We start from the raw sequence: 144179 nt of genomic DNA on the forward strand, positions 1-144179 counted from the left end.
TATAAGATCACACCTGATAGTAAGTGCAGGAAGTAAACTGCACAACAATATTAATAATATGATTCCCACTTATGAGAAAAGGGCATACTTTTTATATGTTTCAAGGAGCCAAATGCGTAGGAAAAAAATAGAGAATACAACTATACCTCTAATAGTGATTACCTCGGGAGGAGAATGCGATCGTAGCCAGGACTCTGTAATAGCACCATCAAACAAAAAATATATGAGCCACAAATGCAACCCATAAATGTAATCTGTAATGTTCTAGTAGCTGTATGAAGAAAAGTAAAAGGAAACAGGTGAAATTAAATTTAATAGTATATTTGAACAAACCAGGTATATACAAAAATATTATTATTTCAACATGTAATCAAGATGAATAAAACACTATTAATTAGATATTTTACATTGCACTTATTGTACATCTTTATGTGGACTGGTTCAAGTGTTCAATATCTATACGTGGCCAGTGGCGACAACAATGGACAGCATATGTCTATAGTTTCTATATTAATAGCCATTTTTTGGAATTTTTTACATTTAAAGTAATCCTTCTATTACCATTGTAATTTAAAATGAATAAATACATTATAAATTGAAAAAAGCAAAACTGGTTTAGGCTAGTCAATCTGAATATAATTTAAAAAAAACCACTATAACATACTCACTGAGAAAAGTTTAGAAGAATCAAGACTAGAAAAAAAAAATCAAAATCAAAATGTCCTATCCAGAAAAAGCACTTCTAACATTTTGGAGAATTTTCTTACAGACTTTTTTTCCATTAAGTATATATTATGTGTAACATAACCTCTATTTTGAGGAGTTTTATTCCTTCTATTGATAGGGAAGTGATTACAAAACTTTGAAATTTGAAAGAAAATTATGATGAACTCTAGTTTCTCTGACGAGAAGAGATTTAGAAATTATGTATGAAAATTTACCCTTGTTGGCTTTTCTCTTTATATTTAAGACATCCAAAATTGATTTGATGTTCCTCCTTGGACTGCTGATTGGGTAATTTCCTTCGTTTAATGTTTAAGGGGGTGTGGTTGGAAGATTGTTTAAGCCACTGTATTGACATGCCATGAGGATGGGAGTTGGTGAGGAATTCTATGAAGCTGAGTCAGCCCGGGCTGAAGGTGTGTGGGGCTCAGCCACTAAAATCTCTCCTTCACATTTCACTGTTTTGTTTGTTTTATGCTTTTTGTGAAGTAGAACAACAAATGGATTTTCGTAGGGCTAGGTTCCCATTTATATCGAACATTACTGTCGCCTTATCTCCGTACCTCCAAACACACAAGTAGAGCCTTCCGTTTTTGTCCATAAAAGAGCAGCACTGGATCAAATGAAACACATGTTCCGAAAGGAACTGTTTCCAGGATCACACATTTTCCATAACTCAGGATTCCAGGGAGGAGAAATTAAAGGCAGAGGAGAGAAAGACCATTTCACATAAAGACAGCATTTAAATAGGTGGTTAGATATGCTCCTGCTTAGCAAGCTCTGGCAAACCACCCTCCCCCAATTAAAATGATCTCTTTTCATCAGAAAATCACTTAAAATAAATAAATAAATAAATAAATAAATAAATAAATAAATAAATAAGTATTTATGCATCTGAAAGTGTCCCATGAAATTTCAGTGATTTGGTTCAAGTGAAGACAAAAACACTTGGACAAAGAATCACAAGGCAAAAGAAACTGCAGAGATATGTATCCTTATGGCTCACATTACGAATGGTAGGGCTGGAATCTAACCCCCCTGAATAAGAACTGGAGGTCTCATTTTGCTTTTACTTTCCTAGCCGTTGCTTTTTCCAACCAGAGAGCAATGCAGAGAACTATTTCTTTTGACTTAATTGGCTAAAAAGGAAAAGTTATTTGGTCACATGGTGATGGGACAGTGACAATGCCATCCTAGATGATCCCTTCCTAATCATTAAAGAAGAAACTGTAAGCACAATCAGACTTATATTCAAGCTTTAGAAAGGCTGATTTATTGAGGTTTCAGAAACATCTGTTAAGAGTCTATAGCTATGCATACAAAAAAAGTTGAATACGGGAGGAGTGTGTGAAGTACGAAACTTTCAGTGGATTCCACAACAGCGTTCTCTGAGGGAGACCCGGATGCGCATTGGCCGTACCAGAACTCTTGAACCAGCCTTGTCCCAGACAGAACGAACGAGAGGAGAGCCCTACAATCTAGGATAGTAAAAGAGAGTCTCAGGACCTAAAGGAACTGGGTCTCAAAGCTCAAATGGCGGTTTTAATGCTGCGTCTCAAAGAAGAATAAAGGAAGAGAAAGAGAAGGAAAGAGAATTATGCAGTTCTCATGTTTCTTACATTTTTTAATAAGGAAAATCCTGGTAGATTAACACTGGATGGATGAAGCATTGTTAAGAAGTTGAATCCTAAGATAGGCCAAAGGATGGTAAGATAGCTCGTGGCAGGCACGAATGCTAGCAAGTATATTCTGGGATACCGAAAGAAGTGCCCTTGCGATTGTTGACAGCTTTAGGAAGGAGAGAGGTGTCTAAATGTGGACATGAGCAATTATGACCCTTTTTCTGAAAGGGCAATGGGCTGCCTTGTCTTGTGTGACCTTCCTCCTCATGGAAGTGTGTTTATAACAGTGAGCAGGGGAGCCCTGCTCTGCATAAGGCGGAATTAGATCATCTTAGAGGCTCCATCCCAAATGAGAGGCTGCTATCAGCCAAATTCCACCAACCATTTTTATTTGACATTCAACATTATTTTAGTTTTAGGTATATGACATAATATAGACATCTATCACCATACATAGTTACCAATTTTTTCTTGCGATGAGAACTTTTAAGAACTACTCTTTAAGCAACTTTCAAATATACAATACAGTATTACTATATATAGTCACCATGCTGTGCATTACATCCATAGAACTTATTTATTCTATCACTGGAAGTTTATATCTTTTGACTACCTTCTCTCATTTTGCTCACCCCACACCCCCTACTTCTGACAATCACCAATTTGCTCTCTGTATCTATGAGGCTTTTTGTTGTTGTTTTTAAGATTCCACATCTAAATGAGATTATATGGTATTTGTCTTTCTCTGTATGACTTATTTCACTTAGCATAATGCTCTGAAGGTCCATCCATGTTGTCACAAATGGCAAAGTTTCTTCCTTTTTATGACTGAGTAATAATCCCATTGTTTATATACACCACATTTTCCTTACCTATTCATCCATCAGTAGACACTTATGTTGCTCCCATGTCTTGACTATTGTAAACAATAGTGCAGTAAAAATGGGGGTTCATATATCTTTTCAAGTTGGTGTTTTTGTTTCCTTCAAATAGATACCCAGAAGTGGAATTGCTAGAGTATATGGTAGAACTATTTTTAATTTTTTGAGGAATCTCCATGTTGTTTTCCATAGTGGTTGAACCTATTTACATTCCCACCAACAGCATAGAAGTGTTCCCTTTTCTCCAGATCCTTGCCAGCACTTACTATCTCATATCTTCTGATAGCCATTCTAACAGGTGTGAGGTTGTATCTCATTGCGGCTTTGATTTGCATTTTCCTGATGATTAGTGATGTTGAGCATTTTTTGAACATTACTAATCCATCGCTATTGGCCCTCTGGATGTCTTCTTTGGACAAATGTCTATCCAGTTCCTCTGACCATTTTTTAATGGAATTGTTCTTTTTGCTATTGACTTGTCTGAGTTCTTTATATATTTTGGGTATTAACCCCTTAGCTAATATATGGTTTGTAAAAATTTTATCCCATTCTTATATATAGATGATGCAGTAAAGAATTGTACACTTGAAACCTATGTAATTTTACTAACCATTGTCACCCCAGTAAATTTTAATTAAAAAATTGAAAAAAAATTATCCCATTCTGTTAACTTTTCATTTGCTAATTGTTTCTTTTGCTGTGCAGAAGCTTTTAAGTTTGATGTAATACTGTTTGTTGATTTTTGCTTTTGGTGTTTGTTCTTTTGGTGTCATATCTAGAAAATCAACATTGCCAAGACCAATGTTGAGGAACTTCTTTCCTACATTTTCATCTAAGAGTTTTATGGTATCAAGTCTGATGTTTAAGGCTTTATCCACTTCAAGTTAATTTTTGTGAGTGGTGTAAGATGGAAGTTTAAATTCATGGTCTGCACGTGTTTATCCAGTTTTTCCAATGCTATTTGTTGAAGAGACTATCCTTTCCCCATTGGGGGGTCCTTGGCTTTTTTGGCAAATGTGAGTTGACTGTACATGTGGGGTTTTGATTCTGGGCTCCCTATTCTGTTTTATTGATCCATGTGTCTATTTTTATGCCAATATCAAGCTCTTTTTTTATTACTATAGCTTTGTAGTATAGTTTTAAATCAGGAAATGTGATACCTCTGGCTTTGTTCCTTTTCCTCAGGATTGCTTTGGCTATTTGGGGCCTTTTGTGGTTCCATACAAATTTTAGGATTTTTTTTCTTGAACATTATTTCTTTTAGTTCTCATGGAACTCTCATCCAGTAAGTTTTATTATCCTTCTTTAGCCAATGAATATCTAACCTAAGAAGATTACATAATTTTATAAGGCAAAATCTCCAGTACAAGGCAGAGTCTAGATTCAAATTCAAGTTTGTCTGACTACAAGATCCATGCTCTTAACCACTAAATGTGCTTCTTTCACAGCTCTTATTCCAGGCTGTAGCTAAGTCTGTTGAATTGTATCGTCTACAGCCTTTACAACCAAATTTACAACCAAATTCAGCACATCATATTAATACCTAAATTTGCATATTGCTTTACCATTTGCACAGCACTTTCACATCCATCATTGATTTTAGCTGATTCTCTGAATCAATCTGCAGGAACCTGAGCAACATTTACTCCATGCATGGATTAGAGTCTGTGAATATGGATATTAGTTCAATCAGTCTGAGTTAGAACGACAACTCTGACAAGGTCTGTGTGACGTTGTATAACTCCCTGAATCTGTCTGGGTTACAGGTGTTTTGTATATTGTTAATATATATTAAATAATGTATGCACGTTATGTATTTAGTTCAGTTATTGGCAATTGTAAGTACTCAGAAAATATCTAAGTGTCTAGATACACTTCTTTTGTCATTTATATTCCAAAGGGCAGATAAGATGTAAGTTGATCATGGCATTTGTACCCAAGGGAAATATAAACAAACTTCCATACAAAGACTGGTACACAAATGCTCATAGCAGTTTTATTTATAATAATAAAAATTGGAAGCAATCCAAATATCCAACAGCTGGTAAATGGATAGACAAATTGTACATCCCAACAATGGAATGCTACTCGGCAAAAAAAGGGAGAGAACTACAATATAAATAGTAACATAGATGAATCTGCAAAATATTGTGCTAAGTAAAAGAAGCTAGATTCAAAAGCTTCATGTTATTTGTATAACATTCTCAAAAAGGTAAAATTACAGGGACAGGCGAGAGATAGTGTTTGCAAAATTAATGGGATGGAGGAAGGAGAATTACTGCCAAGGAACATGAAGAAACTTTTGTGGTGATGGGCATATTGTATATCTTGATTGTGATGGTGGTTAAATGACTACACACATTTGTCAAAAGTCATTGAACTGTATACCTTTAAAAATATTTATTTTATTATATGCAAATTCTACCTCAGATAAATAAATAAATTCATAATTAGATATCACTAATTACTACCTAAACTGCCTAAAATTTTAAAAGACTGATAATACCCAGTGTTTGTAAGCACATGGAGCAACCAGAACTCTTACACATCACTGAGAGAAACATAAATCAATACTATCACATTGAGGAACTTTTGGCCATATCTACTAAATTAAAGATGTACAACCAATGACTCAGCAATCCATTTATAAATATGTGTTCGATAGAAATGCATGCACAAAAATGTTGACAGAAGCATTATTCAAAATAGCCAAATGCATATGCAATCCAAATGTCCATCAACAGAAGAACAGGTAAATAAATTATGGCATAGTCTATAATGGGATACCAACAAAAATGAATTTCAACTATAACTACTCCCAACAAAATGGATGAATTTTACTAACATAATGCCAAGTCATAAAGAAGTCAGATTCAACACAACGACAAAAAAAAGAGGAGAAGCACATGTAGGGCTTAAGAGCCCACCCACCATGTCTTGCCGGGACAAAATGTAGTTGCAAGAGGCACCTCCAAACCTTTGCCACATGGTTGAAGAACAGCCACGATATTACTGAGCACGTGCCTGGTGTTCAAGGACAGTTCCTCGCCTCCCTGTTTGGCTCTTGTACTCTGCCTATCCTCTCAAGATTTGCTTCAATCCTCACTACACTGTCAAACTCCATTTTAAACTTAGGCATGCTTACCCAGTGTCTACCCCAAACCCCAAACTGGCTGCAGCCTTCCAAACCTTTCCCTTCTAATTCGGCCATGTTTCCTGTGTTCTTACCTTAACACAGATGCTCTGGTTTCCTGTCCCTATTTTCTTCTGTTCCCTCCACTGGCTTTCCCAGGCCTGCTCTCCCCACAGAGCCTGTGACACCAAAGTAGCTGGAAGCAGGAGGCATCTGGGACTGGGAGAAACGTCTGCCCACTGTTTAACAAGATCAGTGCAGCCTCAAGGCTTATGGGGTTGTCTATGGGGGAAGTAGGTTGTGCTATTTATATAATGCAGCACTGTATTGATCAGGCTATATGCTAAGAACTTTACAAACACTGGCCCTCTGCATCCAAAACGATAGATCCCTTTTTTTCTGATGAGAAAATAGACTGACAGTGGCCAAGTGCTCAGGTATTAAGTCACATGTAACTGGCTGAGTCAGAGCTCCAGTGCAAGGGTGTCTTACTCACTGCAATGCCATATGGAGTTGGCAGAGAAAGCTGTAAGTCACACAAAAGCCTGCACTGCCCTCAGGAGGCACTCCCATTGCCGCAGGCAGACAGCATTATCAATTCTGCTAGGCAGAGTTCAGGCCTGGAGGCCTGCCAGCAGCTCAGTGTCCACTGGTCAGGGGTAAGAGCACTGGTTTGGAATCTGGTAAACTTTGGTTCAACTCCTTTGCTCTTGGGGTAAATCATTTCCTCTCTCTGAGTGTCAATTTCCTAATCTCTGTAGATAGTAATTCTTACTTCCGGGAGAATTTTAAGGATTAGATGCCATGATGAAGGTAAAAGATTTGGCACAGATTAAGCACCATACATAGTGGCCATTTACTGTGGGTACCATCTCTATCTTCTACTCCCTACTTACTCTGGGAGAACCGACTTCCTCAGCCTGAACCAAGAGACATGCTCACCCAGCAACAACCTCTGCCTGCACTTTCCTTGCTTCCTTTTCTCTTTGTTCATTACTAATTGGCTCTTCCACCTCTCAGTCTCCTTTCTACCTCCTTTTCTGTCACTGCCAGTTCTTTTGCTATTTCTTTCATTCTCTTGTTAAGCCTGCCTCACACCTCCCCTTTCAAAATTGACACCTTTCTCCTTGCCCTGCCTTTCTCAAGCCTTCCCCACCTTTCTCCTGTTATCAAATCCTTCTCTAGGACACTTCCTTGTCAGAACGTCAACCAACTGACAGGCAGGATGTGCTGTGCTGCTATGTGCAAACCACTGTGAGGGGTACAAGGATGAGTAAGGCACAGGCCCCAGTATTCAGAGGATCACAGTCTAGTGTGGGAAACACACACTCCAGCCTGCCCTGCCCTAGTTGCCCCACCCTCTCACCTGGGGTGCACTGTCCTCCTCAGGCAATCCCCTCTGCTGGTCACCAGGTTCTATGCCATTTTGCCAGGCTTGCATATTTTGTCACATGACTATTCAAAACACACCTGTCCTATGTCACATTAATGTTTTATCTTTTCCCAGATCTTAATTCGCTAATGTAATGAGTGAACTTTCTCTTGTGTACTCAGGTGACAGGGTTAGATGAGAGGATCCAGTCTTCTCTGGAATCTTCTCACTTGTCCAAGGTAGGAATTATGGATTTTTTAAAATAGCTTTATTCACAATAGTCAAGATATGGAAACAATCTAAATAACCATCAACCAATGAATAGATAAAGAAAATGTAGTATATACATACAATAGAATGTTATTCAGCCTTGAAAAAAAGGAAATCCTGCCATATGCGAAAGCATGGATAAACTCAGAGGACATTATGCTAAGAAAAATAAGCCAATCACAGAAGAACAAATACTGCATGATTTCACTATAGGAGGGAACTAAAAATATCACTGTTAAAAGCAAACAGTAGAATGGTGGCTGCCTGGGGCTGGAGAGGAGGAAATGGGAAGCTATTATTCAATAGGTGTAAAATTTCAGTTATAAAAAATGAATTAAGTTCTAGAGAACTTCTGTACGACATGTGCCTATAGTAAACAATACTGTATTGTGCACTTAAAAAAATATCTGTTAAAAGTATAGATCTCATGTTAAATGTTCTTACCATAACAACAACAACAACAACAACAAAACTGGATGAGAAACCTTTTGGAGGCAGGTGAAGGATATATCTGTTACCTTGATTGTGGGGATGATTTCATGGGTGTATGCATGTGTCCAAACTCATCAAATTATATACATTAAATACATGCAAGTTTTTTGTGTGTGTGTGTCAATTATACTTCAATAAAGCTTTTTTAAAAAAAATCCATAATCACTACCTTGGACAAGTCATTGTCCAGCTTGTACATCAAATATTAACTGTCCTTAATGCAATGCGGTATCTTATATTGGATACTGAAACAAAAAAACGGACATCAGTGGAAAAGAAAGTCTGGAATTAATAGTAATGTACCAATGTTAGTTTCTAAGTTTCGACAAATGTACTATGGTAATGGAAGATGCTAATATTACGGGAAACTGGATGAGGAGAATACAGGAACACCCTGTGCTATATTTATAATTTTTCTGTATATCTAAAATTATTCCAAAATAAAAATTATTCAAACAATGAATGCAAAAATTTTAAATTAACGTTCACTCTTTCCTTAGTCACAAATGAAAACTATTACAAACACAGGAGAATTACAAGTATGTAACACAACAAAAATGGAATCAACCAGCACTCTCTTGCTAAGCACAGTGTTTTATCTGAGCCTCCTGTACTCCCCCCATTCAGGGTCATATACACGTGTGACACAGAGAAGAAGCCTGATCTATGGTAAATGCTTCAGTATTCTCTGCAACTTTCCTTCTCATTATGAATATCTATCTGTCTGTCTATCTATCTATCTATCTATCTATCTATCTATCTATCTATCTATCTATCTATCTATCTATTTCTCTATCTGCCAAAAAGGAGAAGGAGAACTTGTCAATATAAATGGCTTCCTGATATATCCAATGAAGTAGGAACATTGGTTTGTAATTATCTTTAAAAAGATAAAGAGAAAAGATAAATTTCCACAATGTCCACACTGTCTCCTAAATTACTAGACATCAGCCAATCTAAAGACGTGTTGTTACTTTCCAGCTTTCCTTTACACAATGCAGAAACTTAGTTATTTAGCTAATGCTTAACTGAGCACTTGGAGACATGCCTCCTTGATCCTTAGTCCAGCTTCCTTTCCTAGGAAATTTAGAGAGCCTTTATCAAATCTAAGTTTCATAAAGACCTGCTGTAACAGTTGTCAAACCATCTCTTTTTACTGCAACAATCTGCCTGAAGTCTGTTGTCAGCGAAGAGGACAATCTTTGTTCCTGCTCAGTATTGAAATATTAAGGGTCTTGCCAAAGAGAATTCATGTGAGAAACAGAATAGTTTTGCCACTGAGACAAGCTTAAAGAAGCACAACACCAGGTTTTGTGCAGTGCTACCCAACAGAACTATGATGTGAGCTACATCTGTAATTTAAAATGTTATGGTAGCTACATTGAAAAAAGTAAGAAGAAATAGGTGAAATAAATATTAATAGCCCTGATCTATTTGAAATGTTATCGTTTCACAGTGTAATCAACAATAAGAATTATTAATTAGATATTTTAGATTTTTTTTGGTACTAAGTCTTTAAAATCCCATGTATATGTTACATGGAAGGGCACATTTCATGTCAGACTAGCCACATTTCATGTGGGTAAGCCTGGTACACAGGGCTTCCCTAAAAATGTTAAATGTTAAAAACTTCAGAACAGGTTTAGAATGCATGTCTAAGTATCTCCATCACATTTCCCAGTTTATCGTGGTGCATAGGGTTTGAGAGCTGTAGCTCCACTTTTTGAGGTAACCCTTGTTAGCTGTGTTAGGAATGCAGGTGTGGTTACAACACAGGTCTTGCCTCAAACAGACTTGGGGTAGACTCCTGAGAGCATTACCACGTGATGTGAGGAAAATTATATAACCTCTTGAAACCTTAATTTTGCCCTATATGACAACAATAATATCTAATAAGGATAACATCTACCTCAAGGAGTTGTGAAAATTATGCAAGATAATCCATATAAAGTACTTAATACAGCACTGACTCTGATTTAAAAGCAAGTATTTGAAAGCAAGTATTTAAAAACAAGTTTTTAAAAACATGCTATTATTGTGTTATTATCTGGCTGAGTTAAAACCATCTTCCCTGGTACCTATTAGACATCTCAGTAGAGCATATGAGAACAAAATCAGGAGTGGGTAATTCCCAAAGAAGATGCCATCTAGGCCTTTTTTGCTCAGGGATCCAATGCAAGATACCACACTGCATTTAGGGCAGTTAACATTTCATGAACAAGCTGGGAGATGACGTAGATTTATGCGCTCAAGTCTGCATTTTAGATATAAATGTATAGAAGTTAAGACTGGGATTAAGATTTTTACATCAAGTCTATACTTATGAACATGCTGATTTGAATCAAGTGAAAGGAGAATTTGACACACAGTCATGTCTTCTTTGAATTAGGCTTGAGTCAGGATTGAGAGGGTATTGGCTATTTGGAGCTTTGAAAAACTTTCTTTACAAGGAGGCACATGCCAGAATAACATTTTAGGTCCCCTTTCTCAGGATTCAATTAGCTGGGATGGCATGTGGAATGAAGTTCACAATAGATGATCAATTTCCATTACTGTATAATGCAGCACACAGGAGAGGACAACAAATTTTCATTTCAAATTAAAATGTTGATTGTTCTTTGTTGGACTGTCCTTCCCAACTTTCTGCCTTGCTGAAGATCTCAACTTAATACTTTCTCAGGGAGACTCATCCTGGCCGCCCTATCTTGCGCTCTGGAGTGCCCTGCTTATCGTTACCACAGTGTTTTAAAAAGCACTAGTCAACATTCATAAATGTATGCACATATTCTAAGAAATCTCTCCACCTATTTTCTATCTTTGCTGAAAATAATAGAGTGTCTGGGACTGGTAGCCTGCTTGTTACCAAGGCAACAAGGATATATGAGCTGCCATGAGTAGTGTGGCAGAGCAACCTGTGTCCCTTGGTTCTGACAGAATTACTGCAAACTGTGCTCAAACAAACCAGCTGTATCATTATTTTCTAGTAATGAGATGAGAAAGGTCCCCGTAGGTCTTCATAAAGGAAATACAACAGAGCCATAGTTACACAGCCAGAGGTATGTCTCCCTATAATGGCCTCAGCCCTCTCTAAGGAAAGGTACAACCACATAGAGTGTAGATACCATTTACACAGAGGTTAGGAATGAATGTCAGAATCTGTGGTGGAGATTGCTGTTCATAACCAGATACACATTTTCTCTCTCTTTGGTTAGTCACTAACCCATCTCCCTACATTTTCTACACCCTCTTGCCGTGAGAAGTGATCAATGCATCTAGACTATTGTCTGGGACTCATGGAAATGGTTTTATGGAGGGAGCACACAGCTAGCATGTGCCCATGTCTGCCTTACCTCCCTTTCTTCTTGTTTTCTTCCTGGACTATGATTCGATGTCTAGAAATACAGAAGCCATTTGAATGACTGGAACTTCAAGAACCATCTTGGACAAGAGATGACTTCCAGAAGGGTAGCCACATATTAAGGAAGATGGAACTAAAAGGTGGAACAACCCTAGGTCCATAATGACACCAAGAAGCTTCCATACCATCTATGGACTGTTGAATTCTTTCATGTGAGGGAGAAATAAGTCTCTTACTGTGTAAAGCAAATTCCCAACTGATACAAAGTGTAGAATGAAAATCTCAAAATGCCAAAATTACCTTAGAATATCCTTTAAATCCCCCCGCCTCCCATAAAATACAGAAAAGTAGCGTGGTATAGGTCCTAAATGGGTTACAGGCATGCGGAGATGTTGAGCCTTTAATTTTGGGGACGAGTCAAGAAAACAGACTAAATGAGGCTCCATCCTTGCATTGTTTTAAATTAGTATTCATCCTTCAGAAATTGTCTACATTGCTTTCAGAGACTGCAATTCAGAAATTAAAAATCATGTGTGGCCTGAAAGAAAAGTACTGGGGAGCACCAGTGTATAAAACCCTGATAGCTTACATCATATGTATGTGTACTGTGTGTGTGCATATATGGAATTACTATGGCTGAATTCATCTTCACTTTTCACAGGTAATTTTATGACTTTAACTGTATTAATGTTTTTTTATAATTTTAAATTAACATTTCAATTCTTTTCAAGGCTGTTGAACAAGTTATCAGCATAGGCATCCTAACTACTAGAACAGGCTGATTCGGATATCTTTAAAATCGTTCACACTCTTAAATTTCTTGTCCTAGGTTTTGAATGAGTTAAGGTTGATTATGTCTGCATGGTATGTGTTCTTTAAGCAGAATTGTGGGGAGGAGTATTAATATGATTAAAATTGCTATTTATTTTCTATCTCTTTCTTTTGCACTTGATCCAACTCGATCACATGTCCAAAACTAAGAAAAGTCACTGCTGCATGTGGTTTTGTCACGCTGTGGGTAAATGGAGCTCTGAGAAGAATGACAGGTGGAGAAGTTTTGGAACTCAGATTTTTCTCTAAGGAATGTTACCACGTTGCTAAGCTATGTAGTGTAACTTAACAACCAGGGAACCACGTGGGCTCCTTGGAGCAAGAGTGGGAGAATCTGGAGGGAGACAGCTATATTCTTTTGGAAGCACTAGAAATTAGGCTGTCTCTGCCAATTAAAACTTCCCATCTCAAGTGCAAAAATTTAAGGACATCTAGGACAACTTAGTATAGACCCATTATGATGTTTGGAGGATGTCAACAGCCTTGAGTTTTTGTCAACCAGATTACCTTCTTTCAAATCTGTCCTCAGGTACAATTTTAAATTCATTACTAAAATAATTCTCAAAAATTTAGGTATAATTTAGTTAATGGATCTCAAGTTCATCTTCTTTTCAAGACTATGTAAAAGCCAAATAAATCTGCTTTGAGGAAATGGGGTATTCTCTTTCAAAGTAAATTATCCATTTTTGAGGAGATCATACAAATAAAATATGATAAGTTTTTATGGGAAAACTTAAGAAAACTAAGTTTTATGGGAAAACTTAAGAAAACTAAGTTTGTCTGGGATAAAGACATTTATTTTGTGGAAAACATTTAACTTCATTTAATACTAACTGAGCATGTATTGTGGAAAATTGGACCACATCAACACCTGCTTGATAATTATTACATCCCACTGAGAGAACTGGAAAATACACACAGAAAAATAAAAATAAATTAAATAATGTCAATGAGTGACACACACTATGAAGACAGTTTAAGGAGGGTGAGGGATAGAGACTGATCGAGGCTAGGAGGATGGTGGGAAGTCCTTTAGAGAAGAGTAAGGAAGCCCTTTGGAGAAAGTCTCCTTTAGACAGAGCGGGGAAGAAGCCAAGGGAAGGTCTGACTGGCGTGCAATCTAGGGTAAGGGATTTGCAAATACAAAATGGTTCAGCCTTCATCAAACTAATAATATTTACATCCCTAGGAATTCAAAGTAACTTTCAGCTGTTCATTGATCAGATGTAGTATTCTTCTTTTGTAAGTATAAATTTAACATATGTGCTATTTTGTACCCAGAATATTAGTATATAATACAGATTTGCATGGTATTTTCTAAGTAACAATGGCCAGAGTTAGGATGAGATGGATTACTCATGCTTTTAAAACCACCTAATTTGAGGATTTTGTGTTATGTAGCCTAAATGAAATTCAATAATTTACTAATACGTAGGTAAAATCAAGAGGCTATAGGAAAGGAAATATTGCTCCCAGAAGTACTTACCCAATTCCCTGAATGGTAGACGGTAATTATAATTAGATTTTCCCGCAGAGTTACCTCTATACAGGGTTTTCTCTTTCTCTTCAGAATGAAAGCAAAATGTTAGTGTCTCAATTAAAATAGAATTATAAATGGAACTCAGCTACTTTCACTCAGCAAATCATTCAGTGTATCCTCTATGTCAGGAGGTCTCAGCCTAGGTTTTGCAACACACAGGTAGTGAGCCCAGACCATAGATATTTACTAATAATAAGTAAAATTCTCATGTTCGCAAATTGTTTAGTTTTTAAAAGGAATTGTTAATATAATTGTTAATACAAAGAAGGGTAATGCCAGGATCTCTGGCATTAGTTGCAATGCCATATGCTTACCTGACTGCAAAGACTGGAGTTAGACCCTGTTTATACAACTCTTCTGAGCAACAGTTACAGACACACCATAGTTGTGGTGATTGAAAAAAATTTTCAGTGAAAAAATTTGAAAAAATTTACTTCTCCACAATTTGGGGATTCATTTTTAAAAATCTGGACATGTGATGGGAATGTGTCTTTCCATGTCAGCATCGTCTGTCATGTGTATCATGGTGAGGAAAATAGTCTGAGAACTGCTGATCTGTATTATATTAATATAACAAATACCTATTAAACTAAAAGACTGGAAACAACTGTTTTTTGTTTTCCTTTTTTTTGACATACCTATTAATTATCACAAAACTGAATTTGGTCATAGTAAACAATCCACGGCATATTTGTACAAGTAACTACAACTGATTTAGTTTATAGAATCTATCCATGATATACATTGACCAGTTTTGAGTTGATGGGTTTCTGTAATATTCGTTTAGAAAAATTTTTACTCACTTCATTGCAAAATAAATGAGATTTCTGATTCTCCAATAAAGATAATATTTACAAGTATTTATCAAGAATTATTTCCTGATTTCCATTTCTATTAGTTTCTTGTTTTAATAATATGTTCTTTCCGTATTTCCTTTGTCTTTTGGGGGGAAAAATCTACCGTTTCGTATGAGAAAGAATAATTCATTAATTTTCTGAGTTTGTAAGTCTTAGAAAGTTATAGTCCAAAAGCAATGCTTGTTAGAAAGAGAAGTCTTACTAGAGAAATATTATTCCAAACCAATTCATGAACTTTGGAAAGATGTCCGTTAACATCACTAGGCCATAATTGTCAGTCAACTAAAGTGTTGAAATCAAGATAGGCAATAAGTGGAAGAGTAAGATGTAGGCCATTATTAACAGTAACCAAAATAGTTTTGTTTTTCTTCAGGCTTGAGGTAGATTTTTTAAAAAATTGATAGTTTACTTTTTAGAGCAGTTTTTAAGCTAACAGAAAAATTGAGCAGAGTTCCATACATTGCACCCTCTGCTCAGTTTTGCCTGTTAGTAACATCTTGCATTAGTGGGGTACATTTTGTTACAATTAATGAACCAACATTGTACATTACTATGAACTAAAGTCCATAGTTTACATTAGAATTCACTCTGCTTTGTTCTGTGGGGTTTCAACAAATGCATGAAGTCATTTATCCACTGTTACATTATAGAGCAGTATAAGTATAGGTTAGTTTCACTGCCATAAAAATCCCCTGTGCTCCACCTATTCACCACTCCCCAATTTCCCTTTAGAATTCCCAATGTTTTTACCCTTTCCATTGTTTTGCTTTTTCCAAAATGTCATATAGTTGGAATCATACAGTATGTATTCTTTTCAAATTGGCTTCTTTCACTTAGCCATATTCATTTAAGGTTCCCGCCATGTCTTTTCATTGCCTGATAGCTCATTTCTTTTTAGGACTGAATACTATTCCATTATGTGAATGTACTATGGTTTACCTATCCATTCATTATGGAAGGAAACCTTGGTTGCTTTCAGTTTTTGGCAAATATGAATAAACATTCACGTGCAGGTTTCTGTGTGAACATGAGTTTTCAACTTCTTTGGGTAAACACCTAGGAGCATCATTGCTGGATCATATGGTAAGACTATGTTTTGCTTTGTAAGAAACTGCCAATCTGTCTTCCAAAGTGGCTGTATCACTTTGCATTTCCACTAACAATGAAAGAGAGTTCCTGTTTCTCCAAATTCTTGTCAGCATTTGGTGTTGTCAGTGGTTTGTATTTTAGCCATTCTAAAAGGTATATGGTGGTATCTCACTGTTGGTTTAATTTGTTATTCCCTAATGACAAATGATGTTGAGTATCTTTTCATATGTGTGCTCAATTGCCATCTGATGATCTTGTGAGGTGTCTGTTCAGATCTTTGGCCCAGTTTTTAATCAAGCTATTTATTCTCTTACTGTTGAGTTTAAGTGTTCTTTGTACATTTTGGATACAAGTCCTTTATCAGATATGTTTTGAAAATATTTTCTCCCAGTCTGTGTCTTGACTCTTCATTCTTTCAAAAGTGTCTTTTACAGAGCAAAACATAGTTTTACTTTTCCTCAGACTTGAGGTAGTTTTTTAAAATTATTATTATTGGATCACTTGTTTGAACACATCAAAGTAAAACTTAGTCCTGAATTATTTATTTACTTTACTTCTGAAAATTTAAGTTCAAATAAAACTTTCAATAGTACATAATGTATGTTATGGATTTTGTAGAATTTTTAATGATATATGTGGACAAAATATTGATATATTGCCTTTATTCCTTTAACATTATTTTGAAACTTCCAATAGAAACAATAAAAACCATGACATCAGATTATTAAATTCTTTATAATCCAAGAGTAAGCACTATAGCACCTTTTAAAATATAAGAGCAAGGTGAATTCAGATTGCACTGTGATTTTCATAAGAAGAGAAAGAAGAATTCTCTGCATTGTTTGCTTATTGCGCTTTTAGATCAGAATTTAAAGTATATTACTATCCTTCAAATTAACCTAAGAGAATTGATATGGGGAAGACACACAACGTAGAAGAGCTGAGTATTCCAGTGGACATGTAATGACTTACAGGTTTCAGATGAGCAAGCCAAAATCTAGGAAATAAAACAATTCACCCATGGTCACTATGCTCATTAATGGCAAAGCTGGGACCATAAATCCCACTTTTTATTTCCAGTTCAGCATCCTTTTCACTCTCCAAACTGCCTACCATACCTTTTTCCCCCAACACGGATAAAAAATGAATTTACTGACAAAAGGTCCTACACAGAAAGAAAAACGAGTACGTCTAAGGCTTGATTTTCACAAAGAGGTTAGAACTACCTCCTCATTCTTCATAAGTAACAATAAAAATATTTTTATTGTTAGATGATAGTATTTTCTTTCTTTTTCTTTTTTTTATTAGTTTCAGGTGCACAAGACAAAGTAATACTTAGACGTTTATCATTTATATCCCTCACACTGTGTGAACCCCCTCCTCCATCCACTATCCCTCTGACATCACACAGAGCCATTACATTTCCATGGTCTCTATTCCTAATGGTGTACTCTGCTTCTTGTAAGTATATACATACATATATATACATATGTACATATATATATACATATATACATATATATACATACATATATATATATATAAAATTGTAGTTGGCATTCATTATTGTTCAGCTTCAGCTTCAGGTGTACAGTGCAGTGATCAGGCATCTACCTCATCCCTGAGGTGGTCTCCCAAATGGGACACGTGTCCATCGGATACCCTACAAAATCTTTACAACATTATTGATTACGTTCCCCAAATTAATTTTCAAAACCCCGTGGCCATCTTGTGGTTACCGACTGTTTTCTAATCCCCTCACCTTCCCCTTTATCCTCCCCCCACCCATCTAGTAACCCTCAGTTTTTCCTTTTTCTCTCCAAAACTGTTTCTGATTAGCTCATTCACTTATTCTTTTCTTTAGATTCTGCATGTAAGTGAGATCATATGGTATTTGTCTTTCTCTGTCTGACTTAGACGATAGTATTTTCTGAATTTAAAATATTGGAATATATTTTATTCAGCCTAGAATAATTTTATAATTTATGAAAATCAGATGTTTTGTGGCAACAAGGCTGATAATTAATATACCATACATTCTGAATGTATTTATGAAAAACTTGAATACAGATTGCTGTGGTCTAAAAAGATAGTCAATGAACTAAAAATATCTGCCCCAACAAATTCTTGAGATCAATTTCTAGAATATGGAAATATTTTGACACTGCAAATTGTTTGGACCAGAAAGACTCCCTGCCATGGTTAGAAATAAAATGTATATTTTGTAATACAGCTGTGATGAAAACGATTTCCATGTAAGATAGGAAATATACAACAAACCTCAGATGAAACATCCTTCTTAAATTTCAAGACAAGTATACCATTTTTAAGAAAGTTTAAGTAACTCTTTCCTATATTCCTAAGCCAGAAATTTTCTTTCCCAAATGACTGTGAATTCCCCAAGAGTCATAACATTATCTTTTATCCCTTAGGCCTATGATACTGTACATGTCTAATAAATGATGTTGAGTGACTGAGGGAACCTCATTACATACTACTGACTATGGCAAATAACAACATGACAAAAGTTCTCCAGTTTATCATCTATAAATGTAATATCATTCTTTTGCTATTGGATTTTTTTTCTCCTTCAGGTTTTACCATTCTCTCAGAACGTGACACGAATTTACGATGCTTACTTTATTAAAGAACAATAGGAAAGGTCCTCATTTAAAGTTAATTTAATGTAAGCACATTTGCAGGTATGGTATTTTAAAGCTATCAGTTTGATTTACTATACCAAAATTGATAACAATGTTATGTATTTTTATGTTGGTAAGCCAACAAAGTGAACTTAAATTTAATTAAGTATAGAATACTCTTTAAGTTTCGCACAAATGCTTTGATTTTTCCAGGGAAAATATTTTTCTGTTCCCCTCATGCCTATATTGATTTCAATATTTACAAAAATTTGGACTGCAAGTAAAAGAGCCTCACATTGTTTTGACATGAAAACAATTCAGTGCAAACAAAGAAGGTGGAGAAATATTTGCTGTGTCAGAAAATGTTGAGAACCCCTTGTCAGACCAACTGTCATTCTGTGATTTCAGGGTCTGAGCACTGCTGGAAGTGGAAGTGAGGTTAACAAGGTAGACCCCCAAGACATTTTGTGGCAACAGTGGAGAGGGGGAAACAACACTCCATGAACATGAGCCTCAAATCCCCGACGTCTGCTCTTCAGTTTGAGAACAAAGGCAGCCATATGATGGCGAAAAATGAAAGTTGTTTCCTGGTCAGGCATACCCCTCATCCCAGAAGGGTCTGCCACATCAAAGGTAAGGTGATTCAAGTCCTAGAATGTGTTTCTCTCCTCTACACTTGGGCTACTTGATTCTGGTGTACTACTCAAAATATTTAACCACTGTCCAGGCACAGGCACAGACTATGGAGGCCAGGTGCCAGCCCTGGAGCTAGAGCAGAGGCTGGCAGGCACCCTCTGTGCCCCACCTTCATGCTTGGATAACTCGATTGTTAGGAAAAAAGCCTCAAGAAGTGCCAAAGGGGCCAATCAGGGAGTTCAGGGCAGCAACTGAGCAAACGGTAGGAAAGTAATTCAGTATTTTAACAACTTGCACAGTCATGCTAGTATCTGTGCCCCGAACATCAGCCCTGGCGAAGCATGTATTTTACCCACTCTCCGTTTCTCTTGCTCCTTCCTCTCTCTCCTCCCTCCCTCCCTCTTTTCCTCCCCTCTTTCTTTTCTTCCCCATTTCCTTCCTTCCTTCCTTTATCTCTTCCTCCGTCCATCTTTACACTATCCTTCCCTGTCTTTCTTTCAAAATTTAAATTTAGTTTCTGTAACATCATGTCGTCCAATTTTCCCCCTACCTCTGTGGTTTCTCTTTCCCAGCTTTTATTTTTGCTGATTCTGCAGTAAACGTTGGAGTCCCTCATAGCTTAGACCTTGGCACTTCTTTCTGCTTACTCTACTGTGACCCTAGTCAAATTAAACCATTCACAAATTTCAAATACTAAACTGAGTATAATATTTTTCTGACTTCAAATACTTGAATGTACTTGATATATAACTCTTCTATATCTTATTTCACATTCTTCCTTGAATTATATTATACCTACAATGCAGTATACAACTGTTCACAGACTTTTATGTCTTCAAATCCCCTATAATGCCTACCAAAAAGCTTGCTCATAGTAATATATGACCACAAAGAAATATATGTTCAATAAATAGAAAATTTTCTTTGGAAATCTTTCTGCTAATTTCTAGAAAGCTTAGTAACTGGAATTGAAATGAAAAAGTGAAGAGAAGCCAGCTGCTTTATTTTGACTACTAACAGCTACCATGTTTCCCCGAAAATAAGACCTAGCTGGACAATCAGCTCCAGTATTATATTATTTTATATTATGTTATACCTAGTATTGTATTGTATTATATTATATTATAGCCAGTATTATATTATATTATTGTATTATATTATACATGGTCTTATATCATATTAAAATAAGACCAGGTCTTAAATGTTAATTTTTGCTCCAAAAGATGCATTAGAGCTGATGGTCTGGCTAGGTCTCATTTTCGGGGGAACACGGTATGTTAAAAGTCAACATGTGCTTGGAACCCACACTCAGTACAAGAACACCACAGTTAGTTTGTTCACTGGTTTTACCCCAAATATACATATACATCCAGTAATGTATATATATAACACATTAAGAAGAATAGGCAGAACTTGGCATTTACTGGATTTGGGGAATGGAAACAGTGAAACAGAGTAAGAAATCTAAAATTATTGCTAGGTTTTTAGCTTGGTTGACTAGCTGGATAGCGCACCATCCAATTAGTCTTATGCATTCAGGAGGACGGACACATGTTGGAGAGAAGATTATAAACTTCATTTTAAACACGTATTTGATGTGCTGATGGAACATTCAGGAGGAAATGGCCAAGTAGATAAATGGATATAAGGAGTTGGAGCCTAAGGATTGGATGGGGCTATAAAACAGATTTGAAAGATAGCGGCATATAGGTCAAAACTATAATGTTGCTGCCCAAGAAAGCAAAGTAACCCCAACAGAACTCTGAAAAACACAAGAGATAAGCAGACACAGGAAACCCCTGTATATTCAAGGAAGTTAATGACACGCCCATCAAAATTGTCCCTAACTTCCTTCACTGCTGGATTGAATTTAACATTTTCCTGAGTAGCTTTAAATCATTTCACATTTCCCACTTGACTCTGAAGTCACTAAAATGCCATTCTATTTGCCCCTTCATGCATTCTTATATAGTTCTTTCCTAACTCTTTAGATAGATGTAATCTGAATTTTTTCTTATTACTTATGTACAGATATAAATCCACGTATGTATATTTATATGTACACATACCGGAAAGGAATGTGTGAATGAATAAGGAAAACAAAGCTGAAAAAAAAAAAGTAGGGATGGAAGGAAAACAAAGCCCCCCGACACACATCTTTTACTAATTAAAGGAGGTAGCAGAGAAAATAGGGATTTTTTTTCCCATTGATTTGTCTCTGTGTTAATGTTTTTTCACTTTGCACCTGGGCCAATCACTAACCCAGATATTTAAGATAAAATGATAAAATGTGATACTGTCTTCAAAATTTTATTCTCATTTCTATTTGGAACTAATTACTATCAGTGAAGTTCAAAGTATTATACTAAATAAAAGCTTTATATTTGGCTATGTTACTCATTCATTTAACAAATAATCATAGATCACCTACTTTGTGCCAGGTACTATTCTAGACACTAGGAATAGAGCCCCAAATGAAACTGACAAAATCCATGCCTTCATAAAGTTTATATCCTAGAGCAGCTCAGCCCAGCAGTGTGCAAACCAATGACAGGTGACAACTCTTATGGAAAGAATAAAAGAGCATAAGGGGACAAAGCCTGATGTGGTATATTTCAGACAGGTTGTCATCAAGTACCTTTTGATGTCATTTGAGCAGATAGATAAGAAGGGCATGGACCAAAGGTACTAGAAGGAGATTTGGAAGAATGGGCAATTATGAAACACATTATTGAGAAGCTTCCTGTGCCACTTCTTGTGGAACAAAGCAACCATCCATTACTACTTCTCATGATTCACTGACTAACACAAAGCAATGCCCTGTGTGTCCCCGTTTCCTCAGCTGTCCAATATGACACAACATAGCACTGAAACTGAAAAGACGACCTGTCTATAAATCAATATGTGAGCCAAAAGCAAAAAGCTGTTGTAGGAGAGGGAAAGAACCTGGAAGGCTCTGATGTGAGGAAGGAGGTTCTTTTGTACCCCATTTTCCTTCCGTCCTGCCCTCACAATTTATCTTAGCCTGTCTCCTATTCCTGGCTCCAACAGCTTTTTATCTTCTGCCAGTACAAAGTAAGAGCCAATGTATGTCTTTTAGAGGCCTTGCTACACGAAGACATTCTGGATGCTTTCAAAAATCTCAATCTGGTATTCACAAAGAGGACTAACATAACCCTTCTTGGTCATCATCAAAACTTGAGAAATGAGAATTCTGTCTGGGATAGAGGCAGATCTACTCCACTTGACTCTAAGATCAAGATCAAAGATGTGGGTATGATTCTCAAGGCTAACAAGATGGCAGAACATTTTAAGGAAGCATGTAGTATGACTAATTTGCTACACTGACTTTCAATGACTAGCACTGGTTCATACATTTTGAAGTCAGACATCTTACATATATTTAACAATATCTGGTTGGGAGGGAAATCACTGATAATTCTAAGACAACCTGCCCCAAACCTAATCTGGTGGTTTGGTCTTTTTATCCTTACTCACCTAGGTTTGAATAACATACCGATCTGTACTGTGAATGATGATCAAAACTCATTCGGAACATTGTGGGGTGCTGGCCAGTTCAACCACACGGAGAAGGACGAAAGACCACATCCACCACGCACTGCAGCCCTGGAGAACACAGTCAGAGAAGACCCACCAGACCCAGTCAGGGTCAAGGTGCCCTCTCCACGGCCTCATTCTGGTGAGTCCCTCTCAACTGATGAACTCTTTCCTGAGGCCTCCTGCCAACTATCAGGGAGTAAAAAAAGCTGTATGATTACTAATATAGCTGCAGTGATTTTTAAATAGTCATGAAATTTTATCACTGTGAATGAAATAGGTTATTCATTACAACAATTTTTCACTCATCTAATCTCAACTCAGTAGTTAAAAAATGTTAACAATAATAATAATAGTAATAATTATTATTAACATTATCATGTACAAGGCATATTTGGTGTGGTTCTGGTCTCTAGTCCCTACAAAAGTAGCTAAGACATACCGAAAGTGAATGTTTAGCTAACATTGATGGGGAAACTACTTCAGACTAAAAGTGAGTGGGGAAAATGCCATAGGGATAGAATTAATATTTACATCTGCCCCACTGGACAGTCACCTCCTTAAGATCAGAGCTCTGTGTTTTTGCTATTCTTGGTATCCCCCCAGGTTCCAGCACAGTGCCTTGACTTTAGTAAACAATTTCATTAAGGAATTAATGCTTACTGAATTGAAATAGAGGAATTCATCAAAACTACAGCAGAATGACTACAGTTACCATGAGTGTATTGTATATTTGAAAGTGAAGAGTATAGATCTTAAAATTTCTCATCACAAGAAAAAAAATTGTAACTACATGAGGGTATGGATGTTAACTAAATTTATTGTGATAGTCATTTTGCAATACATACATATGTCAAATCATTATGTTATATACCTTAAACTAATACCAAAAAAAAAAGAAGCATAACATGGCAAAATCTAAAGGTCAAGGTAAAATAGAAGGAATTCTGCATGGCAGAAATCATATCCAGTTCTCTTTCTCTTGCCCTATCCAATTACATGCTATTACTGAAAGTTCCAGGGCACATGAAAATTATTTTGGTGTAATGTGGTAAAATATATAGCTTTCAAAAGATAACAATAAGAGGGATCATTAATAGAGTACTTACTATATGGTTCCATTCTAAGGTTTTCAGCCTTGTTAACCCATTTCATCTTTTTGAAAGTTCCTCTTCCCTCCTTTCCACTAGCAATAAAGAATCAAAGCCTACTTATTCCATCTTCCTTCTGATGTCCCTACTTATACTGTAAAACTTATACTGTAGAAACTTAAAAATTACATTTTCAAGAATCCCTTGATGGGAACTAGGTGTTGCCATCTGGCAAAATTTATATCACAGATGTGGGACTAAGGTCATTTTTTTGGTTGATGTTTGCTATCAAGCATGACTGGAGACGTGGGTTTTTGTTCTTTTTTTCCCCTACAACATCTCAGTGTTCAGCTTCTGGATTTATAGATGTCAAATGGCAAAGTCAGCAGATATGGCGGCTTTCTGATTGCAGCAGCGATCCAATGCCTAATCTTAGCCTCACGGGAGTTGTGACAGCAATTGAAGTGGCAATGATCTCATGGCACCCCTTCCTCCTGATTGTGATAAAGGCTGTGCTCCCTTGATGGGCCAGGTGCAACGTGCTGTTTTTGAAATGATTTGTGAAGGGTCAAGACCACAGTTCACTATTCCAGCCCTTCCAATGATATTACAAACAACTAATTCCCTGTATTATTTATATTTTTGCTTAAAATAGCTAGAGTAGTGTCTATTTCCCACACACAAATAAAAAAAACATTAAATAAACTCACACACATAACTTTGTTCTCCCTACTCTAAGTAATGAATTTAGTTACCATTAGGTATATACACAACATCTTTTCATGTTTTTAAAAAATTGTTGTGTTAACTATGGCTTCAGTAAAGAGACAGTGTCACTTACACAGAATATATCTTTAAATTAATGTAAAGAAAAATTAAGTAAATGTTTAAGGTTTTAGGGCAATTTAGGGGGATTTAGTTGGATGACTGAATGAAATGGGTAGGGCTGAGACACTGATAAAGCAAGAAATACAATAAAGAACGTAATAAGAACTCAGTATACATCTTCTCTTTCTGTCTACAGGGCAAACGGCACACATACAGTCTCTTTAATTAGAGAAAGTGACACTTATATGGATAGGAATAAGAGAAAAACATGACTTACGCTGAAATATGTACTTTTAAAAATCAGTTTACCCAGATCAAGAAAGCTCTTGCAGAGTTTCTTTATATCATCTTCCTGGGCATAGAATTAGTTTTGTAAGATAAATATGTTTTATTATGTTATTGTAGTATAATTCTACCTGCAGATTTTCTAATACCATGCTTCCCTGAAAATAAGACCTAGCCGGACTATCAGCTCTAATGCATCTGTTGGAGCAAAAATTAATGTAAGACCCAGTTCATATCATATCATATCATATCATATCATATCATATCATATCATATCATATCATATCCCCACTCTTATAGTAAAATAAGACCAGATCTTGTATTAATTTTTGCTCCAAAAGACACATTAGCGCTGATTGTCTGGCCAGGTCTTATTTTCGGGGAAACAGGATACTTATAAACAGATCCCAAGTTGCCCTTAATTGAAATTCAGAAGTACTCTCATCCGTTTAAGCCACTTATGTCATTTATGTCATGTGATAGAAATTTTTTGGTTTGATCTAAATGTATTTTTCCTCAATATCATTTCAGAGCCCTATAGAAAAATCAAGGAGTGCTTCAAAACTTCCAGTGAGAATCCCTTAGTAATTAAAAAGGTAAAGAAACAACTATTTACAGCTACCTATGTAGTTTGACTTCTATCATTCCCTCTCCTTTTCTTCACAAACCTTTCGGAAAAGACAGTATTTTTACAGCCTTGTTTAAGTATATTAACATGATATAAAATGCACATATTTAAAGCACGCAAGTTGATGAGTTTTGACAAATATATATCCACACCTGGGGAATCACCACCCAAATCAAGAGAATAAATTTATCCATCACTCCCAAAAGTTTCCTCGTGACCCTCCCATGGGCAAACATTTATCTGCTATTACTAAAGATTGAGCACGTAATTTTGAGGATTTTATATAAATGAAATCACATGCTGTTCTTTTTTTTAAATCTGGTTTCTTTAACTCAGCATAATAACTTTAAGATTCATCCATGTTGTAATGTGCCTCCATAGTTCATTCTTTCTCATTGCCGAGTAATATTCAATTGTTTAGGTATCCCACAATTTGTTTATCCATTCACCTGTTGATGGACATTCAGCTTGTTTTCACTTTTTGACAAAGGTGATATGAACATTTGTGTACAAGTCCTTGTATGGACATTTTCTTTTCTCTTGGGTAAATACCTAAGAGTGGAATGACTGGATCTTATAGTAGGTGGTGTATGTTTGAATTTTAAGAAACTGCCAAAGTGTTTTTCAAAGTGGTTATACAAATTTATGTTCTTGCAATAGTTATAAGACTTTCCTTTCCTCAACATTTTTAGTGTGGCCAGTATTTTATTTTAGCCAATCTAGTGGGTGTGTAATGGTATCTCATTGTAGTTTTAGTTTGCATGTCCCTAATGACTAATGAGGCTGACATGTTTTCATATTCTTAATTGCCATCCATATATCTTTTTATGGAAAGTGTGTGTTAAAATCTTTTGTCTACTTTTTAAATTGGGTTGTTTGTTTTCTTATTATGAAGTTATAAAAGTTCTTTATATATTGTAGGTATAAATCTTTTGTCACAGAGACATTTTGCAAATATTTTCTTGTAGTCTAAGGTTTACTTTTTTTGTAACTGTATCTTTTGAAGCAAAATTCATAATTTTGATGAAGCCCACATTTTAAATTTTTCTATTATAGCTTCAAATGTACATACTGTTTATCTCTCTATTGTGCCTTATTGTGATGGCTAGAACTTCTAGTACAATGCTGAATGGAACTGGTGAAAGCAGACATCCTTGCCTTATCTAAATCATAGGAGAAAAGCACTCAGACTTTCACCATTAAGTATGATGTTAATTTACTTTTCATAAGTGCCCTTGTATGGCTAAGGAATTCCTTTCCATTCTTAGTGTTCTGAGAGTTTTTTTTTTTAAATCAGAAATGGGGGTTGGATTTTGTCAATTGATTTTTCTGCATCTACTTGAGATAATCACATTATTTTTCTTTTTTAGTCTGTTAATAGGGTAAAGTTGATTGGTTAACTTTCAAATGTTAAACGAATCTTGCATTCCTGGAACCCACTCGGTCATGTTCCCTTTTATATATTTAATTTCATAAGATATTGTTTACCATTCTTGTTTCTATGTTCATAAGGAATATTTGCATTTTATTTGTGATGTTTTTTCTGGTTTTAGTAGCAGCATAATACTGGCTTCATAGAATAGGTTGAGAACTCATCTTTAATATTCTCAGAGATTCTATGAAGAATTGGTATTTCTTCCTTAAAACTTTGATAGAATTCTTCAGTGAAGCCATCAGGGCTGGAGTTTGCTTTGATTCAAGATTTTTAACTACAAATTCAATTTCTCATTTTCATAGATATAGGCTATTTCAGTTATCTATTTCTTCTTTAGTGAGCTTTGGTAGTTTATGTTTTTCAAGAAATTTGTCCATTTCATCTAAGTTGTTGTATTTACTGATATAAAGTCATTCATAAAATATCCTTTTAATGATTATCTGATCTGTAAAAATGCTCTCACATTATTCCTGATATTGGTAATTTGTATCTTCTTTTTTTCCTGGTGTATCCAGCTAGAAGTTTAAGAGTTTTACTGACAATGTTATTTATTGTCAGTAAATTTATTGACAATGTTATATATAATATCCTCATATTCTTTTAAAATTATCTGTAGGAACTGTAAGGCAGATGTTTTTACATATCAGTTCTGTTGATTTGTGTCTTTTTCTTGATCAGTTTCAACAGAAGTTTATCAATTTATTAGTCTATTAAAAAACTAATTTTTTCTTCTATATTGTACATTTTCTACTTTATTGACTTCTGTTATCTTTTTTCTCTTTCTAGTCACACACTTCATTTTATTGTTCTTTTTCTAGCTTCTTTTATCTTTCTCATAGACACATACATATTAAAGCTATAAATTCCCCTCTGAGGATTCTTTTAGTTGCTTTCAGAATTTTTGCTACTATAACATTTTCAGTAGTATAAAGTTAAAACTTTTTCTAACTTGCATTACAATTTCTTCTTGTTTCTATGTTTTCTATGTTTCACAGCTCAATTGTTGGATACTGTGTGTGAAAAAAATATTTGTGGCAATCTGAAGGCCATGGTAAATGGATTTTCTTTCAGAGAAAATTTGCACTTGCTTCTATAGGAACCCAGAGGCCCTACCACCCTAGAACTATTTAAATCAAGTTCAAACCTTGATCTCAAGCTATACATATTTCTCCAAGGACTGTTACATTTCTAGGTCACCTTCGCTTTGAGAGTACAGTCCTTGGGTGGCTCTTATCTGTGTCTTGAACGTTGAGTCCTGTCTTTCAGGACCTTAAGGAGAGTCAAAAGGAGAGTTCTCATTTTCCTGGGTCAGACAATGACCTCCAGGCAAAAATGGCTACTGCACTGGGTATACCTCAGGCTTCTCACTTCCCCATCACTTTTGATCTATTAATTCCTATCTTACTCAGTCTTTGATAGTTTGTTTGTTTTTTAATTTTAATCTGACTTTTTAGTTGTGTTCAGTGGGAGGGTTAAATAATAACAACAAAAAAAGTATATTACTATTCCCCAAAACGAGAAGTCTACATAATAAATTTTAACAAAATAATGTATCTAAATACAATATAGCTTTATTTTCAGTAAACATCAACAATTAAACATTGTTCTATGAATGTTTCAATTCCCATCATCACAGTCCCTGGTTGTTGACTCATTCAGCCACCAGCTTCTGTGTGTCTTTCACTTCTAAACGTGAAAAAACCTTTCTTGGGATAGGCACATAGATATATAATTCTTCCTGGACTTAAAAGCTCCTACAACCTTTTTTTTTTTTTTTAATTGCAAACAGTATATTTACCTCCCAGAACAAGAAAACAGACTTTCTATTTCTTCTTCCAACTAATCAAGGAAAGTTAATTTAGTTTACCTCTCTAATTCTCCAGCTCTCAGCTGACATTTAGCAGAGCCAGGAAGCAACAGTTCACACCATGCAGTTGCTTCTCAGATGCAGCATAAAACCTCTCAGCTGTCTTTTCCAGTCATAAAAGAGAAATCTTCCCAACTCAACAGAAAATCTCACGTGTCATGAGTGGGTTGTTATTTCTGAACCATCGATACAAATAAAAGTTACATAGTAAACATTTAAAAATTATCTTAATGTTCAACCAAGGGTTTAAAACGGTTTCACAAAAAGTAAATAATATATTACTATTTATCCTGTCTCCAAATACAAATATTTTAAAATTTGATATTTAAGGGAGGAGTATAACGAACCTCGTTTTACTTGTATGTATGTTTCTCATTTCGCTACAATATTTCTTATTCTAAATAATTTCATTGTTATACAAAATATAAGTGGATGCAAGCATATGTTGATTATATTGTGGCTTTGATTTAGGAAAAAATGAAGGTGAAAAACCCACCCTTACCTCCAAAGGCATGGTCTACTGCTGGCTGTTCTTCAGAGGTGCTGAATACCAAGACTGGTGCCAAAGAGAACACCGTACGCATACCAAACTATCTGGAGCAGGAAATCAAAGTAAGGCAGGTTTATTTAATCCATAACTTGGGAACAGCATGAACAAACAATAAAAACAACCACATCATATAGCACCCTTAAAACTCTGGTGGGTCCCATTTGACAACTGAATTGATTTAACATTGGTTAGCCTGAAATCCAAGGCCTACCCCTATTTTCATTTGCAGTCTTACTTCTCCCTGAAATCCTGCACTCTTAAAGCAACACCACCTTTGGTTTAGACATAATGAAATGATTGGCATTGGCCAAACAACCTCGGCCCTATTCTTCTCATGTCTGTCTTCATCATCTTCCTAATGATTCAGAGGCACTTTCCATGATGTCTAGCCATTACCTATACATTTTCTTCACATAGTTTAATGCGCAGAGATTCCTCCAATCAACATTCATCTCTCTCTCTCTCTTATCTGTGGAAAACTGTTTCTTCAAACCTTCTCTGCCTGAGGTTATAAACTTAGTTATATTAATGGTAATTCGTCATATCAGACTACTAGAAGGTTTTCTCTAGCCACAGTTATTTCTGAGAATGACATACAATCAAGAGTAAGTCAATCAGTTGATGTTTGTCATCTGCTATTCTTTGTTTTCCTTCTTTAGTTCCTTTTGGTAACCTCCACCTTGCCTCACTGTAAGACCCACTACAATGAATTAAGGGTCAAAATATTGTAATGATGACTCTGATAGAAGTTTTAAACAAGTATCTATAATAGCAATTGCAAATAACAGAGCATGTTGTAAGGGTTGTTACTGAATAATCCTGATAAGGAGCTATTTTAAAAGTAAAGGATAACAGTATCATTGGGTATAATTTATGCTGATGATTAAAACTGCGAAGAGTAACAGCGAAGAAGGACAAGAAAAGATAATATCTACAGATATGACTTGTGTTATACATGATTTCCTGATAATTACGGCTAAAGACTTCATATTACACAGAGTCTTCAGAATTACTGCCCACTTCACCCACTACACTCTGGCATCACTGATCTTTCTATAATCTGCTCATTTCCTCCTTATGGGTTTTCCTACTAAGAAGTCTCTTCTCTTTGATCCTTCCAGTGGTCACCGTCTTCTCATTAAGGTCTCAGTTTAAATATCACTTACTCAGAAGTACTTTCCCTGACCACCTAATCTAAGGTAGCTACCGAGTCCCTCTTTATCCCATTGCCCTTTGTTATTTTGTGCATAGCACATGCCATATCTGATGTTCATTTTCCCCCCAATATTGTTTCTGCCTCCTCACCCCACTCACAATTAAGTCTTACACAATCTCATACTTGTCTTGTCTTGGTAATATTGCTTTATCTTCAGTGCCTAGATAAGTGCTAGGCACCTAGTAATTATTAAATACGTACTCATTGAATGTTGAATACATTAATTAAAAAGAAAAGTTCTATCAAGATCAAGGTAAAACTGTAGAAAATCAACTAACCATGGAGGCCCTCAACTCAACCAAACCATAAGCTGAGTGCAGTTTTAGTAAGGCTGTCTTGCTTTCTTGGGCACATAAATAGACCACCAAGACCCTGTAAAACTCATGTTATGGGCATCTGTTAAAGAGCCCTCCTCTCAAAAGCATCTTCCACCTTAAAGATATTAACTAGGTATCAATTGATACAAAATCCACTAAAATGTAAATTGTTTGAAGGAAGGGATCTTATCTATGTTGTTCACAAGTGATTCTTCCGCACTTATCACTTTGCTTGAAAAATATTAAGTGACACACACAGAATGGCATTTTACCAAATAATTGTCGACTATTTGTTAAATAAATGAAAGGAGAGGGAGTAAAATGAAAAAAAAAATAGGTCTTATTAAATTTTTTTTGGCTTGTATAAATGAGTCCTAAAAATAGAGTTCATCTTGGTGGCATTTCATCCTTCTACACCTTCCACAAAAAAAATCTGACCTATCTTCCAATTTCTTATTACCCAGGCTGGTAACTCTGAATGGGTTGTGTAATAAAGAAATGTTTGTGCAGGGATGTGTACAGAAAACTATGTAGTTTTACAATTATTACTTTAAAGGAAAACAGAATTCGGTGGCACTTAGGATCTTGTTCTCAGCCTTCCTCCCAAAGATCTTGAATGTACAGAAATAATAATCTATAAAAAAAAAATCAACACTGGGGGGAAATAAAAAAAAAATAGTCTATTATTGACACCAAAGTCTGCCAAACACATTCATTTATTCTATAAGTGTTTAAGTAAAATGGCAAAATACTATAGTTTGGAGATACAGTTGGTTCCTTCATTCACAGAGCTTATGAGAGGGATTGTACAAGTGTTGTAAAATCACATAGTAGGAGATGTTGGAGTTAAGAAAGTTTTCAAGCAGGAAGAAGCCTAAAGAAGGTTTAAGGTATAATTAGAAGATAAAAAGAAGTACAGAAAAGATTATTCTTAGCCAAGAAAACTTCTGTCTAAAGGTTAAGAGGGGAGAGCGTTGTTTATTCAAGGAACTAAAAGCAATTAAAATGGCCATTGTGGAGAGTGCAGAGAGAAAGCTGCATAGAGGCTGGGGCTGGAGACTAAGGGAAGGAAGTACTTTAAAAGCCATACTGAGGTGTCCAGATTTCATCGAAAGTGTCGTGGGAAGTCAACAAAGAATGTGAAGCAGTGAATTATACTGAATCACTTTGGAAATACAAGAATGACATGGTCAGAGTTGTACTTTCAAAAAATTACTGTAGATACAATACTCGCATGCAGAACTAATTTGGGAGGAGGAAGCAAAATCGTAGGCAAGATCCTCTGCTTCCAAAATGATAGATTGGGTGCAAGACTTAGCCTCCTCATAGAAACAATTGTATAATTGGGGAAAACATATAAAGAAACTGTTTTCGGGCAGTTTTGGGCAACAGACAATACAAATATATGACTATTGAGAGAAGGAAAACAATTTGATTTCCACGTTTTTGTCTGGGGCATGGTCTGAATCATGGCACAGAAAAGTGGAGCCCAAACAAAGGTAACAGTTTCACTACGCAGAGAAAATAGTTCAGACTCTGGGGTTGCTGAAGTGGTTGGAATTTGCGAGGTAAGATATTAAAGAAGAGGTATCTGTGGAGAAAATAAGCTCCCCAAATCTGCCTAGGGTTCTATGAGTCTTCAGTCCAATATCGGCTGCACATGCAGAGGGTGAGTCTGAGACCTGGCAGGAGGTAGCCACTGGAAGGGGGCACATGGCTTAGAGATGCTGAACTTGTGATCTGCCAGAGTGAAGAGACCTTGTTGAACACACCAGGAAGTCAGTTGAGACCCCAGGAAGGTCACCCCTTAAAAAAAGGAGGGTACTCTAGCCCCAAGGTAGAGGCTACTCTAGACCTATACTCCTAAGTCCTAAAATCAAGTTTCAACAGATCAAACTCACCTGCCAATGTATTTACTACCTTCCAGAACAAAACTCAATGAAGAGCAAGGAGGAAGGAGCCTTTCTAGGAAGAAATATTCTACTTCCTCTCACTAAAAGGATAATTATAGGCTCTCAAAGTTGATCAATGAGAGATGTAGGAGTCACAAGAAGCTGGAATGTGCAATCACTATATTGATGACAATACCATTAGAGGCCTAGAGAATGCCACGGCATTCTTTTTATTACTATTATTTTTGCCATGGCCATTGATTTAATGTGAAATCAGGAGCAAATTTAACTTGATGTCTTCAGGATATGACCGTATTGAGGACAAGAATCTTAATAATATAACAAAGCTCAATAGGCAGTGAATTTTTCTGTCCTTTAATTTCAATTCTGTTTCCAACATCTAGATCAATGACAGACACAGATGTTTGTTGAATTGATAGTATTTTAAGAAAAGATTTCAGGCAGAGAGTCGAGGAAAACGGATGTTGCAGTCGCTCAAGGAAGAATAGATGATGGCTTAGACAGGATCAAGGCTGTGCCAACAAAGAAAAATGGAGAGATTTGAGAAACATCCAGAAGGAAGAATTTACTGACCTCGTTGTTTGGCAGTATGTTGTAGAAAACATACTTTCCAGGACGAACCCCAGAGTCTGGGTTGGCCATAAATTCAATGTATGCTGGTGCTGTCCACTGAGACAGGGGAATCAGGAGGAACAGCAAGTGTGGCGCAGGTTTTAGGAAGAAAAAGATGGCGGTGCAGTTTGAGATATTTGGGGTTCAGAGTAACTATAGTATATCTAAGTGCATTCAGCCGCTAGGCAGGTGGATATATAGGATTGAAGTTCAGGAGACAGGTATGAATTTCAGATAGGCCTAAATTCCAACAGGGACACAGTTTGGGGTCAAACTGGAAACATCATTGCATGTGCTTAATACTTTGCACTTTAATGTTTATTACACTTCATTTTTATTAGAATTATTTCATATATTTATCTCCTCTATCATCCACACTTGGGCCCTTACCTCCTGATAAAAAATTGTCAAGGAAGGATTTTGAGCGACAAAAGGGAATTATATTCCTCTCCCACTGGGTCAATTACTGTGCTCAGCTGAGGAATAATGATGCATCCAGCTCGATTCACCCACTACAGAGAGAAGCTGTTCAGATGAGGGCAGTTCAATGACTGGAAGATCCCCATTAGAACTTCATGATACAGAAGGAAAGGATCCGTTCCCCAAGAGACGAAAAATTAATGGCTCCTCCAGAAGATTTTGGTACTGAACAGACAAAACAGGGGAAATACTGCATTGCCTAACCTAAACTATAACATACTACTTGTATTGGAGATACTATTTTTTCTTAAAGATTCCACTGGCTCCCAAGCTAAAGTCCCAATTGATTTAATGAAGCACTGTGTACAGAGTGACATCTGGGAAGATAAGGGAACTTTATGAACCTTGTGCTATTTATTTGCTCACTATGTAACTCTACTATTCTCTGTCAGATTCTGGCAAAGCTCTGTAACATTTTACGTACTGATTCTCTGGCAGAAATTCTACAGTGGCTGCTTCATGCAAGTTCAACAGGTGAGATGAAAATAAGCATTTGCAAACACTGAGTACTTTATTGTCAGACACTAGGCATGTGCCAATATCTGAAGAAATCCAAATCTACTCTATTCGCGAAGATATATTGTAACACATTGCAATGTTTCAGTATCAGAATCTTTGTAGTCCTATATAGAGGAGATGACCATGCCAGCTGGTCATTTAACGACCTAAAATTTGCTGTTTCCCATATTGAACTTCCTTGGGTGACATGAAAGAAACACTTGTGTCTAGGACTGATTTCTGCTTCTTCTCCTAAGTCCACACACACCCAGGGCTCTCCCTGAGCATATCTTCTGGCCTACCGTGAACCTTGAACCCAGAGCCAGTTTCTTCCTTTGGTATGGATGGCAGTAGCACAGCCTTCCAAGTTCCAGATGCTAACAGCTCTGCCAATTCCCCACCAAAATCATCATCTTGGTCATCTCTGAGCCTCCTTTAGGCACTTCCTGGCCTGCTCCATGAAAACACATGCCAGTGCTAAATAGGACAATCATAAATAGCAGAGAGTAGCTATATTCTAACCATGGAGCTATGTTCTAACCTCGGTGGCCATCAGACTGACCAAGGAAAAACTTCTGAGGTGGGTGGGGCCCGGTAATTTGCATTTCTAGGAAGTTCCCAGGTGATGCTAATAATGCTGGTCTGGGGGCCGTTCTTTGAGAATCATTGCATTAATCAAAATTAAGAAATACCAGTGTGTTAGGGACAGTGCAATGTTTTCACATGGGAGCATTTTGGAAATAGTACTCTATCCCAGGAACTCAAGACTACTTGGCAGGCCAATTGAGAAGTATTTGGAAGTAAGGAGTCTTTAGTTCTTCTCTATTTGTTTTTCCTTTTGAAGAATGTAACTTTAAAAAAAATTACACAAGTAACAAGTGCTTATTGTTGGGGGGAAAAAACAGCTGAACCAGAAAAAATAAAAGAACAACAACAATCATTAAAATTACCAGAGACATTATTTCAATGAATACTTTGGTATGTATCTTTCTAGACATCCTTGTAACTCTTAAGTATTAATATATCGAAATAGATTACCAGCCTTTCACACTGTAGTGCTGGATAAACAAAACTAATTCAGTGTTTGTAGCCAACATTATAATTACAACCTTTGTGCCCCCTCCTTTTTAAATCAGAAAAAGAGTGGGTCTCAGCTTTGATTCATGCTGAGCTGGCGGAGATACACTTGTTGACACACTTGCGCAGAAACATCTCACCAGAACCAGTAGCAGAGACTGGCAAGCCACCCAAAGTTAAATCGCCCCCAAATTCACCTGCAAAATCAAAAGTGCTGACCAAATCTAGGGAAGGATATCAACTCACCAGGTAATTAGACATAACAGCCACGTAGAGGGCATATGGTACATAAAGACTTTGAATTCTTTTCATTATCTTTCAAAACGCTAAACACACTGAGGTTTTAAGTATTCTCTATTCAGTAAATGACAGCAATGCGTACTTGTTTTCTTTCATTTTCATAAATGTAATGAGAATCATTCTAAACCCTATCGTTCAGAGCATTTTCGCAGGGGCTGTCTTCCTCACCCAACAAGCTTTCTTTTTGAGGAAAGTTCCCTTTCCACTAAGGGCAAAGCAAGAGTAGCCACCCAGAAATCTACAAAAATATAGCTTTTTAAGTTTACCTAAAAAAATAAAAAAGAAAAAAAAACTATAAAGGAAACAACATTGTATCGTTATTGTATATTTTGTTAAATGCATATCATACAAGTATCACTTCATTTTGTATAGAATAATACGATTAAATTGCTTCACTTAATTATCTTTGACATACCCCTGGGGGCTGCCAGAGGGAAAAATAACTACTAACGGAATTGGAAATTATTTCAGTAGAAATTCTTCCCAAACCTTGTAACTACAATGACAGAAAAAAAATATGTATTTATGTATAACATCATGGTGAAAGATGTGGTAAGATAGTCAAGGTCAGACTCTCTACCTTAGCGAATAATACATGATATACTGTTCAGATATTTACTCAAAGTCAGGAGAATTTTCCATTGGAAAATACATTTAATACTGCCTGCTTTGAAAAATAAAGAATTGGAATAGCATATTTAAGATATAAAGATATAAAGACATATAAAGATATCAAGATATATAAAACTTAGCTTATGAGATAATGGTGAAGTCTATAGAAAATAGTTTGTATTTGTGAATTTCATTTTCTCTTTCTCCAATTGATTTAGATCATCAAGTCAAGGATCTGAAGGAAATAAGGAAGTACCAAAAGGTTAAGTACAGTTTGTAATAATTACTGAGTTGGTTTAAAGAAATCAGTAAGTATCTAACTAATTAGGGATACAGATATTAAGCTTCTATGGTTTTAAAGGCAGTAAAATACAATAGTGATTTTCAGCTACTCTAAGGGACAGCAGCTGCTGAATTTCTCATAGAGATAAATTTGACATAAATTTAACTTTGTTTTGGAAGGTCAAGTGTCTCATCAGGGACAGACACTCTTTGAGAAACAAGACAGCAGGACACAGGCAGTACAGGTGGAGTCATGCCAGTCTAGTGACAGAAGCCCTGCATGATTTAACAAAAAGACAGTGACTTTAGAGTTTTGGTTCTTCACAGCTTAATTGTCATTCAGCTAAATGATTTTCACTAGAAACAAAGTCAACCAGAGAAAAACAATAAAAAAACCATCTTTCTGCCCCAGAAGTTGGTTGAAGTACAATGGAAAGGAACAGGTTTGTGTCCCCACCAGAAGTCCAACCCCAGTTTACAATTTGGACCAAGAAGAATCAAGAATTGTGGAGAGTCCTATATTGGTCCAGAATAGCCCAACTGAAACATACCTGGGGGTGGTAATGGAGGGGGTGTTGTGGGGGTGGGGTGGGTGGGAGTTGGCGGCTCCTAGCTTTAAAACAAGCATAGCAGCAAGGACTCCAGAGCAATAACTTTAGAGCAACAACTGTGAAGTCTGTCTACTAGCCTCAAACAAAAGTCTGTCTTGTTATTTCTATAAGTTCCCTTTCTACCAGGAATGACATGGTAATCAATTAGAGTTCCTCCAGACCCCAATAGTTTCCATTGGGGTTAACCAACCCCAAAGAGGTTCTATCTGCGAATAGGCAATAATAAGTATAACTTAGAAATTAGAAAATATCCCCTTATTCTGACACTCCAAGGTATCTGACTTCTCCTACCAAACTCTTCATCCCAGAGCTATAAATTTCTGACAGTGATAGTTTCTATCACTCAATTTTATGTTTTACCTGTTGGTCCCACATATATTTCACCCTGTCTAGATATTTGGAAAATGTTTTGTATAAGAATACCCAAATCATACCCCTTTGTCTCTAATATTGATATTCAGCATCTCCCCAAATCCTTATTACTCTTTGGAGGTGACTGTGTAGGCCTTGGGAAGGTCTCATGAGTATAATTAATTTATTTTAAGGTGCTTTTCTATTTATCTTTTGTCTATCATGACTATAGGTCCTTCTCTTTTCTCTCACTGGTCCCATCCTTGCCCATCACATTTACCTGTCACCAGCTCTCATTCATTCCTACCAAAATGTTTGATTCGAAGAGTAAGGAACACATCTGCATGTTATAGAACAAATAACTCATTATTGATGAGCAGGTATTAAGAAAGAAAGATGAGAATAGATTATTTTTTGAATTTGGGGTGTATTTGATTCACCTAAACTTCATATAGTTTTTTATATGTCATTTGCTACAAAAACACGGCAGAAGCTATGTTTGATGTCTCATTTATGGTCTTATTTAGATTTTTTTCTATTTCAGAGGCTGAGTACAAGCCTCCAGTGTTTATAAGAAGAAATAAGATGACAATACCTGTTGCAGAATATTTCAGCGAACCAAAGTCTCCTTCCAGGCCTAAAACGCAGGAGAGCATAGCAGCAAAACCAATGACAGCAAGGAGTATCCAACAAGGATACAATCTCTCTTCCCAAGGGCCATTTTCTCCTATAACATACCAAAGGTAGAAATTTCAGACTGGACTAATTATTTCACAAACATGAGTTTCACTTTGTTACAATATCAAATTATTTCTTTAAAAATGTTTGGTATTGAGGAATCAACAGCTCCTCTATCTGGTGGCACACATAAATCTCAAAGCACTTGAATATAATGCTACCAAATAAATATTAATGGAGACAATATTTTTATTCGTAGCTAATTTTAATGCCATGTATAAAAGAAATATGTTTATTTATATACTACATTTCCGGTCTTGCATTATTAGTATTAGTACATAAGTATAAGGCCATAATACTAGACAAGTCATCTATAATCAGAATTAGGCAGTTACAATTCAACACCTGCCCAAAACTCTGATAGAGAAGAAAAAACAATTTTAACAGCTGAGCTAATTTTTGCAATCTATAATAAATGTTTCAGTGTTGTTGGGCTATTATGGATATATACTCATCTTCCTCCAAAAAAGAAAAAATATGAAAATTACCCTAACTTATAAACCAAAAAGGACCTAGTTTCCACTCATTACTAACTGTGAATATTAACAAATTTCCTAACACTGAACATTTTTTGTATTTTTAAAATAAACCGCTCTTGGGCCATGGCTATTATTCTTTCAGTGTTCTGCTGGATTCTACCTACCAATTAACCAATCATTGTTTAGAACGCTTGCTCAGTATTCAAAAGAGATAGTATAAATTTGTATAAATTTGTGTTTGTATGTGCCTTTGTGCAATCTTAATGATAAAATTTATATCTCACATACTATGTGTCAGGAATCATTCCAAGCACTTTAGATATGGTAACATTTAATTTTCACAGTAATTATTTGCAGTAGCTACTATCATTATTCTTATTTTAAAAAAATAAGACAACTGAGGCACAGAATTCTATTCGTTGGGATGGGATATACAGTTGTAACAAATGTCATCTTGCAAATACAATAGAGGTTTATATTTCCCATAAAGGTCCAAAGTGTGTATTTTCATTCAGCAAATGACTTTGCTTTCCTTGGTGCTTCAGAGACCCAGGATCCTTCCCTATTGTGGCTCAACCATCACTTAGGGTTTCACTGTCAATTGCATCCTGCTGGCAAAAGAGGAACAGAAGTGGAGGAAAGTATTAACTTCTTATAGCTGCTGTAATAAATGGCCACCAATTTAGTGGCTTAAACACAAATTGAATCTCTAAACATTCTGGGGGCAAACGTCCAAGATGGGTCTCAATAGGCTAAAATCAAAGCCTTGGCAGGGCTACATTCCTTCTGGAGGTTTTAGGGCTGAATCTGTTTTCTTGCCTTTTCCAACTTCTGGAGGTTACCCACATTCCTTGGTTCGTGGCTTCTTTCTCTCTTTAAAGCCAGCAATGGCTGGTTTGAGTCTTTCTCATAACACATCACTCTGATACTGATTCTTCGGCCCCCAACTTCCTGTTAAGGACTCTGTGATTACATTTGGCTTGGATGTATGTAAGTTATACAAGATAATCTTATCTTAAAGTCAAATGATTAGCAATTTAACTCCCCCTTACCATATAACATCACAAGTTCCAGGGATTAGGATCTTTGTGAATGGTGGACGGTATTCTGCCTTCCACAAGGAGGGTACATCTGCTTCAAGTCTTGGCCTTGAAGTGGTCAACGTCACTTCTAGTCACATTCCATGGTTGAGAAATAGTCTAGCTGAAAGGGGGCTGATAAAATTCTTAAGTAGGAATCATTCCAGCTATTAATACAACTATATTCTATGGAAAGGAAAACTGGATTTTAGCGGACAGTTAACTCTCTGACACAAAGGTTTAGTGACTGGTTTAAAATATGGAATCTATGTGCTTAACCACTAGGCACTACTACTGTGTATGAAAACCATACTCACATCATAGAGTTAATAACAACGCTTTCTCTCTCTCTCCTTTTTTTTCTGTTATGGAGAGGTTGCAATAGCATTACAGATTCCTTTTCCTTGAAAACTTGGTAAAATTCACCTATCAGACCATGAAGGTTTGGTGTTCTAGGAGTGGCAGCCCCTTTGACAATTTTATTTCTCTTATGATAACTGGCCTGTTTATAGTTTCTGCATTTTGAAGAATCAATTTAGGAGATTTTTATTTTCTTAGAAAAGTAGTCATTACATCCAGGTTTCCAAATTTATTTTCATAGAATTGAGACAGATTTGTCCCACAACTCTAAATTCCTATTTTTATATTACAATCTCGTTTTTATGTATTCATAATTTTTTTTCATTCAGTTAGCTAATAGCTTTTTACATATTACTATTGCTTAAAAAAAACAGGTCTTGGATTTAGTGCTATGTTCTATAATATTCCTATTTTTTATTTCATTAACATCTCCTTTCTCTCTTTTAGTTCCTGTAGGTTCACTATTTTTCTAATGTCTTGAGTTAAATATTATTAATATAGTTATAGTCAGTCATTCTCATTTATTAACATACGTTTTTAAGATGGGGTTTATATGTGGAATGCCATGTTGGTTCAATATATGAAAACCAATCTATGTAATAAACCACATTAACAAAATGAAGGACAAAACCACAATCACACCATCATCTCAATCAGTGCAGAAAAAGGATCTGACAAAATTTAATACCTTTTTATGGTAAAAAAAAAAAAAACCTCAATAAACTAGAAATATAAGGAAACTACCCCAAACATAATAAAAGCCATATGTGAAAAGCCCACAGCTAATATATTCAACAAGGGAAAGACTGAAAGTTGCTCTCTAATATCAGGAATAAGGCAGGTGCCATTCTCACCACTTCTATTCAACATAGTAATCAGACAATAAAAGAAAAAAAGCATACAAATTGGAGAAGAAGAAGGGGAAGAAGATAACTGAAGTGTCCATACTGGCCAAAAATACCTATATATTCAATGCAATCCTTATCAAAATCCCAATAGAAAAAGTCATCCTAAAATTTGTATGGAACTTTAAGGGATCCTGAACAAAAAAGAAAGAAAGAAAGAAAGAAAAACCCCAAAGTTGAAGGCTTCACACTCCATAATTTTAAAACATACTACAAAGCGACATTAATTAACATAGTGTAGTATTGGCATAAAGATAGATCTATAGACAAATGGAACAGAATAGAGAGCCCAGAAATAAATCCTTGCATACATGGCCCAGTGATTTTCAACACAGGGCCAAGACTACACAATGGGGAAAGGATAGTCTTTTTCAATAAATGGTGTTGGGAAAACTTGTTTCTAGATGCAAAAGAATAAAGTTATCTTATACTATCAACAAAATAAACTCAAACTTGATTAAAGACCTAAATGTAAGACCTAAAACTATTAAACTCCTGTAAGAAAACATAGAAAAGCTTCAGGATATTGGATTTGGGCAGTGATTTCTTAGACGACGCCAAAACAGAAGCAACAAAATAAAATATAGATGAATAGGATTCCAACAAACTTTAAAACTTCCTGTGCTATATACACACACAAAAATCAACATAGTGAAAAGGCAACCTATGGAATGGGAAAAATGTGCAAATCATGTGTTCATAAGCGGTTAATAACTAGAATATATAAGGAACTTCGACATCTTAATGACAGAAAAACAATCTTATTTAAAAATGGACAAAGGACTTGAATAGACATTTCTAAAACACAGATGATTAAGAAGCATATGAAAAGATGCTCAACATCACTAGTCATTAGGGAAATGCAATCAAAACCACAAGGAGAGATCATTTCACACACATCAGGATGGCCACTATCAAGAGTAGAAAATAAGTGTTGGCTAGGATGTGAACTTTGAACCCCCTGGATTGTTGGTGGGAATGTAAATTGGTACAGCCATTATGGAAAACAGTATAGCAGTTCCTCCAGCAGTCCCATTTCTGGGTATACCTATCCAAAAGAATTGAAAGCAGGAGCTCAAAGAGATATTTGCACACCTGTGTTCATTGCAGCATTATTCAAAATAGCCAAGAGGTGGAAGCAATCCAAATGTCCTTCAACAGATGAATAAAGAAAATGTGGTTTATACATACAATGGAATATTATACAGCCTTAAAAAGGAAGGAAATCCCATCACATGCTACAACATGGATAGACCTTGAGGACAATATACTAAGAGGCCAGTCACAAAAGGACAAATACTGTATGATTGCATCATATGAAATATCTAAAGTAGTCAAAATCATAGAAACAAAGTAGAAAGGTGGTTACCAAGGGTTGGTGGGAGGGGAAGAGGGAATTAGTGTTTAATGGGTATAGAGTTTCAGTGCTGCATGATTGTAAGTTCTACAGCTCTGTTGCACAAGGTGAATATTCTTAGTACTACTGAACTATACACTTCAGATGATTAAGATGGTAAATCTAAGATGGTAAAATTAATTACCATAATCATTAAAAAACAAATGAAAAAATATGACTTGAATGGCACAGTTAACAAGCTTCATAAAATGAGGTTCCCCTCATTTTAAATTCTCTACAAAGAGTCTGTGTAAGATGATTTATTTGCTTTTGCTATGTCTCACAGAAATGCCCATAAAACATTTGGTCCTAGATTTTAAACACTAACTCAATTTAGTTATAAAATTCTTTGGGGTTGTAAATTTTTTTGTTTTGCTATTTTTGGTCATTTTTATTTATAGTCATTTCATACAAACTTTCAAATGTATTGACATGAAGTACTTTATAATATCCATGTTTTCAATTTAATATCTCCATTATTAATTTCCATATTATATGCCTTCTCTCTCTACCTCTTATAATTTTTTCTTGTTTAATTTTGACAGGTTAATCTGCCTTCATCCTTTTTATTGCATGTTTTACTTTTAATTATTGCTGCTGTTATCTTTATTTCCTTCTTCCAAAATTTCCTTCTTTCCTTCTTTCTGCTCTTTTTTTAACCTATTAAATGCATAACTCAATAATGCTAGTTTTTCTTCTTTTTATAACTTAAGCAATATAGGCTATAAATTTTCCTTTAAATGTTGCTTTAGCTACATTCCACAAGTTTTAAGACATATTGTTTCATTAAATTTACTTCCGAATTTTTTCTAATTTTCATTGGTTTCTTCTGTGACCCATACGTTGCTTAGAAGAGATTTTTTGTTTTGAATTGTCAAACATACGATGTTTTTCAAACTTGTTTTCAAATGATTTATAATTTAATTGCATTGTAGTCAGATGTGACCTGTAAAATGATAACTCTGATTTTCTTGAAGGTAACATTGAGGTTTAGCATATGGTCAATTTCATAAATTTTTTATATAATTTGAAAAGAACGTGAATTTTAAAATTGTTGGATACGAAGTTATATATTCAGTAGAACAAACATTGTACTGTTCAAATCTTATATATCCTGTCTAATTTTTATTTGTGCTTGATTTATCAATTACAAAGATGTTATTAAAAGTTTCCTATCATTATTGTAGGTGTTGTAGTTTCGTGGTCTTTGTAATTTTGTCCATTTTGATTCATACATTTTGAAGTCTTGTGTAAACATAGTTTAGAATTTTGTAATTCATGACCAACTTTATCTCTAACACTGATTTTTACAATGGACTATCTGACATTAAATAAAAACATTCCAGACGGTAAGGCTTTCCTCCTGTTCCACAAGCTTATTTTATACTTTAAGGTATTATTGTCAGAGAAGTTGCTTACATTGCATCTACTTTGGGGTCCAATTTTCCATTGTGGAAAATCTCATGTAGAAACTTCTTTGGGCACCTGAAAACTTTCGGCTCATAGAACTTGACATATATCAATGATATATCTTTTTAAGTATAACATTTACATCTCCCATGTAGTTATCTTTGTCCACTTGAGCTGCCACAGGTTGGAAAGTATGAATCAGTCTCCTATACTAATGCATTTCTTACTACCTCATGTAAATTCCTTACGTTTTTTTCTTAATGAACTTGAATACTATGCTATTTGATGCATATTCATAACTGTCAGATTTTCACTAAGGACTGAATCTTGAAAATTACAACATGTCCTTCTTTAATTGTAATGTGTTGAACCTTATCCAATGTTAAAATTGTGACTTCTTTCTCTTTTTATTAGCCCAATATGTCTTTCTCTATTATTTTCAACATTGCTGAGTAACTTTATTTAAATACAGCATTTATTTAAGTTTTGAGCTTTTGTACAATCCAATTTGAGTGATTTTAGACCACTTGTATTATACTTGCTGATAGGAGATTTGGTCTTATGTGGTTATTGTATTTATATTAGCATTGTTTTTATAGATTTTAAAAAAATGATTCACTAAATGATCTGTCATTTCCATATTTTAATGAATATGCATTTTGGTAATTTAGAAAGTTTGCATTTTCAAAATCTTATCTAAGCCTGGGGACCTCAGAAAGTAGAGTGTGAAACAAAGCATATTACTACTTTTTTTAGTCAGGCAATGTCAAAAAGGAAGAGTAAGACACAAGGGAAATAAGGCAAGAACTAAAGGAATGTCAATATGAAAATGTATTGTCAAGATAGCTGCAGCTTGGTTTCAAACAGACTTATTGCTCAATCCAAAGAGAGGATAAATGGGATAACATTTCCACTTTACAGATGAGGACACTGAGACTTTACAAAGGTTGAATAAGTTGCCCAAAGTCACATGACTAACAAGTGGCAGTGCCATCATGTAAGCCTACTCTTCCCACTAATAGTATTATCATATGATTGTCACTGATTCCTTTCTTCACATTTCGTAACTGTCTACTATCCGTGATTGGCAAGGAGCTAGGAAAACAGAGACACATCTCTATGCTAATTGAGATCAAAATTTAATGAGCACTATAGGCCACTGGTAATTAATTATAATCTCTGCCTTTTTCATTTTTTTACAACTGTTGTCTGTACATGTTCTCCATGCTCTATGGACAATTCTTGCCTTTCATCTACAGCATCTCAGTGACCCTTTCCATGCATAAATGAAATATCACTTTACTTTATAATTGTCAGTAATTGGTGGGTTTCATAATTGTTCATTCATCTCCTAAAAACATTCCTTCAGAACTACTTCCTTTTTTTTTTCTTTTCCAATTTTGAGTTTTTTTCAAATACTCCTAGATGGCAACACACTGATCTCTAAAAAATCAGTCTGAAGACTGCCCCTTCTCTTAAGAATGAACTTGCTATATAAAGATCATAGGTTTTTAAACAAATGAAATGAGAGAAAATCCTATTATTTCAGCAGACACATCTCCTTTTGAGGCACTTATTTAAACACTGAATTCCCTACCTTTATTATGTTCCAATACAAGTGACTTTACCATTACTGAAGTTTTAAATAATAAGGAACCTCAATAAACCAAAACAGTGTTGAGAGAAAAGAATACATTAAGAAAAAAAAATACTATTATTTAAAAAACCAAAATTTTAAATATCTCAGACATTAGTTATTTCTAAGGGTAAATCTTTTGCTTTCTTGTTGTTATCAGCCGAAATAAGATATGGACTTGTAGAGGATAGAATTGTGTCCACCTGAAAGATGTGTTCAGTCCTACCGGTAGTAGCTAGTACTTGTGGATGTAACCTTTTTAGGGAATAGAGTCTTTGTAGATGCAATCAGTTTAAGACGTGGGGGGACCCTAATCCGAAGAGTGTTATCCTATAAGAAGAGGGACATGCACACAGGCATGGGAGACAAGGGTAAAAGGCTGTATGATGACAAAACAAAGACTGGAGTGAAGTAGCTGCAAGCCAGGAACATCAGGGATTATTGACAACCACCAGAAGCTAGAAGGGGCGGGGGAGGATTCTTCCCTTACAGCCTCTGAAGGGAGCATCATCCAACCGACACCTGGATTCTGGACTTTCAGCCTCCAGAACTATGAGAGAACACATTTCTGTTGTTTGAAGCTACCCAGTTTGTGTGAATTTGTTATGACAGCCCTACGAAACTAATATAGGGCTTTTATAATTAGTGAAAATTAAACTATATAATGCCTGTAACAATTTCTTCCTATCTCTCGAAATTAAATTGTGCCTACTCCATATGGAATAATTTAAGTAAAAGGCATATTTCATGTTACTAAACCATACTCGTATTTGCTCAGAAAAACGTGAACCTTTGAAAAATACAACTTAAGACATAGCTTTGTTGTTCTAAAACTGTAGGGGCTTTTCTTTATGTATATACCTTGCTGACAGACCTTACTTTAAATGGAGAATTATAATAGATTACTACAAATAAAGCAATGAAAAGTGCTAGTGAACATCAATACTAAATCCAATCAACTTCCTACCAAATGTGTATATAATCTGAGATGCCAATGAGTAAAAAGAACAGAAACTTCATTTATCCATTCAGTGAAGGCTTCTGAAGCCCTACTTTAGCTGTGACAAAACAATTGCTTACTTTAGACATAACTGCTCTACACTACTGGTAGGAAACTGAAACATCTCCTTCCCTTGCCAATGTCCTTATACAAATGTTTAGTTAAGGATATTTGCATTTTATGAAATTCAAATTCCTTAGTATTGTTCAACACAATCATTCACACAAATAAAACACATACATGGCAACTAAATCCTGTTTATAACTAATAACAGAATTATACATGATTTGGACATATGTAGGCATATGCATATACAATTATGCATATTTTCATACACGCTTATATTATTTACAGACATATACATTTACATTAGCATGATTATATGATAGTAGGCAGATGCACATATAAAGTTAACCTTATTTATTTTAAGGAACATATTTAATAAAAGTGCACATGAACGGAAAAGCTAACTGCTGAGAGATATTTCTTCTTAAATTTAGGTAAAAACAGAACTGATCCTTCAACAGCCTTTTAAAAATAATCTAGCTTGAAAAATTAATTTTGTAACTGAAATAATTTACCACTAGTATTTGAATTAAGAAAATATATTAAAGGGATTAACTCTTCAGTGATTGCTTTAGAACCATGAAAAGGCATCACAAAGGAAAAACAGAGACAGGCTCCATAGTCCAAAAGAAATAAATTATTGACTTTATCAATTCAATACTTCTTCTTAAAATCACTATATTCCTTTAAAGCTATTAAATTCAATAAAAAAGCGCAAATAGAAGGTAAACTCCCATACAGAACATTTTGGTACACTTACAGGAGATTTATAAATATCTGCCTCCATAAATAAGGAGGCAATAAATCCGAAAGACACTGACATAAACATAAAATAATAAAACTGAAAGGTCAGAAGGCACTGAAGGATACAATACAGTAAATGAGAGAATGAAGGTTTCCCAATAAAGTAAAATTCTCAAAAAAAACTTATTTGAGGCCTAGAAAACTATTTTTAAAATTAAACATTTAAATTTTATGCAAAAACAAAAAGTACTTTATTACAAGGGCTTTATATCACTTAGTTATAAAAAAAAGTTTTAAAAATTCACAACAGAAATAAGAGAAAATGAAATTCTTTTCCAATTTGAATATTCTATGAAGTGCCTCATTTTCTCCCAGTTTTTCCTTAAACTAAAAACCAAAAGGAAAAAAACAGACGACATCAGTGTGGTACAGAGTTCACTGTAGATTCAGTGCTATTTTCTTTATTCTGCTTTTCTTCTTCATGTGGTGAATCTAGTTCGTTTCTGCTATTTTCTTCCTCACTGGAATCATTGTCCAGTCTACCCTCAATCCTGGCAGACTCCTTGTCATGGGAAGAACTTTCACAGGCTTTGTCTGTGGCAACAGCTCCTTTCCGCTGGGGTAAGACAGTAAAAAATGCTTCTTGCCAGTCTCTTGTTTCCAGGTATTCCAGAATAATCTCAAACACTGAAACAAAGACAAACTCTACATTTCTTAGCTGAGTTCAACACAATGTTGTATACTGTACTTTAAAATATACTGCTTTTGTGTTAAGAGTACTAGTGTGTCCTAATAATTATTTTGTTCTGATCACTTTCTCCTATTGGTTATCAGAGCCAACTTGTGCCAAAGTTCTCGTGTTACCTCTTCTTTAGCTTCTCCTCCTTTCAGTCCTTAGACTCTCAGAGGTTCAGCATTATCGCTTCTCAATTATAGTCAACAGAGAATCTTTGTTTCCTTTCTAGTCTTTATCACTTTCACTTCTTTATCCTTATGTTCTAATATAAAACTAGACCAAAAATGTTAGGATTAATCTACATTTCTTCTATCAGTCCTATAAAGAGCCACTTACTCTGCAGGAGAGTCTTGCCTGCTTTTCACATTAAAGGTAAAGAATATTAATATTGTTGCCAAAGTACTCACATATTAATATATTGTTGAAGGGTTAATCTTGATTACTTATGGAAAAGTCATTCCCATTATCTATCAAAGGTCTTAGAAGAAGTTCTGTCCTTGAATCAGCAAGTTCATTTCTATAACTCCCTAGATCCTGCTATCGTGCCCAATGAACAGTTGTGTACTAACAAAAGTCTCTACTAAAACAGGTTTTAAAAGCAAAACTCCAAATACTTAGGGTCCAAAAATATCTATTACAAAGTTATTTATAATAGTAAAAAGAAAACAATCAACAACAGAAGAATGGTTACATTATTGTATATTCAGATGATGGAATATTACATAGCCATTAATGATTCAATGACATGGAAAAATATAATGATAAATGAGAGGAAAACGTCCCAAATTAATAACATTTTATGCAACAGAGTAAGAATCCAATTATGTAATAAATACTATTATATACGCATAGGAAAAGAACTGGAAGGAAACACACCAAAAAGTTGATACCAAGTATCCTTGGGTAGTGAAATTATAGCTTATTTACTTTTCTTTATACTTTTTGCATTTTCAAAATTTTCTAACATATGCATGTATTAGTTTTATATTGAACCAAAGTAAAAATGATTAAATTTTATAATTTTATAATATCTCCACCAAGGTGTGTATGTTCTATTTGTCTAAAACGTAAATGTAATGTTATTTTTTACAATGTTCACTCAGGTATATTTTCAATTTTTCCCCTTATAGCTTACCATGATTAATTGCCAAAACTTTTCTACTATTCATCTTCACAAAATTTCCAAGGGGGAGCTGTGCATGATCAATTCCATGATCTGATGCTTGTTTATATGTGAGTCCCTAAAACAAAGACACTATAACTTGAACTAGAACAGTACGTAATTTTAACAAAGTCTATGACCCAATACATAATTTTTAGAAAACACTTTAGTTCAGAGAACATTATCTGAAGAAGTGGTGTGTGTGTGTGTGTGTGTGTGTGTGTGTGTGTGTGTGTGTAACTGCTAATGTGGAAATATCCTTTTGACAATTAGTATAGTCAGAATGTTCAGGGTATTTGTTTTAATCAATTTACAAGTGAGGAAACCAAAGACATTATGTTCCCTATACTGTCACAAAGCTCCTCAGTGGCAGAACTATAAACTATAGGAAAACCTGGCTCATGCCTCCTGACTCAAATACCTTTTCACCATTCCACACTGCCTTTCTCTCAGTTTAAAATACTCAAACTGAATTCTGAGAAAAGCACCTTCACTCTTCCCATGAACATAAAAGATACACAGACAAAACTATGTTTCAATCACATAACATAAGATGCACAATAACAAAGACAAATTAAATAAAAAGCTGAATTTAAAAACTTTAAAAACTTCCTATAAATTTAATTTTTACCTTTCTGTCAATTAAAAAAAAAAAGTTGAATATGAATTTTCTCTCTTCTCAAAATTAAAATCTTTAAAGCCTGGGTCTAACCAGAACTGAGATAGCCAAAAGACAGAGTACAGGAGAAAGAACTCAACTTCTCAACCAGTAATTTGCATATTTTAGGGATAAGTAATTAATAACAGATCGAGGCAGGTGCTTTTAAATACAAAATTGTTTTAGTTCAGAGAAACATACATGAAAGAAAAAAGTTTGGTTCTACATAAATAACAAAATAGAATTTTTCCACTAAGAAAAAATAAAAAGGCTAAAGATCATCTTGATAAAATTCCCTCTGATGCTACAGAGCTGCTCTGTCCAACTGCAGCCACATGGGAATATTTAAACTGATTATAATTTTTAAAAATTCTGTTCCTCAATTATGCTGCACACATTTCATGTGCTCAGGAGACAGAGGGCTACCATACTGGACAGGATGAGATAAACACTTCCAGCACTGCAGCAAGAAAGTTCTGCTGCACAGTGGTGCTATAGAATAATAACGGATTACTTCAGATTATTCTGCTGACAGTACTTCCTCAGATACTTAGAAACCATGCCTTTTCTTTAGCTGGGTTGAACTTAGCATATTGCAAAACAGCTAGCAAAGTACAAAATGATGTTTGCTATTAGAAAGTATATTTCTGTAATTTTTCATTTGAATGAGGATAAAAAGGTGAAAAAAGACAAAAGTAAAGATATAACAGAAAACACATCCCATGAGAATCACATTATTTAAAATATAAATATACCAGTTTTGTTATAAATTTTACCAGTGGCCTAGAAATTGATTAGCAGCATCATTTCCTATCAATACAGCACATCATTTACGCATCTGGGCTATGGAACAATCTGCACGCTTTCAAATAACTGCTCTACCATCTACTGCTATTGATTGTAGACTTCATTTCTCTAGGCCACCAGTTCCTCATGTGTAAAATGTAGGTAATAATAGAACTGACCTGACTGGTTTATAGTAAGGATTAAGCAAACTAATATATGTGAAATGCTCTGCTCAGCTAGAAAGGTGATTGAAAGACAGTATGTACTCAATAGAGATCAGCTTTCATCAGTATTATTATTAACACCAAGAAGTATTATTACTCCCATTGAGAAAAATGAGGTATCAATTTTAAGTATAAGCAAAAGCAAAAATAAAAACTTAATAGTACCTTGTGATGGTTGTGATCTACTAATCCTCCAATCACATAGGCCTTTGATTCATCTAATTCCTTCAGTACATTTGGTGAATCTGATGTAAGATAAACCAGGTCTTCTTTCTTTATGAATTCACTATAGTGATCTGGTTTGATATGGATATCCTTTGAGACACATGGGGAAAGATGTTATTAATTAATAGGATTTGAGGAAAATTGGCTAACAGTCATTTTGAAAAGAAGTGAATCATGTGAAAGTTTGAAATAATGTCATTACCATGCATTTTTTCAACTCCTTATCACCTCACACCTCAATTAGTTAAGTAGCTGCCTAATGTTATTTCCCTGTCTCTAGCCTCAGATCCCTCCAATTTAGTTCCATATGCTGATGGCAGAATCATTTTCTAAAAACACTACTTTCAATGTTTTATCTTTATCAGAAAGATAAGATTCAAACCCCTTAACTTAGTAACTCTTTCCTGAATATGGCACTAACCTTAACTTTCTAAATTTATCTCTGTTCCAACAAAACAAATGCAATTTGTCACGTATTTGCTCACACAGTTTTCCAGCCAAAGAATGCTTTCTCCAGTAACTTTCTCTCCATCTACATGAATTATCAAAAGGAAATGGCTTGTAGATTTAATAAATTCCATGCATCTGTTTCTACAAAGATACACATTTGAAATCTGCACCAAAATTGTTAGGTCAGAGGTATAAAACAACAGTTGGCAGTCAGAAATTTGCAAACTATCTTGACAGAATAAAGGAAATTGCATCGCCAGGCTCAGATGACATTTACCCAATAATTTTTAAGGGAAGAAAAAAATTAAGCGGGAGACCTCTCACCTAAAATGTATAACCTATTGATTAATAAACAGCCACTTTTCTGGAAAATGTTATATTTTAAATTAGAACCCTATGCTTAATTTCAGGTCCCAAGAGGGTATTGAAATTAGAAACCAGTGAACTTATGTCTCCCTGGAAAGCTGGTGGCATAAATAATAAATTTAACAAGCCACAAAATAACTAAAAGTTCGCCTATTCTAACATATTATTTCTTAGGGAAAAAAAATGCATGACCATAATATTTGGTAAATGTATTTTAAAACTTAAAAAAAGCCTTTAAAAATAGGCTATTAATAAAATAAATGCAGTCATTATGAGATTAGTGTGAGAGGAATAGTTTGTCATGGGGAAAACTGGCTTTGAGAAAAAAAAGAAAGTACAAGAATGACCCAATTATTTATCTGAATACTAGGTTAGGATTCTTCAGGGATTGTTACTAAACTAACAATCTATTAGTCATCTTGGCAAATGACTGAGAATGGTTTAGTCCTACCAAAAAAAAAAAAAAAAAAAGTGAGCCACACATGTAATTTTAAATCTTCTAGTAGCCACATTAAAAAAGTGAAAAGTAAGTGAAATTAATTTTAATAATACATCGGATTACCAACAATATACCCAAAACACTGTCATTTCAAAACATAACAAATATTTTTTAAAATTTCAAGGAGATATGTTATTCTCTTTTTTTCTGTACTAATGTATAATTTCACATTTATAGCACATCTCAATTCAGACCACTCACAGTTCAAGAGTTCAACAGCCAAAAAAAAAAAAAAAAAGAGTTTAACAGCCACATAGAAACAGAATGCAAGTACATTTCCAAATTCTAGAGTGACTTCACTTTAAGAAATAATGTATTTCAGCCAGTTTGCTGGGTAGAGACTGTATAAAGACCTTTAAAATCTGTCCTTTTTTAAAAACTGGTGGTAAAAAATAGCAAGTGATGGGGGGAGGGGGGTTCACAGTATGAGGGATATAAATGATGAACGTCTAAGTATTACCTTGTTTTGTACACCTGAAACTAATAAATAAATTAATTAATTTAAAAAAAATAGCAAGTGAGATTTAATAAGCTCAATGACAAACTAACAGATATCTCAGTCTATTTAGTTAGCTTCTCAGGGTTTGGAGACTGCCTATTCCTGTATCGAATAGCATTATGTAGAATTTAGGTTAAAAATGTAGACCTTTAAGCATAAATATACTTGGAATTAAGATTTATTTTTATTACCTTCCAGTTGACCCATCCTTTGTCATTTTCATCCATGTTCTTTTTCAACTGGCCTCCATGGCTTGTCAGGTAAAACTGATAAAAGATAGAAAGAGAGCAAAAGACTATTAAAGTACAATATTTTATTTCCCTCATACACTCATCTGATCACCAATGAAACACAAAAAATATTTTCATTGTATAAAAACTAAGTATGTGGTATGCAAATACAAGAATGAATTTGTCATAGAAATGACATGTTTTCTGTATTTCATAACCCACTAACTTCCTTATTCCACTACATTTTCATCCCATTTTTCAAGCGCTATCCTCTGCTTCTCAATTGATTACTTTCCTACAAATTACCTGCTTTCATGTCAAGTTTCATTCCCTTTCTTTTGCCATCACTGTTACTTTTTACTAGTCAAAAGTCTTCATAAGTTTCCTTTGATTCTAAACCCTGCCACCTATTTCACGTCTAATCAGGGTGAGAAGAATGCAAAATGTAAAAATATAATATTACGATCACTTGATAAAAATACTTAACCACAAACATTAAGAGTTCCTGGTTCTTAACATTAGTCAGCTAGTGTTAATTTTAGGTCACCCAGAATTCAATCAAATTCAGTAAGAAAAAGACCCTACTTTCAACAGCAGGCAACTAGTCTCATAAAGCACTCCCTCACTAGAGTTAAGGAAGTACCCTTAAAAATTATCAGTGACTCCAAATCCATTAAGTAGAAAGAAACCTACCAACCACAGCATCATAGCACATGATCAGGCAGGGGCAGTTCCCCAGTCCCCAGAATGGAAGGAATGAGAGCTGAGAAACTGGCATGAAAGTATGTGTCTATCCTTCAGTGAAGATGTGTAACTACACAGCAATGAGCAAAACTGTGCAACACTGATGATGACTGAGCTGTGACTGAGAATGACATATATGAAAAAAATGTTTAAAATATTTTACTTTATTTTTGTAGAAAGTAAAACGTTTCAAATAGGCATTCTGTTCTCTAAGGAAGAATATTTGTAAGATTCTTGTAAAGGCAGTTGGATTATCTATGCCTTTTCCCAAGGAAGACATAAAAGGAAACTGGAATCTGTTTTAAATTCCTGACACATACCTGCACAGGATGCAGTGCTCGTCGATTTTCTGCATAACATCGTTGAATCTGCTTATGAAGTTTCTTTATGTCCTATAAAAGAGTGCAATTTTTAAAGCAGCATTTTTAAAATCATCTATTGCTGTTCCACAACCTCAGTGGCCTGGAATAAGCAGAAGGGATAACTAGACAAGTACATATTTTTCTTTTGAAATACAAGTCCTTTCTAATAATTTCCATTCAATTTCCTTACACGCTAACAAAATAATTACTGTAAGTAAAATCAATACTCTGTAAATGACTCATTATTTCATATTTTGTATACATTTAAAATGCTAGTTCATGAAAACATTTGCTCTTCTTAAGAGTCAGCAAAAGAAAAAAAAGTGCCATATTACTATTATCGTAATTTACCAATGGTTTGGAAAGTAATTAAAGCATGTTCTCTTCACTAGCATTGTTCAAACAACCAGGTTTCTCAAATTATTAAATAAGAAATAATTCTATTAAGCCAATCATATTTTTTATTTTCTTATTTTTGATTAGGATAAATAACAAAAACACTCACAGACTTTCATGAGTAATATGCAATTATTGAGTTTTATAATCTAATTACGGTGTCTCTCTCCCTATGTTAATACATATTCATGTGCATATGCAGATACATAAAAGCATTTTATTAGCTTGCTTAATTTAGGGGGCACAGATTTTGAAAAACCTGATTTAAGATGAATTTTAGTACATAAATTTATATCAAAGTGATATTACATATTAAAGTAAGAATTATTCAGCTTAGTTTACCTACATGATTTTTCTGACAATGATTCACGATACCTTTAATAACATCAAGCTGTCAAAACTACAGTCAATGATAAGGCGAAGTGTGCTGTGAACAACATCTCTTCGAATACGTTTTTTGTCATTTCCATTTGAGTTTGATTCCAATTGACATTGTCGCTCTAATTGCTTTCTCTTGCGTTTTTCCTTCCGCTTTTGTCTAAAATTAGTAATTAAAATAACTGTTATTTGTATATTCAGATATTTACAAGACTCTTTTAAATAGACAATTACTTTTTTAAATCAACAGGCTGAATGAACCACATGAAATTGCCACTTCTGTGGACCAAAATTGGTCAAATGCCAGCAACTTTATATAGTCTACCTAAACGCTTTAGATAGGAAGGAAACGAGTTTGCAAAACATTATAATGTTTTCTACATAAACCCTAACTATACTACTGATAAATTAATTTTATCAGTATCAGACTAAAGTAAGAAAACTTTATAAATACAGTCTGATGAATTTTACTTTTATCATTCTTCCCCTACAGGATTTTCAAGCAACATTTACATGGGATAGGAAAAAAGCAATAGTTAGTGAAAAAAAAAAAAATCTCACACATTTTTTCTGTAATTTGCATCAGCTATAGTTTATTTTCTCCCAGCAAATTCTGGCATTATGAAGTAACAGCTTCAGCCTTACTTCTCGACAAAACTTGCAGTAGTTCTTCTAGCAAAATCAATGTTAGGCCCAAATTTGATCTTCCTGTGGTGGTTATTTTTGTTCCATATCTAGGACATAGATGCTAATTATATCCCTTTCCTAAGTCAGTTATTTCAGAAAATGTGCTGCTACTCATAATAGGTTCTGGGTGAGAAAAAGTGGACGGTGTAAAATTATCAACACTGCTAAAAAAAAAAATTCAAAGCATACAGTTTTAACAGCCAACTGATAGTGTTGGCTAACAATACACAGCCGCTGTTTTAATTAACACAATTACTTTTAATGTATCAAAGGACTAGGAAAGGTCCAACATTCCATATTTCTGAACATTTTTGAACATATTTCTGAATACTCATTTTGAAACATACTTGCGGAGTTCTCGTTGTTCTTCCCATTGTTTTTGTTTTATTAGCTTCTTCATTTGTCGTTTAGATATTGGTTCAAACTCGTTACCTAATCTTGTTTTCTGGCTCTCCTCCTGATCTTCACTTAAGTCTTGGTTTCTTTCAACATTACAAGTCTCACTAAATGCTGGCAACTTCTCAGATGACATTATGTGATGCCTCTGAAAAATGCATGAACAGATGATTCATAAACACACATAAAAGTAAAAAAAATGACCAGTAGATGTGATTAAGAGTAAACCGTATCAATATGCATAAGAATGCAAATTTAGAAAATTAAATGTCATTTACTGGCAAAGATCATGTGATGAAATGGGTGCTTTCATATACTTTTGGTTGTCATGGCACAATTTTTCCAGAAGGCTACACAGATCTACGTTTCAAGAGCTTTAAAATGTTGATACCCTTTGACCCAATAATTTATTTCTTTAGAATAAATTCCTGTAAATGAATCAGAAATATACATAAAATTAATGCAAAAGGGTATACAGTAGTCTCATCCTTATCTGCAGGGCTACATTCCAAGATTCCACTGGATGCCTGAAAAGGCGGATACTACTGAACCCTATATATTTTGTTTCTTCCTATACATACACCTATACATACACACCTATGATAAAGTTTAATTTGTATGTTAGATACAGTAGAGTAATAACATAAAATAGAAAAATTATAATATATTGTAATACAAGTTATGTGAATTTAGTCTCTTTCTCTCTCTAATAACCAAGACGGCTACTGAGTGACTAATGGGCAGGTAGCATATACAGCGTGGATATGCTGGACAAAGGGATGATTCACATTCTGGGTGAGATGGAGTGGGATGGCACTAGATTTCATCACGCTATTCAGAATGGTACGCAATTTAAACTTTATGAATTGTTTAATTCTGAAATTTTCAATTGAATATTTTTGGACTGTGGTTGACTGACTGTAGGGTAACGGAAACCATGGAAACCAAAACTGCATTGGGGGTACTACTGCATGCACTGCAGTGTTATTTGTATCAATGAAAAATTAGTAAGTACTTGAATGTTAGCAAAAGGGACTAAATAAATTACAGTTCATCTATAAGATGGACTGAGAATACTCAGAAGTCAGTAAAAATCAAGCTTCCCCAAATTATTTAGTGATAAAGGAAAATTGTTGTTAAATCAGAAAATCAAAACAAAAAACAATATATACTATGTCCAATTCTGTTTTAAAAAGTATACATACAAACATGTCTAATTCTTACCCATGATCTTCTGCATTTTCTAAATTTCATAATGTAAACATATTGTCTTATAAAAATATTATTTTTAGAGCGATGAAAAGCACCTGTTTTCAGTTATCTTTAATGCTACAGTATGATGGAAATGTTACTTTCATTATCTAGGTGGACACTCACAATTGGTTTTTGATAAAAGATATGCTGTAGATTTACATATTTTGAGCAGTGCACAAAACAAATTTGGTTGCCCTTCCCCAATAAATTTCATTGTTAATATACAATACAATTGTAAATATTCCACTCTAGTCATAATTAAAAAACAAAATGCGTAAGTTGATTCTATAATCAGTTGTGGAACGCTTAGGGCAATCTCAAATATCTTTTTTTGGATTTAAGTACCCTCATCTATATACCGTGTTTCCTGGAAAATAAGCCCTGGCATGATTTTTTAGGATGACATCCCCTGGAACATAAGCCCTAATGTGTCTTTTGGAGCAAAAATTAATGTAAGAAGACCCAGACTTATTTTCGGGGAAACAGTATCTATTGCCTATAACTGAATTTGCCTTCAGATCAGTGAAAAGGGCTACAAATACTGAGATTTCTTTTCTCTTAATTAACCCAAAGCTTAAAACTGTATTTATCCCTACCAAAGACTAAGCATGAAGCTTGCAAATGTTCTATTATTCTTAAAGAAAATTCTACGATTCCTTCTTCTTAAAGAAACAGCTAACAAGTCTGTGCAGAGAAGCTATTATCATATCTAAAAGAAAAATCTCCACAATTCAGATAGTAGGACAAAACCTTTCAGAACATAATTTAAGCAGTAATTTTATTATATGGTTCTTGATGTTTTTAAAAGTGCAATGTTGTAACAAGACAGATGGGGATAACTAAACAAGCTTAGTATCAAATTTTGACTGAAAGACAAGAAATTTTAAGTTATGTGCTTTGTGGGCTACAGCCAAAGCCCTGGCATTTCACTAGGTCACAAAATTACTAAGAAGGAGAAATAATTACCTGGTAAACCAAGTAAGAGTCCACAAGTTTTCCCTACACCACTAAGCAAATCGTATCCTCAGTTTGGGGAAACACCTCCTAGATACGACAACTCAAATTCGATTCTCCACTGGAAACTCCATGTGGGCAGGGATGATGCCTGCTTTTGCCCACGTGCTATATTGCCAGTAATAACACAGTGCCTGGCACTTAATAGATTCTTATTACATAGTGGTGGAATAAATAAATGAGTGAATATGATATTACAAAGGATTTTTAAAAGTAATGAAAATGTAATGGCTGTGTGTGAATGTCAGAGGGATAGTGGATGGGGGAAGGGAGGTTGACACTGCGTGAGGGATATAAATGATAAATGTCTAACTATTACATTGTTTTGTGCACCTGAAACTAATAAAAAAAGTAATGAAAATAGTAATTAATAGCAAACATTTAATTCTTAGTGTGCTTAAAAAAATTACCTAATTTACTCCTTAAAAATAACCCTGTGAGGTAGAAAGTATCATGTCTACCTTACAAAGGAAGAAGGCACAGTGAGGTTAAATAACTTGCCCCTAATTACAAAGCTATTAAACAATTCCTAAGAAACAAGTCAACTAGAACAAATTTAGCGAGTTGGACCTCTAAATACTTGTTGAATGAATAGACGAATAACATGATGGAAGTAATATTTAATCCCAGATCTAACTCTACTATCTCCCAGAAATCCCAAATCTTATTTAGAAAATGAGGGCTTCTAAAGAATATAAAAGCTATGCTGCTTCAACCTTGCTGTTGGAGGGCACTGACATTTGTGTCACCGAAAGGAGGAAAAAATAGCTCCAGTTTTATTCCTGTGCCACTAAATCAAAAATTGGGACAGACTTCCTGGAGATGGTTGCCAACAGCTCATGTTTTGAGGCACCCTGCCTCCCACTCTTGAAATACCTGACAATAGGTGATAAAATATAAAAAGGGGAAACAAAAATGGTAAGCCTCTCTCAAAACCCAAAACAAGTACTAGAATAGATACTATTCTTGCTGGGTCTGCTGTGCAAAGGCAGCTGGGAGTTTCTCTAGCTTTAAAGTAGGGAGAAAAATAATAATACAAGACAGAAGATGGGAGGCAATTTAAGATGAACCTTAATCTAGCATTGGGGGTGGGGCTCCTCCTTCCATGAAAAAAAGCCTGAAAACAGGTAAAATTAGACTAAAGTTTATACGAAGCTGAGTACTGGAGAGGAATCTGAAGGAAGCAAGACACAGCCTCTCAGCTACAACCTGGGCCAAGCCACTGAGGTGACATGAACTTATAACACTAAATGATTAGAATTCTAAATCACCTATGTAAGCTCTACTATGGACTGAAGGGCCATGAGTGGGAAGCCCCACAAAATCAGTAGTAGAGAGGTGGTTTGGAGAGGGGAGTAGTAATTCCAGCCAAGATGAGTCTACAAAGCAAAATTACAAAAAGAAATGATAAAAAAAAAATCAACAATCAGGAGATTAACTCATTCTACATAAAGTGAAAATAATAGGGTGATGTGAAAATGACTTTAAAATAAGTTTGGCTGGAACCTTTCAGAGATCATAGAGTAAGAACCACAAAAACAAAACAGGAAATGGGGACAAAAAAGCAGGCATTTTAAAAGCAAAACAAGAATTCACGATAAAGAATCTATTTGGAAATGAAGATAAGAAAATTTCAATAGATGAGACAAACTCCAGATTACCTGGAGTTTAAGAGGTAATGGATGGATTAGAAAACATCCTGATAATCTGACTCTGAATTCAGAGAAATGGAACGAAAAAATGATGTCAGAGCAGTTAAAAGACTTGAATTATAAAATGAGAGAAATATAGGAAAAAGGTAATTGAAGATAAATGTATAACCTTGAGTGCATTCATTAATTTTTGTTTTAAAGTTGGAAAATAAAGTAAAAATTTAAGGAATGGGAGACAGGAAATTCAATAAACCTGAAAAGATTAGAAGAAAATTTTACAATAAATGTGATCCCCGGGATCGCCTTTATTTTACTTCATTTCCATTGGTAGTGCATTAAATAAACCAGCAATGCATGTATCTAAAACAATCTAGGGTGGTGAAAACAAGCAAAACCTGCTCATTAAGCTAAATATGCAAACTTAAAAGAACAATTGAAATTCACAGGCGACAAATTGCTCTCTTCATGAAACAATAATATTTTAAGGGAGACTATTTCCATTAATCACTGGCATCATTTTCTGCTAGTTCTCTATTATGTTTAAAAACTCCAAGTATTGATTGGCTCTACATGAAAATTTGAAAATGTTATATAGAGCAATGTTACAGCTCATGTACACCAGGGGGAGCTTTTGCCTTTTCTATCTAAGAATTCTGAGTTACATTTAACTTGGACTATCACTGCATACTAATGTTTTTATTTACTTACTTTTTAAAATTTTTATTGGGAAATATTGGGGGAACAGTGTGTTTTTCCAGGACCCATCAGTTCCGAGTCAAGTCAGTGTCTTCAATCAACTTGTGGAGGGCGCAGCTCACTGGCCCATGTGGGAATTGAACCCACTACCCTGTTGTTCAGAGCTTGCACTCTAACCAACTGAGCCATCTGGCCGCCCCCATACTGATGTTTTTAAACAGACTATCAAACACATAGCAAGGTCATAGCCTAGTCAACATTATTATTATTTTTAAAGCTTTTCCCAATTACGAAAATGCACTGTAGTAAGTAAATTTTTTAAAGCTTTGATTAAGCCAGATACATGGAGGCATGGAATACAACAAAAAAGATGTTAGTTTGAGATCCTATAAATTATTGCTTACAGCACACTTTACATACAAGGATAGGTACCAACTTCCACTGCCTATAGTAAATAAGCAGTTCACTATGTACTAGCTTGTTCGGATTACCCGTAAACAAACATACAGTGTTTTACTAGGTACACTTGCTTTATTTTTTGGCCAGTTTATAAACTCCATGGCAGAGTTTTGCATTCCTCCCTCACATGCAGTAATGCTCTCACAGTACATTTTCATTCATTCAACTGTGTTTAACAAATATTTAAGAATATTTTGTGGCAACTGCAGAAGTATTTGTGTGAAATTTAGTTTATTTTAGCATAGAATTTTTTAAATGGTTCATTTAGTCACAGAAATAGGTAGTGTCACGTGGTCCTTATAAAACTAGATAAAGATGACTAAGGCCACTTGGTGTGGTACAAATACACTAAAAAATATTTCAATATTCCTTGTATTTCCATTTCCTAGCAGCTTTCAGCAGGGAGAGCACACATCAAAATCTGTAAATGGCCGAAGTAAAAAAAACAAAAAAAAACCCACCAAACTTTTATGGATTTTATTGATTGGGTTAAAAGTCTTAAGTTATGACACAGACTCCCTTCCAGAAAGATCCAAATGAATGCTTAAATAACTACAGACTGGAATTACATGACCTGAGAGGAGGTTTTAAGGAAACGCCCGGAGATTCCAAAGGTCATGCATCCAAGAAGTGGTGGGACCAAACCCAGCGGTTGTCCTTCTGGATTTGGCATTTTTTTCACCATTATTCTATCCTGGGCAAACATCAAAATAGCCAGCTATTTTATTTGGTATCTGAGGATCTTGGATCCCTATAAACATCGGAAGGGTCAGACTTGAGAACCAAAGCATTCCAAATTTCTCGTTACATTGATTTGAACCCAGATCTGCCAGGCGCCCAAGTCCATGCCTCTCCAGGGCAACATTTCTCTTGCTTTGGATGAAGTTCCAGGTTCTCAGGACACCTTGTAATGGGTCCTTACTTGTTCCCAGACAACTATGATTCAAGTGCGAGTCAATCTCAATTCTGCTTGGCTAATATTTTTTACCTCTTTAAAAAAATAACCTATCCTAGGATCTTGAGATTCTTGCGCTAACTTAAGTCAGACGGAAAAAGTCGAGAACCACATGACTTCACCGACACGTGGAATGCAAAACTGAAAAGAACAAAGGAACAAGACAAATAAAAACTCACAGACACAGACTATAAATAGTTCAGTGGTTACCGGAGGGTAAGGGGAGAGGGGGACGGTAGGAGAGCAAAGGGGGTCAAATATATGGTGATGAACTCTCCTACGGAAGAAGTGACTGTGGTGAAAAAGAAAAGGAAACCTTTTAAAATCCTTTTTCAAACAAGCCAGCCAAATCCGCAGCAGCGAAAGCACTTGGCTCAGCTGCCAGGCCCTTTGGGCAGAGGGCTGCGATGGGATAGGGAGAGGAGGAGGATTTAAAAAACAAACAAAAAGTAAGAAAATCGTCTGTTGCTATCCTTTTACGTCTCCATGAATGCCCGAATTTTAACGCTTAAAACATTTCCGTGAAATAAAGGAACACCTCGGTCTTCTTAAAATCGTCCTCAGCTCGCCGCCAAGGAGCCTAAAGGCACCTGCAGCAACTCCGCCCTGGGCTCCCCGCAGTTCGGAGCGCCGGGCCTCGCCAGCGCCTCGCGGGAGAAACGAGACGGGCCGGTTGGAGGAGGTAAAGCGACTTGCCCACGGTCTCCAGCCACCAAGTGGCAGAACTGGTTTTCGGCCTTCACATCGGTTTCTCCTCTCCCTTCCTTGTTTGGAAACTCACTCTTCCCCTACTAGGAACGGCATCCCGATCCCGGAGCAGACGTCTACAGTAGGCTCCCCACCGCGGGTGGGCACAGCCTCGCCCCACTCGGCCCATTAGGCCCCGCACGCGAGGCTGCACCGCAGAGGCGGGATTAAGCTACAGCCCGCCAATCAAGGCGCGTCTTGGAGGGCCGCGGGGGCGCACGTGTCTGATGTCACAACTGCCACTACCACAGCCCCACTCCCCGCTTCCCCGGAAGCCCTTGTTGCGAGTGGAGGGAGGCCCTGGCACGCACCCTGTTTGCGCCCGAAGGATACCAAAGGGTAGGCGAGCGCCAGGCTCAGTTCCAGGAGACTTACCGAGCTGAGGAGTTATCGAGGCACCTGAGACCACGCGCAGAAAGCCGTCCTGGAGTGGTCTAGACACCGCTCACGAGTCCTCCTTGGGAAACTTCAACTCCCAGAGGCAGGGGCGGTAGCTGCACGTAGGCGGCTACGGCGTTACGCCTTACGTCATATACCCGCGCCAAACCCAGACCCTCAGGGGGAGGGTGGGGAGGGAGTACGTGGGGCGGGGTCAGGCGTTAGGGCTTCTGTGGAGGGAGGTAGTTACAATGCTGTTTCTTTTTCCACTCACAGGCACGTGTGTATCTGCGGACATTCAGGGTATGCGGGTGTTCATTCATATCTTTCTGTGGGGGTCTCGGGGTTGGGTAAGACATTCCTACTCCTAAATATTAAAACGGCAAAGGGCTCGCAATTCTTCTGTGTTGGAGATGAACGCAGGAGTGCCTAAACTCCTTTATACGGATGAAGGTTGTGAATATCACATGGTTTTACACAATTCAAATGGACGATCAAATTTAAAAAGTGAGTCAAAGTCCCCATAACTTGAATTTTAATCTAGAATATTGAAGCCTTTTGTCTTGCTTAACAGCCGGAAATCTTACTCTCCATTCATTCCTTGAATTATTTTTCCTAATGCTGTTTGGCAAAACATCAGGTGACATTTCATTGTTTATAATACTTGGCCTTATGTAATGTTTTTGCTACATATATAAACCAAGTCAACTGAGGGAGAACTGAAGCATAATCCCGTAGATTGCAGTTTTCTATTTAGTTTTTTTTTATTCAGTCCTACTTCTAATAGGTGATTATTGCAGAATTTAAAAATAAAAAAGTTTGGATCGATGAGTAGACTGCTATCTCAGTATGGAAACAATGTTGAAGGAAATTATTCTTGATATTTGAAAACATTGGACTATGTTTAAAGGTGTCAATGACTAAAAATTAATTTCAGAATTTGAGTTTTCTAAAAGAGTTGAAATTTATCTGAATTTGGTCACAAAAATTAAGTCACTCTTGCTTGAAACTCTCCAATATTTCTTGAAAAACTATGTCCGCTGTTACCCTGTTGTGGGTCACTCTGTTTCTCATCTCAGATCTGAAGGATCTCTTAGTTGAGTATTGGATCTATTTCCGATTTGTTAGTAGGGCATCTTTTTTCAGCTGCCTCTATATCGGGACAAAGAGTAACTAAGAGAAGACTAGTAATTGGATACGTAGCTCCTCATATGTCGGTCCTTAAACTCAGGGAGGGATAGTGATGTGACCAATCTTTTCACAGCTGTTCAGTTGCCCCTTAGGGATCTGTTTTATGAATAATTTTATATTTTTTCAGAGTTAATACCTGGCACCCTTAGGTATATTTTTTAAATTAATGTACTTAAAAAACCCTTGTGTTTTAATAGTGGGGTCAATAAGTTTTCTTTTCACAAAGCCACTTTATAGTCCTGGTGCAAGATTTAAAGTGAAGTACCAGCAAAAAATAACAAAACGGGAGGAGAGGGGGTTTACTAAAGATTGAAGCATATAGAAGGTACAGAAAGGTAAAATCACGATATGAAATAATCTTATTTTCATTGATTTGTAAAATTCATGTGTTCATTTAACGTTCATTGGGTTCCATATTTTTTGTCTTAGTACTTTGATACAAAGATGACTAAATCATGATTGCTGTCCTTAAGGAATCCCTAGTCTGGTGGGAGAACCAGCAGAAAATAAATACCATATAACATAGAATATACTTAAGACACTTGTATTTGGAAAGGAGCAACTAAATGCTCCTGTAGACAGGAGACGTAGTTTCAGAAGTTGAATAAGTTTGCTCCATCTTGGAAAGTAAATAGGAGTTTTCCAGATATGAAGAAGGGAAAGGTGTTTAAAATATTGGGAACAGTAAAAGCAAAGACATGGCGTAGTTTGGCACATGACTGAAAAGCTTTGAGTAAGATGAGAAAGAAGGAAGAGAGAATAACCCTAAAGGTTTTTCTAATTTGGACAATTGTAGGAATGTGATTGTGTTAAACTGGGTTATTTAAAGAATAGTGGAAGAAAAATAGGTTTTGAAAAACAATAATTTGGTTTTTAACATGTGGGTTCCAGGGAGTCTGTGGGACATCTAAGTAGAAACAGATTTAGAAATCATCACATATTTGGTAGTTTAAGCCAACATAAAAGGTTGAAATAAAAATGTTAGTCCATGGTTACAAACCTATAATAGTTATGAGAACTAGATGGTAACAAAAGAGAAAAAGCTATGTGGGAGTAAAATGTCACAAACATGGGAGCACATTCTCTATTTAATCAGGGTACAAGTTCCAACTAGGAATGTGGACCTAATGACATCAGATCTCAATTTTTGAAAAGCAGCTAGAAATCTGAACTTTCATGTGAAACCTGGTATTTAAGTGCTGTCAGTGATTTTTTTTTTTTTTTTTTTTTTTTTTAATACTGAGTAGGCTAAACAAAACGTGTCCTCTCCAAATGTTTGGCCTGGGAACATTGGACATTCATCACAAATTTCATTATGTAAGCCTAATTCTGATATCTCATTAAGTCTGAGAGTATTCTACAGAAAGTTGTCAGTGGGTAGACATGGAAATAGAGCAACACTTGTGAGTATAGTCGACCCTCTGGATCTGCAGATTCTGTATCCTCAGATTTCACCAACCAAGAATCGAAAATATTCTAAACCAAATGTTACTTTGTTGCTGGTATGCACTATGGAGTTAATCATATCATGGTTGTGCAGTGCTGAACATGTGCAGACTTTTTTTCTTGTCATTATCCCCTGAACAATACAATATAACAACTATGTACAGAGCATTTATATTGTATTAGGTACTATAAGTAATCTAGAAGTGATTTAAAGAATATGGGAGAATGTGCATAGGTTATATGCAAATACTATACCATTTTATATACAGGACTTCAGTACCCGTGGATTTTGGTGTCCACGAGTCCTGGAACCAACCCCTCTGGATGCCAAGAGACAACTGTACATTAATATTCAAGCTAAGAAAACCAAAATAAACTAATTTTTAAAAATGACTTGAAAGGTATGTAAAAGCAGAATCAACCCATTATAATCATTTCAACTTATATTTTGACTGATTTCAAAAGTACAGAAAAAGTTTAAAATGTTTTTTGTTTTTTTTTAAATCCCTCATTCACTCCCCTCCGGGTGATATATGAATATTGAAGACTCTAGGAAGATGACTATGGAGGCAAGGTAGTTTGATAGTCTGAATCTCCTCATACAAACAGGTAGAGCACTAGGATACTCGTATCAAAACAACAATAATGACAACAAACCCAGCTCATGGCTACAACATAATTAAGTGAAAAAGAATCCTTATGAAGCTCAAACTATGAGTGGGTGGGAACAAACCACCAATTTAGTATTAACATCTGTGTAGGAGGAAGTAGTAGGAAGACAACATAGCATCTGAAGGCTATGAGAATGGGAGGACCCCAAAACTCCCAACAGATATTCGTGAAGAAAGAGGAGTCCGATATGAGATCAGCAGCAAAACTGGCAGATTTCAAGGTGAGTACAAAGGAATGAGCAGGAAGATCTCAAAGTGTGAGAGGGGTGTGGGGGCCTATCAACTCTCAAGACTTAAATCTGAGCACCCTTGGACAAAGCCCAACACTAAGGAAAAACTCCTGGGAGTAGAATTCAAATTGAACTGGACAGGGATAATAGGGGCAAAGGTAAAAAGACGGTCCAGATAAACGTGGAAGTGAAGAAGAGGGGACAGCTCAGCAATGATAAAGATATATATTTATCACTTTATGAAAACAGAAAAGGAAGCTCTAGAACCATGAGGCTTGAAAAGCTATTCTACCCACTTCCCTCTCTTAAAAGTACAGAATAATGTTTAGCAAAAAAATATACCACAAAAACGATCATAGTTGAGTCCTATTAAAAGTTATAATAAAAATGAATATGAAGCAGGAAGAAAAGCAAATGTATAACAATATTTCAAAACGAGAAAATTGTGAAATAAAAAAGAACAACATGAAACAGAAAAACTCAGAAATAAAGTGATTGGAGAAAAGATTTGAAGAGGAGTGACTGAACTCAGAAAAGAATATGCAATATAAAAAATACATTCAACATGTACTTTTCATAAAATTTATATTAAACATCATACTGGAAGTCATAGCTAGTACAATAAGACAAGAAAAGAATAGGAAGTAAAACTATCCTTAGATGACATAATTGTCTATGTAAAAATATCCCCCAAAATCAACTACAAAAAATCCTCATGGAGCTAGTAAGGGATTATAACAAAGTCACACAATCCAAGGTTAACATACAAAAGTCAGTTGATTTTCTATCTACCATCAATGAACAACTGGAGCTTTAAATTTAAAACAATAAAGTAATACTTAGGTATAAATCTACCAAAACATATACAGGGTCTATATGAGGGAAACTATAAAACTCTGATGAAAGAAAAAAGATCTAAGTAAGTGTAGAGATACTCTGTGTTCATGGTTGGAAGACTTGTTATTGTAGAAATAGCACACTTTGTGTCCAGATCTTGGTTCTAATACCATTCTCCAATAAAAGGAACAAGAGCTCTTTGGAGAAATGACTGATTCTAGGTTTGGGGTGGAAATGTGCAAGATAAACCTGGTGCCTCTTGTAGTGCCTGAAATTAAGGAAATGCTTTAGAGTGCATGCACACACACACACACACACACACACACACACACACACACACACGGGATATGTCAAAGGAACACAGGAGCCAAGTGCAAGAGCCCCCAGTGGCCAGAGCTGGAACAACTGTAGAAACAAAGTAGTACTGGATTATAACCCAAAATATAAAGTAAACATTCATGAGTCCATACTGATATAAATGATAAATGGAGAAGATAAAAATCTCTCATGCAGAGGAATTCTAAATAATTTATATAGATACTCCACCCTCGAGGAGGAATATAACTCCCTACCCCATGGCTACACAAATTACTTCCTTCCAAAGAGGACAGTATGGAAAGAAAGTAAAAAAAAAAAAAAAAAAAAAAAAAAGTAACTTTACAGTGGAGAAACCTGACATTTCTGCTTAGCCAGATGATCAAGGTCAACATCAACAGTGATAAATCATGTTGATAGTGTGTACCTTTGATATAATATGATGAAAATGACACCTTTGCGGTCTTCCTCCCCGGAACCTATAAACCCAGTCAAATCACTGTCACAGCCAAGAAGCGGTTAAGGATAGGATAACTAAATATAATATATCATAGATGGGATCTTGGAACAGAAAAAAAATTAGATAAGAACTAAGAAAATCTAAAGTATGGATTTTAGTTGCTAATAATGTATTGATTTTACTGGTTTGTTATTAACAAATCTACCACACTAATGTAAGATATTAATAATAGGGGTAACGGTGCAAGCTGTATGGGAAATCTCGGGACTGTCTTTGTAAGTAAAACAATTCTGATCAAAATTTAAATTTTGTTTTCTTTACAAAATAAGAGAGAAAGAGCCATCTCTTTCATCTACTGAAAGAGGGCCATGAATTCTCTCCTTTAAATGCTAGAAATTCAGTTACGTGCAGCCAAAGGTAATGTAAAGTTAGATTCCCTTTAGAGTGACTGTTATTGACCTATAGGATTTTTTTTTTTTTTGGTTGTTGGAAAAATCACTATCCTTTTTGGAGAGTCTTAGATTCCAAATGTTTCAAACCTAAATCTCAAGTTTACTCTTGTCAAGAAAAGGTATTTAGTATGTATTTATTTTATCAGAGAGAATTCTTAAACAATACCTTTAAAATAGTATATGTGTTCTATATCTTTGCCATGGTGTGAAACATTTCAACACATCATAAGAATATTCTTAACCTAACATGTATTTTTCATAGTTCTTAAAAAATGCTAATTTCCTCCTTGAATTGAAAACTATTAGATTTTATTATGACCACTTAGGGATAACTTGAAGTGCCCCTCTAAGAAATTTTTTTTCCCATTGATTCTAAGAATAAAGTGTTTTGATGTTATAAAGACTTTTTATTTCCTCTATAACTATCATACATCCCGACTTACTATATCTATATCTAGTAGGGTAATGCATTTTCTTCCAGCCTTTATAGTGGTGAAATTAATTTATCTTCTAATCAAGAAAAATGAGAACTTCTAACAACCTCTGATTCTTAACAGAAACACCACTGTACATTGGAATTAGTCATCAATCTTTATTTCATAGCCTCTTATTTAATCACTGCAAAATACTAGTATAGCAAGTATTCCAGTGTCATGAACTACCAGTGGAATTACATTACAATAGCATTGTTTTAAAATCTGTTATTTGATTTTGACCTGGCTAGCACAGATCAGTTTTTCCCTCTGTAAGTGCAGCTCAGAACACCTAACCTCAATAGTGAAGTGCTCTGTTAGCCTCCATACAAAATTCTGATGGAATCAAAGGGCAGTTCCAACTACTAATTCTATGTCATCCATGAGAAATCAATTTTTTCCACATTCTGCCTCTAATACTTTTTTCAGTAAAGGAGAATATTGTATTAAGTTTCAAGGCATATTTCTGTAATTCTTAACTCATTTTACTAAATTAATCTGAACCTTATTTTTCTATTATGTAAAATGATTGTCATTAGGATAATAAAAAATATAAAGTGCTTAGTGTAGTATATTGTACATAGTAATCATTCCATAGATGGCAGCTCTGGTTATTTTTACGCTGTGCTATGCTTCTGTCTTGCTTCACATACCATGTAAAATAGCTGATGGGTTTTGGGAGATGTCTCCCACGTATACTGTATAATGTTTGTTCTGCTTGATCAAAAAGCAACAGAAGAGAATACCTCTTCTTTGGTACACAAAATTCACTGAATATGAAAAGAGTTTTACATTTTTGTTTTATCTCTGGTGAAACAATCTGAAGTCCTTCAAATGACTTTGTAAAAAGAAAAACTTACAAGCAAAATATAAAAGGATGATGTTATTTATTATCAACAGAAGCAGTCTTATTTGAACACTCTATGTTGAAATCACTAACCCAGTGACATATAGGAGCTCTCTAGTGGAAAGCAAATGCTTAAATGAAACAGCATTTATTTTATTAGGCAATAGTGATAGGCCTTTTATTGGTTGGACTCTGGTAAACACCTGACAACAAATGGTACTTTACCCGAAGAGACACATATCATGCACCACTTAGTCTAATCACAAACATTAAAGGTCTAAGTAACTGTGAGCCTCAAATGGAAATACAAAAGACAGTTCTCATTGAATCATTTAAGATTCAAACTACTTAATTTAAATAAATATGTAAAGTTGAAGTGACTATAATGGCTTCATATCCCTATGTATGTAATGCAGAAATTGTGGGAACATAGAAATCTATTCAAATGTAAAGCAATAAAGACTTTCACATTACCTTGTATTTATAATACCTACTATTCATAAAAACTTACATTTCTTCAACAAAGGTATTTTTCTAAGAATGGCCTTTTCTGTTTACCCCAGGAAAACTTATAACTTTAAGGTGATAATTACAACCAAACATTTTATTTTTGTATAGGTACTTTAGCCATAATTTATATACAAAACTTATAATAGCAAATGAAGTTCTAATCTCGATGATGAAGACAATTTTCATCTTTCAGTTCTTTGTATAAACTTTGAAGATATTTTTTTAATTTTATATTTCATTTTGTGGGCCTATCAAATTGGTCTGGATTGTCTAAATTTAAGCCGAAGGTCAGGATTCTAGAACAGAATTTTGAGCAAGACGAGGGTAGATTTAAGAACACATTTTATACTTAAACATGGCCTTAAGTATTTCAAGTTAATTTAAATAGCTCCTCACCAGCACTTTATTCCCATCTTTGCCAAAACAACCCCACATGCCACCCAAACCACCTCATTTTAGTAGGTTTGGTACATATCAGACCTCTTGTGGGAGTTTCCAAGGATAAGAGTTGGTTCAGTCAGTGTGGCCTTAGCCATAGTAGGGTATTTGTTCTAATTCTAGAGACATTTCCTAAGTAATTTCCTGTAGCAAAAGTGCTAAGGGCTGGAATTGCCCCTCTGAATCTCTTCCTAGAAATGGGATTCAGAAAGCATGAGGGACTCCATCCAGCCACTTTGGGAACTTGGATGAGTTTTCCTTGTCATAGCTAGAGGTCTACTATGATATATGTGAATACCTTTATGTGTATATACATGCATATATACCAAGGGTGCCAAAAAATGTATATACATTTTAAGAGATGTTAACACTTTGGTCAGCGTTGCTTAAGCAGTAGTTTGCGGTAATCAGAAGTGTTTGGACGCTGATGGTAACCACTTTGAGCACCTCTTGCAATTGCAGAAGTCAAACGTGACTTGTATTCATCTTTTGTTATTGGTGTATATTAATACAGTTTCTTCCTTTCTTAAAATGTGTACACATTTTTTGGCACCCTCTGGATATGTACACATTTTAAGAAAGGAAAAAACTATATTAACATTGTAATACTCAATATATACTGATAACAAAAGATGAATACAAGTCATGTGTATACATTTTTTTGGCACCCCTGGTATATGTTTACTCAATTGGCCTACTAGCATGTTAATAATAGACAATGCTAATTTGTTACAACCCCATATAGTTTCACACATAAGGAGAATCACCTAGGGTTCAGAAATGAAAGTTCTATCTACTGTAACACTATTTTGAGGTGATTAGTGGTGGTACAACATAAAATTTTTAAATTTAAGCCCTAAAATTCAAAGTGATTTCTAATAGCTTACACATAGTATAAAAAAATTCAAAGGTGAGCATACAAGACATAATAAAATTCAACGAAGTTTAGCTGAGTTTGAAAATCCTCACCACCCTCCCATATAAAGTGGTAAAATATGAAGACAGGCATTTAACACAGGCATGATGATGATTATTGAGCAGAAAAGCATCACCACCAGTTTTCCTTGAACGTCCCTCAGTACATTGAATTTACAAGAAGGTAGATTGATTTGATTTAGCTCTCAAAAGTGAAAATGTTTTTGAATTTCCTTGTTGAGTAAAAGATATGAAAGAGTGAAAGACTGAAAACTACAGCCCACCTATGTTTAATCATTAATAGTGAGCCCTTTGGTGAACTTAGATCCTGATATTGGAGTTTGGAATCTGACCTTTCCCCAAAGATAAACCTTATTGTTGCAGGTTCTGAAGAGGAGTATTTCCTCCTTGCCATCAGAAGAGTCCACTTCTCAGTGACTTCTTGCTGGGAACTGGATGCGTTAGAGGGTGGCTAGTCAATATGATCCTTCTTGCTGTGCTTTTCCTCTGCTTCATTTCCTCATATTCAGCTTCTGTTAAAGGTAAGTTTGTATTGCCTTTTGCTAAACTTTAATTTTAATTGTTGAGGGGAAAGTGTGTGTGAGAATGAGTGAGTGTGTGTGTGTGTGTGTGTGTCTGTGTGTGTGTGATAGTGAAAGAGTTTCTAATTAAACCATCTTCAAAACCATGTAACTATGGAATGTTTGTGAAGGCATGACTAGGTTAGAATGAAAACCTAATTCAAATTCTTCCTTACATTAAGAAAACAGATACTTACCTGGCAGGGGAGATACCATGATCACGAAGGTGGTTTTCCCAGGGCGAGGCTTATCCATTGCACTCCAGATGTGCTGACCCCTGTGATTTCCCCAAATGTGGGAAACTCGACTGCATAATTTGTGATAGTGGGGGACTGCGTTCGCGCTCTCCCCTAAAAAAATTAAAAAGAAACACACACAAAAAGACAGAGGTTCCTTTTAGTTACAGTCTCTCAGACTAGTGGGCTTCTTGCTTCATTTTCTCATTTATGGTCAATTTTTAAAAGGGAGAAAATGATGCTAGCTATTGTTACCTGCTGCTGTTGGTCACTCACTGAATGTAGCTCCTTCATTTGAGTTGTAAAAGATTTTAAAAAATCAGTTCTTAAATTTCCTTCTAGTTGCTTAGCAATATGACATCAAGAAGAGTTAGACCCAATGACAAGGGCATTTGATTTGCCAAAGAATTATGTATGAAATTGTAAAGCATGTATTTAATTCCATTACTATTTAGAAGTGATAGAATTTTCAAGTTAGTAAATTACAGAAAATAAAATTACATGATATAGATTTAAGAAAGAAGATTATCTTTGGAAAAAGGGTTGCTAGTTATCGTTTATATTTTAAGATAGAATTACTTTTAAAAAATGAATTGATACATTGATACATTTCAGAGAAAAAAACACAAAATACAAGTAGTATTTTCAAAAGGTACATGAAATGTATTAATATGGAATCTTGTTTTAAATCAACGTTTATACACTCCTTGGATTCCTAAATGTTTCACCTATAAAATTATCACTTTTTAGAGTCTCTTAAGAGGGCCCACTGTCAAAGTCAATTGACCTAACACATAACTTAGTATGATAAAGTCCAATTTTAATAACTGTGTACTCTAAGTAATTGATATAAAATAATTCATTTGTAAATAAAATAATTCATTTGTAAACTTCTAAACCAGTTTTTGGATAACTATGGCTTTTGATCAAAAAGTGAAGTTTGGTCTCAAGATTTTTTTGCATGGAAAATTTCCATGTGAAGGAAAAAGATAATCTTTGTTATTGGAACAGTAAATGGAGGGCTAAATTTAAATTATTTCACCTAAGCAAACAATACTTTAGATTCTTGAACTAAAGACAATATTTTTCACCAATTTTCCAAAATGTTTAGTATTTAAAAATACTGTCTTTACTTGGATGACAAAATATTCAATGGGGAAAAAGTAAAGGTTTGTAAATTATATCTGACTAAGAATTATTACATAGAGAGCTTACTATTTTATTATCTGTCAAATAAACTATTGTGTATTTAAAATATGAGTGATTTATATGCCATAATATCAAACCTAATACCATGATTATTTTGAGAAAAATACTTGAGATATAGTAGTTACTGTAGGCTTTTCTTTTTCCCACCCTATAAATTAGAAAACTGGATAACCTGATATTTTCAAATACATGTATTTATAAAGATTTAAAAATATACACATGCACACGCACACACACAACTGTCATACAGGTTTAGAAGATGACAGCTAGTGTTTGTTGTATACAGCTCAGTGGTAAACCCAGATTTTTTGAACCTGAAGCTTATGTAATTTCGGGGCCATCTTTGAGATTACAAACATATGTTATTCTTGTGAATGCTACTGAAAAAAAGATACGGCATGTGTACACATTGCTAGGGTCCCCTTCCAAGATCTTGAAAGGAGCCTGGGCAAGTGAGGGCCCCAAACCTAGTCATTAGCTTCATGGTGTAAGCTGCTTATGCCATATACCATAAATAAAAAGTACAGGACTTGACAGCTTTCTCTCTACTTAGATGTGATAACCTTTTGTATTCTAGTACCATGATGTCATTATTGATTCCTTGCCCTCTGTAATGATTGACATTTAATAAGCAAACTACTTGTGAAAAGTTTACTTTAAAATCTGACCATTATAAATAGTGGGAACCCATGGATCACCTCAAAACTCATCTAAAATTTAATTGTTTTAGCAAATTGTTTAGCAAATTCCCAGATTTGGGTGGATGTTGAGTGCCAATTGGACTGTGAAGAGAATGGAGGAGGGAACTAGGATTATATGGAAAAGGGTCTGTGTGGAAGAGATGCTGACTGTGAACATTCTAAAGACTCAAGTTTTCCCTACTTTTTCTGAATCGTATTTTGTAACGCTGGGTCTGTTCTCAGTGCCTTCTTCGGGTTTTCTTTATAGTACTTCTGCTATCGATAACACACATAAACTTACTATTTAATCTTGTCACCTATAAATGTGAACTGTTTCTTCACTTCCAGTCTTTCTGTCAGTCCCTGGTCCTACTTATAATTTTCAGTTTATTCATATTAATCATCTTCCATTTTTTCCCACTTATCCTACTCTTTTACTTCCAGCCTTATAATTTTCTGTTGGAATCCTAAATCCCATTACCTGTCATTCTTATCACTATTGCATATTTCTTCAAACTTCACTTTTAATTTACCTCCACTTTGTCTTCTTGCTTAAGCCAGTTAACTGTACTCTTATTGTGTTCATCTAAGTTTGATGAATGAATATTTTAAGATATTTCTTAAATGGTTCAAAACGAAGAGCTTTGTTGTTTTTAAGTCATTTAAAAATTCTAGATGCACTTGAAAGAACACATTGAAGAGGTACTGACTCCTTTTTGGGCTAAAATTAATTTCTCTTCTGGTTTTATCTAACATCAGCTTCAAAAAATGCTGTTCTGCATACTCTAAAGAGCAACACCCTAAGAAAGAAATTAAGTCAACAATATCAATAGAACATGACCCCATTGCCCAGTGTTGCCAGATCTCGGAACAACATAAACAGAGAAATGTTTATCAAAGAGGAAAGGGTAACAGGGAAAGGGTAAAACTACAGCACAATCCACTTATTTGAACCATTTAGGCTTTTTAGCTCCTGTTAAAAGAGATAGGAAAAAGTTTTAAGAGAACAAGTCTCATTCTTTCCTGTGCTTTATTACTTCCAAGTTATAGTTACAAACTGATCTACATTCTTCTGACTAGTAAAATAAAAGTAAGAAAACTGCACAACATGGTCGTTTGGAAATCTTTGGAATTTAAGAAAGGCTACCTTCCTACAAACTTTTCATAGTTATTTAAATCAGAAGACACATTTTTTGTAGTCCACAAAACTTGGATCTCAGTATATTTAAATGTCAAATTTTGTATTATATCTGCTATGTTAGGTTGAACTCAAAGTCAGCGTTTTTCCAGCTGTCATATAATGCTTACCTTTCAGAATTACTGTGAGGATTAGATAACACAAGATGTATTTCCTTTATGCCTTATGTGGAATTTGGTAGGTGTCAATAAAAAAGGGCCTTTCTGGTCAAACTATCTTTCCCTGTCCAAAAAGCCAACGTTTGAACCTGCCGCAGTGTCACCAGTTAAAACATAGAAAAGGTAGAGAGGTAGGAGAGGCTGGAGGGAGTCACAGACTTCATCTCCTTTAAGGTTTGTCCTGACTTTTTCTGCTTTCTGTATCTCATACCTGGAGTTCTACCTGACTTGGTGTTTGGACATAGTATGGTTTGTGTGTGTGCGTGTGTGTCTATACACTTCGATACCTACTCCCACACTTCTTTCTCCTGGCTTTTCCAGATTCCTACTGCTTGTTTTCTCATCCTCTGTCTTGGAAAGGTTGTCAGAGCATGTAATTTAACCACCCATCTCACTCAAACTCTAAGTCTATGCAAAGGTCCCTCCAAGTCTTCATGCCACCCATAGGTACCTAGTAGACATCATCTCCTTCTGCTGTGTCTTTCCCTTACTCAGTTTCAGCCTTTTTGGCCTCCCTGCTGTTCCTCCATTACTCCTGCAGGAACTCTTCTCAGGGCCTTTCAACTTATTCCCTTTGTGGGGAGGATGGCGAGGTAGGAGTGTGGGATGAGGGGAAGGAAATACTCTTCCCCCAGATATCCATGTGGTTAGCCTAAAGCCTTTGTTCAGAATCTAACCTTCTCACAAAGGTCTTTCCCTCAGGACCTCCATTCTCTTTTCTGTTTCATTTTCCTTCATATAGTTATATAATTTATAAATATATAAGCTTATTGCCCATCTCCTCCTCGTTTAAATATGAACTCTACAAAGATAGATAATTTGTCTGTTTGTTAACTGGCATACTCCAGAGCCTAGAAAGGTGCCCACCTCCTAGTGGGTGCTCACTACATCTTTGTTGAATGAATGAATGAATGAATTCCTAGCTCACTCCCTAGGAATAGAAAAGAGTTTAACTTACAGTTTTAGATGTGTATAGTATAGGTAAGAGCATGATCTCTAGAGCCAGATAGCCTGGGTTCATATCCTGATTCCACAACTATCTGAGTAATCGTGGATAAAATGTGTAATCTCTGTGCCCCTCGATTTCCTTATCTATGAAATGAGATTAATAATGGTACCTACTACATTAGGTTTTTGTGAAGATTCAATAAGTTAATATACATAAAACACTGCATTTATTAGAGACAATGTATTATGACTATTTTTCCCTCAGGGCAGTAGGCATTGTAGTAGGTAATGGAGACAGTAGTAGATGGTAAAGATTTTTCAGGTTTTTTTTTTTAAACTTTTGACTTTGCAAGGTAATTTTACTTCCTTTCTCAGCTGCCTCACTTCTGGCCTAGTCATCTCAACCTCCTTCTTGTCCCTGCACTCGTATGAATATTTCTTGAGGGGGAGAAAAATGTTATGGTGGCCTAGTATCATTGACTAGGCAATGCAACCTCATTAGCACTGAGGAACAATATAGACTGAAATCTTTTCTGACGACCTCTTGAGAGCTAGAGATAGAAAACATACAAAAAACAGTTTGTATAACCATAAACTTCAAGTCATCTCTAGGAAAGACTTGATCCTACTCTTATATATATATATATTTTTGGTGGGGGATTAAATTAAACTGAATTGAAGAGTGTGTGAACTCCTCCATACGTCATTTTTTTTTGGCTCACAGTACTGACTTGTACCTATTAGACACAAATTGTCCTGCCGAATTAAAGCCTGTGCTAAGGTTTTATGTGAAACATTCTTTTATTCAGAAAGAGCTATTTTAAATTTACATGTGTGTAGCCTTGAAATGCACCTTTGTACTAAAAGTTTACTGATTAAATGAACAGAATAAATTTCATTAGAGAGATATTCTTTAAATATTTATTCCAAATATCCAATTTAAGGAATTGTCTTCTAACCCCTAAAATTACTTTGGCATTGATCCATTGCATTTAAATGAGATGTTAATTACTAATTATTTTTATTTTATAAAGCAATCCCAGGCTGAACCTCTACTTAAAATTGTGTTCATTGTACTTTAATCCAGCTGGGGTGGGAAAAATCATATGCATATAATTAAAGGCAATATAATGACATTTAAAAAGTATTTTGTAGTCAACCAGGGCAATACTTAGATAATCTGATTGACCAGGGATACAAACTAAGGTTTCTGAAATAGAAGCTTATTTGTTTGTTAGTTTTTTTTGTTCAAGCCAATGATTTTAGCCGATGGAGAAATAGAACCATCTTTCATTCAGCAAATATTTATTAAGCTCCCACTTGGCACCACTGTGCTAGATGAGGAATGCATTGGTGGCAAGAGAGCAGTCTCTGGCCTGATGGATGCCTGACAACTAAGCCTTGACTTGTGTCACTATCTTTATGCAGGTCACACAACTGGTCTCTCATTAAATAATGACCGACTGTACAAACTCACATACTCCACTGAAGTTTTCCTTAATCGGGGCAAAGGAAAACTCCAAGACAGTGTGGGTTACAGAATTTCATCCAATGTGGACGTCGTCTTACTGTGGAGAAATCCTGATGGTGATGATGACCAACTGATCCAAATCACGGTGGGCATTTTCTACCAGAAAGCTGCAAACATTAGATGTCAGCAAAGTCTCTGAGAAGTATACCATTTGACAGCTCTTGTGTTCTTAGTTGTATGTCCATTTAGTTCATCACTAAAATAAGTAGACCTACAGTTTTGAAGTTATTGCTAATCAGAAGTGATCTGACCTTTCCAAATTGTTGAAGTAGGCAAAAGAAGGCATATGCTGGTGAGTAAGTGGAGTGTGATGTCCAGTTCTTTATGTCATGTTAATAAGCACGTTAAACTAAAATCCATTTGAAATGCTTTGGGTGTGAGGAGTCAAGAGTCCATGTCATGTGAAAAACAATTGAGACCACTCTAACTGAAAGAAAAGATAAATTGGGACCTCCCAATTTTCCTGAGTTTCTTGAAAAAAAAAAAAGTGGAATTACCAATGAGGGGGTGAGCTTATTCTGTATTCTTCCTGAGGAAAGAACCAGGTGCTCCTCTGCATGGCAGTGTTTGGCCACTTATAATGCTTTAGATTTATGGGTTGAGAAAGGAGGTCAAATGCCTTTGGGATCTCAATCAATTTTACTATATGATGATTCCATATTTGCTTTTCAATGACCCAAAAGCAATAGATGTCTTCTTTAGTAAAGTCAGTTATTCCTCTACGTGTTCATGTGAAATAAGTATACAGGACCAAAATTTACTTCATTGTAACTGAGAAGTAGTTGCTGTTATATTTTATAATGAAGTGTCTTTGCAATACATTTAACAAGTGATCTTTGCTTCTTTGGATGTCTCTGAACAGCTGTTGTATTTTCCAAGTTGGATCAAAACTTCATCTACTTCTCTGAGCCATTTCTCAATAGAACATTCCGCAGAAAACATTCTGTACCTCCTTGTTCAATAATCAGATTGTTCATGTTTAACTTTGTATATACAGATGAAGTACAATGGGGCAGGATTTCTTTCCAACAAATGGTACAGAAAGTGAATATATCAGGCAAATAGCAACACTTCAAAATGAATGAGAAGTGTCACAATGGCGCAATAAAAGAGCCATCTTCTAATCACAATTATTACAAACTTGAAGTCACATTTTTCTTTTAGTATCAGTATTTTTGCATAATTCAAAAAGCTAATTTTTGAATACCTTCTCCATTCTTTTAAAGTTGATGGCTAGACCCTCTGAGTCATGAATTGAAAAACAACAGAAGAAATTATGGCCAACCCTGTTCATTGCTTTACCATTTTATTTTCTAAGAGACTCTGATGATATAGGAAGATTTTCTAATATGTTTCTCTCCATGATTCCAGATACAGGATGTAAATGTTGAAAATGTGAATCAGAAGAGGGGAGATAAGAGCATTTTCAAAGGAAAAAATCCATCCAAAATCATAAGAAAAGAAAACCTGGAAGCTTTACAAAGACCTGTGCTCCTTCATCTAGTCCATGGAAAGGTAAAAGTGACTTTGGGGGTCCCACGTCTTCTTTTCTCCAACTTTATAATTTTCTTTCCTTCAGGAGAAATTATTTTCAGGTGATTATGCTGTCACTACTTTTATGGTAAATAAAATTATTTTCAAGAATTAAATAAATAGCGATTGCAAATTGTTTCAGAAGTAAATCAAGGCATTCAATTCACTTAATTTTCTAGCCGTCTATGTTTCTTATTTTTATGAAAATCTTTGTAATAGAACCAAGTATTTATTTATTGATAAGAGAGATTATTAAAAGTGTCATTCGTATTACATTAGACAGGATTAGAAAGATATTGTAACACAAAATTTCATCACAGATGATTGGATAAATTCAGGGAAGTAGACAAATTATGAGAATTAAATTATCTAACTTAGATAAGTGATGTTAAAAGTGATATTAACTTGTTAGGGTAATATCAATATCTGGCTAGAGTACAAAATTGAAGATTTTGAAAGGATATGGCATTTCTAAGGTAGAGTTGATTTTTTTAAAAAGCGTTGAGAGATTATTTTAAAAGTATGACTTTGAAAAGCATTTTATATATTAAGGTAATGAATGAATGCTATGATCATTTGAAAATTAGCTCAGAAAATTATGTAAGTGTACATTACTTATAGTTTGATTTTAGTCTATTAAGATGGTCTTAATATGTTTGGAATTGAGAAGCAATTGTGATCAATGAATTAGGCATTACATATGTGGGTTTATGAAAAGTATAGGTATTACATTGATATGCTTAAAAATGCATTAGTAAAGATGAAAGGTCAATTTTAGGAACTAAAGTAGAAAAATAGAAAGGGACTCTTATAGTTAAAACTCTACACGTCTCTAAAATTTCTCTAGATTCAAAATTTCTAGATCCAAAATAAAGCTGAAAACAAATACTTTAAAATATAAATGTCAGGCATATAATATACTTCTCATGATGCATGATTTTACATAAAGTACTACAAAGGGACTCACATGAAGGATTATTGTGTGGCCACCTATCCTACAACCAAATATGAAATTACCATTTCAAGAATGCTTCTCTTTCTTCTCCACTTGTCAAAATGCTTACCATGCTTCAGGTTTTGCCCACAGGACCTTTCTTCCAGGAAGTTCACACTCTTCTAGCCAGCCGGAAATAACCAGCCCTCTTCAGAATCCTCTTGCACTTTGTAGCTTATTCATGGTCCTATCACTTTCCTTTTGATCATTTGTGTTCATTGCTAGATTATGGTTTCAGTAGAGAAAATTCCCATTCCTTGTTATATTCCAGCCCTCCACTCACCTTCATGCCCTTCCACTGTCTTCCTCTCCACAGCACCCGAACCATGCCTTGCACTGACTGACTTGGTGTCCCAGGAAACTTTTCCTTCAAACCCTGTACTCTCCTGGGCTTGTTTCTATCCAAGCACTTATCACAGTGTACTGTAATCCTCTCTTTATTTCTCTGCCATTCACAGTCAGAGTAGACTTCTCATGGGCAACAATTTTGTCTTTATACATTCAGCATCTCATTCAGAGTGGGAAGGCAGTAAATGTTTGTAAACTAAAGGAATGAACAAATAAGTTATATGGAGGTAAAATGAGTTGGGACTTTGAGAAAGGCTTTGCTAACTTTACTGTTTGCTTCATAATAACTAAAATGTAGAGTACTCAATTCCTGGACTGACTGAAGACATTCCATGAATTATCTCTTTTATCCTCAGTATAGGCATAAGAAACAGTTGCTGCTTTATCATCCTCTTTAATAGATGAGGAAACCAAAGTTAAGAGAAGTGAAGAAACTTGCTTGGGGTCAAACAACTGGCAAGTGGTAGAACTGAGATTTAAAACAGAGGGTCTAAATTCAGAATCTATGCTGGAAATCACTATGTTATACTATCTTCTAGCTGGAAAGTGTTTGGGAAAATGGTTGACTGATAATGTTCCTACATTATTCGTCACCATATCTGTTAACTCACTTGATTTTCCTATGGCACAACTTTGTGAACGACATGAAATACTGTGATTTCCTTCTCTGGCCTTCCAATGTGGCAAAATACTTGAGCCCATAAATTATTAATTGCATTTATAGTCTTAATGACAACCAATCATTTTATAGCCCCTTCGATAGCAGTTGAGTACAAAGTCTTTTGTTACACACACAAAAATGACTCAGTGTCCTCACTGTTCAAAGGCTGGGTTGGAGCTGCCACATCATTATTTCAGTGACTCCAATATGCCAATTATACAGGAGCTATGACTTGTGGTAATTTACTATAGCCACAGGTTAAAGGGCATTATACTACTGTCTTTCAATGATACGATAAAGTACTTCGGAAAAAACATGTCCCTGAGGACTAAAAAACTATGTAGAATCACTGAGAGCTACATTACTCTCAGAAAGATCATTATTTAAACTCCCACTTCAGCTTACTACGAGAGAGATTATGAAAGGAAACACTGAACTGCTGCTGATCGACAGTTTCCTTGAAGAACGTTTTCTACCCAAGGCTCAAATTAAGTTTTACGGCCTGAAATTTCTCTGATTTCAAGGATGTTCATCAACATGTATTTTTTGTCTTTCGTTAGCCCCTGTTTTAAGCTCCTATATTTACACTATAAATCAGAACCCATTAAAATACTTATATACATCTTTTTTCCATACCCTCTCATCTCCCCTATGTGTATTTGGACATGACTCTAGTTTTGTCTACAAATCGTAAATGAAATTGTAAACATGGCAGTTTTCTGGTTAAGTTGATTAACACTGACAACCAAAAGATGCCTCAAGTTACAGCATGAATTCTTTCTTGGCATGAAATGCTAATCCAGTTAACTGGATATTTACCAGATTTCCATTGCTGGTTTTCAGTGTTAGTATTGATTAAATAGACCATGTGGCTGCTGAGTCAGCCTTTTATTTTGTTATTTCTGGCCATTGATTGCTTTCTGAATCTGGCAGTGTGGCTTCTGTACACACACATTGAACCTCCAAAATAAATGTGACACCTTGAAAATGTAGTTTTTTATATATTTTTTCCCTTGTCTGTTTTCCAGGGTGCCGTTTCCTAGTTATGTTCTGTCTTAGATGCGTATCAAAGATACGTTTAGAGATATAACTCCAGCTAAGTAGACCAAATAAAATGACTAATCTCTGTTTACTGGGATCCTTTTTGTTTAATTTTGTGTTTTGTCCAGTTGATAGAATTTTGCTTTCTCTTATTCTTAAAGAATGTATAAATTAAAGGAATTGTATAGAACCATTTTCTCCCTGAGGAAAAAATATGGATAATCCCTACTGATTACAAAGGGAAATGGACCTTCAAAATTTGGCTGGAAGAGGCACTTCATCTTTTTCCCTACAACTCACCCATCTCTCTCTATGTTTGGTTTCCGTGGGTTAAAGTCTGAGTTTGTAACTAGGTTGTGCCACTGCCTATCTCTGGAAGCTCTGGAGACTGTGAATTTAGATAAGAATCCTGTGCTCTCAGATGTTCAGAACTCATTTCAAACTGAATGAAGAAATCAGTTTTATAGCCTGAATATAATAAAACTTAGTCAGTTCCTGTTGTGAAATAATGAATTTAAGATTACTACTGTGACAACACATGGATTGAACTGCAAAGTTCTGACTTTATTATTTTTTTTCATTGTTGAAAACCTGCTCAATTCTAACAGTTTTGCGACTTAGCTAATTTGGATACCAGTGCTGTCTTCACTTTGGATCTCAGTGGTCTGCGCTAAGGGGACAGAATTTATGCCCCAAAGGTACCAGTCATACAAAGGAAAGATAGCAGTCAAGGAAAAAGAGAGTTGTCCAGTTTTGTAGTTCTAGGGTAATCATACAAACTAATAGAAAGAATGAAAAAGAAATTTTCTTTATGTCTCACAGTTTACATTGTTTAGCCTGCCAGGAAAAAAAAATGTCTCTAACACCATTTTCTTAGTGACCTAGTGGTCAATATCAAAATTTGATCCACAGAAATGGGCCAGAAATAGAAAAGTACTTAGTCTTATGCATAGTCCAACGATTAAATCTGAGAACTGGGTTTCCTGACATTTTAGGTCAAACTTTATAAAGAGTTCAGGCACGTTTTGTAGCCTAGAAGGAAAGTGAGAATACTGGTGATAGTACAAGTATTTTTCCCCCTTGATGGCTGTTCTGGCTTTCTAAAGTAATCAAGACTCAGGGTAACATTGTCACGGTCCATAGGCACATGAGCCCTGCTACTGTGTGAGCCCTTCTGACTGTATTTCGGTACAAGCAATCCAGTGATGAGCCTCTAATAGTCATGATATCTGGAGATATCATACTCCCAAATATTTGAAAAGGAAGTTACACTGTAATTCCTAAAATGTAAGAAGACCCAGTTTACAAAACTCAGCTTTGGATCTGAGAAATTGTCAGTGATTTGTTTGAGGATGATACCATGGATTTTCAGATGCTGAGGTCACAATTCCAATTCCTTTTTAACCTGGACAAGCACAATTCCAACATTTATAGATTTTTCCAGTATCATGACTAAAATTGATTGTTGGCTGGATAAAGTACCTAGTAAATCTGTCACTAGGCAGAGTATATGTAGAAAATAAAAACAAGGATTTGAGACACTTGTTTGGAATATTTAGGAAAAAAATTCTCTTCTTCTAAGGGTATGAGAGAGTTTCCACGTAGGCTGAATTGTTCAGATTGGTATTAATTGAATTCATTGCATAATTAATGAACTTTCTGTTTTACTTGAGAAATTGTGGTTGGCTTTCAAGAAAAATAGGAAGGCATTCAGGATATTTCCGATAGAAGTGCTCAGCTATAATTACTGTAGATCTTGGGAATTTTTAGAGAAGCTCCATCCATCCCCTATTTCTAAATCATGTGATGTGTTTGGAGTTAATATAGGGTGAAAATTGACGGACTGCTTTCCAGAAAATTCTCTTTGTATTTTTATCCTTGTTTCTTAAACATGAGCTAAATTACCCCTGTGCCTATAATATCAAGGATGAAATAAAACCATGATATGCCAGTTACTACTGAAGTTAAACCACAGTCACCCTCCTCATTCCAACCTCTTTTTCCTGCCTTCTAAAGGCAACTCAAAGCCGTTCCTGGAGCAGGCCGTGCAATGGTAGCAATCTCAACCTGAAATCTTCCAACTTTCAATATCTCCTCATATCTGAGGCCAACATGAAAGCTCTGGAGGGCCACAGAAAGTCCAATGTGGAAGTTTTTCCATGGGCATTATGGCCATGCCTGGGCCCTTATCGTGGCCCTTGGTGGCTGTGTTATCTTAGCAGTGTCCAGAGTGGTGACTGCTGTGCTCTTCCAAAACCCTATTTCTCTGCTGTTATTTTAACCCCTGGTTAGTTTTTGTTTCAAGCAGAGTTACAGGTAGAGAACATATTGACATGTTCAAAGAGACTGTTCCTGATTTCCGTGAGCAATCTTGTTTTCACAGAAATCCCAGCCTAAACCAGTGTTCTGTTTCCTTCTGTATGTTATGCCCATCGTGTTCAGAGCCTTCATTATCAGTCTCCCCAAATTTCATATTCTGATGGTCCAGCTTCTTATGCATAGAAATTTAAATAGCTTCTTTCGCAACAAAAGGTATCCCAGCTTTGGAGTAACAAATCCCTTTCTCCCAGAATTGGTAAGGGTAAGAATCTGATCTTTCCTGCCACTTATTTAACCAAAGATGATAAGCGATGCATTTTTGCTTCATTTATGTTTGTCTTTTTCTCCCCTTAGGTCAAAAACTTCTACTCATATAAAAATGAGCCAGTTGCCATAGAAAATCTCAAGAGAGGCTTGGCTAGCCTATTTCAGATGCAGTTAAGCTCTGGAACCACCAATGAGGTACTTAACTAATATTAAAAATCCAGAATCTTATTTGTCAATAGAGTTACCAAAATTGTTTGTATGGATTTCTACTTGCAGAAAGTCAGTAAAATGTTACTACAATGATAATGATCAGAAAAGGTAAGTTGGGTGGTAAAGTCTTAGTTACATATGTCATTTACACCAATGTGTACTCAAATACAGGGTAAAGAGAGTTCGACTCAGTTATACTAAGAAGACCTATAGAACGACTGAAGGATCGAGGTGCAGAAAACCTTGGGGAGAGTTTTAGTGGCATCACTGTGCATCACTATCTCGTGGGGAGATTATTAAAAATATAGATTCCCAGGATTCACTGCAGAGCTTCTGACTGAATAGATTAAGGAGGACCTGAGCATCTCTATTTTAATTTTTCTCAGATAATTTGGATGCATTGTCAGTTTGGGGACCCATTGGTCTATGCCAACCCTCATCATTTTACAAAGAAACTGAGGTTAAACTAGAGAAGTTCAGTGGTTCCCCCAGTACCACACCTGGAATCAGAAGGAGAAATGAATCTGAATTCAGACAGCCCAGGAATGGGTGAGAAAAATCTGATAGAGGGCCTAGCCAAGGAAATATTAGTTAGCTTGCTATAACGAAGGCTGGGTGTGGTGCTGGCAGAGGCCAGCGGGAAGGCTTAGAGAAGCTAAACAGAGTCTGTATTGGGATACACCTGCCTACACTCTGTTTGCTAATGTGACTTATGATAAGTTGAATTAATCCAACATATTTTTAAAGATTTCTAATTCTACTCAGCTAGTCAAAGTGCACACACACGTACACACTGACACACACTCACACACATAGCGTAGGTATAACATTAAAAGTCAACTCCTCTTGCCACATAATTACCCATTTACCAGAGGTTTTGATTGTGACCGGACTATTTGTCCAATTCTTATTAGACATTAGAGAGAAGTAGAAAATCCTTTATTATTCCCTGGGCAATAAGAAGGCACTAGTAAGACTCAGCCAGAGGATGGAAAAGAACCTACATGCTGCAGGAAACACTGAGTTCTTTCTGTCTTCCTAGCTTGTCAGCCTGGACAAAAAAGCAGCCCTCCTCCCCCCCGTGACATATTAGGGATCCAGATTTTCAAGCCAATTCCCACTGGAATTCACATGGTCCATGTGAGAATCCCAAAAATTATACCTTAACTTTTATTTTTAGGTAGATATCTCTGGGGATTGTAAAGTAACCTACCAGGCTCATCAAGACAAAGTGACCAAAACTAAGGCCTTGGATTCATGCAAAATAGAAAGGCCTGGATTTACAACCCGAAATCAGGTATGATTGATAACCATTTCTTCGAAGCATCCAAATGATTATATTTCATAGAAATTAATTTAAAATAATAAAAGAATAAGGTAATGATATCATTTGGGAACATTTATAATTTTTAGCTTCGGGTATGGTTTCACATAATATCAAACGAATAGGCTCATTTTAGTATGTTACAGGTTTGAATGGTGGGGGAGAGTGTAAAGGGGAAGCTCCTTTGAAAATTAAAAGATAATTTAGTATTTGACTTAATCCAAACATAAAAAGCTGATTATATGTTACAACTCCATGTAGTTATTTATTTATTTATTTATTTATTTATTTATTTACTTACTTACTTACTTACTTATTTAGGTCTTGGGTGTCACCTCAAAAGCCACGTCTGTCACTACCTATAAGATAGAAGACAGCTTTGTTATAGCTGTGCTGGCAGAAGAGACACATGCTTTTGGGCTGAATTTTCTACAAACCATTGCAGGCAAAATAGTATCAAAGTAAGACAATACTGAAATTTTAATTTTCTTTACTCTTCTTTAATATATTTTTATACTTGGTTTTTAAATGTATATAGTGCTTCCTCATTTTGACTGTGAGCTCCTTGAAAGCAATGATTATATCTTGCTTATCTTTTATTTTTCACATTATCTACAACAATTATGGCATATAGCAAATACTTAATGTTTTTTTAAATAGAATTTCATCAAAAATTAATTGTTCACTGAATAGAATTTAAATTTTTAAAAGACAATCTACTTGATTCATTATAGTTTATTTTCTAATTTCTCTGTCAAATGTTTTCAATGTTGGGGTTAAAAGTGGTGGCATTTGGATGTTCTCTCTTCAGGATTTTTTTGTTGTTGTTAATAAACACATACAAAGTTTCATAATAAAATGTGTGACAGAATTTTTGACATGATTTATAGTACTTACATATTCAAGCTTGTTATTTCAATTTGAGAAAAGTTCTTTGGTCAGAATAGTTCTCACAGGCTTAAGAACTGGAATTTTAAATCTAAGAGTATGTGTTATTTTCAGATTTTAATTTAGAAGAACATTTTCTAGTCTTAAATGTGTTATATCTTCAGCCATTGCTTCTCAATATTTCCTCTGAAGTAGCCCTCATGTCAGAGGTGAATGAATGTAAAACCTGGGAGAAGTGCCTTAAACCATAAATTCTTGAAATTGTATTGAAGTCTCTCTGGGGTAGAATTTTGTATTCTACTCTGGTTTTCATATATTTTCATATAAATTAATATTTTAAATTACTTATCAGGTCTATTAGGTTTCCATTGGTCTATAACAAACCACTCCAAATTTAGTAGTGTAAAAAGCAACATTCATTTTATTATTCTCTCCCATAATTCTGGGGCTTGTCCTGGCCTACTAGACAAGCCTTGCTTGGTGTCTGTCATACAGTTGCAGATAGTCACTGACCAGAGCTGGTTCAAAGGATGCTCCCTCACTTCTCTGGTAGCTGGGTCGGGAAGACCCAAATTATTGAAGCTCTTCATGCATTTCTCTTTATCTCCACGTAGTGTTTCTTACATGGCAACTCAGGTCTCCAAAGGTACATGTGCTGTTAGCACGCCTGACAAAAGCCGAGTTCTCTTTTATGACTTAGCCTTACCAGTCACATAGTGTCAGTTCTGTCATCTATTAGTTGGGACAGTCACAGAGTTCTGCCCAGTCTCAATTAGATGGATGTAGACTCTCATTTCTTGATGGGAAAGAGACAAGTTTCTAAAAGAGCACATAAGACAAAAATATTATTGAGGCCATTTTTGGCAAATAAGATTTTCTAATTGTCTTAGTTAATAAATAACATACGAGTATGGGTGCATTGAAGATATCATTTTCGGGAAGCTGGGCTAAATTCAAAAGAGGTGACATTACGTATCTTGTTCAGCATCCAGGCAAATTGGCTTCTCTGAATTCTCTTGTCATTATATTTTGAAAATCCAGAGTTAAGTTTTCAATCGTTAAATAACATTCTGCTCTAGAAAGATGTCATAATTATCTTGAGGTTTCTGTTACTGCTGGAGATATCATAGCTTGAAAGACATGCAAAGACTTAAACAACTTGAATAAATTAGTATCTTGTTTAAAAAAAAGCAATTAGTAGCTTCTTCACTCAATAGAATGCTGCTCATGTGATATTTCTCTTCCTTGATTATACAGGCAGAAACTAGAGCTGAAGACCACTGAAGCAGGCCCAAGACTGATACCTGGAAAGCAAGTTGCCACCGTAATTAAAGCAGTTGATTCAAAGTACGAGGCCCTTCCCATTGTGGGGCAGGTCTTCCAGAGCGAGTGTAAAGGCTGCCCTTCTGTAAGTGTGAACAACTGCCTTGTGTGGCCAAATATGGGAACAATCATGGCTTAAAATTCTGTTTTCCTTTTGTCTCCAATGGAAACTTCAGTTAATTTTGTGAACTACCAGCCATCAATGAATTTTAATGACAGTAGCCTAATAAGATGCACCCGAGATGATGCATAACACAATAATTAACAAATAATTACTGTCCACTCATCTCAAATAAAAAAATGGTATGACTTAAGGGCCGCTTCTTAAAAGTGTCACCCAGAATACAGGGGAAATAAGGGCCTGATGACATTGGGGGAAGCACGTGGTTTCAAGAGTGTGCACAGGGATCTGAATCCTACATTTTGCCGCTTAGGAGCAATAGGTCCATAGGTGAAATGCATTACTGAGCTCAGTGTTCTGAGTATTGCTGTGAGGACTGAAAAAGGATACCAGCGCTTTGCTTAGATTAGGAAACACTTCCTTACCCCAGCCCAACCTTCCCTGCAATTATAGCCAGAAATGAGACAGCACATCCCCAAAGCAAAGAGGAGGTCATATTGTAACATTTTTAACCCAACTAAGAGAAATTTCATTTATTGCACGAATTAGTTGTAATATGTGGCCACAGAAATGACTCTAAGGTCCAGTATTTCCAAATATTTAACCTCTTGTCAGGAGAGCAGACCCTTGGTTTCATGCCCTGTTTGTAGCTGCCAGAAAATGCTCTTCCCTTGGATATTATCAATGTTTAGAAAAGTGGAATCATCAAGAACTAATACAATAATTTGCTTAAAGTACAAGACACTAATTCCGTACTAGTTTTTCAAATATACCAAAATTGAATTAAGGGAAAACCAAAATGAAACAGAAAGTCATCACTCTCTATCTTTGTTTTTTGTTTTATTTGTTTTTCTTTTATCTCATTTAACGTTCCAGTATAATTTTCTTATGTCATATGACAGGGAAATTATTTAGAAAAGTGATTAATGAAACCAATCATGTTTTCTTATGTTGTGAACTATAATTTCTATACCCATATTATCAAACATTATGAGCCATCTAAGATTTTTGATAACTATTTTTTCATTATTGTAGGAAGGTTTGATGTCTTTGAAGTATTTGCTTTTCCAACTTCATTATAATGTCACTATTGCAACAATTTCAAGAAAAAAAATCTGACTTCACATCGATATGCTCTCTGACCTCAGAAATGACCCAGTAAATCTTTAGCTAAGTACAGCTGGAATTTTTCTTTGCAATATCCTCTTAAGATTAGATAACCAAAAGAGATTTGAAAAAGAACAAAATATGTCTATTGCTTATTAGAGGGAATGAATAATTTAAAAACTGGTAGCATGCTGATTATCCCAGAGTTACAGATCTGAAGGTCACTAATGGGATTTAACACGTTCTTCACATCAGGGGAAAAGTAGTGAACTTTGAAAAATAAATTCTTTAGCTTATTTCACAGCCAAACGATGTCATTAATTAGAACTATTTTTAAAACCATAATAGCATAACAATAGTGTATGTGAGAATGACCTTATCTAAATACTATTCTACTTAATATAGATATAAATAATGAACAGTTCAGACAGTTAAGTAAAACATGGCATTTCATACAAACAATAAAATAAAGAGATAGAATAGGGAGCTCAAATTATTACAAAAGCTTATTTTCAGTGAAGTTCCGGTACATGAGAAACCTGACACAATTCTTCAGCAGTTCTAATTTTTTTCCCTCCAAAATATCCTGCTGTTAATGAAAACTCTGTACAATTTCACTATGGCAGTCAAAACCTGGCCAAGGTATAATTCCCTTGGTGTAACCATAGAATGACCTATATGCCCAGATGCCTGAGGTCCTTTGAGCTAAATAGTAATAGACAAAAATAGTCCTCCTACAGAAGAATTTTACACAAGGTCAGCAGGCTTAAATTTGCCTCTGAGAGACACAGGAATGTAATATGGGCAGGGGGCAATCAGGTATATTGAGGTAAGATACCAGAAGCTTCTTTTGCTCGTCAGATACAAGGAAAAACTTATTTCTGGGGAGAGTATCCCTTGTAAGTGTGGATGTTCAAAATGATGAATGGTGTATGAGCCTGCAGCTATGTTTTGCAGCTCTCGGAGCACTGGCAGTCCATCAGAAAACACCTGGAGCCTGACAATCTCTCCAAGGCTGAGGCTATCAGGAGCTTCCTGGCCTTCATTCAGCACCTCAGAACTGCGAAGAAAGAAGAGATCCTCCAAATCTTAAAGGCTGAAAAGAAGGAAGTTCTGTAAGTTCCCTGAATGTTGTGTGAGGTTGTCTGTAGGAAAGCATTTCTGGGTAATTTTATTTTATTTTACTTTTTTTATTAAGCAAGAAAGACCTCCTTTTTACCAACTGCCCTACCTCCAAATCAATTATTTTGTTGTTTTGCCTTTTCATTGAACAGTTATGCTGCAATGCAGTGATTTAATGGTGAAATGTAATAACAAGTTTTCAGCAGTGACTTAGAATGAACTTTTTTTTTTTTGAGTGTTTATGAGTTTCAATCAGGTCTAGATGTGTGCATAGACAGAGGAGGGCAGGCTTTATCATAATACCATGGTGCACACGATGTCTTACTGTTTTCGAAATTGTGTACTGGGAGCTGTTAATTTACACTTGAAAAGATTTCAGAGATGATTATAAAAACAAAAAGGTATATGACTTTTTCAACTGAAAAATGCGCTCTCATTAAAGATTCAGAGATCATCCCCATCAAAGCTTTGTTTTATACAGAAAAGTGAGAAAGGTGTAAACAGCTAAAAAATCTGGAGAAAAGAAAAACGTACATCATTTAGATATTTGATGAAAGAGTGATTCATTTTACATGATTAAGAGAGTTGACTTAATTCTCAAATTTACTTTGTAACTACAAGAGTTTTTGGTCTGTAATAAAGAATTTGTCTACAAATACAAATTCAGCTGTATGATACTAATTATCCTAATTCATGATATAGAACATGGCTCAATTAATTTGACAAACAGTGAAAACCATCCATTAACATAATCAAAAGTGGAAATTAATGGATTTACACACACACACACACACACACACAAACACACACACAGAGAAGCTGCAGCAGTCATGGAGTTCAAAGGACTCAGTTACCCAAGAAGAGAACTTAGCCGTTTTCCTGAGAGGTCTGTTTCTTCTTAATTGTATGTTATTTACTTGCCTTGAAGACATTAAAAACATTGATAGGAATTCCATATGATTAACCAAAAGTTGATTGCTCTTTAAAAATAAATATTTAAACCAGAAGTTAAAAGATATACACAATCATTAATTTTCAGACTCTGTTTTAATTATAGAACTTTAAAATATATTGATTGGTAGGGTGACTTATCTATTTCAAAGAAAAAATACTTACAAGAAAAGTGCAAAAGTTAACTATAATTTAGAATAAGGGTTACACTAAACCTTAATCTTACTTGTATTCTAAAACTCTTAAGGCAGCGATAATTTGGATGACTTCATGTTATTTCCTAAGTCAGATTATTTACACAGTATTCTACCACAATGTAACACACACATAACAGTGTAGTGGAAAGAATATGAGAATGATCTAAAATCAGAAGACCCAGTTTTCAATTCTGACTTCTAACAGTCTATAACCTTCAAGCAAGTCATTTACGGTTAGCCTTCTCTGAGCCTCATTTTAAACAACTGTAAGATACAGAGAATAATTCCTTTTATTTCTTGTAAGAAAAGCAGGGTGATGGAATGTAACATTTCCAAAGTGTCTATTGTATGTATCTTGTAATTTGCAGAATATTAACAAGTAAGCCAGTAGGAAAGGATTCTGTGAGCCAATGAGTTTGAAAAACACTGGGTGAAACCAGGCCAAAGGCCGTGTTTCCCCGAAAATAAGACCTAGCCAGACATTCAGCTCTAATGCGTCTTTTGGAGCAAAAATTAATATAAGACCCGTTCTTATTTTTCTATAACACCAGGTATAACATGACATGACATGACATAACAAACACAATACTGGGTATAATATAATATGAAATAATATAACACCGGGTCTTATATTAATTTTTGCTTCAAAAGATGCATTAGAGCTGATTGTCCGGCTAGGTCTTATTTTCAGGGAAACAGTAGTTCTCTTTGCTGCAGAAATTGTTAACATCTTTAATTTGATAATTTTATGTATAAATTTCCTTAAATATTTCTTAAACTTAAATGACCTTGAAAATACCTTTTCTTAAAGCATTTTGTAGGACTAGTGTTGCATGGAAAACACTTTGGGAAATATCGATGTAATTAAAAGACCATAGACTCCAGAGTGAGGAAAACCTGAGTTTCAATCCTAGCTATACTTACCATCTCTGGAACCTTGAGCAAATGACTTGGTCTCTGAGTCTATTTCCTCATATGAAAGGAGGGGTATTAGCATTAAACTGACAAAGATGTTCAGTGAAGTGATTGTATTAGTGACAACATATATTTATAAAGCATTTATGATGGGCCAAGCACTACTCTCAGTGTTTTACATAGATTGTGTAATTTAATCCTTCCCCAAATCCTAAGGTAACTACTATTTTTAGCCATATGTTACAGATGAAGAAATCAAAGCATAGAGAGGTTGCAAACCTAAAATTTCTAGTGCGATGCTTGTATAATAGACATTTAATAAGTACTCTCAGTTCCTGCTTCATTCACTGGGCTTTTGTTAGGATCAAAATTATATAGTATATCTTTTTCTAAGTATAAAGCACTGAACACCTATGGTGTGTTTATATTTATGTGGAATAAAATATTTACATACATAGCATGTTCACTAGTATGACAATTAGTTTCAGAAATTTTGCCATCCTAGACTCAACCAACCAAAGATTCTTGATGAGTAGAATATGTAACCAACTTCCCTGTAGGAGTTCTGTTCTACTCATACATAATCATGTGGTTGAACATTGAATTATACCATGATACATTTTTTTTAAAGAACAAAAATTTCTCCCTTGGATGTAAATTAAAGTTAAAAGAATTTTCCATTTTTCTGTTAAATAATATTGCTCTAGTCAAATTAGGCATTTGAAAAACGTATATATTTGCAAAGCTAATGAGAAAGAGGTCAATTTGGGGGGACAATAGTTTTTATGTATTACTCACATAGAAAAGAATTTGAACCTAATTTATATTTTTATTTATATAATTTTAACTTTTCCAAGTCATATTTGGCTTAGGTTAATATAATAAAATTGGTTTGTATATTCTCAGTATACAGTGAATGAAAGACAGAGGAGTTAAGAGAAAGGTTTAAAATAAAATGGGGGAGGTCTTTTTGAGGAAGTCATTCATTTTTGTTGTTCAAATGAAAAAATGTTCACTTCTTTAGGAAACTCAAACTAATGGAGAATCTGTAAATGGTAGAGATTTAAAATAATTTTTAAAACACCCTAAACATTGATATCCGTGACTACGCCTTTTTTGTAGACCTCAGCTGGTGGATGCTGTCACGTCTGCTCAGACCCCAGACTCATTAGATGCTATTTTGGACTTTTTGGATTTCAAAAGTGACAGTAACGTTATCCTCCAGGAGAGGTTTCTCTATGCCTGTGGATTTGCCTCCCATCCCGATGAAGAACTCCTGAGAGCCCTCATTGTAAGTCAAATGGATACTGTGAAAATAAAGGCTCTCAGCTGCTAAAAAGCGCTTAAAAATCTAAGCAGTTAATTAAAAGTTATTTGTTTCAGAATGAAAGCAGCACTAGAGCCTTCTGATTATTCATATTAAAATTCTATTGAACTATTTTCTTTCCATTAATCATTAATTGTACGTTAAATTATTTTACATGGTGTTTTCTTTGCAATTCCTCTAAATAACACAAACTATACTTTATGGAAATTTAAAGATTGTGTTTGCCTATCATATAATGACATAGGACAAAATTTCAGAGGGGAGAAGTCTTGGTTGTGCTTCAAAAATTGATTTTAAAAGATTTGCTTTGACTTCAAAAATCTTCATGGTGTTTAATACACAGTATGTTGAAGAGATACAGTTCTTCCAATATTAAAAACTTATATTGGGAGCACAAGCTAGACTTCTCTTGGATCCAAAAAGTTTTTTTTAAAGTGCATTTATCCACTGATAATCTAGTCAAATGTTGATCATCTTTTTGGAAGGAAAATGGGCCTGTTTGAGAATCTGATAATAACATTGAAGCTCCATTTCACCCATACATAACATTTTACAGACCATTTATTCTTTCTTTCTTTTTTTTTCTTTCTTTTTTTTTTTGGTTTACTGACCCAGTGAATGTAATCCCTAAACCTCTAAGGAGTTCATAGATCCAGTTAAGAATATCTGGAAAGGGGAGATTCTATTAATTCTTCATTTCAGAGTTAGACGGTGAATTTGTAAGTGTCTCCAAAGTAAAATTCTGAGTTTGAAGTTTCGGAACATAACATCAATTTCCTCAGGCACTGGTTACTTTGCTTCTTAATTAAAAATGTCCTTTGGAAACGTTTAAATGTTTTGGTAACCTATTTTATCCCTGTTTGGCTAATAGAGTAAGTTCAAAGGTTCCTTTGGGAGCAATGACATCAGAGAAACTGTTATGATCATCATTGGGGCCCTGGTCAGGAAGCTGTGTCAGAACGAAGGCTGCAAACTCCAAGTAAGTGTGAATCCAATTTCATATTAAGTAGTATATGGTTCCAGACCATCCTATTTAAGACTCACCATGCTGCTCACCACTGGCACTCCCAATCCACTTTACTCTATTTTCCCTATTTGCATAGCAATTACTGTCATCTAACATACTTTATAATTCAGCTATTTGTTATATTTGTTGTTTACTGTCTCCCATTAAGCTCCATGTAGAATTGGATCTTTCTTAGTTCAACACCAATTGCTTAAAATGGTGCTTAGTACATAGGTAATGTTCAATAAATACTTGCTAAAAACTGAATAGTCCATTAATTCCCCATCAATATATATTTATTGAGATCCCACTCTGTACTCAGTTTGAATGGTGTGTGTGGTACAGTTCTTGTTCTTAGAAAAATTATTAGACTCTCGGGCTACCTTCTAGAGGAGAACTTTATTTGCAGTAATTGTGATTAGCAATTTTGAGTTTTGATGGTGGGAATTATTTACTTCTAATTACTTAGGACTTTATATTTTATTTTTATTTTCATTTTCTCAAAGCTTCTCCACTTGCCTGAGTGGACTATCAATTTTAACATCTTTCTCATTAAAATAAAAGAAAACCAAACCTCACTTTGTAAGCATAACTAAATTGGAAAATCCAAGTGTATTAATATACAACACAGCCCATCTTTCTATAATGCAAATAAGATTAAAGATGCTAACTATATAAAAACAGTCTTTTTTCTGTCCACATTGATCATATAACCAACTTCTAGTCAGCATTTTTCTTCAATCTTCAAAAGAAATCACTATATTATTTTGCTTACTGACTCTTGCTATTAAAAACAACAAACAGAATGTTCTTGAAACCAAATAGTTCCAAAAGAGGCAACTCATAACTAGAATGTAAACTAGCTATGAAGAAGATCACTAAAAACATCAAAGGCATTGAAAATGTTTGAGTAACAGCTTATTAAGAATTGGCAGAAATCAAATTTGTATAATTTTTATGACATCAAAGAACTATGACTTCTTATATTTTTCCACTTTCCATAATTATTTGAGTAGATGGTTTACTTCAGCAATCATATATCAAATATCTTGGTTAAAGATAAACCTCACATATGAAAACATCCATTCAGCCATATTTGATGATCAGTTATTCTGTGCGAGATACGATATTTATCCCTTAATATAAAGATACACAAAGAACTATCCTCAAAGAACTCCCAGTGTGTTTTTCAAATCCAAACAGATAAATACAGTAATACTGAAATATAAAAAGAGTGCTCCGAGACTACAGAAGGTGTAACAAAATATTCCGTTTGGGGTGCTGGGGAAGGTTTCACCAAAATAGTAATATTTGAGCTTAGTCTAGAAGAGCTTTGTAGGTGAAGAAATAGTGCAGAATGAAGGACATGCTAAGAGAAAAACAATAATGTCTTAAAAGTCCTACAGTCAAAATGTGCCTGGTATGCTTGGGAACAGTGAGAAATTCTGTGTGGCTGGAGCACAAAATATATGTTTGTGGGGCAGATAAGTGGGAGTGGAGATGCAGAAAAGGGGGGAAGAGAGAAGAAAGGTAGGCTGGATCTTGACTGATGACAAGGTAAGTAGTCTGGCCTTCATTCTATACAGAGAAGGGAGAACAGTGTGGTTTTTAGGCAGGTGAATGACATACTAAGATGTTTTATTTAGAAAGAAGCAAAATGGTATCTTGCCTGAGTATCAGCTAAAGTAGAGTCAGTGAGATCTGATCGGAAAGATTTGCAAGAACCTGGGCAAGAATTAGTAAAATTGTGATTAATGTAGGAACAATATGGTGAGAGAAGGAGAGAGATTCAAGAGCCGTTTAGGAGGTGGAGACCCCACTGAAGGAATGTGGGGAAGGAGAAAGAGGTAGGAATCTAGGTGACTGTTAAGTTTCCAGGTTAGTATACTAGATGTATGGTGATGTCCCCATTTACAAAAAGTTTGTAGAACCTAGTTTGGGGGTGGGAAGAGGGTAGATCTATTAATTCGTTTTGGCCATGTTAAACATGAAATCCTTTGGGCCACCAGGTTAAGCTTGAAATCCTTATGGCCACAGGCAGGTGACCATACCCATCTGCAGCCCAGAGAAGAGTGAACACCAGTAAAAGAAAGTGGCTGAAATTTTGGGAGAGAATAGGATGACTCAAAGGAGGTCTATAGCATAAGGAGGAAACTGAACAAAGGATTAAATTTAAAGTTCTTCTGATAATGGGACAGCTTAGTTCCCATCACATCTTTAAAGCTTCCTTGTAGATAGTTGTGAACTATTCACTATCACTGTCACTCAATTTTGTTAATGTTTTTGAGCAACCTTTTAAAAAAATGCATCTTTAAAAATAATAAGACTTGGCCGCCAAATGGACTGTAGTAAGTATTGAAATTTTCTTTTAAACTTGCTGCTCTGGGCTACTCATCTACCATTTGTCCAAATCAAAGATATACGATCAGAAAGAAAATGATGTATTCTAAGAATAAATTTAAGGTGTCTACTGAGCACACAATACTTACACTGCACAGAAGGTACCTGCCATCCTATCACATGTTATCGCCTTTCAGCATTTAGTAGTGTGAAAGCTACAATGGCAGTCTGAATGGCAGCGAGACAAGTTCTTGAGTACTAAGTCCCTATTTCTTTTTTCTGTTTGGTTTTTGCTTACATTTTGATTTCCCTGCATCCTAATTTCTTTTTTCCCCAAATTCGTATTTGAAAAAATTCAAACCTGCAGAAAAGTTATATAAGACTAGTATAATTCCATGAACATTTGTATACCTTTCATCTAGATGCACTAATTTTCAACATATTACTATATTTGCATGATTTCATTCTGTTTCATTTCATTTTATTTTATTTTGATTGAATCATTTGAGAGTGAGTTGCAGACATCTGACATTTTACTCCTAAATACTTTTAATTCTTACTAATTGAGTACCTTTGCCTCTTACAATGGGCAAAATACATATATTTATATTTATTAAATAGTGAGTTCATACTGCTACCTCTGATTCCAATCCAGCATCACAGGGTTTTCTCTCTCTGCTTCTCCCATTCCATAATTATTTCATCCTTTTGTCACAGTGAGAATGCTGGTTTTGAAGAACATCAATCTATCATTCATTCACTCAATCCGAAAACGCACACAAAATAGTTTTGGAATTGCTAGACCAATATTACTACAAGGAATAAATTGACTAAATAAGGTTCAAGACCTCATCCCTGTTCTTTTTGTCTATAAAATATATTCCAGTAAAGGTATACAGTCAGAGTTTTATGTTCAAAAGTTGCTTGGATTAATTCTTTTTCATTCTCTCCTGTTTAGTTATCTTACCAATTTGATATACATTTATGTTCATTTGTTTCTGTTTGAATTCAGTTTTAGCAGTCTTTCATCCTTGTTGATTTTCTTTTATTTTTTGAATATATGAAACGTTAAAATGGTTCAAAAGTCAAAACTCTATTTTAAAAGTATTCTCAGAGAAGTCTCATTCCCTTTCACCCATTGTCACCTAAGAAAAGGTAGGTGGCACCTCTTAGGCACCATCTAATCATTGCTTTAGAAATTCAATGAATGGGCAGTTTTATGAATCAATCACAAGAGAATTTTTAAAATGATTTTATACATTCAGAATGTGTTCAAAAGTAAATATGTCTATTCTTACATTCATTGCTTAAGAATATGTTAATGTATACATTATAAAAAACACAACACCTTTATCAAGCTTTACTTGTTCATTTTCATGTGTACCTCAGTAGGGCACACAATGCAAAACTTTCTAAAACTTTAAGTTATTTTCTTGGGCCCAAGAATGAGGCCAGTCTTACCCAAGCCTTGTTTAATGTATGGCTATGCGTATGTCTGAAGTAGTATGTGAATTTTTTTAGGCAGTGGTAGAAGCCAAGAAGTTAATCCTGGGAGGACTCGAAAAATCAGTGAAAAAAGAGGACATCATGATGTACTTGCTGGCTCTGAAGAATGCCCTGATTCCGGAAGGCATCCCACTCCTACTAAAGTACGCAGAGGCAGAAGAAGGGTCCATCAGCCACCTCGCTACTACCAGTCTCCAGAGATACGATGTCCCTTTCATAACAGATGAGGTAATTTCCCCAAGAATATTTGCAAAATTTACAAAAGGAAAAAAGCAGGCCTACACACTAGTCAAATGCAAACAACTTTGAAGTCGCCCTATTTTTTTTTCAAACTACCAACCTCTCTTTCCTGTTTAGAAATGACTCTTGGATTTAAGTTGTTCTGAAGCAGCTCACCTTTTGAACAGAAAATATCTTATATCCTGAAGCATAAATATTAAGGCATAGCCTCTTATTTTAAGAAACAAAGTATTTTCAGAAATATCTTTATTTCCATCAGTTTTAAGATGCTGTTACATTTTTGACACTGAAATATCGTGGCTTAAGTATTACCATGTTGGTTCCTACAGCTATGTTTTCAGGAAGCTGTCTAAATTCAGCTTTTATAAAGGCAGAGAATGTTGGTAAACCTCAAGAAAAACTGCCCACTGAGAATGATGTTTCTAGTTTGCTGCTAAACACCTTCCCACCAGTTTTGTGTCAAAGTTGATAGGATGCAAAGCATGATGGTTAGGATCAGGGGCTTTTGAGACAGACAGACCTACATATAAATTCTACCTCTCTTCCCTTTGTAGTTGTTTATGCTTAAGTCGGTCACTTAACTCCTAAACACATGAGAATAGGCCAATATTTGGGGGAGATAGAAAAAAGACAAAGGGAAGTAGAACTGAAGGAAATATTTATAAATGCCTAGTACAAAATACTATATACAACATATCACAACAAGGCAATGCTGGTAACCAATGGAATTATTTGTTGCCACAGAATGCAATTATTTTGGCAAATTTTCTTTGGTGTTAATGCATTATTTAAAAAACATTCCCCTAATGTAAGCTATGGACTTTCAGTGATAATGGTGTGTCAGTATAGGTTCATCAAATTAACAAATGACCACGGTGGTACAGGATATTGATAGAGGGGGAAGTTATGTGTGTTGTTGTGGGGAGGGATGAGCAGCAGAGGTATAAAGGAATTCTCTGTACATTCAGCTCAATTTTTCTATGAAACCTAAAATTGCTCTAAAAAAATAAAGTCTATTAACAGAAGAGAAGGGAAGAGTCTGAGGTACTTCCCTGTAAGGAAATATGAGTTCATGTAGCCATCTCTCCCCAGAGCCCCATTGCCACATGCCAGTAGTGTCTTTAAAAATTTATATTAGGTAACATCGTGATATGCTACAATAACAAACGGGCCTCAGAATTTCAGCTTATCAAAAATTCATTTCTCATTCATGCTATGCCTCAGACAAGTAAGGAAAAATGTGATCCTAAGTTCACTACAGTAGTGGAAGAAAGAGACAGAGAAGGCCTCCCAACTCTTAACTGACTCAGCCCAGAAGTTACTGAAAGCAATACTGTTCATAATCCACTAGCCAGAAGTATGGCCCCAACCTAACTGTGAAGGAACCTGAGAAATGCGGGAATGCATGTGTATTTTAAGACCACTGACTCTGCCTGCCACAATATCAGTTTAAAAAAATCTAGATGTGCACTAAGTTTGAACATCTTATGAACAGGTAAAGAAGACTTTGAACAGGATATACCATCAGAATCATAAAGTTCATGAAAAGACTGTGCGCACTACTGCTGCTACTATCATTTTAAATAACAATCCATCCTACATGGAAGTAAAGAACATCCTGCTCTCTATTGGGGAGCTCCCAAAAGAAATGAACAAATACATGCTTGCCATTGTCCAAGACATCCTACGTTTTGAAATGCCTGCAAGGTATGATACGGTGCATCTAATGCTCTGCTTATTCAGGCTTATTTGTATATTTGTATGGTACACATGTGGATAATACTAACGCTCTGGTCATTACACTGGGTTGTGTTGCAAGATCAAAGAGTTTTCCAAATTTCCTGTAAGAGAACTATATAGTGGACCAGGTTAAACAACTTCACTTTGGCACTATGATTTGGAATTCTGGGTATGATTTTTACTCTAGGTCTCCTGTTTAGTCTGGTAAACATATATTGCCAAGTGTTAGTCATGTTTTAAAATCCGACTACATTTTGTTTTTAATTTATTTTTATTTTTATTTTTTTAATAGGACTATTTTTATAACTAGCACAACAAAATGATGTTAGGTTCCCACCGGATGGTCTGTCATCTAAACTTTCCAAATGTTCGAAATCTTTAAAGCCTCATTTATCACAGATCAAATGAATTTACCATTTAAGTTTAAAACCTTAGGCATGACCCAGTTTAAGCTCTATTCAAGACAGGAAGACTGGGATCGGCAGACTTCATTGCTTTCAGTCACCCTTACTGGATTCATCTTCTTGCCAGTTCCCAAGTCGCTTCTGAATTCACTGATGTCTTGCTTCCAAGTGGCTCCCCCCAAAACTCTCTATCCCTCCTCCATGAAACAGAGAGCCAGAAAAGAAATTTCCCTTTCCCCTGAGTTACATGCAGAGCACTACCTCAGGAAAGTACCAGTTGAAAAGGAAAACAGACATGGGAGAGATGGAAAATAAAGAGAAAATGGAAAAAACAAAAAGGCAGTAAAAAATTGAAGGAAAGGAATACAAGAAATAAGAAGAATGAAGGAAAAAGAAACAGGAAGTGAGTGGAAAAGAGAGGAGAGCAGGACAAGGAAGAAGAAAAGAGCATGAGTGAGGGAGAGAAGAAACAGTCCGTCTGCAGCCTACTAGTTGAGGATCTGATTTCTCCTTCTATTGCTTTGTTTGCTCTTATCACACTCGGTGGAGGAGATCCTGGGTGGATTTGCTTCCCCTGTCTTGTGAGCCTAGTGATTCAGGGCCAATAAAGAGGAGGCAGCGGGGTAGGGAGCAGCCTAGGAAAGGCGAGGAAGCCATTGCAAATACTGTGGGTCAGATTCTGAGAACCAAAAACGTTAGGGTTGTAAGGGACATTAAAGGCTGTCTCGCCTGGTATCTCTTTCCAATGGAGGGGTCTAGCCTCCTGGCAGGTGATGTCCATACATTCCCTGCACCCCTCCAGTGGCAGGAGGATCACCTCCTCTGAAGGAACTTGTGTCGTTGTTCAGAGACTCACCATTACTTCTTTGTATAACTGAAATCCTTCTATAGACCCTGGTTTTATCCCCCAAGAAAGCGGAACAGGAAACATTACGCATCCATGTGCAGGCCCTTTGAATATTTGAGGATAGCTGTCATGACCCTCATCATCTTTTTTCCTCCATGCTAAAATCTTATAACTTACTGATACTGCTGGGGGAGGAATCATATAAGGTACCCATTTCCTCCTCTCGATAATTTTCTACCTTAGATCAAAGTCCAGATTTCTTTAGTTGGTTAAAAAAATATTTTTTGCTGTGTTGTTATAATTTTATAGTTACTGATATGATTAGGGTTAAGTAGTTAGGAATGGAAAGATCCCAGCACTTATTTCATAGGTAGACGAGGTAGAGGCATGAGTTACTTTCAAGGAGACAATGATTTATATATTGTATGGGTGTAACTGAGATGTTTCCTTAGTTGAAAACTGCATAAACAGAATAAATTTCTAGAAATTTACTGTTATATATCATCAGCCAGTGATAACAACATTAGAGGGTATAGCAAGTGTTTAAAGAAGTACTGGGAATCTCCTCAGTTTGGTAAAGCTTTCCTTAGAAGTATATACTATTTAACAATAGAACCATGAAGATTCAAACAAAATGTGCCTCCCACTCCTGAGGTGTCTCCATCAGCCAGCTTAAGCAATCTCATAGCTGAGTGTCCTCATGTTGCTGTCATTTTGATAGCAAACTAAATTTCAAATATCTGTGGATGAAGGGGAAAGCCCTCATCCTGATGCCAGCACTCCAGCTGGCACCTCCCAGTCTTGGAGCAGCATGAGGAACATTTGGCCTCCTTTTTTTTCCACTGAGGATTTGGGTTTTTTCCAAATCTAACTTGGGAAACAGCCATTACAATGAATGTGCAGCTTTTTCCTTTTACATGTTGCAGCAAAATGGTTCGTCGAGTTCTGAAGGAAATGGTTGCTCATAATTATGACCGTTTTGCCAGGAGTGGATCCTCTTCTTTCTATACTGGCTACATACAACGTACGTAAACCAAGAAGGGGCTCCTCTTTCATGTCCCTCCCCAGCTGAGTATTGCTGGAACTGTCATTAAATTATAGTTTTTGTTGTTTTCTGTTTTCGTCATTAGGTAGTTCCCATTCGGCATCTACTTACGGCCTTGATATTCTTTACTCTGGTTCTGGCATTCTAAGGAGAAGTAATCTGAACATTATTCAGTACCTCGGGAAGTCTCATCTTCATGGTAGCCAGGTAACTCACTTTCCATTAATTTTGCTGAATAAAGTATGTAAGAAATTAGTCTGAGGTAAAATAAAATACATACTGATAATAACACTATAGAATGCATAAGTTAATGGTGACTTCTGTAATATGTCACCCATGATTGTATCATCTGCAAGAGATTTGTAATCCCAGAGGAAGTTCCAAATATGAACTAGAAACCTAAGTAATTTGATTCACTGGACTTACCAAACATATGTTTGTCTTTTCAAAGGTACACATATTGACAAAATTGAAATCGTGCCAGTATTTCTCACATGTGTTTTAAAAAATATGTTATTTTTATTCACAGACGTATTCCTCGAAGTCCCAGATATTTAATTCTAGAGTCTGTTTTCCTTCTCTGGGTGTTTCTATGAAGAGATTGATTCCCCATAATAAAAACTTTCATAATAGAACATGACTCTCTAAAGAGTCAATCTATGTTTTCCCAATACTGCTAGAAGAGAAAAGAATAAAGTGTAGGCTAGATATTCAACAACTAGCTGACTTCCATCCCTTTCATTTTATCTAAAATTTGGTAACACTCTGTAAAGGCTTTTTAATTTTGAAATATGCTTTCTTTTTAGGTTTTATGCATAGCAAATTATACCCTTCTAAATAAGCTCAGATTATTTAAGCTTTAGCAACGATCCAGTGCTATATAAACTTGAGCTCCTACCAATATTACATTACCACACCCTTGCATAGAACTCTAGTCAGAATACCATGCCTTTGTCTCCTGAGGAATCACTGTCTGTTTTCTGATATGCATTCTGAAATGCCAAATACCCAGTGGTTAAGGGGCTGGGTATAGGGGACAAAGCAAATGTAAGGCTCCTAGTATGGTAGGGATCAGGATGCGAGTCCCCACACGGTGTTCACCACTTTTCCTTTGAGCTATAGAGAAAAGGTTGACATGGAAAGATGTGAGTCATGGCTTAGAGAGTTCCACATCTCTCATAGTAGCATCCTTAGGGTGACTTTCCCAACACCTTTCTATCTCCTTTTAGGGGCTTTAAACAATAGCTAATTCATTATGTATGAGACCTGGAAAGACTAAGAGTCTCTAGATGACACTGTAAAATGGAAAGCTCATAGCCTTTTCAGTCAGACAGAAGAATTTGAATCCTACAACATGAATAAAAATCATATGTACCCCCAAAGGGTGGTTGTGAGGATTAAATGAAGAAAACTAACTCATATTCAGGCATAGAGTTGCGTTGTGTTTTATTTTTGCCTAGCTGCTGCAGATTTTTGAGTTTTGGACCCCTAGGAAAGTTCTGGCAGTAGCTCACCATCACTTACAGAACAGGCACAGAGCTTATGTCACGAATGTTATATCCATTTTTCCCTAGGTGGTCATTGAAGCCCAAGGACTGGAGGGGTTAATTGCTGCCACTCCCGATGAGGGAGAGGAGAACCTTGACTCCTATGCCGGCTTGTCAGTCATCCTCTTTGATGTTCAGCTCAGACCTGTCACTTTTTTCAATGGATACAGTGATTTGATGTCCAAAATGCTGTCAGCATCTAGCGACCCTGTCAGTGTGGTGAAAGGACTTATTCTGCTAATAGATCATTCTCAGGTAATTCATTCATTCTGCACATATTTATTGAGTCCCTACAATGTGCCAGGCACATTTTAAATGTACCTTGTGCTTGGGGGACATAAGACAAAATTCCACCCATCCTGGAGCTCACATTCTAAGCATTCAGCCTCTTGGTATTGTTTCCCTTTCTCCTTTTCTCCTTTGCTATAGGTAAACAGGGATTTATTTTGCCTTTATTAGATGATTAAGACAACTCCTCACTGTTGAGGCAAAAGATAAAATATTTGACATAATACAAGTATAATGTAATGTCAATTATATCTCAATACAACTGAAAAAAAAGAGAAAATACTGATGCTAATATAAACAAGAAATTATGGAGAAATTAATCTAGGATACAAGACAGCAGAGATGCCATTACCCATCCACTTAGTTTTCCTGGGCATTTACTCTGATATTTCCTGGGCATTTCCTGATATTTACTCTGAAGGCAGGAGTTAAACTACATAGTTTCATAAATTACTGATGACATTTATCATGACAACAATGATGAAGAGTCATAGAGTGCATCATTTTGACCCTGCCAAATTAGTAGAGGCTTAAACAACCACTGACACCAACCACATGTTTCATGGAGACTCTTTGCCCCAAACTCTCATGTTCACAGAATCTTACAAAGGTTCATTCATTAGTAGAGAATAGAACTTGCATTCACTTGGACTGCATTCTTCAGAATGATTTTCAATTTTTCTCACCCCCAAATCTTACATTACTGTACTGAAGTATGACAATACTATCTTCTGTGCAGTAGAATTTTAGGTGACCCAAGATACTATGGAATAACAGTGGTCTGCCTCAATGGATTTTTTGAGAAACAGAAGTTTATCTGAATAACCTTTGAGTTTGGGTATTTGATGCTTAATTTTTTTTTAAATGACTTGACATGTTTCCTGCCTTACTAAGCATACCAACATAAAACATGAAATATTTGCTAAATAAGGATCCTAAGGGAAATCCTTAAAGTAATCACTGTGTACTCCAATTGATCACTATGTACTTTAATTCATACTTATGATGATATTAGAGATATGTGAGGAGATTGGATTAAAATTTACAGACTATGGGACTTACTTGGGAAGTTTGCTTTTATGGTTTAATAAATTCATAAGTGATAACCTAGGTTTGAATTTCGCCCCCACTAGTTAGTTTCTGTGTGCTCTTGGGCAGTTACTTAATAGCATTAAACAAAAATTTTCTACTAATGAAGTGAGGCATTTGGAAAATGATTCGAAGTTTTTACCAGCTTTGTTCTTTGCCAGATAATTTGAGGATTCTGATTTCTTGGATTCTGGTTATGAAATCATAGATTTTAAGAGATGGGATAGACCTTAAATATCAGATTTTACTAAAACTCCTCCAAAACGTGATTGGTTAGAGTTAATGTTAATTCTTTATCTTTATTATTTCTCATAACAATTCAAGATAGCTGTATATAACAACAACAAAATAATCTAGGGTAGCTTAACCAAATAGTTTGATTTTTATCATGTAACAAATATTTGGAAGTAGGTGTCAATATAAAAATCCTAAAATATTATCAGTGTCCAGGTTCATTTCCCTCAGCTCTGCCATCTTTACTTGTGGCTCTTAACCTCATGCTTGTCATCTCATGATTATCAGATGACGGCTGCACTTCCAGGGCTATTGCCTCATTTCAAAAAGGAAGAAGAGAAGGGTCAGGGACAATAGAGTCTGATTCTTTTTTAAGAACTTCTCTGGGAGCACCATCTATTCCTACTAAAGATAAGCAGCTATAAAAGGAAGCCCTTTTGTTATTGACCAAAATTGTGTCATGGGGATATCTCTAGCTGCAAGAGAAGCTGGTAAATACAGTTTTTACAATGGTTGAATTGACTCTATGAATGAAACTATATTTCTCTTGATATGAATGAAAAGGACAACAAGCAGTGCCTTTCCTATCCATTAATCCTCAAGGTCACATGAGAAAATAGTTCTCAAATTATATCAGAATTATACACTGTACATTTCTTTTGCAGTGTTACCTTTGGGGAGATTCATTCTTAATGAAAGAATCTCTGAAGAAGGCATAAGAGTGCTGAGGATGTGTTCACATTTTAAGACACAGGTATAATAACAGTTCAACATCATCTGTATGTGTTCAGCTACCCATCAACAAGGCCTAATGGTATGAATCCAGGTATAAAACTTGATGCAAATATGAGTAGTAATCTAGATCAGAGTTAACAAACTTTTTATGTAAAGGGCAGAAAGTAAATATTTTAGGCTTTGCAGGACACATGGTCTCTGTTGCAGCTACTAAACTCTGCCATTGTAGAGTAAAAATAGCCATCAGCAATATATTGACGAATGAGTGTGGCAGTGTTCCAAAAAATTTTTATTTACAAAAACACCCAGTGGGCCAGATTTGCCTGCAGGCCATAGTTTGCCAACCTCTGATCTAGATTAATTTATAAGATTTTTCTATTCATTAAGCTAGGACACCTAAGATATATTCTAAGAGAAAGATCATCCCCAAGCTGTTAACTAGGATCCAATGTCTGTAAATTTCAGATTGGAGTATTTTCGGATCTGCAGCTATTATACAAATAAGCTGTTTGAGGCTCCCTGCTCTACAGAGCACTCCAATAATTTCATTCCAGCTTCAGAGGCACATACCACTCTAGGTCAAGTGCTGACATTGAAGGAAATTTTGGCAGTGGATGGCCTGTCACAGCTACCAGGGCAGATGGAATTACTCTTTGCTCCCTTTCTCTCTGTTTGCGGCTAATTGTATTGCTCTTCAGAAAAGGATGCCTGATAAAGTCAGATTAATAGGGAGATCCTCTTTAGTCAGCAAAGAACATATTTTCCTGAATGGAAGGAATGGGATGAGTTGTTAAAATATCAATGTCTGGGTTATAAGAAACATCTATGGAACCAAAACTAAAAGATCAAGGAGGTCACATTAGCTACATATACAAAGCTCCAGTGTCTTGTTCCTCTAGTTCATAGACAAGAATTTAAATAAATATGCACTCTGGGTCAAACAAATTTTTTGCAATGTCTCTCAGAGCAGGCTTCTTTGCACATCAGGAGACAAAGTTAGTTATGATTTTATGATAGTCATGGATGGAAGTAGAATAGTCTCCACCACTAGGACAGTCTGGCTCCACATGTAGCCTCCAAGCCTGATTTTTCTTTTCAGTTTTCAGATACAATGCCTACCATGGAAGATTAGAATGGGAATTACATGAGATCTCAAATGTAGAGCTTTTAGGATGCAGTTGTGTTCAAAAACTGATAGTTGCTCTTATTTTTCCCCCTAAAAAAATCAGAACCACTGCATTATGTGGTTTAGTCCCTTCTACAGGGGTCAGTGGTCTGTCTATGGAGGTCCAAGAAAATTTCTCTGTGACTACACATATGAATTCTTCCATGATCCCTGTGCTTGAGAGAAATGGAATCTTCCCAGAAAGCCAAGGCACTCCTCAAAACCCACATTGCAGTGGAAATATTCCCTCCCTACGAAAGGAACATTTTCTAATAGCCGTGAAATGTTCTTTTCCACGGCACTTGGTATGTTGGATCATCCACCTAATATATGGTCAGTAGGAGAGCCGAAGGCCAAAGTCCACATCACAGACCTCTGCTGGGTTGGGTGGACTAACGAGATTATAATTTTTCAAACTGGGAGCAGAGAAGAAGATACAAAGAAAGAAATGCTTCAGAGACAGGGCATACAGTAGGGCTCATTTGGGAATAATCACAGTTACAGTGCAAATGCGGAACTCTAATATCTTGTTTCTGCAGTTCATAAGCATAGGTTAAATCTCAATATGATTATTGTGGTTTTTCAAGATAATTTGTTTCTTCATATTAGTTATGATGCATGAGACAACCCCTGCATCCTATCACACCCACATTTGTTCTAGACTGAAAGTAGCTGTAAGTATCTTTAGGGCTGTCTCCTAACGTGTCTCGAACTCTGTGTCGAGAATCTCATGCTTTCATCCAAATGCTTTTCAGACTGAAGGAAGCTTCATGCCACAATCAGACGGTTTCTTTTTTTTTTTTAATACCTGGTTGCAAGCCAAGTTCTTTGACTGACATTCCCTGCCACATTTTTTGAAAAGTGGAGATAATTCAAGGAGATCAACAGGATCCTTTCTAGACAGTGAAATAATGACATTTTTAGTTGGCAAAACACAACTTGTGTGGTGTAAGGAGGGCAGTTACATAAAGTTGGTCATGCTGCCAGTTGTCATGAACCTAATCAACATTAAGGATACGGAGCCTTTTTCTCCAAACCATTACCATTTCCAATACTGTCCCCAAGCATTCTGATTCCAATCCAGCTGACGAAGTTTTCAGCCGACATCACCAAAGCTAATTTGCATAGAAACTGCAAGATTAAAAGGCGAAATGCTGGCAAACAGCACCAAACAGTGAATTTCAGACAACTATAAAATTTCTTAGGAGGGAATATGTTTGTAAGTGAGTACTGTCCCTCTGGAATATGCTGTCAAGTTCATGTTGGACTCTACATGTTAATCTGATGTCATTCCAAATGTCAAACAACACGGAATTAAGGTTTAGTTAAATTGCCTTGCCTTTCATTCCTAGCTTGATCTAGGCGGTTCCTGGAGCTTTTATGCTGCACTGGCAGTTTTTATCATGCTTCTCATTTGCCAGCGGTTGTCTATATTTGACACTGCATATAACTAGAAAAATGCTAAAGAACTTCAAGAAGTCACCCAGCCCAAACTCTCCCCCACCCCAAAGCCACAACTGGATTCCTGATGGAGATGCCTTCATTTTCCCTACTCTGCTGGTTCTCAAATTTGGGTGCCTCAGAATCACATGAGGGCTTATTATCACACAGATGACTGGGCCCCACTCTCAAGGTTTCTAATTCAATAGGTATGGGACTTCCGTTTCTAACAAGTTTTCAGGATACTGATATTTTTCATAAGGGGACCACACACACTTTGAGAACCGTTTCCCTCCCAAAATGAGGCAGTGATGTAAAGAAAATACCCTTCTTAATTGTCACTTCACTTTTTTAGTATTTTAATACTAAAAAAAGTTATTTAAAAAGACTCCATAATTTGGCAAATTAATAATCTACTTCCAGTGATCAAGGTTAGGGTGTGTTTCCAAACCCAGAGAAAGACTCTAACATCAACACAGCTCAGATGGTGTTATTCAGAAAGCAAGAGGTTCTGTGTGCTTTGTAAAGGGGTTGGTAATTGTGATTATTATCACTATTATTATCACTATTATATTTTTGCTTCCAGGAGCTTCAGTTGCAATCTGGCCTGAAGGCCAACATGGAGATCCAAGGTGCTTTAGCCATTGATATTTCTGGTTCAATGGAGTTTAGTCTGTGGTATCGTGAGTCAAAAACTAGAGTGAAAAATCGGTAAGCATACATATAATACTCTGCAAAGAACTGTAGAAATATGTTTTCAGAATTATTTAACCTTCTGACTTTTCAAAATCTATGCTTTCTATTTGTAATCAGTAAAGCACAGAATAGGAAGTAACCACGGGAATTCATTCTCCCCATAGTTTCTTATGAGCAGGTCAGTACCTAATACAATTCAGCCAAGAATCTTCTTGATTTTTAAAGACTTCCATTGATAGCATGTCTAGTAGATGAGAGGTTCATCTTCTCTTGGTATTCCACTTCAGTAGTTGACAGTGCTGTCAGGAAATTTTACTTTGAAACAAACTTTTTTAGCTTATCCCTCTTGTTGGGATTTCAAATCTTTTTTTCTGTTTTCAGTGGATAAAAGTTAAATGATCACTTTTGTGCAGAATCTAAGTATTAAACATTAAGAGTCCTTAAGTTTTTTTGTTAGTGCTCATTTTTCTAAACAAAATGTTCTCAGCTCCTTTAGTTTTTCTAATCTACCTGTCAGTTCAAATGAAAGTATTTTATTTTGATCCTAAAACAATGTCTCTGAACCAGTGTAATAATCAAAAGAATTATTTTTCTGTTTGTTATAATCCCAAAGAAAAGGAAATCGAAATGCAACTGATTTTTACCTTTTTTGAATATTTAAAAATATGATGAGGTAGAAGTGAGATAGGAGTGATAAAATTAACTTTTTAAAAATTTTGAATTATGGATGAAGAAATTGAGGACAGTCAAAAGGTGGCACATTTAATGTGAAAGGTGGTCCATGGTGTTACTAAAGGAACCAAAGAATGAGAAATGGGGCAGGCCATCAGAGCAGAGGGATCAGCAATATAATTTAGCACTTCCCATTGAATCAGTCATCTGTTTCCTCTTTCTGAAATATTTTCTAGATAGAAGTTTCCCCAAATTAAACTAAATTGAATTCTTTGCAGAAAGAAATCAACAACAGTAATAACAACAATAACAAAAACTCCGGATTTTCAAAAAGGACATAGTATCCCTAAGAATCTAGCACTATCCACAGGGTAGCCAATCTATCTTCAATTTCCCATTTGTTTAAAACATTTTAGTGTCAGATGGGTAATAGACTTATTAGGGTTACCACTTTGTGAGGTATATAAATATCTAATCACTACGTTGTTTTGTACACCTGGAATGAATATAATATTGTATGTCAACAGTAATTGAAAAATAATTTTTAAAAACTAAAAAATACCTCTTAAGCTTTTGTTGAGTGTAAGCTATTAAAAGGTAAAATGAGGTATTCAGGGATTTAAGTGATACCACCTGTGACCTACACTGATAACAATAGCAGCTGGTGTGTTTTAAGTTGCACAGCAAAATTGAGTATCCCTATCAAATAACATGGACATACACCTCTGATTTAATTGTGAGAGTCGCTTCCCACAATTTCATTTAAAGTCTACAATTAAATTAGAGTGTTCCAAGACATAAACCTTCTACTGGGACTGTTTATCCTCTTCATTTTCATCCAAGCCACTCTCCCTAGTCAACCCAGTATGTCTATCTAGTCCTCCGGGCAATTGTTGGAGAACCCACCATAGCCATCATTCCTGGAGCACCCATTGTACATGCCCCACTGTAGGAATGGTTCTTTGTGACACAACATTTTTTCAAATATCTTGGCAACCATAGTCTTATGTGTCTAGTCTTATGTGTCTAGAGACCCTTTGGAGAAAGTAATAAGGCGGAATTAAAATAGCTACATAGAAGCCAACAGAGAAACCAAGAAAATGGTTATGCACATCAGCTGTCTTCTTTCCGAGTTTAGACTTTCTTTTAAGATAACTCAGGTATTTCTGACTTCCTGAGAAGACCAGTTTCCAGACATACTGCTATTTTCATCTTGGCACTTGGTATGCTTATTCCAAACAGTAGTACCCAATAGACATTTCATTCTTATATCTAGAATTGAAGGCTGGGGATGGTTCAGGGAAAGGGCAAACCTTCCCTGCCCGGCCTCTGGGACTAATCAGGCGCTGGTTACCAAGAGAACTCTAGCACATTTAGGTCACATATTACTCATGTACGTATTTCCTTCCAGTCTTCAGCGTTATGAGTTCAGACCCTGTGAAATTATAGCTATTAGTCCAGCTCAGTTAAATGTGTATTAACAGGTTTTTTTCTGCCAAATCTTTAGGTTGGCTGTGGTAATAACTGGTGACATCACCGTGGACTCCTCTTTTGTGAAAGCTGGCCTGGAAATCAGTGCAGATACAGAAGCAGGCATGGAGTTTATCTCCACAGTGCAGTTTTCTCAGTACCCATTCTTAGTTTGCCTGCAGATGGACAGGGATGGAGCTCCATTCAGGTAAGGAGCAGCACTTGTGGAATGTTCCAGGGCCATCCCCAATTCACCAGGAGCTTGCATCCACTTTGAGCACACATTTTCAGAAATTAAAAGAAAACGTTAAAAATCCGGGTGAAACATGAATTTTCTTCAAATGAATAAAAGAATAATTGATAAAGCTAAAGAAAATCAGTTTTTAAGATACCAAAATAACCATAATGACTAGTTCATTTGATTTGGGAAATAATATCACATTCTATCCGGAAATAATTTATCAAAGAAACAAAGGGATTTGATTTACCATAAGAATTGCCATGTAGTTTCAGCAAAAATACTGGATGTGTATTTACTATTGGCTATCTTCACAATTGTTTCCTGGACAGGAAGTTCAAAACAAAACATCTTCCAATTATTTACCATGGTTTAAGAGCCTAATAGAATTCACAATTTTTAGGTAATCCATACAATAGCAACTTGACATTGTTTAAGCTTTGGCTCAAACTTGAGAGTTTGGGATTTTGAATTAAAAAAAAAAATGTTTTCAGTAGAATTCTTAGTGTCTCAAAAGCCTAATATATAATTGTCCATGTTACTTTCCCAACACCTCTTCCACTCTAGAGCTTCTCATTTACACCATATCCTTTGAATCTTGTAACCATGTTTATAACAACACTGTCACGTGGAAGTAGAATACTTTAGGTCTAGGTGGCAATGACTCTTCTGTTGTAGATGTTTCCTTGACACACTATTAACCATGAAAGCAATTTGTATACTTAAAACAGCAAGCCATATCTTATATCATCTCTTTTGATAAGTAGGCCTGAGTGGAGCACCTTCTTTGTATTACTGACATTTTATGACCCATCCCAGGAATGCACAAATGACATAAGTCCAAATATGAGTTGGTTATATTTTTGCAGAATACAATATAGTGGATTATAATCAGAATGTTATGCTGTTGTTAATTTACCCTAATTTATGTATAGAATAAACCTCCATTAATGCATTTAAAAAAATCAACCTCCAACGGTCAAAATGCAGTGACACCCAACTCAGGCATATGGCTCACTGGTTTGGTTTCACGTTTCACTCAAGCCAGAGCTCTGGGAATGTTTTCCTATCAGCATTCTCATCTTAAATCCAGCTGGACTTGCTACTGACTCAAAAGGGGAGTGTATTCAAGGTGGGGCTCCTGGAATGAAGGGTGGAAGACATAGCAAGGCTTGCAAAGCTTAACAGCATATTCAAAAAGCTGAGAGAAATTTAGTCCTTCATTCCAGAAAAATGTATGGCAGACTTCCACATTCCAGGCATTTGAAGTATATCTGTTTGTATAAAAGGAAAGGGGAAGAGAAAAACCACCCTCTTCACGGGAATGGAAGTTGGTAGTCCTTGGCACTCATATCCTTTCCCCAATTGCTCTGAAACAGAAGCTTCCAACGTACACTGATAACTTGGCTGTGAAGAGTGTGAGGTGACTTGAATATGTGTGTAATTTTGTTATTGTTGTTGTTGTTACACAGGCAATTTGAGACAAAGTACGAAAGGCTGTCCACAGGCCGAGGGTATGTCTCACGGAAGAGGAAAGAAAGGCTAGTAGCGGGATCTGAATTCCCTCTCCACCAGGAGAACTCTGAGATGTGCAAGGTGGTGTTCCCCCCTCAGCCTGAGAATACTTCCAACGGTTGGTTTTGAAACTGATTGGTGATGTTTCACTGGAATTCATCTCCCTAGAAGGGATACAATGTGACATGCCTAAGTGCTTGCTCTCTGAGAGCACGGTGTTTACATATTTACCTGTATTTAAGATTTTTGTAAAAAGCTATAAAAAAAATCCCTCAAATGACCAAACTTGGGCCCATTCAATATACTACCCATAGTGTCACTTTGAGCCAAAATATGTGACATTTTTAGCAATATTCTTAGTTTTATTGTACCTCTTCCAAATCCCATTTGATACAGTGAGAAGAGTTCTGCCCTAAGTAGAAACTATTGTTTATTTAAAAAAAAACACACAAAAAAAACAAAATACACACTGAGAAGAACCAAATTTTTTTACAATAATTTTTAATCAGTGTGTGTGTAGCCCTTGATAGAACCTTAAACATGGATTTTTTTCTACCAAACATATTCCTCAATCAGGAAAAAACAGACCTTTGTGGGGGTGGGTAGCGGGGAGAGAGGGTGGAAGGAAATGGGGCAGTAAGGGACAAGACTTTTTAAAGACTTTGGTCAGCCAGCTTCAATAATTAATATTACTTTCTTCTGTTGTTAGTTTTACTAAGAATTCAGATAGAAACCACACAGAATTACAATATCCCATCTTGTCCTTTTGCTGACCACATAGTCAGTCCCCTGCCTTATAAAATGGACTTAGCACATAAAAATTAAAAACATTACTTTCAGAAACTCCATTTTATTTTTTCTTGTGCTATGTCTCTTTGAGCCTGCAATGTGGTCCTTTATAATGGATATCTGTCCTTTATAAGGGATGTCATCATATATTCATCGTTTTATCTTTCATTCAATTGTTCTGTGGTGGAAGTTCCAGTCTGTTTGACTACGATCTGTATGAAAGCCAGAATGACTAAAATAATTTAATATTGCTTTGAAAAACTGATGGATTTGAACTTGTAACATATAAAATCAAGAAAAGATTATATTTATACAAATTAAGAGGTATGTTAAACATTTTTGAACATTTATTATTAAAACAGATATACATGTTTGTAATCATAAACCCAAAATAGATATGTTCATTTTTCCATTAAACACACACACACACACACACACACACACACACACACACACACTGGAAACTTAGGTAGCCTACCATTGGTTGTAAATTTAAAATGATGTGTGATGAAATAAATATGTGGAAATCCTACTGAGTTGCTTTTGTCTACTCTTATTTTGAATACCCTATTTCTCTGTTCATGCCAATTATCTGAGCCCAGACACATATACAAATAAGTCTCTGCAGATCTCTGGAACAGGCTAGATTGTCTAATAGGTCAGAGCCTGTGGAAAATGAGCCACTGAAATTAACAGCAGTCAGAACCTCTTAAAGACCTGTAAACTTAAAAACAAGCTCTAAGCCCACTTTTCATAAAGCTCTGGTTGGAGGTCCTTACTGTTTTCTTATTGAGAAGAGAGAAAGGAATCAAAAACTGGAAGCCGGGGAGGTGTGTCGTTGGTGGTGGCATTGGCCTTGGAAGAAGCATCTGTAAAGATACTCATGCTGCAGCAAAGGCAAGTTGATCTAGGGCACTAAGCTGAAGAGTCGTGGGCTAAGGAACCTCAGCCATGGGATGGTTAACAAATCACAGCTGCTTCTTTGACGCGTAAAGCAATGATTCGCTTATGAGTGATGATTGCCGTGTCCCGCACGTTAGTGTCACGCTACTGCCTGGCTGTTTATCTGCCTGGCTGAGTCAAACACTGCCACCCATTGGGAGAATGGATAGTACTTAGCAACTTACATGCTCCAAAAAACAAGAAACCTGAAGCATAGAACAAACATTGACACCTTTCTAGCTAAATGAGATAGACTATTAAGAGGAATAGAATGGTAGTCCAAATTTTGAAATGACACATGGGAGCCAGAAATATAACTATAAGACTCACTTGCAGTCCTCTAGTTCTGACTCCTTCCCTGTTTCAAACATCAGTGTTCAGATGGCTTTAAATTTAGGTATTTGATCCATTGTGAGTTAATTTTTGTATGTTAGTGTACAGTAGAAGGCCCCTTTGTATATGGATATCCAATTGTCCCACCAGCATTTATTGAAAGATGATTTTTTTCCACATTGTTTTGACAATCGATCGACTATAAATGTGAAATGTCATTTCTGAATGGTCAGTTTTATTCCATTAATCTGTATGTCTATCTTTAAGCTACTACCACATTGACTTGATTACTGTTGCTTTGTAGTAAGGTTTGAAATTGGGAAATGAGTCAGTCCACCTACCTAGTTCTTTTCCAAGACTGTTTTAGCTCTTCTGAGTCCCTTGTGGTTCCATATGAATTTTAGGATCAGCTTATCAATTTCTACAAAGCTAGTTGGGATTCTGATAGGGATTGTGTTGAACCTGTGTATTAATTTTAGGAATATTGCCATCTTAATACCATGTTTCTCTGAAAATAAGACCTAGCTGGAGCATCAGCTCTACTGGGTCTTTTGGAGCAAAAATTAATATAAGACCCGGTCTTATATAAGACCCGGTATATATATTACATGACATTACATTATATTACATTACATTATACTGTATTATATAATAGACACGGTCTTATATTATAGTAAAATATAACCAGGTCTTATATTAATTTTTGCTCCAAAAGATGCATTAGAGCTGATGGTCCGGCTAGGTCTTATTTTCGGGAAAACACAGTATTAAGTCTCCTGATCCATGAACATGGGTCATCTTTCCACTTAAATCTTCTTTAATTTCTTTCAACAGGATTTTGTAATTTTCAGAGAACAATTTTGCATTTTTGTTTCATTTTTTTAAAATTATTTTTATAAATTTATTGGGGTGACATTGGTTAATAAAATTCTATAGGTTTCAAGTGTACAATTCTATAATGTTTCATCTGTATATTGCATTGTGTGCTCACCACCCAGAGTCAGTTCTCTTTCTACCACCGTATATTTGATCCCTTTTACTCTCCTCTACCCCTGACCCCTTTTTTCATGATTTTTGATAATATTATTTTCTTCCTTTCGTTTTTGGATTGTTCATTGCATGTGTATAGAAATACAATAGATTTTTTTTTTTGTATATTAATCATGAATCCTGCAACCCTGCTGAACTCATTTATTAGTTCTACTATCTTTTGGTAGGTTCCTTAGGATTCTCTGTATAAATGATCACATCATCTGTAAACAGAGCTGTTTTACTTCTTCTTTTCCATTATGAATGTCTTTAATTTCCTTGTGTTGCTTAACTGCCCTGGCTAGAACCTCCAGGACAATGTTGAATACGAGTGGTGAGAGTGGACATTGCAAAGATAATGGTGCTGGTGAAGATAGTGGGGGTGGGGGGTGATAGCAGTGAGAGACAATAATGATCACAGAACGTGACAAATCACTTGGCAATGGTTCTAGTTCTATTTTCACTCCTTGAAAAATTCATAAAATCTTATTTGAAAGCTTAAAACACATTTAAATAATCTAAATGCCCTCCTGCATGGGGAGGGGAAGCAAAACTTGAGGTAACCTGTTCCAGATTCAGACTGATTGAAATTTTACTGCTCCTCATCAATTTAGTTGTCAACTAAGAGGCAGTGGGGAGCAAGAGAGGGGGACAGGGAGGCCTGGCTTGGCATTCTAGTTCCACTACATACTGGGTGAATGATCTTGGGTGTGTGACTCAATTGTCATCTCAAAATAGGTATGATAACCTCTATTTCACTGAGTCGTTTTAAGGATTTGTTGCGATAATGAATGTAAAATACAGTGCCAAGCACACAGTAGCACTGGAGATTGTCATCTGGAGATTTGAAGTCGCACCAGTAAAACTTGGAGAACGTGGGCATCGATCCCACTACCTCTCACATGCTAAGTGAGTGCTGTTCCATTTGAGCTAATTCCCCACACAGCAGCATGTAATAAATGTTATTTCTGCTATCGTCAATGTTGTTTTAAATATGAGAGGTGTAGTGAGCAATGTTCTTATTTATCAATGATCAGCTTTGATCTCGTTCGTCAGGTTTGTTTGCACTTTATTTCTGCCTCTACTTTGCAACTAGTTGGAAAGCACAGTGGCATTTCCTCTTTAAAGCTCACTGCTTGGTGCAGCGTGGCTTGGACGTCTCCACCTCTCACATGCAGCATCCAGGAAGGTGGGAAAATGGAGGAGTACAGCGAGGACACTTTGGAGTGAGATACTTGTGCATATCTGGAATCTCATCTTTTCCACATCCTGCTGCTATGTAAACCCCCAAGCCTGTCAGCTTCCTCGTCCGTAAAATGAGGAGCTCTCATAGGTTGTTGTGAGGATGGAGTGAGGTAATGGGCCATGCCTGGCACAGAGTAAGCACTTAAGTGTTCACTAATAGTAACTTTTTATATGTGGTCCTATAGAACTCCAGAAGAAAGCAACATTTTATGTTCTGACTTTATGTAGTGAATCCATTTTCTGAACTTAGGAAGATTACCAAGTTTGTTTATGGGCTTATCAGAAAAAACACTACTTTCACATTATAAAAATTATTGGCACATTTTGTAATAACATGACTTTCATCCATTTCTTTACATGCCCAAATTAACTTCAGACTTCACCAAGCCTTTCTTTACCAATTTCCTTTGCCTTTGTTCTCTGTGAATGTGATAATTACTAAGAGGAAAGGATAAGTATTTTCATGAGGAAGCATGGAATAAATCTAAAATTCAGCCATAAAATAAGTATGTTTTTGGAAGAAATAATGAGATTCCACATCATAAGTGAAATGGAGAAAATTTTGAGAACAAAGAAAATACCTGAAGATTGCTTCCCAGCTCGGTCATTATCCTTCCTCGGGACTTGAGCAGAATACTACATCTGTGTCTAAACTTTTTTCTATTCTTAGTCACCACCTCTCTCATGGCCAAGTTCTCTTTCTTTGTCAGGGTCCCTGCAGGAAACAAGGTCTCTGCATGAAACGGACAGCACATCCAAACTGGGTAATTTAAGAATTGCTCAATAAACTATATAAAGAAGAGGGCAGGATTTAGGGAAACAAGGGATAGTGCAGCATCCTGAAATTCATAACAATAGGCAGCCTGAAAGGTCAAGGGAGAGAGTAACCGTTGGAACCCAGACAGCACAAGCTGTGTGGAGCTATGGCCTTGGATTGAGGGAAGAAGTAGCCTTACTACCTCCACTGTGAGGGAACCATGGAAACAAACACCCTGACTTCCCTTTTGTTTTCCTGCCTCTGATCTACTGCCTATGGTACTCAACAATGCCTGTTGATCCAGACCGGAGGTACAACGGGTGGTGAGAAGTTTGGAGGGGGAACTACAAGAAATCCAGCCAAAGCGTATACGATGACTCCTTCCCGACAAATTATTTATTGATTTAATCAGTCATCTTACACAACATGGGGGAAGGGGGTAAAGGGAATCAAATACATAATGTTTCTAAATAGGGTGCATGCATGTTTGGGGCTGGCAAGGTTGGGATATGAGAGGTAGGGAGACATGTCAAAATCCTATATGTCAAAAGTTTTAAGAATGTTCATGTCCTTTTATTTAGTAATTCTACTTAGAGGAATTTATCTCAAAGAAATAATCAGAGATGGTTGGAAAGATTTGTGTTCAAAAATGTTCATTGCAGCATTATTTTCATAGCCCCAAACTATAAAAACTAAGTACTTAAAACACGACATTGATTAAACATGTTATGATACAGCCATATGAGGGTCTCTCCGAGTGATTAAGAATTTTCCCTACTTTTCAGTTTTCAGAACATTTTAACATTTTTCTAAATTTCCTTCAAAGAATATGCCTTATTTTTATAAATAGAAGATATCTCCCAAAATTGGTTTGAGTATTTTTAAGCAACGTATACAGCAGTGAATTTGAATTTTTCAGAAACAGAAATGCTATAATATTATAGTAGTCAATATTTCTTGAATGCTAACTATAGGCCAAAGCTAATATTTTATCTCTATAATGCTCACATTATAATAATCTATGTAACATAATAATGTTATCCTGCAATACTATATCTAACGTGTTTGTCTGTATATAAGAGTATACATACGTATATAATAAAACCTGTTCTTACTCTCTATCCAGTAGTACTGAAGGTATATACACCTTCAGAGAACATTTCACTCAAGGGACCTTCTGTTGGTCAGGTTTCAACTTGACTAAAAGGAGCAAAAGAACATATTAGTTTTGCTATGTCTTTAATGACTCTCTTCATACCACTTCTGTTGGGTAAACTTCCTATCAAAGGGCTTGGCTGTGCTGCTACTCCCTACACATCTCCCTTACCTGCCCCTTCAGTAGCTCCCTTGTGCTTCTGGCACAATTAAGCAGTTTCTTCACTTTCAGTTTCTTGCTATTGCTCTGGTTTCCCTTGGTCTCTTCACACCAAGCCCTCTTTGCTCCCTGCCTGCCCCATGCTGAGTTGTTGGCATGGATCTCTTTGTGGCTGGTAGCCAGTTTCCTCTTTCAATGTCCATGCCTTTGACAAGGCTTAGACTAGCTAGCTTCATCAGCATATCAGGCATTCTCACCATATTTAACGGCTTCCTGAAATCCTAACCTCTTCATGAATCAGAGCACTTGGCATATAGTAGGCTTTTCTTCATTCCTAAAGAACATTGATTGCCTCTACACTAGAAATATAACAGTGATTTCTGCCTTGTGAGACTCCAACATATGCCCAACACACAAAAATACACGCCCACCAAACCTTATATATACTAGTCTCATTCTAGAGTCTTTCCAGAATCTTTGAGCCTACAGTAATCTAAGACTTGATTTTAAAGTTTCTTTTATAAAAGTATTGTTTAAAAATACCCCCTTAATGAAATAGTGGTTTTAAAACATGTCCCCAAATTATTTGACACTTTTCTATTGAGAGGGGGATCCATATTCCTGGCCATTGAATCTGGGTTCTGTGATTACTTCTCAAATAGAGGATGGTGAAAGTGATGCTATGCCACGTTCTGAATTAGGCCTTAAGGAACTGGTGGCATCTGCTTGCTGGCTCTTGGGATATTCATTGTTGAATTCAGCTACCGTGTTTTGAGGAAGCCCAAGGAGCCCAGGGAGAAGCCCAGCTGAAGAGGACCTGAGATTCCTGGCTGGCCCAGCTGAACTCCAGCTGATAGCTAGCATCTACTTTCTGGTCATGTTAGTGAGCCATCTTGGAAGTATATTCTCCAAGCCCTTGTCAAGCCCCTGTGTGAAACAGAACCAAACCTTCCATGCCGAGCCCTGCGTGAATTACAGATTCATGAGGTTTTTGTGCGTTTTAAACCACTAAGTTTTGGGGTGGATTCTTTCTTAACAATACACTACTAGGACAATGACCATGCTTGTTTATGAAGGTGAGGTCTTCTGGACATAGTTTAATGGATATGCTTTAGCAAGGTTTCAATAGGTAGCTAAATTCGTCCATATAGGAAATAACAGGAAAGTAGGAGATTCTGAGCCAGCAAGCTAAGGAACAGAGGAAGCAGAGGATGAGGAGAGGGAGAGGGCTCTAGCACTAGGGATGATGGCTGAAGCACAAATGAATTCAACAACCAGGGAAAATTATCTAGTGCCAGAGACGGCATGGAGCTGCATAAGCAGAGGTATACCAGTAGTTCAGGTTTAAGGAGTTTGCTAATGCAGCTGGCTACCATATGAGGGAGCACCTGCTAATCTCCATCCCATATACCCTAAACCTTCAGAAAAGTCCAGCTACATGTGTCGTCTCGAGTCAGGAATACTCGGGGCTGGATGCGTGTCCTGCAATGAAGTCTAGTGGGGTAATGCAATGCGGAGTAAAACAGTACACACTTGAGGCAAGATGGAGAGTGGAATTTGAGAATTCACTAGAAACAAGAGCTGGCAGCAAGCGATAACTTAGGAAAATATTGGCCTGGAACCGTCCTCAACTTTCTTTCTTGCCCTGTCACCCGTGATCCGGGACATATATGAGGAATCCTGGATGTCCCTCTATGTGGAATGTCGGTTCACGTCTTTCTGGGGCTTCAGTGTTAAGGTTTATAATGAGTTCAGTTGAGTAATGTCTTAAGGGGCACATTATAGCATTGATCCTCACTGTGCAGTAAGTCTCCAAAATGTGTGCCTCTTATATATTTAGGCTTTGAAGGGGGTCACTAGAATAACTTTCCTGGGCCTCGGCGTGGATTCTCAGGAACGCTGTTGTCTAGGTTGCTCTTTGGTGTTAGTGGGGCATCGCGCCCCTTGGAAGGTGCTCCTCACAGTCCTACATAATGATGCAAGCACTTCCACTCCTTTGGTCAGGCAGGTAAAATACTAGGGGTTCCGGGAAAGACCCATTCCAGACATCTGCCCTCTAGAACTCTAAGGTAATGAATTTGCATTGTCTTAAGCCACTAATTTTGCAGTTCTGGCAACAATAGAAAACTAATACAACCCTTGGTGTGAAACATTAGAGTATGACACTTAAATGAAGGATTTTAGTTAGAAGACAGAAGAAAATGAAAATGTCCAAAGCTTGTTTCTGAATTAAAATAAAGACAAATAATGTATGTTTTCTTTGCAGTTACTTTTACTGGAAAACAACAACAACAACAACAACAACGAAATATTGTTTTCAAGAGTCAAAATAAAAGACCATTACACAAGATTGCACAACCACTTACAAAGGCTGGCAATTAGTCTCACAGAGTCCTAGTTTTCTCCATATGCAACACACTGAGAGTAACTCTCAGAGATGTGGGGCTAGAGTCATAGTCCCACTGGCCAAACTCACTGCATTCTATAATTGAGTCACATCAGACTTCAGGTAGGAACTCTTCCACCAAGATTTCTATCTTGAGAACAGTTCAATTTTTCATATTCTTTCCATTTACCACTGGCTTATTTCATAGTCAGGGGTATAATTCAGCATTATCCAATGTCTTTCTCCATTCATCACACAATTTACTCTCCTCTGTTTGGGACATAACTTCTTCAGTCTTCACGTTCTTTTCAACCACCATTGTCTTTACTGTACAATAATACAATTTAAATGTAAAAAACGAAACTACATGTTCAAAAGGAGAGGAAAAAAGAAAGGACCACCTGCTAGAAATAGATTCAGGTACTACAGATAATTCAGAAAGCCCTTGAAAGGACTTTTTGCCATTAACGCTAGCTTGTAAAAAGCAATTATAAAACTTAAAATCAAATTAGATGTGCTATGTATATGTTTCATTCTGCACCATTATGAATTAAATAGGAATAAGTCTAAAAATGTGCTCTAGTTGCAACATGAAACAAGAATGTTGACAGCTTAAAATACTTCCGTGAATGTTCAGTTCTCTTCGGAGACATGGGGCATACAAGCAAGACCAATTTTCAGAATCCGCCCCCCAACCCCCGGGCCTTGTAATCACATGTGCCACAGATAAATACGCTTTCCGCCTCTCCCCCAGAGAACCAGAGTCTGAAATTCTGATTAGATTCAAGCTCAAGATACAATTTAGCAAATGCTACATGCTTTTTTAATGATTTTATGCACCTGTGAGGTCTACTTAGGACCCAGAAGTTAGTTAAGAATATAGAAACAGTCTCTTGAAAATATATATCATATCTATATGTATATCTCCTTAGAAATTATGCAAAAGCCTAACATACTTTATGAATTTGATTTTTATAAGTAGTTTTCTAAACCAAACCTACACATAATTTTTCCCCTCAACAGTACTGGTAAGATACAGGGCACCTTTTTCTTTCAAGTATTTGGGTAAAATAACATACCCTGAGAATTTGGGGTGCAAACCTACACCTTGTAAACTGTAGAATGAAACTCCTCAAGCACCACATAGGAAAATGTATACATGATAATTTTTAAACACAGAGACTATAATTGAATGTGTTTTCTCATGCACATATATATATACATATATATATATACTTTTCATGAGATTATAGTCAATCTACTTAGGAATCAGTACTGTCCTGCAGTCCAAAGTATTATTTCAGGTAGCATGAGCATTCATTCAATTCATAGCAAACACACAAATTATGAAAATAATTAAAATGCATTAAATCTCTTTAAGAGTCAAGGATGATAAAGTCTAGTCTGAAATTAAGAAAAATAAATTTATATCACTAGGCATTTCCTAGTGATAGAAGGAGGAATTTGAAATGTGCGTTAACATTTGAGATTTATCACAGAGATGCCAAAACGTAATTTGTTCTAACTTATTTAGCCAATGGTATGTAGAGAGCCATATACACACAGACATATACCGACATACAGAGAGCCTGTAAGTTAAGTCACTAACTGCATATCTGAGCTTTATTCAATCCTGAGGGCAATTTCAATGAGTGCTTTGAAAAAAAAATTCTGGTGAATTAAATTTTCATACTGGTTACAAATGTGTTCAGTTTTCCAAAAACAATTCAAATAGAGCATATTTCAACCTGACCATTTAACCAACAAGGAAAAAGAGGAAATGGGTTAAGATTCCGACATACGATGTCCTATGGGTCCTCTGGAAAACTGAGTCACACTTGTAACGCTGAGAGAAAATGGCAAAAACCACACTCTGCAAGTCTAAGTAGATTCAAGCTCAAGGCGCTATTTAGGAAATGCTACATGCTTGTTGTGCTACAAATAGTTTTGTGTACATAAAACATAAAAGGGTAGTTCAGTAGCTAAAGGGACATTGTGAAGGTAACACTTTTGTGGGTTGGAAGGTTCATAAACTCTCATTCCACTTAACTTTGGTTGAAAGAGGAAGGGCACAACCACTTCTTTCAAATATCAATGTGACCTCAGGAGATAATAACAGCAACAATGAGGATTTGGATTTACCTCATGTCTTTTAAAATGTTCCTCCCTGTCATTTGAGGTAGTAAATGGCCCAGCAGCTTTGCATGGTTTAAGGAAATAGAGAACCATAAAATTACCAATAGAAGATGTCATAGTCATAGAATATTATTTTAAGGTTACGTTCTTAACCACTTAGACATTCACTACCTCCTGGACAGCTCCTCAGAGGATGTGGCCTCTCTGATAGACCCCAAAAGGAGACATTTTCCTTTCTTTCCTAGCTTCTGTCTCAGTTTACCTCAATGTGAGAACTTAATGCTCAGATCTACTGGTGCTAAATAAATAATAAATAATAATAAATAATAATAAAAAAATGGAGCCCCTAGACCAGTGGAAGGTAAGAACTTGACCACATTTTCTTGGGAAGGAGAGTCTCTGAAAAACTGGCAAGCAGTTGACAACTCAACATGACTACTGGATTTTCCTAAAAGTCACACATGGTTTTAAAATAGTCTTATCAATTGTGGTACTACCCACCCAAATCCTGTATAAGTTTCACTAGATACGGTCAAATATTAGGTTGGTGCAAAATTAATTGTGGTTTTCGCAATTATTCTTAACCTTTTAAACTGCAATTACTTTTGCACCAACCTAATACTTGAGCATTCATGGCACTGTTTTGAGTACTATAGGTTTGAGATCCTCAAAATTGATTTTACTTTCTTGTTTCAGTATTAAGTGATCTCATACCCAGCCAATCTCTACTGAAAATGAGGAAGGGCTGATATAAGTACTTCCGTAGTGGTGAAAAATTAAGTACGTTCTGAGGTGAATCTGTTGATGTACCTGGGTATGAGGGCCTCTATGACAAAGGAATAACGCTTTTCCTAATATGGTACAAGGCATCTTTTCTATACACAGAGGCTGTTTCATATTTCATGTGTCATGTCTCAGAGACATCACTCCATTACATAGCCCATGAGCCCAATGATGAATGGAATTATTTCTCCCTCAAAACTTTTCTTTCAGCCAACAATTTTCTAGATAAAAAGAGGAAATGGGTTAAGATTCTAGATAAAAAAATTACTTTAAGGAAGAAGGCCCTGAAAGTGAAATTGAGTTGTTTTTTTATAGAGTCTGAAATAAGAAGCATAACTACAAAGTAATGAGATTTCATAAACCATACAAAAATCAGTCTCAACTTCAGTCATAAATAGCATAAAATTCTGTGGTTTCAAAAAGCAATTTTAAGCAGAAACCAAATATTGATGACCACTAAAATCAAAATAAGGCTTTTTAAAAAATTACCAGAATGCTTTACCTTTGAATAAATAAGTAAATAAGAGGAGATTCCTTAAATAAAAAAGCCTGGGAGAATCTTCAAGGTATTCTTTTTTAAAGTAAGAACTATGCCAATGTAACATTTGTCAAATATATGTTGACATACATTAACTCTGACAAGCTAAACATTTATCTGTTTGATTAACTCTTCCAGACTCACTGTGAACACTCACTAAAATAACCTTCAGAATTGGATTACAACTGAGTCAATAGTTACTGTTCATGAAAAATTATGTGATTTGGATTTTCAACATCTCTTAAAACCGTAAGGAACTAGTGATGTAATCCTAGGTCGCAGTTATTGGTATGGCGAGGGCTGGAGAAAATCAGAGCCACTGAATCAGAGCTTACATTCTATTCTATCACCCCAAACAGGTCACTCGTCAGACTCCAAACAATCTGTGAGAGACAGGAGTATATGCAACTATGACGGGAATCATTGAAAAAGACTGAAAAAAAGCTATACACACTTAACAAAGGTTGGGTTACTAGAGGGAAATAAATATTTCATACCTTCCTGAGACTAAAGGCTTAATTTTAAATCACTAGCTCTTCAGTATTTTAAGTCATTCTATTTTAAGGCAACAGATCGTGTCATGACACTGTACAAATGGGAAAATTAAAGCATAAAGGTTAACACCACTATTTTTCACCATCACATCTGAAATCATGCTAAACCCAAGAAAAGAACATGGAGAATATAAGCAGGAGAATGACTAGGCTTGGCTGGTATATGATTCAAAACCCAACATATTTAAAATCCAAGCATGTGCTATAATTCTGCCAGCTAGTCCTTATATATTCCAAGGACCTACAGATTTGTGATCCAAATTACTGGTTTGTTGGCTTGGTTTACAATACAACCAGACCTATGCTGTTGTATGATTTGATTGAACTGTTAAAATCTTAAGGGATTGTTGTCTAGTCAAAAAGAGGGAAAGATGAATAGAATGCTTATATCCTGTATTTAAGTATAAAAAGAAATAGTTTTACAGGGGGGGAGTGCAACCATTCAATCAGCCTAGTAAAACTAAAATAACACAAACTGTCTTAACAGGGTTGTTCAGGAAAATACAGAAACTTACACACTTGGTTTATAAGAAGCAAATACTAAGAATAACACATGTAGAGGAAGTTTTTCAGATGAATTCTTGGTGCTGTTATAATGCAACCTTCAGATTAAAGAAGAGAAGTCTGTCTTTCTGTCTTGCTCCTATAAATAAACATAGTCAAAGAACAGATTGTTAGTTCTAAAAGTAAATCTTACTTTTAAAGAAGCAAGAAAAATGTCAAAATACATTTTATTTAACTATTTGGCTGATTTCAATATTAATGATGATGACATTCACATTTTAAAATGTATTTGGCAGATGTTTCTGACCTTATTAGACCTTGTACTGACTTGAAGAAAGTACTTAAAGTGGAACCTCTCTTTGAACCTTGATTTGAGTTAAATGTGTAGTTTCATCGAAATCATCTATAGAAGAGATAAAACAGTGTAATACATATGTCATGCTGAAATGAAATTTAGCGTGAGCTAGCAATCTAGTTAAATGAGTGAACTCTACACTGAGAATCTTGTAAAGTGAATGATTACTACCCAAATTATGTGGAATTTCATCTAGTACATTTGTTTAAAATGAAATATACTAGTTAGAACTTAAACCTAGTTAAACACATTCTAAGACAAGCACTGACATATTCAAATGCTAACTGAAAATTAGCCCTTTCTGTAGACTTCCTTTCTCTATAATATTCTAGAACTGTGCCTAAAGAACATTTTTTTAACACTTGAGAGTTGATATTTGAACATAATATTATGAAGACTAAAACAGAGTGGCCTGCAGGTAATATTTGTGAGGGATTAAGAAGACTCTATCATGTGAAAAATAAACTTCAAGAAGTATCAAATAATAGTTATCTAATCAATTATTGCCTAATCAGAGTAGCCAGCAAGGGATATTTTAATCTTGTCATCTAGAAACCGAGCTGTTAAATATATGATTTTTAAAAAGTCTTTAAGAATAATTATGGTTTCATATGTATATATTCCATGTTTGAGTATTTTATTCTTTTGTATTTTCTATTAAGGAATGAACTTCAAGATAAAAGAGATTGTTGTGGGTTTAAAGACTTCTCATTTGCTAAATTTAAGTTTTTCTACCTGAGGACATGTAAAGTAGCAACAGGAAAAGAAAATATAATTACAAGAGAAGGAGAAGAAAATAGAAGATTATGAAGAATTATTTCAGTGCAATCCAAGGATGTGACAACTCAGGCTGAGTTCCATCATGAGGCAAGATTTGCAAAGACTCCCTGAGCAAAGTGAGAAGACACAGAGTGGAAGGAGGAAGGAAAGAAGGGAAGGGGGGAGAGAGAGAGAGAGAGAGAGAGAGAGAGAGAGAGAGAGAGGGAGAGAGAGAGAGAGAGAGAGAGAGAGAGGGAGAGAGAGAGAGAGAGAGAACAGTGAGGGGACCGGAGGCACTCCAGGACGGTGAGAACAGGCTGAGAAACAGAGGAGAAACCTGTTTATACAATCTACTGGGGTCACTTTCAGAATCCATAGTCCAGACATTGCCTTTTCATTCATTCACAGGGCATTGTTTCTGCTTACATCAACTTGAGAGGAATTTTATTTGAAGTCTGGAAAGTAATAAAGTTGCTCTAGTTCCTATTAAGAATAAAATAATAAAATCACCAGTTTAACCAGAGGATCTTGAAAAAATCAGTAAAGATGAGAGGGGTCAGTGACTACACTGTGTCACCAGGCAGTTTGGCCTGGGTGACTTCCTGTGATAATAGGACGAACACATGACAGAGTTCAGCAGGGATGCTGGGTCAGATTTTCCCTTGCTCTGCACAGGACTGTGCCCAGACGGAGAGGAAAATCACTACATGCAGCTGGCAATCTAGGCCCCGAGTTGTATAACATTCTGGAAACCTTCGGGGATACTAGAGTACTCTGACCCACAGCCAACTGACCTGCCCCAAGAGATCAGCCAGCTCGAAGGCGACTGCAGAACTGTAGACATTGCCTCCAGTTTTGGGAAATATAAAGCAATCCTGGATACAGTGCCTGACACTGCCGTAGGAGTCTGCAAGGATAAGGACTGCTTTTCTGCTCTGGTGAAGGCCCCTGAGAGATGGGGAGTGGGGGTTCCTGAGGCATTTATGAGGTTACAGTCTCCAAGGCAGATTGAACTCTGACTACGTACCATGAACTATTTGGTTTTCCTTTGTAATGGTTTTATAATTGAATGTTCACAACACTTCTACGAGGCATTCTCGTTTTACAGTTGAGAAAACTGAGGTCGAGAGAGGGCAAGTCACGCATTCAGAGTAGTGAGAGTACAAGAATTTAGGCCTGTGCTTCCTGACTTCAAGGTGACATACTTGGGCGTTAGTCAAACCACAGTACTCCCCTCCAACAACAATGCATGAACCTGACGGTATCCTGAGAGGGACATCCCACTCTCAGGTGGACATCCTACACTTGATCTTAGCCAAAAGGCCAAGAAGCGACCAGGTGGACATCCCACACCTGCTCCGCCACATATACACACACAATTACAGGTAACCCCCATATGACATGGCACTTCTAGAACAGTTTCGCTCTAACACGGTTTGAGAATTGGGGGAAACCCTCGTACAACACGACATCCTAGAATAGTTTCACTCTAATATGGTTTGAGAATTAGAAAAATCCTCGTACAACACGGAGCATAATAAGAGCAACTCCTAAGAGCAAAAGATATCTCATTTGAAATTAGGGAAATCCCGGAAAAACACAGAATGTAATAAGAGCTTTTAAGATATCTCATTTGAAATTTTTCATTCGAGCATGGATGTCATATCAGATTTGACTGCAGAAATATTAGAATTTTAAATCCATTTTTTAGTGGAGTATTAAGTTCAGAGGATGAAGATATCTTGTCAAAAAGAAAATGCCCTTGGTTAATGGTGCTTAGTAGTGATAAAACATTATTTAATGTATATTAATATGGTATACTTTTGGTGAAAATTCCTTTAATAAAGATATTTCTCTTAATTATAAAAACATAATAGTATATTTTAAAAAAATTTTGGAACCTAACCCCCTTTTTTTGTACTAGTTCTTTGTTTCGTATAACATGGATTCAAATAACACGGCATTTTTAAGGAACCTAACAACCGTGTTATACAGGGGTTACCGGTACTCCACCACTGGGAGCCACAGCTCCTAGGAGTGCTGACACTGGTTCAGATTTCTTTTTGGGACACAAAATGTTCTAATAATGAAGGACAGCTAATTTTTTAATCAGAAGGAAAACACACATGGAGGCTTAGTGTATGCTAGATATTACCAGATTCTGGGTCAATTTCTTACCTTATTCTTTTCCCTTTTTCCCAGTTGAGGGAAGGGGAAGAGTTCACAACAAGGAATTGAGACCTGGAGGGCAGAGAGTAAGAGAAGGGGCAAACAAGGGGCCATGTATAAGAGCACAGCCACGAAGCACAAAGGGCCTGGATTCCAGTTGATCTGTTGACAAATGAAGTTATTTCTTCATTTGTCAAATAGGGATAAAAGTAGTGCCTACTTGTTTTAAGAATCAGACAGCATGATGTTAAGTCTCGGTACATAATAAATGATTAATACACATCAGTTATTACTTTCTATTTTTATAGAGAGTAGAGAAGAGAATAATAAAGGCAATAAAATTGTGGAGAAAGGCACAAAATTAGGAGCTAGAGGAAAGCTACAATCCAAGAAAAGAGAAAGGGAGAAAAGAAAAGGTAAAAAAAATATATAGAGGATAAAATAAAACAACAGCCATAAACAGAGGGTGCAAAAAAAAAATGTATACACATTTTAAGAAAGGAAAAAACTGTATTAAAATTGTAATACTCAATATATACCAATAACAATAGAGGAACACAAGTCATGCATATATATTTTTTTGGTACCCCCGGCATAATAATTGGGAGAGGAAGTAACAAGTAAGTCAGGAAAAAATAGAAAGACAAATTAATTCAGGAATGTAATAATGGAATGACGTGAAAATGATATGGCCCCAGCCCAGCTACCTGGTCTCCTGCACAAAGATCCAAAGCCCATGCAGGTGAGGGAGCTGGCAGGAAGCACCGGCCCTTTAAATTGTCCAGTCTGTGATAAAAAGAAACTACAAACAAAAAAGGAAGCAGAAGGGGAGAAGTAAGGTGGGGCAGTAAATTAAATCAGCTTGAAGTGAATGGGAAAGGAGAAACCAAAACAAGGAATAAAATCACAATAAATAAACTAAAGCAAAAAACAGAAAGTAAATTCTCAAACAAATAGAGAGGAAAACAGGGAAGGGAACTATTGGGACAGACACTGGCAGGAGGACCACCAAATAAGAGTGACCCTAGGGAGAAAAGGAGAAGGGGACAGGAATGTAATGAGAAAACCAAACTGAAAAAAGACTCTGGTGTGGGGTGATTCAGAGGTTGGGACCCAACTCTACCCCAAAGGGACACTGAATGAAGAAGGGCCACTTAACCTCTCTGAGCTCCAGTTTCCTACTGCAATTTTACCACAAGGGGATGGGGTTTGACAATCTAAGGACCCCAGCAGGGGACCCTTAGAACACTCTACAAAAATAGATCACCTGCATCCGGCCCCTTTCTCTTTCCACTTCAGTTGCTGACCTGTGAGGCTCTATTCAGGGGGTAGAAATAATTCCAAGGAAATAAGGAGAAAAGAAAGACCGACACGTTGAAGCAACATAAAGCACACTCAGAAATGAAAAAAACAAATGGATGAAGACTCACAGGAAAAAAAACAAACCACATTCAAATTAAACAAATTAATTGCAATTCCCATGGCAGAGCAGGCATAATGGCAATTAAAGTTTTCTCTTGTTAGTATTACATATTTATTTTGTCTTTCTGCCCTTGTAAATGGCATTTAGTATCAATTTTCGACTAAAATCCTAAAACAAAAATATGTGGGTGGGCAGGAGAAAGCATGAAAGTGAATATATCAGAGAAGGAAAAATATAGCTACATGCCTCCAATGACAGGAAACTAAGACAAAAATAATTTCACTGGAAAAGGCATCAAAGATCCTATGCAACGGGGACTTTCAAAACCAAAATGAATGAACAACAAAGATCTAAAACAGTACAGTCCTAACAGAAAAAGAGAAAGTAGTGAAGGTTCGCAACTGGTGTGCCTAAACCACTGGTGTGTTACAAATGGGTTCCTGTTCCTATCTGGCCACTGGGCACCGGCTACAAACAGCCTCATCCATTTATCACAATCTATGATGTACTAGATAAGAATAAAGTCAATAACATTACTAATTATCTTTTTAGAAGTGGGAAAGACCCACCTATGAAAACAAAAACTAAAGGGACATTCCTAACAGAATAATTAGGAAGAGATAACAGCAGTTGGTTCTGCTCAAATATATACAGGGGGAGAAAGCAAAGCTCCCAGTTACAACATGCAGCTAAAAATAGATGATGAAATACTTATTATTTGAGTTGGAAGGAATCTTAAAGGTTAAGACAGGACTTGAACACTGGTTTTGCAGTTCTGTATGTCCAATGTGTGTCTTCCTGCTGGAGTGTAGCTCCTGGCTAAAAGGATCGTAGTAGGTCACATGGGGGTTTATAGTCACTGCAGAGTACACTGTGGCTGGTAGAGTGTAAACACGTAATTCATGCTTGTTGAAAGAATGAGGGAATTAGTGCATTGTATTCAAACATTCATTTTACAAATGTCCAGAGAGGCAGAAACTAGATCCCTGGTTTCCTGGCTGCAAGCTCAGAGCTCACTGCAGTCCTCTGCCATTCTTCCTTTGCTCCATGCCTTCCAACTGAGGAACACACAGAGTGGCCTGCAGAGAGCATAGTGTGGCCCAGGAGCTAAGAGTCAGCTCCACAGTCCTGGCTCTCTCACTGTCTGGGAACCTCAGCGAAAACATTTCTTTCTAAGCCCCAGTTTTCTTCTCTGTGAAATGGGATTGGATCAATTAATTTATGTGATTTAGTTCAAAGAGGCACCAAAAAACCATACTCCACCCCAAGGGAAATCTCTGGGATACGTCTGGTTTTCAAAGGAAATCTTGAACTGAAACCAACTTCCAAGACTTCTCACAGGGACTAAGTTAATGAAAGAGTGTGTACAATGGAATTTTTGATATATATGAACAAGGTTTTTTTTTTTTCTCACAAGGAAAAGAACTCCATACTTCTTCATGTATCTGACTTTTCTTTGGCAAGTGGCATAGAACTTTCAGGAAGGTGAGTTTTGAAGGATTTTCATTAGTCGTCTGAGTTTTCATAATTATATGTTTTCCTGTACACAAAAAGCTAATCATTATTTCATCACCAGTCTCCTAAAATTGCGAGGCCAGCTTTTGCCTTCTATCTTTAGGCTGTGGACTAAAATAAAGGTTGTGCTTTCAAAAAGGGAAAAACTTTCAAAATTATCACGGTTCAAATCTCGAATACTAAAAACTCTGATTTATATTTGGGTCTGATGGAGACAACTCCAGGCCTAATCTCTCCAGACTCAGCAGACAGGAGAAAGGCCAAAGGCAGCTGCTGAGCGGACAGACACTACAGGAGCTTGTGCCTGGCTCCCCCCTCCTCTGAGCCCTGTCCTCCCTTCCCCTTGCTTCTTCTGCACCTCCACAGCTCACAAAAAGGCCTCACAGGATTAGCTGCTCCAAAATAGCCTTAGGTAAACATACCACTTGTCCAGAAGATTAAAACGCTTTTGTCTAGAGGCTACTCCTTTCCTTCTGCAAAACGAATTCTCTAATTCTGAGTATCTTCCACATGCATACTAATTTTTGGCTTTATTTTCTACATCAGACAAAAGATGCATTATATTTATCTTTAATCCTCCCCTCCTGTTTGTGTTCATCACACTGTGCCTGTGGTAAACTCTTGGAGAAAAATAATTCAAATCATCTGTTTCTAGAGTGCAAGTAAAATGAGGCTTATGCTTTCACCTGAATTCTTAGAGGAAGACCCAACGATTTTTGAACAGTGGCCTAATGCTGTCTTGCAGTCCAATAAATGTAATGCACAGTAACCATCCCTTGATTTTAAAAAGATTTATAAGTTGCTATACACTGTTATATCATCTGACATTCATTTTGAGCCATAGATATCACTGACACATGAGTGTCTTGAGTGCTAGAGAGTTTGCAGCCCAAGAACACACAGTTGGTGAGAAGAAGCAGCTCTGATTCTAATCTAATGATCCTACTTCCTAATGTAAGGCTCTTTCATTGCACAATGAAAAGAAAGTCCCTCTGTTCTTTTTCAGTTTAGAAAAGAAATGGCTTATTTCTTTCCTACGAGAATAGAAAAGATTTCTCTCCTCTCCATCTCCTTTCTTGGTTAGGTATAATCTTACCAAGAAGTGAAAGTCCAAGAAACATTTATGATGTCAATCCTTTCTAATCTGAAGAGAACAGGAGAATGAGGGCAATTTGTCTCCACAGTGCTGACATCTTTGCACCCACATCTGAAGTTTGCCCCTGTATAATGTGTGTGACCTGATATGTCCTGGTTCAGGCAAACCTATCAAGGATTCCTGCTTGTGAAGTTGGATTAACTCAGGTGTTAGGAATCTACTTTGTCTTATTTCCTTTAGAGGCGGCAAGTGGAAGTTGGTTTTTTTTGAAAGGAGAGAATGCAGATATGAAAATGAATGCCTTGTAGGAACTGCCAGCTGTGAGTAATGGATTCAGTCTGAATGGACTGAATCAAAGCCAGCAGCCCCCTCCAAGGAGCCACAGCAGCACTGTAATCTCCTCTCTCAGAGAGGTCAAGGGTGTGCTAGTGTGTGTGTGTGTATGTGTGTGTGTGTGTGTGTGTGTGTGACCTTAAAAACCTTAAACTCATCTAAGATAAAGTATGCTGATCATCTGAAAATAAAAAAAAAACAAGAGTTTAAAAAATCAGTCTCTTTGTATAAGATACTTCAAGAGGACTATGAAGAGGAAGGAGAAAAGCTTTTCTGCAGATTTTTTAAAAACCTCATAACAAGAAAATGTCAGGTTTTGACTCTCCTTACTTCCGAGGAGCAACCAGATTAACTGGTGTTCCCAGTGATCTCTCAGGGTGTTCTGCCTTCTGCCACTGAAGCTGCCAGGAATAGAGTGAGTCTTGCTCCATGAAATCCAGACCGGGTTTTTGTTTCTCTCCGCTGCCAACCTTCACCAAAAGCTAACCTGGCAGATCCAAGCTTCACTTCCCTCCTACTCACAGGTGAGAAAAACACTCAGGCAATTTGAAAACGTCAAAGGGGGAAAGGCCATGGGAACAGAGGAGTGGAGAGAGGAGGAAGCTTGGCAAGAAAATTAGCTCCTTAATGGTTTGGATGGGGTTTTTCTCTAACCATCCAAAATGCCCATTTCTAGACAGCTTCCTCTGCTGTAAATCTGCTACTTCAAACACAAAGAAATAGGCTTGCTCTTAATCCCTTAAACCTGATTATCAAACTCACACTCACTCACCAGCAGCTGCTCCTGGTGACTGCTCTTCATCTGTGCTCCACCACAAAGCTCATGGTGGTGCCATCAAAGGAAGGAGGGGCAATGATCCTCGGCCCCAGGGGCTGCGAGGTGATGCTGATGACAGGCTTGCCGTGCAGCTGGGTGAAGCCCTTGGCCCCCACGAGCTGGGATGTTGCTGCTGGTGCTGAGGAGGAAGAGGAGGCAGGGGACTGACCAGAGGCCATGAAGTATGGGGCCTCGGTGAATGTTGAAGCTGCCTCTTTGCTGGGGGGCTCTGCAGCCATCTGGGAAAGCTCACTGCCCCCTGCAGTGTGAGCAATTGGTGTGGGCTGCAGGGCGTTGGCAGGCAGCACCGTGGGCAGAAATCCAGGGTAGATCATGTAGGTGGGTCCATAGGCCCCAGGACCCAGTGCCAAGGGGGGCACAGGGAGGGACATGGGAGCCACAGCCTGCTGCTGGGAGGTCACAGGCACATCCACGTACTGCCCTGTCTCGGGGTCAAAGAGTCTCCGGGTCATGGGCTGTACTGGTGTGTCCACCAGATAGTACTGGCCAGTTGTCACATCCAGGAGCATCTTGCGCTGGGTCTGCTGTGGCTGAGGCTGCTGGAAGGGTTCTGTGGGGACGGAAGATGAGCCTGCAGGTGCCTGGGCAGGCATGCCAGGTGGGGAGAAGCAGAGGACCTGGGGCTGGGCCCCCTGCAGGGGAAAGGGCAGTGGCTGCTGGTGGTAGACGGCAGTGGGGGGATGCTCAGGGCTCTGTGGCCCTGGGGGGGCAGCTACCATCTCCCGTGGGTTGTCAGGTTTGGTACGCCAAGCTGGCCGGCTGGTTCCACTGACGTGGGAGCTTTTGGGGCTACTGGGGACCTGACTGCGGGCACTCAGGGGCGGCAAGCTGCAGAGAGTGGCCACTGAGGAGGCTGGTGCCCCCTCCCTCCCAGCCCCAGGCCTGCCTGGAAGTTCCCCAGCTGCAGAACTTCCTTTAAGAGGGATAGTCAGGTAATTCTCACAGTCACTATTGCTCTTTTCCAAATTGCTGCCGTTTTTCCTATTGGTCACCTCCCCCACTGGTGCCCTGGTGGCTGGAGAGATCTTGAGGGACCGTAGTCCCTGAGACTTGATGCCCTTTGCTGCTGAAGGACTCTCTGGAGAAAGCCCTTGTGGAAACTTGCCAGCAACACCCCCAGTTTTCTGGGTGCTGCTGGCACTCACTGTGAACTCATTCCGGTTGCTGGGGAGGGGCGGGAGGGGCTGCAGCGGCTGGCTTCTCTGCACATCCTTGCGGACTGGGGGAATATAGAGGGACCGGGGCCTTTCTCTGGCCAGGTTCTCAAAGGCAGCAGCCCGGGCAGACACACTCTCGGCGCTCGGGTTGGAGTTTCTCCGCTGCAGACGCTCCATGGGCCCCCCTCGCAGGACCACTCCGCCTTTGTTTCCTGTGCCCCGCTCTCCCACCTCACCCAGGCTTTTGGCCAGCTTGTCCGGGTTGCCCTCAGCACCCCCAGCCCCTCCCCTCTCCTCGCTGGCGATGAGCGACAGGACATGGCTGTCTGTTATCATGGGCAACGGGTCGCTTTTGCGCTTCCACTCGTTCCTGTTGAAACTGTACAGTTCCTCCATGGATCTCACGGCCGCAGTCAGCTTCTCCAGGGCATTCCGTGATGGCTTAGGACCTTTCCCTTCCTCCTTGACCTCCTCATCCTTGGCCTTTTCTGGGGTCTTCTGAGCAGAAGCCTTGGAGACGATCTTGAGCACAGGCAGATAGGAGCCCTGCTCAGGCTTATTGGGGGCAATGGTGGCCACAGGCAGCCTGCCAGATGCCCTGTGGACCAAGACTGTCCCTTCTGGCGAAGAATTCAAGCCACTGCTGCTGCTGCCGCCTTTGCCCAGGCTCTCCCTCAGCTCTCGGTCCATGCTGTCTTCCCTCTGGTTCACCACGGCCTGGCACGTAATGACCATGGGGGACAGGGATCTGGATCCCCCAGCTGCAGCAGCCAGCTGCCTGGGTTTGGGCCCGGTCAGACCCTGCTCCGGGGTAACGCTGCCCTTGTCACTGCTATCGCCTGACCCTTTGATCAGTTTCCTGACATCCCTCACCTGGTGGAGGGGACCCTGAGCCTTGGACTTGTCTCTGACGTCTCTCACCTGGAAGTGGGGCACCTTTTCCAGGCTGTCCCCCCGGAAGAGTTTCTGCTGCGCCCGGGTGTTGTCCTCAATGGTCCTGAGGAGGTTAGAGGCGCTGCTGCTTGCCAGTTTGGGCGTGAGCAGCTTGGCAATGTTGAAGTCTGAGCTTGGCTGCTGCACACTCCCCAGGCGGATCTTGATTTCCGGAGCCTTGGGCTTGATCACTGCCGTGGAGGTGGCCTGGGCAGCAGGGTACTTCGTGGCCTGTTTCCCTGGCTGTTTGTCTTTGGGTGTCTGCTGGATGTTGGGGACAAAGAGACGAGACATGATAGTGGACTTGCTTGCAGATATCTCCCCGAGATCAGCCCTCCAGTCGCCCCCTCTGGGGAGGTTCAGCTTCCCAACCGGGGCTTTTTCTTCTCGCTTCTCGGCCTCTTTCTCCTTCCACGATCGGAATGCACTATTCTGACTACGGAGGAAGACGCCCTTGACCGTCTCTGATGCACTCTTTTTAATTTCACATGCTTCCTCCGTGTGTCCGTCGGGGATACTTCGGCCAGAGCCTGCACTGTGCTCCCGAGGAGCACTGGCTTTGAATATTGGGGATTTCGACCCGGCCATGGAGCCCTCCCCACCTGCATCAGACAGGCTGAGCACCGTGTACTCAGAGCCGGCCTCCGAGTGGCGAGAGCTCTGTCTCTGCAGGCTCCTCTCCCGCTGCTTCTCACCCCCCGGGGTGCTCGCTGGCTCCTTGCACATGCTGGAAAGGTTACGGTGGGATGTGTCAATGACTTCTCCCCTCTCCATTTTGAACTCATGTTCCCGCTGCATCTTCTTGGAGATGATGTTTTTGAGCAGGCTAGAAGCAAACTTGGACTTCTTTTGGGGGCCCTCTGCCCGGGCGGCAGGCTTACTGTTCTCAGAGGTCTCAGAGCCATCATCCGTGTACACCGACCCGGGGCCCTTGCTGGAACCTTTGGTGGCCTTGCAGGGCCCAGCGGCTGAGCTGGCTTTGCTCTCGCTGCGTAAATTCAGGGGTTCGAGAAGAGTGACCACGCGGGAGCCCGTCTGGACCTGCTTTTGGAAACAGAGCGGTGTCTCCACATGTTTGATTTCCCCCTCGACTTTGCTGACCACGAACTCCAGGGCCTTGGTTTGGGACTTCCTGGAGTGGATGTAAAGCTGGTCTGCGGTTGTCCTGGCGCCAGCGCCCTTCCTCAGACCCGCGGCCACCGAGGCCGCGCTGCTCCTGAGCAGGCTCTGCTCCACTCTGGCTCCAACACCCCCACATTTTAGGTCCAGGAAGGTCGACCAGCGCCCAAAGCCGACTTCGGAGAGCGTGGAGGACTCCCGGGAGCTGATGTTCAGAGCCTCGAAGTAGGGGTAAGCGAGGCTGCGGAAGGCGCGGGAGGTCAGGTTGCGGACCTCTTTGTCCGCGTCGTCCAGTTCACTCACCGCACTGGAGGCCCCGCTGGAATAGTCCGCCAACTCCTTGGCCCTGATGGCCCCGCACCGGGTTTGCAGGCGAGCAGGGACAGCGATGAATTTCTTTGCATGGTCCTGAGCCACCGCTGCAGCCCGGGCTTGCTTCAGTGAACTCGAAGTGTGTTCCCCTGCTGTAGAGACTCGGAGGCTCATGTCGCCTTCATGCTTGGCAGCATAAATAATGTTTTGCTTTGCACGCACGTTGCTAGGCTCATTTATAGCCCGGGAAGTCGGTTTGATTGATAGGACGATCTGGCTTGCTGCACTCCCACAGCTGCTGGCGGCCGCGGCCCCTGAAGCTGCCTCCGGGGGCTCCGGCAAGGGCTCAGGCCCCGTGGCAGTGCCAGGCCCAGCGGGCGGGGCAGTCGGGCCACTGTCAGAGGGGCCGCTGCCCACTGCCGTGCTGCTGGTGTCGCGACCACTGCTGCCTGCGCCGGGGCGAGCTGGGTCACTGCTGGTGGGACTGGGTGTCCGCGTGGCGTTGGGGCTGGGAGTGGTGCTGAGGTAGCAGCTGTTGTCTTCCTCTTCGGTCGTGGTGGTGACGTCCCCCGGGGTCTCGTCGCTGCCACCAAAGGAAGCATAGCCCACAAATGAGTAGATGACGTTGTTGTCCTCGAAATCCCAGCGGGAGGCCGGCCCCACGTCGACATCCACGTCCTGCTCGACCTCGCTCAGCTGGATCTCGTGGGTGGTGATGTAGTGAGCCTCCTCGGGTTTGGGGGGGCCCTTGCTGCCCTGAGACTTGGCAAAAATGTCCCTGCACTCTGTCCCGTCTTGTCCTCCGCCTCCTCCCCCTCCTCCTGCTGCTTTTCTTCCTCCCACTCCTCCGCTGGGCTGGCAGCTCACTGCGCTCTCACCGCTGTCACTGTCAAAGCCTAAAGATGAAGAGGAAGTGGCCAGCGCCCCTGTGGATGTGGTGGTTTCATCCATCTTGGAAAGGCCACCTTCTGCTTTGTCCACTGGGGAGGAGGAGGAGGAGGAAGGCGAGAAGTTGCTGCCCTCATCAGTGGGAGAGAGCTGGGATCTGGAGTGTTCTGAGGAAGAAGGATCCTTCTGGGGGGTTGGAGCCTTGCATTCTTGACCACTGGGTTCATGTTGGACTTTCTCCTTGGGACTCCTAGAGTCCCTCTGATCCCCAGGAGAGCACTCCGGGGTAAGTTTCATGGTCCCAGGACTCTCCCTCTGGACTCCAGCTGAAGCGCACATCTCCACATATTTCACTTCTCTCTGGGAGGAGGTTGATGGCTGAGGCAGCAGCTGCAGCTGCTGCTTTAGCTCCTGGCTATCTTGAGCTCTGCTCACCCGGTCCCCCACCTCCCTCAGTCTGGCCTGCGGATTCAGCTCAGGAGTAGCGGCTTCCATGCTGAGGCCTCGCCTAGGTTTCAGCGACAAGAAGAGACAATGGTGAGCGCTGGGGCTGTCCTGGGTGTCTCCCTGGCCCTGGAGGGGCCGCAGAGTTGCCCGCAGCAGGGTCCCACGTGCCTGGACTGGCCCCAAGGCTGTAGGCACCACTGCCACTGCTGCTACCACCTCCCAGTTCTTCAGCCCCTGTGTCGGGGCCCTGACGAGACTGAAGGAGGAGGCCAGGCTCCTGGATGGGGTGGCAGAGGTGGTCTGTGGCCCGGGGGCTGCTGCTCTGGCCGAGACTGCGGCCACCTTCCTGTAGCTGAGTTGTCCTGTCCAGTTGTTTGCCTGGCACCGTCGGCAACTGGGAGTCTGAATGCCATCGGCGAGGGAAGGAGCAGCATCTGTAGGACGACCCTGGGACTCCCAGAAATGAAAGGAAAGCATGTGCTGTTTCTTGTGAAGCCTTGTCCCTTTCCTGGATGGGGCAAGAGTGGGTCACGTCATTCCAGAAATATTTTTAGTGTCTATTCTCTAGTCATAGTGAAACCACACTTGAGGGTAGAGAGGAGGCTCTAAGATGAAAGGAGAAGTTTGGGGGTGGAGGAAGCATGTGGGGTCTAATTCAAATCAACCAAGTGTTCTGTGTATATCTGTTATAGTGGCATCTAACAAATATGAAATTGTTCTTCACTCACTGCTACTTTCACTCCCAAGTCTGATTAAATGGGTTTTCTTCCCTTGCTCTTAAATAAAATCCAAATTCTGCGTTGCATTTCAAATCAATTAAGGACTATCTAGAACGATTTCAAAATCGCCCTTGGACCTCCGGTAAGCTTTGTTTGCTTCAAAAGCTATGCATTTCCTTCCTCTTTCATCTTGAATCAGAGGTATTGTGGTAATAAAAGTTTTAATAGGAATAAAATGTTCCAGCCCCTTTTCCCCAAAGTCCCATTCCATGAAACGTAATATGTCTGTTTCAAAATAGGAAGAGTCCCTTCTAGAATACTCACTGTGCTGACTCGAAGTACAAAAGGGAAATTTTCAAAGACTTAAAACATGGTGCATTAAATAAACTTTTAATTTTAGTCTCTAAAAAGGAGCATCTGGGATCAAAATGGACACTACTTCAACTCCCAACATTATCCAATCAAACTCAAAAAAAGTTCCTTAAACTTCTAAAACCGTGACAAAACAATAAACTTCCAATTAAATATAGCCAGAGCTGTAGCCTCCTGATTCTGTTACACTGGCTGAATTCCAGACCGGCAGGGCACCAAGCCAATAAGCACCAAAGAACAACGAACACACTTACCCTTCATGAGTACAGTGCAGCTTGGAGGGAGGTTCACAGAAGAAATGTGACCCGCTGGCATGCCCCATGGAAACGAAGCCAAAATCCTAGTTCACTGGCTCTGAGGTACATCCATTTCAGACAAATCAGTAGTTGTGCAAGTGAATTTGCCAGGCAACCCATGATGGGGGTTCTGTGCCGGCCATCCTCAGGACAGATCCCTTGGGCACTATCAGTGGAGAACCACGACTCTTGGTTTTGATGAGGTCTGGCCCTCATCACCTGC

The 144179-nt window shown here is 36.9% G+C and overlaps 4 protein-coding genes across 14 annotated transcripts; 2 read left to right on the top strand and 2 right to left on the bottom strand.

The window, feature by feature from the left end:
* Positions 1-19310: 19310 nt before the first annotated feature.
* LOC308491775 (uncharacterized protein C4orf17) lies at positions 19311-38704 on the top strand (the record flags this gene model as incomplete). Its single annotated transcript, XM_081035803.1, has 8 exons — positions 19311-19443; positions 22949-23146; positions 25740-25804; positions 29610-29750; positions 34619-34700; positions 35861-36050; positions 36932-36975; positions 38502-38704. 8 exons carry the CDS (start codon positions 19311-19313, stop codon positions 38702-38704), a joined length of 1056 nt encoding a protein of 351 aa, XP_080891929.1.
* A 7020-nt stretch (positions 38705-45724) lies between these two features.
* On the bottom strand, positions 45725-63851 carry TRMT10A (tRNA methyltransferase 10A). 10 transcript variants are annotated; one of them, XM_081026759.1, is made up of 9 exons: positions 63295-63506; positions 56847-56996; positions 56520-56716; positions 55483-55645; positions 54670-54741; positions 53567-53641; positions 51502-51651; positions 49642-49747; positions 45725-48457 (listed from the first exon to the last, which is right to left on the bottom strand). In XM_081026759.1, exons 3-9 carry the CDS (start codon positions 56702-56704, stop codon positions 48189-48191), a joined length of 1020 nt encoding a protein of 339 aa, XP_080882885.1. In that variant the 5' UTR covers positions 56705-56716; positions 56847-56996; positions 63295-63506; the 3' UTR covers positions 45725-48188. The 10 variants fall into 10 exon arrangements, with proteins under 10 accessions (XP_080882885.1, XP_080882883.1, XP_080882881.1 ...); XM_081026757.1 differs by lacking the exons at positions 56847-56996; positions 63295-63506 and adding an exon at positions 63721-63851; XM_081026755.1 differs by lacking the exons at positions 56847-56996; positions 63295-63506 and adding an exon at positions 63721-63851 and having other exon boundaries at positions 45725-48475.
* Positions 63852-63971: 120 nt separating this feature from the next.
* On the top strand, positions 63972-117234 carry MTTP (microsomal triglyceride transfer protein). 2 transcript variants are annotated; one of them, XM_081068987.1, is made up of 19 exons: positions 63972-64026; positions 72893-73050; positions 78947-79134; positions 80421-80564; positions 86300-86407; positions 87603-87719; positions 88068-88207; positions 89892-90042; positions 92143-92300; positions 95493-95661; positions 96569-96676; positions 100565-100777; positions 102285-102496; positions 104707-104804; positions 104911-105032; positions 106400-106627; positions 111910-112034; positions 114199-114369; positions 115872-117234. In XM_081068987.1, exons 2-19 carry the CDS (start codon positions 72990-72992, stop codon positions 116041-116043), a joined length of 2685 nt encoding a protein of 894 aa, XP_080925113.1. In that variant the 5' UTR covers positions 63972-64026; positions 72893-72989; the 3' UTR covers positions 116044-117234. The 2 variants fall into 2 exon arrangements, with proteins under 2 accessions (XP_080925113.1, XP_080925114.1); XM_081068988.1 differs by lacking the exon at positions 63972-64026 and adding an exon at positions 66630-66761.
* A 12007-nt stretch (positions 117235-129241) lies between these two features.
* On the bottom strand, positions 129242-143377 carry LOC308498058 (uncharacterized protein C4orf54). Its single transcript, XM_081049338.1, has 2 exons — positions 137648-143377; positions 129242-129364 (listed from the first exon to the last, which is right to left on the bottom strand). Exon 1 carries the CDS (start codon positions 143044-143046, stop codon positions 137674-137676), a length of 5373 nt encoding a protein of 1790 aa, XP_080905464.1. The 5' UTR covers positions 143047-143377; the 3' UTR covers positions 129242-129364; positions 137648-137673.
* Between the last annotated feature and the right edge of the window lie 802 nt (positions 143378-144179).

Source organism: Rhinolophus hipposideros, assembly GCF_964194185.1.
Source record: "Rhinolophus hipposideros genome assembly, chromosome: 1".
Lineage (NCBI taxonomy): Eukaryota > Metazoa > Chordata > Mammalia > Chiroptera > Rhinolophidae > Rhinolophus > Rhinolophus hipposideros.

What these genes read in the sequence shown, in the direction of transcription:
- TRMT10A (XM_081026755.1), bottom strand. Translation starts at nt 56,704, where the DNA reads ATGTCATCTGAGAAGTTGCCAGCATTTAGTGAGACTTGTAATGTTGAA. An exon ending in ACAGCTTGATGTTATTAAAG is followed by an intron (nt 54,742 to 55,482) that starts GTATCGTGAATC and finishes ACTCTTTTATAG; the next exon opens with GACATAAAGAAACTTCATAA. An exon ending in GAGCACTGCATCCTGTGCAG is followed by an intron (nt 53,642 to 54,669) that starts GTATGTGTCAGG and finishes ATCTTTTATCAG; the next exon opens with TTTTACCTGACAAGCCATGG.
- LOC308498058 (XM_081049338.1), bottom strand. Translation starts at nt 143,046, where the DNA reads ATGCTTTCCTTTCATTTCTGGGAGTCCCAGGGTCGTCCTACAGATGCT.
- MTTP (XM_081068987.1), top strand. Translation starts at nt 72,990, where the DNA reads ATGATCCTTCTTGCTGTGCTTTTCCTCTGCTTCATTTCCTCATATTCA. An exon ending in ATATTCAGCTTCTGTTAAAG is followed by an intron (nt 73,051 to 78,946) that starts GTAAGTTTGTAT and finishes ATCTTTATGCAG; the next exon opens with GTCACACAACTGGTCTCTCA. An exon ending in GCTGAAAAGAAGGAAGTTCT is followed by an intron (nt 92,301 to 95,492) that starts GTAAGTTCCCTG and finishes CCTTTTTTGTAG; the next exon opens with ACCTCAGCTGGTGGATGCTG.